This window comes from Callospermophilus lateralis, unplaced genomic scaffold (genome assembly GCF_048772815.1).
Source record: "Callospermophilus lateralis isolate mCalLat2 unplaced genomic scaffold, mCalLat2.hap1 Scaffold_197, whole genome shotgun sequence".
Lineage (NCBI taxonomy): Eukaryota > Metazoa > Chordata > Mammalia > Rodentia > Sciuridae > Callospermophilus > Callospermophilus lateralis.
The window spans coordinates 574,553-718,731 of NW_027512977.1; positions in this window are offsets into that span (position 1 = coordinate 574,553).

A 144,179-nucleotide genomic window follows, 5' to 3' on the forward strand; every position below is an offset into this window, starting at 1 on the left:
CCTCGGTCAAAGGAAGGAAGGAATGTTTTTTGCTTTGATCCTTTTTTTAGAACTCTGAGGGGAAACCTGTACAGCATAATGATCCACACTGACCTGGGGTGTCTATGGAAAAGCAGAAATAGTGGTGTGGCATGTTATGTGGAGAAGGAGAGACTATAAAATTTGTCCATTGACACCTCCAAGCTAGTCCTGGTCTCCCCACAGATGGTTGTTTGCATTCATAGGCATGGGTATTAACACCTCTCTCTAGGTGGAAAGCAGAAGGTAGAAGAGAGTAAAAATGCTGCCCAGATTTCCCATACTGGACCTCAGAAATCTTATGCAGCAAGATTTATCCCCAGCTAGGGGTATAGGGCATCTTTGCAAAATCCAACAAGGACAAATACATGGTTAAGAAACACTTCTACCTATGTACCATCAGGACATTTAAATTTGTTCTAATGCTCCTTAGCTAAAGATAAGTCTGGGGAAAGGCAATAAATTGTGACGATGTTATGGCTTAGATATTAGGTGTCTCCCAAAAGCTCATGTGTGAGACCATGCAAAGAAGTTTAGAGGACAAGTGATTGGGTTATTTACCCAATCAGTGAATTAATCCCCTGATGGGATTAACTGAGTAGTAAACAGAAGGTGGGTAGGTTGTGGTTGCGGGAGGTGGGTCACTGGCTGCTTACCCCCCCCCTCTCTCTCTCTCTCTCTTTCTCTCTCTCCTTTCTGCTCACCATGTGAGCTGCTTCCCTCCACCACACTTTTCTGCCATGATGTCCTGCCTCACCCCGAGCCCTGAAAAATAGAACTGGCTGTCTATGAACTGACATCTCTGAAACCATGAGCCCCCAAATAAACTTTTCCTTCTCTAAAATTGTTCTTGTCTGGTCTTTTGGTTACAGCAGTGAAAAAACTGTCTAAAAATGATGATAATAATGAATAACTAACTTATTAAGCTTTCACTCTGGGCCAAATATGTTTTTTTAACTCATCTCTTTGTTTTGCAGTACTAGGAATCAATTTCAGGACCTTCTATGCATGCTAGCTCAGTACTCAACCACTGAGCCACATCCCCAGTCCAGCCAGATAATTTTTAATGAATATACATGTATACACTTATTCAATATTTACAGTAGTCTTATAACAGGAATATGATTGTTATCTCCATTTTAAGGATGGGGAAATTAAGTAACAGAGATATGTAATTGTCCATAGCATTAGTAAGAGGCAGGATTGAAAATTGAACCTGGAAATCTGGCTCCTGAGATAATACACAAAAACATTATATAATATAGATTTTCAAACTTCTATCTGAAACTTTTGAGTCTGCTTGTAACAAAAAGTTTTCTAAGTTTACAAAGTAATGTAATACATACATATACTGTATAATACATAACACAACCAATGGGGCTAGGGCAGCACCACTTGCCACAATATACATGCCACAAAATCTATAAATTCAGTATTTGCATTAAGTTTAATAAATAAAAACAATAAATAGCCTAATGTGAATTCACTTCAAATGAATTTGTTTCAAATCAGATTTTGCTATCAAATTAATTTTAAGTTTCTTCATAGTGCTTTGAAACAACTGAGATTTACTGGGAGTGGGGGACAAGTACATAATATTTTTTTCATAATTGCATATAATATCTAAATTTTGCTTTTTTGCTTTCCACCAAGTCATAAGTTGAATAGCAATATAAGTTTTTTTCCTACCACTACATGTAGTCCACAAACCTTGGGGACTGTCATAATTTTCTTTATCTCTTGATGTTTAACAAATCATCCCCAAATTTAGTGACTAAAATCAACACACCTTGTGAATTTTTGGTCTAGAATTTGAGTAGGACTTGATTTAGAGATTTGACTGCTCTGTGCAATATTGGTCATAGACAGTTTCATTCATCTGGCAAATAGAGTAGTGCCAACATTTCTCTCCTCACATATCTGCTGCTTCAGTAGAGATGGCTATCTGGCCAGTTCTAAGGGTTCTGCTGTGGGAATGCCCCTGAGCACATTAACTAGCATAGGGGTCTTAGAGTCCTGGGGATTCTCACATGGTAGATAGAGTGTAAACTACAGTGCTTCTGAGACAGCCCAAATGGCCCACATCCTATTGCTCAATGACATAACGGAAGTCAATTCAGATTCAAGAGGGACAGAGATTTCACTTCTCAATGGGAAGAGCAGCCAAGAATCTCTGACCATTCTAATCCAATAAATTCATTCGAAAACAAGAAGAAAAATAATTTTTTAGTGATTACTCTTCCAACAACAGTGTTTCAATTTTACTTTATTTTTTGCTAGTGGGGTTTAACATTTTATTAAGTGTTCATATGTAATGTTTGTGCACATATAAGTATTATCTTTTTATGTTCTTTGCCCTGTATTTTACTGGGTGTTTATTTTTCCCTCAATGATCCATTTAGGTTTTATATATTTTCTATATCTTTATGGATACTTCTTTGCTTATATGATGCATATAGACAAGGCTTTAAGTATGAAATAAATAAATGCTAAAGTGAACTTACCATTTCCAGAGAGATATCAAATTATAGAATAGATTTGATCTCATTTAATCTCTGATTCTTTGAAAAATTATCTCCAAATTGGTGATATAAACACAAATTAAAGGTCTTTGAGATATACATAATATAATACCACACAAACACACATACACATGGAATTACAAGATTTTGTATGATTAAATGATTAAAGAAAGACTTTATTTATTTCTTTTAAATATCTCCATTTCTCCCCTAGCGAGTAATTTTTCTTTTGTCCTTAAGGTCTCAGATCCTCATGTGACCTTCCAAGGAGTTCTTGGTGCCAAATAGGCAGGTCTAAATCCTAGCTGTCTTCCCACACTGAGTAGATTTATTCCTGGCCACCTTGTGAAAGCCTCTATCTCCTGAAGATTGTATGCTGAGCCTTTTCCACATGTTCTATTTACCCATTTATGCACACTAATTTAAAGACCACAAAGAAACACAGGAGATGACAAGAGGGTGCTATCATTTGGAGTCTACTTTGACAAATGGCTTATGAAAAACAGTTTTAGGTTACTTAACCCCAATAGAACGACCTCCCACCAGCCCCCATAGTAGAAACAAGATGATTTCTCACTCCACTGGAAACAAACAAGAAAGCAAGGCTTAGACAAAGTTAAGGAAATCATACCATCACAAGAGGTTTTCACCTCTGAATAGGAATTTATGCTCAGAATCCTTTCCACTTTCCTATAATGTGTCCCTAGAATTCTCCCCACAAAACACCCTGGCTCTAAGTGTTCTGTATTTTAAAATGTCATTGAGATCATTATGTAGGACACTTGGAAGATTCTTGTTAGTGCCACGTTAAGATCTATTTCTACTCACAGGAATGTGGCAAAAATGCAGCAGCAGACACATAAAAAAATGACAGAGATTTTTAGTGGTAAGTTTTCATGATTCTGTACAAATCATAAATATCACTTAAAAAAAATCACAGAGCCCAGAATAACAAGACTTGTAATCTCTAGTGAAAATGCTGCCTGCAATCATGGAATACATTTTTTTATTGACACACAGTTACTACATAATATGTAAAACACTGACACCTAATGTTAACTTTTTGAATTATAATTTCAGAGGATTTTTCAAAATCCTATAATAATATTTAGGAAACTATCACAGAATTAAGATTAATAAAATTATTTGATTGTACTGAGTATTAATGAAGAGGATATTCTTAAAGATTAAAGATAGACTGGTTGGCTTAGAAAGAGCTAAATATCTGAAAACATTAAGAACAACTTTTTAGATGACTTTGTATTTGTACAGTAGCTTAATTCATGTATGAACAGGTAAGAAAAACCAGAAATAGATTATTTATGACTAACATTTTTCCAAAATGATTAAAATAATGGAATGACAATATATAATAAAATGAATAAACAATAGATATAAAAATCAAATAAATACAACATGGGAATAAAAAAGTTTAAAGTTAAAAATGCTCTTTTATATTTAAAGATTACAATAAAATATGTATACAACTGAAACAAATATTACTGGTACGAGTGTTATTAATAACAACTGAACAAATAAAGTTTATTTTAGGGGTCAGTAAACGTTTTCTGTAAAAAAGCAGATAGTAAGTAATTTAGGCATTGTCACAATTGTACAACTCTGGCACCAGAGCAAGAAAGACCACAGACAGTACACAAATGAATGTCTGAGTTGAAAAAAAAATGTATAAATATATATATATATATATATATATATATATATATATATATATATATACACACACACACACACACACACACACACACACACAATTTGAAGTTCATATTATTTTCTTGGGTGATGAAATATTCTTAAATTTTGTTTTTACTATTTGGAAATGTAAAAATATTCTTAGTGTGAGGGCTGAACTAAGACAGGTGGTGGTCTGACTTTGGAGATAGCTTCACTGGCCCTGTTGCAATACATTGTAGTTAAATGGTCAGCCTAGGACCAAAGGAGGAAATCTTTTTCTCCCTTTGGGGTAAGGGTAGATGAGATAAAAGGAGCATTCAAAGATCAAGTAGATATTTTGGTTGATGGTGTTTCAATCTGATGGTGCTCTCTAGGCTTTTTTACTAAATGGATTAGCTACAAGAACTAATTAGCTAACTTTTAAAATTACACTTATCAAGTTACATAATGTTTAACTGGAAAGGACCTTAGAAAATATTTCTGAACTTTTAAATAGCATATGTTGAATATTTCATGGGATACTCAGCAGTATGAAGCTCATTTAAACATGAAACCATTCTACAGCACATGCACTGTGCCCTTTGTTTAGAGAGCTCTTTCCTTAGTGGTTTCCATCTTCCAGGTCTCATTTAAATATCGTGCCCTCAGTAGTGCCTTCTCTGACGACCCTATCAGTAAGTTTCCCTTTGCTAACCTCTGTTTTTATATTCTGTTCTTTGTCTTCACAACATTTTCTAAGACTTGCAATCCTCTAATGTCAGCAGTGTATTAATTTATGATTGTCTCCACCTACCCCAGACTTTGAGTAACCTGCAAGTAACCTGGAATGATGGTGCCATTTGTGCATCAGTCTATTCTCTGTGCCTTGCTCAGACTGTATTTCTGGAAAGATAAGTATGCAAATCAGATGAAACCAGATCTGCTTTGATTGAGAGCAGTGATGAGAGGCCAGGCTCTTTACTTGCTCTTATTCCTGCCCTTCCTTTGGACTTTAAGGGAATTAAAGTACATTATATTAAGATGAGAAAATTAAAGTCCAATAAATCAATGTTCATTATTCAGTTGCATAAACTATCCTTGTAAGGCAGGCTTGCTTTTTCCTTTAATGAAGGCAGAATTTGAAAAAAAAAAACTTAGTATGATTAAGACTGCATTTACTAATACAAAGGAAGATGCTTGAGAAGTTATGACAGGGAAGTAGCAAGATGATTATAAAGACAGGAAAGGAAACCTGGGGATATCAGATATGAACAAAAGTCCTCATTAAAAAATGCCAGACTGTAAAAATGCTTCTTGTTTTTTAATTTTAATTTTAATTTTTAGGTGTGATTGGAGTAGGAGTCATTTCAGCTTATTTTACATGTAAAGAAATGAACATGCAGCATTAGCATTTTAAGAGTTTTACATGTACATTGTGAAAGGAACCTGAATTTGTGAGTAATAAAAATAAACCAAATTTTCAGTGTGCTCAAGAGAGCGTAATCTTTGGGGTAGTAAATATTACATATTGGTTAAGAATGTGAGCTCAGGAGTTGACTGACAGGTTCGAATTAGTTATACCACTTTACAGCTCTTTGATCTCAAATCCATTACTAACTTCTGATTCATATATAATGTGAAGATAATATTATCTTACATATTATTGTACTTTGTAAAGTGAAGATAATATGTTTCTTCTTGAGTTGTTAAATACAATTAAATACATAGTTCTTCGGAAAAAAACTGGTACACATAAAGCATACAATTAATTCTAGCTTCTACTGAACTATAATTTGCAGCACAAGACAATGATAACTATTAGAGAAATATTTGAGGTGTTTAACTTATGAAAACCCAATTGAAATGAATTGTAAGGAGTAGAAGTAGTCTTTAGTTGTACAAGAGTTTACCTTCATTCATTGAATTATTATTATTTGAAATCTTCATGTCTCAGAGTTTGGACTTCAGTTCTAACATGGTTTATTTATTTATTCATTTGATATTTTAAGTATTGTGTGAAGGTTGGGGGTAGAAAAATAATAAGCCATGTTTCAATAGTTAGTTAAGTGAATAAAAATTACAGCAGAATGCAATATAAACATTAAAAGAGATATTGCCAAGTGTGTGAATACATTGTAGAAAGTATTCAAATTGGCCCAGAAAGTCTAGTAAATTTTCCATGCAATGTGAAGTTGCTATTGATTTTTGTAAGGTAAATGAAATTAATTAGAAGGATAGATGTTGAAGAGCATTTCAAAAAGAAAGAACAATGTGGAGACAGTGGAATAGAATAATAGGATAGGCATACGTACAGTGTGATAAAGGGGTGAGGGAAAGTTAACAATCTTGGGAAGGAAGAGCCATATATAGAAGGGATTTGAATTTCATTCCAAGAAAAGAAGCATTTTTCTTAAGTTTCAGAGTTATTGAAGGAATGTGTAAGTTAAAATGTATTTACAGATCTATATTTTAGAAGTATTTTAGTTAAATGATTCTTCAAAATATACTATCCCAAAATGTAGTGGCTTCAAATAGCAACAATTTTATTACTTCTGGGATTCTGCAAACTGTTTCTTCTACTTTTCATGAAGCTTCTACACTGGCAAGAAGACTCAACATGATCTCATCCATATGTTTATCAGGTGTGTTCTTACTTTTGGCTTAGAGCCATGTTCTGACTGTTACTACAGCCTTTGTTAACTCAAACTACTTCACATGGTTGATTAGGCTTCCTTAAAATATGGTTGCCTAATTAAAAATGGAATCCAAGTGGCAAAGGAGAGCTGTATGTCTCAGGGCTCAGTCTTCAAAGTTATAGAATGCCATTTCTACTGCCTTTTATTAGATTGGGTAAAGGGTTAGCTTAGATTTAATATGAAACTGGATCACACTAAGGCATCCACATCAGGATACACCATCTTGAGAATACATATTGGAGTTGATCCTCTAGCTTCTAATACTCAGATGTTTTCAAAATGTAAATAACTTCTTATAATAACCCCCAAATTTCATTCTATTTTGGCATCAGGACAAAATATGCTTGATTGCAATCGTCAAGCTATGGTATGGTTGGTGTGGTGGAGTCTTCTCTCAATCTACAACATGTATGTTGAAGAGACACACACCTGATATAACATGGTGAAAGTGGGGGATAGGAAAACCACAATGGACATGCGAATTCATAAAAGGGAGATAAATAATGCAAGACACATAACAATCAATGGTCCATAAAAATTTTGAAATCCAACTGGCACATGCCACTAATTCTTTGATGAATACTCAGTTTTACTCTCTTATTGTTATCATTACACCTTCAGATTCTTGATTACTCACTTTCCAAATCTCTTTCTTTTTACATGAGAGATAGAGTAAGTTTGAAGCTGAGTAACTTTCTTAACCTATTTCCTTCATGGAAAACTGTGTTACAAATTACCTGCAATCTTAATAACTTAAAATGATAAGAATTTATTACCCTATAGTTTCTATAGCTCGGAAGTTCAGTAACAGCTTAGCTGGATTTCTTAAATCTGATTTGTCTATGAGGCTGCAATCAAAGTGTTCTCTGGGGTTACAGTGATCTTTAAACTCAGAGTTGGGGCTTCTTCCAGCTTCACAAGGGTTCTTTTCCTCTGCTATTGAGTCTGAGACCATGTTTAATGGAAAGATTTGATCTCTACTCTCAGGTTTTATTTTTCTTGGATAATCTTCTCCAGTGTAAATGTTCTTAATCAACAGATCATTTTATTTTCTAACCCTAAAATTCCTGGTTGAAAATCTTTCCTTTATGTTGTGATTGAAAATTGATCAGTAGTTCTTTATTTCATCTCCTCTATCTGATCCTAATTACATGAGAAACAAATAGCACAAAACCAAAAAAGATGCTGTATCTGGAAATCTTAGCGAATTACACAGTTCATTAGATGTTTTGTTCTCACTTTCACATAACCTTTGTCACTAACTAATATGGGTCAACTTTTGTCAATCTTCTAATATCAATGTTCTTGTTATATTTCCAATTTCCATTAAAACTCTTTTTAAAAACTCATGGACCCCACCTACTCTCTGGACCTAAAGCCAATAACAATTATTTTAGGCTTTAGTAGATTATTACCCTATTTTTGATACCAATTTTTTATTTCAATTATCTATAATGGTGTATTTAACTAAAAGAACTTAGTGGCTTAAAGCAGAAAAATGTTTATTATTTCTCAGAAATTTGTAAATTGAGTGGGTGATTCTATTGCTTACTCCAATATGAGTAGACGTCTGACACAGTTTAAGTATACAAAAATGTTCCAACATGTGTGGTAACTGTTGCTGACTGCTATGGTTTGCAATGTGTTTTCCAAAAGTTTGTGTGTTGGAAACTTTGTCCCCAATGCAGCAGTGTTGAGAGATGGAACATTTAAGAGGTAGGAATACCAGTAGGACCTTGGGAGATCCTGCGTGAATGGGTAAGTTCATTCAAGCATAACTGGATTAATGAGTTAACATAGGAGCATGTTTGTTATAAAAGTAAGGTTCCTTTAACATTCTTGCTCTGTCTTACAATGTGCCACTCTATGCTATGTTATAACAAAAAATGAAGACACTCACAAGGTGCTAGGAATATGCTGGAGTCCTCTTATTAATAAATTCCTTGGAAAACTGGGAATGGAACCACCATTTGACACAGTTATTCCTCTCCTTGGTCTATACCCAAAAGACTTAAAAACAGCATACTACAGGGACACAGCCATATCAATGTTTATAGCAACACAATTCACAATAGCTAAACTGTGGAACCAACATAGATGCCCTTCAGTAGATGAATGGATAAAAAATGTGGCACATATACATAATGGAATATTACTCAACAATAAAAGAGAATAAAATCATGGCATTTGCAGGTAAGTGGAGTAGGAGAAAAATGCTAAGTAAAGATAGACAATCTCAAAAAAACAAATGTCAAATGTTTTCTCGGATATAAGGAGGCTGATTCATACATAGTGGGATAGGGAGGGGGAGCATGGGAGGAATAGATGGACTCTAGGTAGGGCAGAGGAGTTGGAGGAGAAGGAAAGGAGCATGAGGTTAGAAATGATGATGGAATGAGATGGACATAATTATCCAAATATGAATGCTGTGAAGATTATTTGTATACAACCAGAGATATGAAAAATTGTGTTCAATATGTGTAATATGAATTGAAATGCATTCCATTGTCATATATAACAAATTAGAATAAAAAATTAAAAACATAAAAATAAATTTCTACTACTTCCAGTACTTCCCAGTCTCCAGAAATGTGACTCAAATGCACTCTTATTTTTCACAAATTAAGTCTCAGACATTTGGCACAGCAGCAGAAAACCAGACTAAGACTCAGCTCCCACTTTGATTCTCCTCCATGTAAAAATGTGCAAGAGTCTGCTTTGCACAGAGCATGGTAACTGGCTTCAAGGAAAAAAACATTGAAAGTAATAAAAATTAAAGCTGTACATTTCTTAAAAAGAAGTTTGGTGGTTATAGATACTGTCACATCTGCTACATTTCATTAATCAAAGCAAGTTACAGGACCAGGATCTATTATTTGTGGAAATGAGCTGCATAAGGCCCTCAACAGTAGCAGGCATGGTTTATTGGGGGACACCTTTGTAGATTGGCTCCAAGAAAATATATTGGCAGTGGAGTAAGTTATGGGCTTGAAGGAGTAAGAGAGACAGTAGGAATTTATTAGCCTAAGTCAGGCAAGACGTGTTAATAGCTCAAACTGAGTCATTTGTAAGTGTATGGAGAGAAAGCAGACTCAGAAGACATTATGAACGCCACCAGTATATTTGGGTTTAGAGGAAGTGAAATGCTCCTGGAATAATTTTATATACTTTCTTGGGGTATTTATATCTACAGTGACTTCATTTAATAAATATGATGTGAAATGACATAATGTGAATGCATAAGCCAAACCAGGCTTCTCTCTCAACCTTCTGAATGCTCTCTCATGTTTAATAATTCATGGTACGCTTCTCTTTGTCCCACCAGTATCTGTGAAACTAAGGTGGTGGAAAGCACACTGAGCTGTTTAATAAATCAAGAAGTTGACATTAATACAATGTACATAAATTGTTCATATTTCACCAATTATGCATGCTTTCATTATGTGTGTGTGTAGTCTATGCAATTTAACACATGTATGATATCATGTAACTATCACACGAATTAAGACACAGAACTATTTCTTCACTCCCAGGGTCCCTAAAGTATCCCTTCACCACTAATTTTCTTTCAATTCCTTGCCATTGACTCTTGGCAAACATAAAATTGTTTACCATATCTGAAAATGTGTTATTTCAAGGATGGTATACTAATCAAGCCACAAGATGTGTAATCTTTAGAGACAGGCACTTTTTCCCTTGATAATAATTCCCTTGAGGATCATCCAAGTGTTTACAAGTGTAAAAAGTTCTTCATGATATAGATATACTATAGTATATTTAACTATTCATCCACTGAAGAACACACACCTGAGTTGCTTTCAGTTTTTAAATATTATAAATAAAAGCACTATGAGTATTTGTACATGATTTTATGTTAACATAGGTTTTCATTTCTTTGGCACAGTTTCCCAACTATTAAATTGTTATGTTCTAATATAAGCATATTTTTGGTTTGAGAATTCCAAAACTCTTTTGCATAGTACATGACAGTGTATATTTTAACCAGAAATATCTGAGTGATTTAGTTTCTTTGCATTCTCACCAGCACTTTGTGTTAGCACTAGTTTTTTTTTTTTTGGTTTTAATTTTATCTATTCTTATTAGTATGTATTGATACCTCATTTTGCTTTTAATTTGTTATCCTCATGGCTAATAATGTCAAAGATGTTTCATGTACTCATTTATGCTCTATATTTTTTTTAGGTTAAATGTTTGGTTTTGCCCATTTATTATTTGGAATATTTGTTTTCTTAATGTTGAGTTTTGAAGATTATTTACATATTCTTGGTAAAAGTTCCTTCTCAAATATGTGGTTTGAAAAATATCTTCTCTCTAGTTTCATCTCTTAAACACGACTTCCTTAGAGCAGATGTTTTTAATTTTGATAAGATTAAGATCAAATTTATTAATTTTTCTTCAGAGAGATTTTTTTGTATCAAGTCTAAATATATTTTGCCTAGCCTTAAGTCCCAAAGATTTTTTTTTAAAGAGAGAAAGAGAGAGAGAGAGAGAGAGAGAGAGAGAGAGAGAGAGAGAGAGAAAGGGAGAGAGAGAATTTCTTTTTTTATTTTTTAAATTAATTTTTATTGTAGGTTGTTCAAAACATTACAGAGTTCTTGATATATCATATTTCACACTTTGATTCAAGTGGGATATGAACTCCCATTTTTACCCCATATACAGATTGCAGAATCACATCAGTTGCACAACCATTGATTTACATATTGCCATTCTGGTGTCTGTTGTATTCTGCTGCCTTTCCTATCCTCTACTATCCTCCATCCCTCTACCCCTCCCCTCTTCTCTCTCTACCCCCTCTACTGTAATTAATTTCTCCCCCTTATATTTTTCCTCCTTTCCCCTCACTTCCTCTTGTATGTAATTTTGTATACCCCTGATGGTCTCCTTCCATTTACATGCAATTTTTCTTCTCTCTTCCTTTCCCTCCCACCTCTCATCCCTGTTTAATGTTATACTTCTTCTCATGCTCTTCGTCCCTACTCTGTTCTTAGTTACTCTCCTTATATCAAAGAAGACATTTGGCATTTGTTTTTAAGGGATTGGCTAGCTTCACTTAGCATAATCTGCTCTAATGCCATCCATTTCCCTCCAAATTCTATGATTTTGTCATTTTTTAATGCAGAGTAATACTCCATTGTGTATAAATGCCACATTTTTTTAATCCATTCGTCTATTGAAGGGCATCTAGGTTGGTTCCACAGTCTTGCTCTTGTGAATTGTGCTACTATGAACATGGATGTAGCAGTGTCCCTATAGTGTGCTCTTTTTAGGTCTTTAGGGAATAGACCGAGTAGGGGAATAGCTGGATCAAATGGTGGTTCCATTCCGAGCTTTCCAAGAAAAGCTCCATACTGCTTTCCAAATTGGCCGCACCAATTTGCAGTCCCACCAGCAATGTACAAGAGTACCCTATTCCCCACATCCTCACCAGCACTTGTTGTTGTTTGACTTCCTAGTGGCTGCCACTCTTACTGGAGTGAGATGGTATCTTAGGGTGGTTTTGATTTGCATTTCTCTGACTGCTAGTGATGGTGAGCATTTTTTCATATACTTGTTGATTGATTGTATGTCCTCCTCTGAGAAATTTCTGTTCAGGTCCTTGGCCCATTTGTTGATTGGGTTATTTGTTATCTTATTGTCTAATTTTTTTAGTTCTTTTTATATTCTGGATATTAGGGCTTTGTCTGAAGTGTGAGGAGTAAATATTTGTTCCCAGGACGTAGGCTCCCTATTTACCTCTCTTATTGTTTCTTTTGCTGAGAAAAAACTTTTAAGTTTGAGTAAGTCCCATTTGTTTATTCTAGTTATTAACACTTTTGCTATGGGTGTTCTATTGTGGAATTTGGAGCCCGACCCCACAGTATGTAGATCATAGGCAACTTTTTCTTCTATCAGACGCCATGTCTCTGATTTGATATCAAGTTCCTTGATCCACTTTGAGTTAACTTTTGTGTATGGCGAGAGAAAGGGATTCAGTTTCATTTTGTTGCATATGGATTTCCAGTTTTCCCAACACCATTTGTTGAAGATGCTATCCTTCTTCCATTGCATGCTTTTAGCCACTTTATTGAATATTAGATAGTTGTAGTTTTGTGGATTGGTTTCTGTGTCCTCTATTCTGTACCATTGGTCCACCCGCCTGTTTTGGTACCAGTACCATGCTGTTTTTTTTTTTTTTTCTTTTCTATTCCTCTGTAGTATAGTTTGAAGTCTGGTATAGCTATACCGCCTGATTCACACTTTCTGCTTAGCATTGTTTTTGCTATTCTGGGTCTTTTATTTTTCCATATGAATTTCATGATTGCTTTCTCTATTTCTACAAGAAATGTCGTTGGGATTTTGATTGGCATTGCATTAAACCTATAGAAAACTTTTGGTAATATCGCCATTTTGATGATGTTAGTTCTACCTATCCATGAACAGGGTATATTTTTCCATCTTCTAAGATCTTCTTCTATTTCTCTCTTTAGGGTTCTGTAGTTTTCATTGTATAAGTCTTTCACCTCTTTTGTTAGGTTGATTCTCAAGTATTTTATTTTTTTTTTGAGGATATTGTGAATGGGGTGGTTGTCCTCATTTCCATTTCAGAGGATTCGTCACTGATATACAGGAATGCCTTTGATTTATGCATGTTGATTTTATATCCTGCCACTTTGCTGAATTCATTTACTAGCTCTAATAGTTTCTTTGTAGACCCTTTTGGGTCTGCTAGGTATAGAATAATGTCATCTGCAAATAGTGATAATTTGAGTTCTTCTTTTCCTATTTTTATCCCTTTAATTTCTTTCGTCTGTCTAATTGCTCTGGCCAGTGATTCGAGAACTATGTTGAACAGAAGTGGTGAGAGAGGGCATCCCTGTCTTGTTCCAGATTTTAGAGGGAATGCCTTCAGTTTTTCTCCATTCAGAATGATGCTAGCCTGGGGCTTAGCATAGATTGCTTTTACAATATTGAGGTATGCTCCTGTTATCCCTAGTTTTTCTAGAGTTTTGAACATAAAGGGATGGTGTACTTTGTCGAATGCTTTTTCCATATCTATCGAGATGATCACATGGTTCTTACTTTTAAGCCTATTGATGTGGTGAATAACATTTATTGATTTCCGTATATTGAACCAACCTTGCATCCCAGGGATAAATCCTACCTGATCATGGTGCACAATTTTTTTGATATGTTTTTGTATCCGATTCGCCACAAGTTTATTGAGGATTTTTGCATCTAGATTCATTAGAGATATTGGCCTGTAGTTTTCTTTCTTTGAAGTGTCTTTGCCTGGTTTAGGAACCAGGGTGATGTTGGCCTTATAGAATGAATTTGGAAGCTCTCCCTCTTTTTCTATTTCCTGAAATAACTTGAAATTATTGGTATTAGTTCCTCTTTAAAGGTTTTGTAATACTCTGCTGTATACCCATCCAGTCCTGGGCTTTTCTTAGTTTGTAGTCTTTTGATGGTTTCTTCTATTTCCTCAATTGATATTGGTCTGTTTAGGTTGTCAATATCCTCCTGACTCAATCTGGGCAAATCATATGACTTAAGAAATTTATTGATGTCTTCACAATCTTCTATTTTTTTTTGGTATATAAGGATTCAAAATAATTTCTGATAATCTTCTGTATTTCTGAAGTGTCTGTTGTGATATTGCCTTTTTCATCCCGTATGCTAGTAATTTGAGTTCTCTCTCTTCTTCTCTTCATTAGCGTGGCTAAGGGTCTGTCGATTTTATTTATTTTTTCAAAGAACCAACTTTTAGTTTTGTCAATTTTTTCAATTGTTTCTTTTGTTTCGATTTTACTAATTTCAGCTCTGATTTTAATTATTTCTTGTCTTCTACTTTTTTTGCTGTTGTTTTGCTCTTCTTTTTCTAGTATTTTGAGTTGAAGTATTAGATCATTTATTTGTTGGTATTTTCTTATTTTAAGGAATGAACTCCAAGCAATAAGTTTTCCTCTTAGAACTGCTTTCAATGTGTCCCATAGATTCCGATATGTTGTGTCTGGGTTTTCATTTATCTCTAAGAATTTTTTAATTTCCTCCTTGATGTCTTTCATAACCCATTTATCATTCAGTAACCTATTGTTCATTCTCCAAGTGATTCATGATTTTTCCTTACTTCTTTTATTGTTGAGTTTCAATTTCATTCCATTATGATCAGATAAGATGCATGGTATTATCTCTACTCCTTTATATTGTCTAAGAGTTGCCCTGTGACATAATATATGATCTATTTTTGAGAAGGATCCATGTGCTGCTGAGAAAAATGTGTAACTGCTTGATCTTGGGTGGTATATTCTATATATGTCAATTAAGTCTAGGTTATTAATTATGTTATTGAGTTCTATAGTTTCCTTATTCAACTTTTGTTTGGAAGATCTGTCCAGTGGTGAGAGAGGTGTGTTGAAGTCTCCCATGATTATTGTATGGTGGTCTATTAGACACTTGCACTTGAGAAGAGTTTGTTTGATGAACAAAGCTGCACTATTGTTTGGGGCATATATATTTATGATTGTTATGTCTTGTTGGTGTATGGTTCCCTTGAGCAGTATGTAGTGTCCCTCTTTATCGCTTTTTATTAACTTTGGCTTTAAATCTATTTTATTTGATATGAGTATGGACACTCCTGCTTGTTTCTGAAGTCTATATGAGTGATATGATTTTTCCCAACCTTTCACCTTCAGTCTATGTATGTCTTTTTCTATCAAATGCGTGTCCTGAAGGCAGCATATTGTTGGGTCTTGTTTTGTGATCCATTCAACTAGCCTGTGTCTCTTAATTCGTGAGTTTAAGCCATTAATATTTAGGGTTATTATTGAGATATGGGTTGTTCTTCCAGCCATATTTGTTTATTTATGTTACTAAACATGGTTTGTTTTCCTCTTAGATTTTCCCCCCCCCTTTACTGTACTACCTCTCGCTGTTGGTTTTCATCGATATTTTCCATTTCCTCTTCCTGTAATATTTTGCCGAGGATGTTTGCCAAGGATGGTTTTCTAGCTGCAAATTCTTTTAACTTTTGTTTTTCATGGAAGGTATTAATTTCATCTTCCAACCTGAAGCTTAATTTCGCTGGATACACAATTCTTGGTTGGTACCCATTTTCTTTCAGTGTTTGAAATATGTTATTCCAGGATCTTCTAGCTTTCAGAGTCTGTGTTGAAAAATCAGCTGTTATCCTGATTGGTTTACCACTAAATGTAATCTGCTTCCTTTCTCTTGTAGCTTTTAAAATTCTCTCCTTATTCTGTATGTTGGGCATCTTCATTATAATGTGTCTAGGTGTGGATCTCTTTATGATTTTGCACATTCAGCGTCCTGTAGGCTTCTAGGATTTGGGATTCTGTCTCATTCTTCAAGTCTGGGAAGTTTTCTCGTATTATTTCATTTAATAAATTGCTCATTCCTTTGGTTTGGACCTCTATACCTTCCTGTATCCCAATGACTCTTAAGTTTGTTCTCTTTATGTTATCCCATATTTCTTGAATGTTCTGCTCATGGTTTCTTAACAGCTTTGCTGAGCTGTCTATGTTCTTCTCCAGTTGAAATACTTTGTCTTCATTGTCTTATGTTCTATCTTCTAAGTGTTCTACTCTGCTGGTAGTATTCTCAATTGAGTTTTTAAGTTGGTTTATTGCTCCCTGCATTTCTAGGATTTCTGTTTGTTTGTTTTTTATAACCTCTATCTCCCTGTATAATTGATCTTCTGCTTCTTGGATTGTTTATGTAATTCATTGTCAAAGTGGTCGAAGTGGTCTTTCATTGTCTGATTTTGCTGTCTAATGTCTTCCTTGAGACTCCAGATCATCTGAAGCATGTATATCCTGAATTCTTTATCTGACATTCCATCAGCTGCAGATATTACCTCTTCTAAAGTTGAGTTGACCTGCATTGCTTGTGGTCCTTTCTTTCCTTGTCTTTTCATACTGTTTCGGTTTTTTTCTGCTTGGTGAAACTGTTGTGTTATCGATTTTCCCCCTATATATTTATATTGCTCTTGTATAGTTGCAAAGTCTCCCTCGCAGGCTTTGGCGGTGTTTCTGCCCCTCCTCCAATTGTGGCAATGTGCCTACCACACCGGCAGTCCGCTGGGCCTGTAATTTCAGTGGGCCTGTTCTTTCTGTGGTCACAGGTCCGCCTACCTTGCAGGCGTGAGCAGCGGCTCTGCCTTTCCGCTGGCCGCTAGGCCTGTTCTGTCTGTCGGTTGCAGTTCTGTCTACCTAACAGGCGCTGGTGGCGGTTCTGCCCCTCCCTGAACCGGGGCAATGTGTCTGGCAGGCCACTGGGCCTGTTTTGTCAGTGGTCGTGGTTCCACCTACTTTGCAGGCGCATGGGGCAGCTGTGCCCCTCCGCAGGTTGCTGGGCCTGACCTGCCGGTGTGTCGCAGGTCTGCCTACCTTGCAGGCTCGGGGGGTGGCTCTGCCACTCTGTGGATTGCTGTGCCTGTTCTGCTGGTGGGTCACGGGTCTGCCTACCTTGCAGGCGCCCGGCGTTCTGCCCCTCCCCCAACTGAGGCGATGTCTCTTGTGGGCCACTGGGCCTGTTGTGTCGGTGCTCACGGTTCAACCTACCTTGCACGCGTGTGGAGCAGCTGTGTCACTCCAAGAGTTGCTGGGCCTGACCTGCCGGTGGGTGGCAGGTGCGCCTACCTTGCAGGTGCGGGGATGGCTCTGCTGCTCCACGGGTCGTTGGGCCTGATCTGCTTGTGAGTTGCAGGTCTGCCTACCTTGCAGGTACCTGGCAGCTCTGCCCTTCCCCCAACCAAGGCAGGGTGATGTGTCTGGCCGGCCGCTGGGCCTGTTCTGCCGGTGGTCACGGTTCTGCCTACCTAGCAGATGCGTTGGGCAGCTGTGCTCCTCCGCAGGTTGTTGGGCCTGACCGGCCGGTGGGTCGCAGTTCTGCCTACCTTGCAGGCTCGGGGGGAGTCTCTGCCGCTATGTGGATTGATGTGCCAGTTCTGCTGGTGAGTCGCGGGTCCGCCAAACTTGCAGGCGCCCGGCGGCTCTGTCCCTCCCCCAACCAGGGCGCGGAGATGTGTCTGGCTGGCCGCTGGGCCTGTTCTGTTGGTGGTCACGGTTCTGCCTACCTAGCAGTCGCAAGGGGCAGCTGTGCCCCTCTGCAGGTTGCTGGGCCTGACCTGCCGGTGGGTTGCAGGTCTGCCTACCTTGCAGGCTCCGGGTGTGGCTCTGCCGCTCTACGGTTTGCTGTGCTTGTTCTGCTTGTGGGACGCGGGTCCGCCTACCTTGCAGACGCCTGGCGGCTCTGCCCCTCCCCCAACCGGGGCGATGTGTCTGGCGGGCCACTGGGCCTGTTTTTTCAGTGGTCACGGTTCCACCTACCTTGCCGGCGCGTGGGGCAGCTGTGCCCCTCCGCAGGTTGCTGGGCCTGACCTGCCGGTGGGTCGCAGGTCTGCCTATCTTGCAGGCTCGGGGGGTGGCTCTGACGCTTTGCAGATTGCTATGCCTGTTCTGCTGGTGGGTTGCAGGTCCACCTACCTTGTAGGCGCCTGGCGGCTCTGCCCCTCCCCCAACCGGGGTGATGTGTCTGGCGGGCCACTGGGCCTGTTTTGTCAGTGGTCACGGTTCCGCCTACCTTGCATGCGCGTGGAGCAGTTGTGTGCCTCTGAGAGTTGCTGGGCCTGACCTCCTGGTGGGTGGCAGGTGTACCTACCTTGCAGGCGCGGGGTTGGCTCTGCAAGTCCGTGGGTTGCTGAGCCTGACCTGCTGGTGAGTCGCAGGTCTGCCTACCTTGCAGGCGCCCTGCGGCTCTCCCCCTCCCCCAACCAGGGCGGGGCGATGTGTCTGTCCGGCCGATGTGCCTGTTCTGTTGGTGGTCATGGTTCTGCCTACCTAGCAGGCGCGTGTGGTAACTGTGCCCCTCCGCAGGTTGTTGGGCCTGTCCTGCTGGTGGGTCGCAGGTCTGCCTACCTTGCAGGCTCAGGCTGTGGCTCAGATGCTCTGTGGATTGCTGTGTCTGTTCTGCTGGTGGGTAGCAGGTCCGCCTACCTTGCAGGCGCCCGGTGGCTCTGCCCCTCTTCCAACCGGGACGATGTGTCTGGCAGGCCACTGGGCCTGTTTTGTCGGTGGTCATGGTTCCGCCTACCTTGCATGCGCGTGGAGCAGCTGTGTCCCTCCGAGAGTTGCTGGGCCTGACCTGCCGGTGGGTGGCAGCTGCGCCTACCTTGCAGGCGCGGGACTGGTTCTGCCACTCCGTGGGTCGCTGGGCCTGATCTGCTGGTGAATCGCAGGTCTGCCTACCTTGCAGGCGCCCCGCGGCTCTTCCCCTCCCCCAACCGGGGAGGGGCGATGTGTCTGGCCGGCCGCTGGGCCTGTTCTGTTTGTGGTTACGATTCTGCCTACCTAGCAGGCGTGTGGGGCAGCTGTGCCCCTCCGAAGGTTGTTGGGCCTGACCTGCCGGTGGGTCGCAGGTCTGCCTACCTTGCAGGCTTGGGGGGGTGGCTCTTCTGCTCTGCGGATTGCTGTGCCTGTTCTGCTGGCGGGTCGCAGGTCCGCCTACCTTGCAGGTGCCCGGCGGCTCTGCCCCTCCCCCAACTGGGGCAATGTGTCTGGCGGGCCACTGGGCCTGTTTCGTCGGTGGTCACGGTTCCACCTACCTTGCACGCGCGTTGAGCAGCTGTGTCCCTCCGAGAGTTGCTGGGCCTCACCTGCCGGTGGGTGGCAGGTGCACCTACCTTGCAGGCGCGGGGGTGGCTCTGCCACTCTGTGTGTCACTGGGCCTGATCTGAGAGAATTTCTTTAATATTTATTTTTTAGTATTTGTCGGACGCAACATCTATGCATGTGGTGCTGAGGATGGAACTGGGCCGCAAGCATGCCAGGCGAGCGCGCTACCGCTTGAGGCACATCTCCAGCCCAAGTTTCAAAGATTTATCCCTATGTATTTCCATAATAATTTATCATTTTACACTTTATATTTATTTCTGTGGTTTTTATTTTGCTCACCTTTGTGTAAGGTGTGAGGTTTACATAAAAATTCGTTCTTTTGTGAATGGGTGTCCTGTTGTCCCTATGCCATTTCTTAAAATGGCTGCACTTTGCTATTTAATTGCTTTTCCACTTTTGACAAAAATCTGTAGGATACTTTAGTGGTGTGAATCTGCAGCTTGATTGTTGATATATTCTATTAATTTATTTTTCTATTCCTACGCCATATGTACCATTGGTCTTTATTACCATGCCTATACAGGAAACCTTAATGTTCAAAGAGTGAGTTTTACATTGTTTCTGTTTATGCAATCTAGAATACTTTTTGCTTTTGTGAATACCTTGCCATTTCATGTAATTTTAGAATAATCTCATTCATGTCTACAAAAACTAAACTTCAGTTTTGAGAAGAATTGTCCTATTCAGATCAGTTTAGGGAGAACTGTCAGGTTTATTTTATTATGTTGAGTCTTCCAATACATGAACACAAAATGTCTGTCCATTTATTTATATCTTCTTTGATTTCTTTCATTACCATTTGATAGTTTTCTGTATAAAGTTCCTGTGCATGTTTCATACAATATTTAACTCAATATTTTATTTTCTATGAATAACTTGTAAAAGGTACGATGTTTTAAATTTTGGTTTCCACCAAATTTTTATTGCTTTGGTGTCTACAAATTTACATTGTTAGATGAGAACTGCAATTGATTTTTGAGTGCTCATTTTTTATAATTTAAAGCAATCTAGTTTACATTAATAAATGATATCTATTTTTTCTTTCCTGATATTAGTATTTTAAGCTTCATCTTTTTTTTCTTGGTTTACCTAGATAAAGACTAGTCAATTTTATTATTACCCAAAGAATCAATAATTAGTTTGATAGATTCACACTGTAGTTTTTGTATTCTTTGTTTCCATTCTAGTCTTTAGTATTTATTTTCTCTTATTTTTTTGATATAATCTTACTCTTTTCTAGTAATTTAAGACAGAACATTATGTTATAAATTAAACTTCTTTTTTCTTTCTGAAAAATAGGCTGTTTCAGCTATAAATTTCCCTCTATTTTCTGTATCTCTTAACATTGATGTATTATATTTTGTTTTTGTTCATTTCAAGTATCAGCTAATTTGCTTTTTTATTTTACTTTTCGACTCACTGGTTATTGAGGTAAATTTTTACAATTTTCTTCTCATTGGTTTTTAATAAAATCCCATGTTATTGGAAATGTATTTTGCATGATTAAACTCTTTGGTTTATTGAAGCTTGTATCATGGAATCACTTGGTTTATCCTCAAGAAGTCTTATTGGCACTTAGGAGGGAATTTTATTGGACACCCTGTGGGGTGGAGTATTCCCTAGGTAACTATGAAGACCATTTTGTCTATAGTGTCATAGCATTATATTTATGTGTTGATCTACCATGTGTTGAAACTCTGATACTAAAATCTCCAAAAAAATGTTATTGAAATTCATATTTATCCCATCAATTCTATTTATGCTCCATGTATTATGTGGCTTTGCTGTTATGTGTACCGGTGCCTACAAGTCTTATGTCTTCTGAATTAGCCCATTAATCATTACCAAATAAATTTCTTGATTCTAGTAGCAACTTTGTCTTAATATATATTTTGTTTGACATTAGAATATTCATTATAGACTTATTTTGGTTACTGCTTTCAAAGTATATTTTTCTTCATTAGTTTAGAGTCAACCTAATTGTGTCTTTGAATACAAAACATGTTGTATCTAGACAACATAGAAGGGATCATCTTTTTAGATCTTTCCTGCCAGTATTTGCCTATTTATAGGAGTGTTTAGTCTGTTTGTATCTAATGTAAACTGATAATAAGGTAGGACTTACAATCTGCCATTTTTACTCATTTCTTTGTCTCATGTCTTCTTATTTTTTTCTATGTATCTTATGTTCTTTCTTTACATATTAATGTGTTCTTTAATATTATACATTTACATCTATAACAACATATTATATAAAATGTATATGCATTTAATATGTGGTAATTATATAAGTTATTAATTATTATTAATTCCCTTGTTCTTTCTTTTACTTCTTTTTAAATAGTTTCTTTGTGATTATACTAAGAGAATACAGATAATATCTTAGAGGTAGCAATTTGGCTTAGAAACAGAGTGCTTGCCTAGCTTATGGAAGACCCTGGGTTCAAGCCCAGTACCACCACCACCAACAACAATGATAGCATCTTAACAATCTAGGTTGGATAAACATAGTGTAATTTTAATAGTACATGAAAGAATTGTTTCATTATAGTGCCATTCTCTCCTCCCTTCTTTTCCTATTATTTTCATTAAAATCATACCTTCACACATTATAAATCTATCAACATAATTTTGTAACTACTACTTTATAAAATTGTCTTTTAACTATGATATGAATTAATTCATTTAGGAGGTGCCAATAAAAATAAAGTCACATTCATATATTTTGTTATGTACCACCTTTTTTGTTCCAAATGACTTGTCTTCTATTCATGAAATCATTCTTTAGAATGCATATTGTCGGCAAATCCACAGTGTAATTTGAATTGGATACCACTGTCCTACATTTTTTTTTTCATTCTAATGCAGTACTTGAGACAGTCTTAAGAATTATTTTTCTTTTAAGAAACAAAGTAGATGAAGTAGAATTATATGTTCAAAATCCTCAAGAGAAGCAATTTGTCTCCTTTATAATTGTTCAGCCAGTAAAAATATTATGTTACACAACATGGGCATTCAATACATGGTGACTTTTTTGATAAATAACTGTTATATACAGGATTCTATAATAGAAAAATTTTAAGTAACATTAACTGAGAGAGAGGGGGCAAGAGAGGGCATTGGAGTGGGGGTATATGATTAAAGCACAATATGTTCATGTATGGAAATGTCACAGTGAAACACATTAATATTTATAACTTCGATGCATTAATAATTATAATAAAAATGAATTAATTTTTTTGTTCTGACAAGTTTTTCAAAAAGAAAGTATCTCTATACCTTTCCACTCCTATTAATCCATTATTCCCCTTTCTTTTTTTCTTTTTTTTATTGTTTTTTTCTCTTTCATTATTCCCTTTTTAAAAAAAGTAGAAAATGATTTTAAAATGCTTTGTAAGGTTTAAGTAACATAAGTAACTAAATGTAAGTTGAATGAATAGAGGACAATACAAATAATTTTTCTTTATCATATAATCTCAGTGTACCTAAATGTTTTTTAAATTTATTTTAATTAGTTACACATGACAGTACAATGATCCTGACATATCATACATTTGAATCAGATAGGGTATAATTTCTCAATTTTTCTGAGTGTACAGGTTGCAGAATCACAGTAAAAATGTCTTTGAGTGTTGTTATCGGTCTGGAATTAATGACCTGATTATTCTATTTCTTTTGAAAGACTTTGTTATGGTTTGGATGTGAGGTTTCCTCCAAAGGGCTCCTATGGTAATACAGGAATGTTCAGAGCTAAAGTGATCACAGATCTTGAGAGCTGCAACCTAATCAGTCCATCCCAGTTTAAACTGGGTGGTTACTGTAGGCAGGTGAGGCATAGCTGGAGGAGGTGTGTCACTTGTGGTATAGTCTAGAAGAATTATTCTTTCTGCAATCACCGCCCCATCTGTCTCCTTCCTGGCTGTCATGAACTGAGCATGATGTTGAACATTATCAAATAATATCTCTTCTTTGTCTTAAATATTAAAGTGAATAGAAATTTATTATTTCACAACATGACCCTCAATTCTTCACAAATAGCATAAGAATGGCGACACAAAGGCTATTTCTAACTATAGTTTTATGTCTGAGGAAAATCAAATGAGTAAATCAACTTAAATAGCAATTTTGGATGTTTTATTATTTAGTATTTGGAAACATAAAAGATGGTATAATTATCTGGCTCTATTGGATTCCACCAAACATCCATTTAAAATATTGATATGCACTTAAGAATTAAATCAATAAAATTGGATTTTCTTTTTTTTCCTTTGTTCCATTGCTTGTTGGTCTTTGAAAAGCAGATGGTATACTGGTATCCGTTGGAAGTTGAAAACACAAAGTCAAAAATTCATTTATATATCTGAGTATTAATACATCTAAAGTATGTAACATCATAACTTAGTGTCACAGTATACTATATACTATCAGATGCTTACTCTGTTGTCACATGACTGAATAGGAGCTGTGGCTCACTGCCTGTGCCCATCATGGCTAGAGAGCACCTTACCACATATATCTAGCCTGGAAGAACAGCAAAATTCAAAATTTGCACATATGGTTTCCACTGAGTGCTTATCATTTTCACACCATGGTGAAGTAAAACTAACATAAATCAAACCATTATAAATCGTGGATTATCTATATTTTTTTCTCATCCACAGCTTCAGTTTCTTTATTTCAGTTAACCATGGTCAAACCCAGTTCAAAAATATTAAATGAAAAATTCCAGAAATAAAGAATTTATAGTTTTTTAAACTTTTATTAAGTATGTTGGTATAATTGTTCTTTTTTATTATTAGGTATTATTGTTAAACTCTTACTGTGCCTATTTATAAATCAATCTTTTTAATAGTTACATAAGCATAGATTAAAAAACAGCATACATTAGTATTGCCGATTGTTTAAGGAATTCACTGGGTTTCTTGAATAAACGGAGACTTACAATATTAAGCTAGCTATTAGAGTTTTGGCAATGTGACTTGACAAAATTGAAAAAAAGTATAGTTGCTTTTCTATTTCTGAACTTCTTGAAGCTCAGTTGTGCAGTAATCAATTTAATTGAAAATAAAAGGACAACTCTCATGGTGAATAAGAAACCCAAAATACTTGAATCTGATGCCTTATTCTTATTTTAACATATGAAGACCTGGCTTAAGATTTAGACAGGCTATATCAATTATTAATTGGCATATCTTAAGGTTTTATGCATATCATACTGACCAGTACTTAAATTGAATATGTGTATGTGTCCCCCAACAATGCTCTTTGTACACTCTATGTTCCACATAGCTACTTGTCTCTTCAATTACCTTTTGCTTCAACATGGAATGTGTTGTGCTTGAGGACTTGAGGCAAAGAATTGGCCCATGCATGGAAGAGCAGGTTTCCATTTATACAACACCAGTCTTCCTCAACTCACTCAAGCCTGGATTGCAGTATGTTGTCTTGCTTCTCCAGAAATCTTCCTTTTTCATTTGCAATAATAAAAATTCAATTTTTTGGTCCACATGTTTAAAATGTTTTGAAGCTGCCATTCACTAACAGCCTTAGTTTAGTTACACACAAACTGCTTGACACCAGAACTTCTTAAGCTGCCGCTTTCTCCCTAATTATGAGCCATACATTATTGTCTATATCATCTGTCGAATAAACAGCTTTTGTGCCTGCCAAAAGAATATCTGGAGGTGTTCTTATTTACATTGTAGGTTGAAAACACAAATAAAAACACAAACATGCCTTACTACATGTTATAATTAATAAAACCATGGTGATCAAAACATTAGTTGATTTCCCTACTTAACAAAATCCCTTGAGTTGATATTTGAAAAAAAAAGTCTTACACTTCTATTGAAGAAAGAATAAAACATTCAATATCAGTTTTACAAAAATTTCAGATTTACTGTACGTGAAAGAATAGAGCTGTATTGACATTTTTAAATTGCAGGATTTTGTTATGTTAAATTGAGATATAGAGGGTATATCTGCTACCATAAGAGCCTATCCAAAGCACATATGGTAGTCATATTCAACAGAACAGAATAAATATTAGCCTAAGCATTAATTATCCTCCTGACAAACATTGTTAGTTTGAAATCCATTGTTTTGTCTTCATTCTTTTCAGTGAATGAATTTCTATTTTCAAGAAGCCTATTTTAATTCATATCTTAGGTGACATATTACATACTGATAGTCATACACTGAGAGTGGACACACATTAATTTTTCATGTTAAGCATAATTAATATTGTTATTATTTTTTAAATATTAGGAAGAAATATACTTTTGTAGTTTAAGACAGTTTATTTTATTATTAAATATTCATCAATTGTCAGCTTTTAAATACAATAATTCTTGTTATTTATTTACTACTTTCAATGTGTTCCATTTAAATTTTTTATAGAAATAATTTGTGTAAATAATTAACCACTATGTATGACTGCTAATAATAATAATTATGCCAGGTATTTTTAAATAATTTCAAATAGTAACTCAGTCTGTAAGATGGGCTTATGAGATAGCACTATTATTTTCTAGCTTTGTAAAAAGAAGGATAAATGCACTGTGCATTTAAGGTACAAAAGCATAACTCATAGGTGGTGAAAACCGTATGTGAAAATTGTATTTGGTTCCAAAAGTCTGTGAAATTAGCTCCTGGAGGGCATTTCTTTGCACAGTTCATCTCTTATGGCACAGACAAGGGACCTTTGACCCATCCACATCTATCTTAATTCCTGCTAATAGGGAGGAGGCAACTTCTTTAAAGTTTATTCTCTACTTCTACTTATATTTAGTGATATTTTTTAAAAATCAATTTGATAGCTATTTGTTTTCATATATGCTATATTGCTGTTTTTCTGACCATGGCTATAAAGACTTAGGTATTCTACATCTCCCTTTCCCACAGTATACATGAGTGCACACACCCATACATGGATTTTCTCATTCTCCAAATATAGTGAGATTATGATAATATTACATCAAAATCTATTATTTGCATGTATGTGACTACATAAATATTACAATTGTGTACATATGAAAGCATTTGTACATATGTTAAAATTCATTGAAAACAGTATTTTTAATATCAAATATGACATATTTTGTATGCTACATGATTAATTCTGATGTTTCTTTTACTTTACAATCATATTTTTATAATAAATAATTGTCCTCTTTTACATTTGCTCAATATTACTTTCTCAATATTTATTTACATCCTTAAATTAATTCTGGCTGAACCTAAAATTCTTGTCAGAATTAAATTTATCAGGCCTGGAGCTCTGCTCAGTTTGTATGTGTGAGTGGGTAGAGGCTGGATAAGAGAGTGTAGAGATATAGGCAGAGAGTCTTCTTTTTCTTCTTCTTCTTTTTTTTAAATCCTTTTGGGAGCATATAATTTCAGTGTTTTCCCCTTTTTGTCCACATGGTTCAATGGTTAAGGGATTTTATTTTATTTTACCAGTATTGGGGATTTAGCCCAGGGACACTCTACAAGTGAGTTATATTCCCAGCAGTTCTTATTTTTTTATTTTGAAACACAGTCTTGCTAAATTGCCCAAGCTGACCTTTAACATTAGGTCCTCCTGCCACAGCTTCCATAATCACTAGGATTACAAGCATGCACCACAACACTTGGTTATCTGTTCCCTTCCCACAGAAATTATATTCCAGCTTTTTCTATCATGCTAAACAATTTCCCTCTGCTTCTAGTTTTGAGCTCATACTATCATGTTGCTTATCATTTGGGAAGAGGGACTTTTGTATGTTAATGCTATTTGTTTCTGTTAGCTTTGTCATTGCTGTGACCAAAATACCTGCAACAACATATTTAAGGAGGAAAAGTTTATTCTGGGGCTCAGGGTTTCGTGGGTGTCATTCCATAAATGGCCCACTCCATTCCTCAGGGTCAAGGGTAGGCAGAACATCATGGCTGAGGGGTGTAGTGGAGGGAAGTGGTTCAAGACATCATACAGGGAAGCAGAGAGAGTGCTCTTCTCAAAAATGACAAGACACACACATACATACCCAACGAAATGCCCCCAATGACCTACATCCTCTAACCACAACCCCATCAGCCTATGGTTACCATCCAGTTAATCCTTAACAGCAGATTAATTCACTAATTAGTTTAAGGCACTTAACCCAATCATTTCACCTTTAAAGCTTCTTCCATTGTCTCAGACATGAGCTTTTTAGCAACACCTAATATTCAAACCATGACACTAGTTTTCTCTACTCACTCCCTTTTCTTGGGAAAGTTATTTTACTAATATTACCTGGAAATACAGATTATTATAGAGAAAAATTTTCCCCACATAAAATAATTGCAAGTTACACAATTTTGCCAGGAAAAGGATTTTAAAACATTTATTTTTCTTGTTGCCTTATTTCAATTAAAATATTTTTTGGGGGTCATGAGTACTGTATACATTGATATTAATGAGTTTGAAACTTTTGATGAATGTGTAATCACACAAGTACTGCATGTTAAACGAGACAGAGTGCCTGAATAGATCACAGTGAACCTGTCAGCTTTGGTTGGACTCAAAACCATTCAAAGAAAACGTTCCTTTATTTTTAAATTGCTTTCCTTCAATCCCCTAAGTATTGTTGAGACAAAGAAACATGGAAAAATATAACACATATAGCTACAAAAAATATATGTAACAAGTTTGTTATGAAATAAGTTAATATGGCCACCAGCATAACCAAGGAACAGTTATAAAATAGCAATATTATTTAGCATTCAGCGAAAAATGTGACATTTGGAGTCAGTTACCAGTTTCAAGCAGTCTGGTTCTGTTGTTGCCACCTAAAAAAAGACTGTCTGTGATTCTCTCTATCTGTTCTTTTTTTCCCTCTTAATTGCCATTTTTTTCCCAGACCAGCTGTAGCATCTATGTCCTGACTTAGATCCAACTGCTTACTTTAACCCATAGAAAATGTCTCCCATACACTGTGACTATCACTGCGATGTCTCCATTCTTGACAAGTTTGCTGTTTTAACACAATAGAACGAAGGAGAGCTGCGTGAAGTGAAGCTCCCATGTACCAAGAAAGAGAAAAGTTAAGACCTCTCTTGAGTAAATATTGGCACAAAATGCAGTTCTTTTCAACTAAAATAATATCGTCTAAGTATATGAAATTAAAATTTCCATGAGGCCAAGCAATCGAATATTAGCTTGTTTTCCTTTTCTGAGAAGAAGGGAATCAATATGTTTTTATCAGATTGATGACCATGAAGCCTTCCCATATTTAGTCTCAGGTAAGGCACTGAAAGACAAGGAAACTGAAATGTGATAGTAAATTTGAATAATCAGTGTGTTTCGATGGCCTTGAATCTAAACATTTTTAAATTATCTCCAAACTGGATAGCAATGAAACTGAATTTGTACATTTGGAAAACTGGTAGTTTTTTATGTTAGGTATTCTATGTAGCATATATTCCTCCCATATTCTGGGGGGAGGGGCGATCAAGTCTGAACCAGATTCAATTGTAAAGGATTTTTTATGAGCTACTTTTTGAGGCAAAGGCCACACTGGGTGCCTCAAAGTAAATATGTACAGCAAATATGACCTGTTTGAGCCATACATTTCTTGTTAATGACCCCCCTGGTGTGGGGTTGATTATGTGTGCAGCACAGTGGAAAGTTTTGAGAGCAGTTCAAGAAAACCAGTCCATTTACCATATCATTGAGCAGAGTACATTACAGATAGGACAAGCACATGTACATGTACATGTGCTTGTGAAGGCTAACAATTCCCAATGATATTTAATTTGAATAATTGTATGGATCTAGAAGCTAAAAAAAATTCAGGACATTTACATCATTAAATATAGGAGACAAAGTTATAAAAAACATTCACTAAAATAAAGTGTTCATATATATATGCCATAGACTATTATTCAGGCATAAGGAGAATGAAATACTGTCATTTAAAGGAAAATTAATGTAGCAGGGAGTTATTATGTTAAACAAAATAAGTTAGACAATAAAAAAATAAGTATTTCATGTTTTGTTTATGTGAATACTGAAAAAAAAAATGTCCTGAAAGTAGCAGAGAAAGAGGGACTATTACAGATCTACAGAAGGGAAAAGGAAATGAGGACTAGACCAAGCAGAGGCAGGAGAGAGCAAGGAAGGATCGACATGATCAAAGCACAACACATCCGTGAATGGAAGTCACAGTGAAATCCACTAATTTATACAATTTATATGCATTAATAATTAGTAACAAAACATTTTCAAAGAATTATTCACTAGATTATAAAACTCATAGATTATAAATCTATGAGGGTGGAGACTATGTTCTATTCACAGTTGGATTAACAATTAGATATTTTATAGCAAAAGATGATTGCAGACTTTGAGGAATAAAATATTTTTGAGTTAAAGAAAATGTTACCAACAATATTTTATTCAAAAGAAAGTGAAGGGAAAAGACTCAGAATTCCCTGAGCAGTGTGTCAGGAAGCAGCAAAAGTGCCCCTTGAGTCTCCCAGCTTTCCTTTTGGTAAGGGTACAGTAGTAGATGTTGTTAAGTGCCTCCTGAGAGGTTCTTAAATGTTATTAAGCATGTGTGCTTTGTCGATTGGTTCTTGGTATTTCAATTGTCCCAGTTGTGGGCATATGTGGGATTCTGCCATCGCTTTCATCGTGATGGAAATTTATGATCTTTCTGAGAAACAGGAATTGTTTTATAACATGTTGGGGCATATTAAATTTCTTTTCTCATGCTTGCCCTCTTGTCAACATTTACTGTCCCCTATCCTTTTCTATCTCAAAAATGTGACTAACATTTATTATGAGCTTTCTCACTATTGCTCATCTTGTGAGAAGTGGAGGCAAAACATAATTCCATCTAATTCAGAGCCTACTTTGTCTTTCAAGATATATGTCAGTATCTGAATCCAGCATTTACTAAGATTCTAGTGCTTTTAATGGTGGGCAGGAAAAAGAATGTGATTGGTTGATAAGGCTGGTAGTCAAATTTTATTCACTAAGTTTTTTGGTTTTGAAAAGTAACATCAATTTCTTATGAAATGTTAATATTTCCTAAGGACTATAATATGTTACAGAAATACTAATATTGTAGATTTCAAAATACATTTGAAATCTGAAGCCTCCAACTAGAGTTTTACCTTGATCTAAGCTTCACTTTTGCCTAACCTCTTATTTTCATGCAATTAATATGAAATATTCTTGGAAGATGGGGATACTTATTTGCCTGTATTAAATTCAGAGTCACTTTCTATTAGTCTTCAATATAAGTAGAACAATGTGTCTGAAATTCATTACTAATGAAATACTCTACTCAAGGGCTTCATGAAATTAACACCATTTATATTATGTCCTTCTGGAAATTGAACGGAACATATGAATGACCTAAAGCATTAGGAATATTATTTAATTTTTTGGTAGATATCAAAAATTTCGAAAGGAATCCTAATGATTATTATAGATAAATATCAGACATTAAATCCTAAATGCACATTGGATTAAATGACTTCTTACAAGTGAAATAAGTTATTTATTTTGGCACTATTACTTTTAAAGCTAGCATCTAAAAGTTTATATACATTTGCTTTCTGAAGCAACAGAAATGTATGTTTTCACTTTTCAATGAGTTTCACTACTTCCTCTGTATCTAAGTTGAAGCTAAAAATAAACTACATCCTTTAAATATATCAATATGTAAATATCTTTTCTAAAACAATATTATGTATTTTTATCTAGCACCTTTGATGTTAGTTTAATGGCCCTTCAGTTCCCATTATCTCAGTCTGCCCACACAGCCTGCAGCCTCACTTTATGCTTTTGATATTAGCCATTATGAGATTTTGCTTAATTTTTCTGATAACTCTGTTTTTTCACTTAAAGGACTACACAGTGACAATTGAATGTGGATAGTATGATTCTTAATGGCTTTGCTACTCTTACTCATTGTTTTGTTTTACATTATTTTTTTGAGAAATATACTAAGCTTAAGGAACAACTCATCTTTACAGCTTCATCAATTTAAAAGCTACATTTGATTTAATTAATAGGGCGAGTTTATGGGAAAAGCTTATATCGATGGGCATTGGTTTAAGATATCTTGGCCTTTTGAGAGAGATGCACTATAATAATTGGTCTAAGATCATGTTAGCGAGGGCAGGTCACTTTATATTCTCTCACAACTAATAGAGAAGTCAGGTGAGGTTGCTTCCTGACACAGCTACTATTTCATTATTTTGTCTGATATTACTGACCCCAAGAAGCTATTTCCAGGATTACTTGGGCACAGCAGAAGTCACTGGCAAGCTCAGTGCCAATACAAAAACCAGATGGTGTATTCATATCAGAACATCTATTTGCCATTAATTTTTCACTCTTGAATACCCAATAAATTGCATCTATCAAATCCATCATAATGTAATCTGCAAACAATATAGCCAATTCTGGGATGCTGACCAGCATTAATTATTATCCTGGGTATAAGTTAAGCTGTATTCTTGCCAGGTTTTAACAGAGTAAAACTTTAGCCAAATAATTTTAACAGTGATTCTCAACTTCTAATGCACATTACCCTCATTGGAAAATCTTAAACAAAATAAAATTTTGATGACTAGGTCCCACTCCAAAATTTGACCATTCTATAATATTTTAGAGTATCAAATTTTCTAGCTATAATCTTAATAAATTTGAAAGAGCCTTAGTTTCTCCCTCCCTCCATTTCTTTCCTTCTTCCTTCCTATCCCTTGCAAATACATAGTGGCAAACTGAATCCAAAGATGAAAAATAATAAAAGTAAATATTTTAATTAATTCATAAAATTTTAATAAGGATATGCACTTCCATTTCCTTATGTGATTTTGAAACTATAACTAGCACACACTTTTCCCAAGGCATTTTTTCTCATCTTCTTCTTTATTGAAGTCCATATAGTGGAATTTAAAAACAAGTGGAGTTAAATCCAGTTCTAAACGAGGTATTTTTAGAGCATATCTAACCTTAAACCTTTTGCCTTTTCCGTTATAAACAGACTTCCAACTGAAAATGTACATATATTGTTCAAATTGTTACTCCAAACTAAAAAATAAAGTTTGATTAGTTGATTATTACATATTATACACATACCTATTATTATTCCATTGAATTTCTGGGTCTTAATATTTAAGTTTCAATTAGGAGAAATTATTCATCTGCAACCTCTTCTGTTTTCAACACAGTAGAAAAAAAATATACCTTTGCTATTTAAAATGTATTGTTACTATGCTAGATAGTTGAGGAGAGGATGGTCTTTGACCCCAGGGATCTTAAAACTGCATAAGAGAAGATTTCACTCTTGTTGCTCTATAAACTGAAATAGATGTCTTTGATTAAACAGGTAATTTTTTAAGTCACATAAGCAAGAGATCAAATCTAGAAATATTCAGTTCCAAAAAGAGAAAAGATAACAAAGGAACGCTGACACGTAGGCTTCAAGAAGAAGATCTCTGTAACTTAAGCCTGTGTGTCTTTGAACCCCTGACCTGTGAACTTATGATGTCATCTTGACCATGTGATGCCTGGTTACACCTTTTTTTCCCTCTAGTACCAGATTATGAGAATTTGCATTTGACACACATCTCAACCTGCCCATGGTGGTTGCAAGTTCTTTGAATTCTTACTGAGTTTGAATATAAATCATTAAGGGTGATTGAGGAATACAGAACAAGGATCATATTTTCAAAATTTATACAAAGAAAATTAACATTGAAAATGAGACATATAGGAATGAATAAACGAAATGAATATAATTATTGTTCTTCTTGTTCTTCACGTGTCAACTATGTTCATTACATCAGTTACTATCAACCTTTTTTTTTATGGACTGGGGAACACTTTTAAGATTCTTAATCCTATTTTCCTTCTCTCCAAACAACATTCTCTCTTCACAGTGATAGGGACCCACGATATTCGGAGCACTTCAGTCAAGGGTCAGCCCCAAAGAATGCATCACTCCTCACTTCTATAGTCTTTAATAGAAAAATCTCATACTCTCACATCTATTTGAATATATACCTATCTTTTGATGCAAATTGATGTTTGCAGGGACTCACAGATTTATTCCTCGACTGCATTTGCTTTCAACACATTATTTTATCATTTCTATTGTATCCTTTTGAACAGGTGTTTGCTTTCAGCTTCCTTTTAAATTAGTTTGCTGTACATTTTTTTCTCCTCACATCACTGACTAAAATCTAGAAGATGCTAATCTATTACTGTTTGAAGTCTAGAGGTTTCTTTCATCTCAGAATTCAAAAAAATATAAATTATCTGTAATTATCTACCTACTTCCAAATTCTATACTTTATACTTTGGTTCTATTTCCCTTATACCTTTCACCTATTCAATTCAATTAGCACTTATTAGTTATCTACTAATTAATGACATTTCACAATAAGGTGAAAACATAGGAAAATTAAACCTCAAGAATTTCACAGTCAAGTACCCAAATGTCAGTATGCCACAAACACCCACCAATTTAATTTGAAATACATTTGGGTTTTGCTGGCTACTTGAACACATCAACACTGATGTTTCCTTTCAGTGAGCTAAATGTGAACAGCTGTAATAAAAGCATTTATCCTGAGGTGAACTAAAGTGTGACCTCTTATCACAGATTTCCTCACTAACGTTGCCCACAACCTTCTCACCACCTGACCCTACCTGTATTTGAGAAATATTTTACCATTCTTTCTAGTAGATAAGAACTTTAATTTAATTACAGTAAGTCCAAAAATTATAGCTTTTGGGGAAAAAAGTTTCATAATAAATCCAGGTTTATAGAAAATCATAAAATTGGAAAAGTTGGTACTTAGACCCAACTTAGAACTGACGTTTTATGATCAAGTTATTGAGCAGTCTATTTAGAATAAGAGACAAAGCAAACGACTTCACTCACGAATTGCCATCTTTTCTTTTTAAAGCTTGGTAGAGTATTTTTAGATTATTTTAAGCCACTATAAAACTTAGTATAAAATACTGTACATGTATATTTAGCCAAAATAATAAAAAAATGTTTTCTAAAAGTAAAACTGTGGCCAGTAGAAATTTTCTTTGTTTTTTATTATATTAAATGTGAATATCACAACCAAGGCTTACTACATTTGTTCCTACTTATGTTATTTAAATTTTATTTTGACTATAGTTTGTTATTTTTGGAGTGTGAATTCTTTCACACTCTAATGATATTAATATTTTGTGGGAAACAAGCAAGTATGCAAAATTTAAGGAATATTTAACAGGATGTGAAATAAAATATTGTAAGATAAATCATTTTTTAGAACAAGTAAGAGAAAATATTGACTTGCTGATCTATGAGTTTATTTTTTATTTTATATATGTGGAGCACAGCCTTATTGAAAATGAAATCTTTCATTTGTTCTTCTACAGTTAATGCAATTGCCCTTTCACCTTTATCCCAATCATTAGAGCAAACATTAATTGTGCTAATTTTGAGAAACTTGACATTGTTCTCTGTGTTTATATGTATTATCTCATTTCCTTTTCATAACTACATAGAAAGGTAGGTCATACAATTAATATCCTTTCCAAAGATTAGAGCATGGAAGTGTATAGATTTATAGTTCTTCCTTTATCCTTATTTCATAAAAATACTTAGCCATCTTAAAATAGATAAATTTTACTCAAACATTTCTTGAACAAAACAAAAACTTATATAAGATTTGAAATGCAGGAAAAGTGGCTAATGAGATGTGAATACAACTTTTACATCCCTCCTTGCTATTCAAGGTTTCCTCATATTCACAAGTTGAAGAGCTCAGGGTATTAGCTCACTGTGAAAATGATCAGACGAGACTCTGTCTGGCATAAAAATTTAAACTAATTAAATACATAAAAATATCTCCAGTAGACCAAAATACCCGTGTACTCATTTGAAATGAGAAGTTTAATTTTCCAAGATAAAATTATATTTGTGGTGACTGATGTAACAATGAAAATTGACTATCTTTCCACCCTCATAGTTCAGTCACCCTTTGAGACTCCTACTAGGCGCTTCACTGCACTTGTATTAAAGAGATGCATTGTTCATAATACCCTCCAAAATGAGCCTGCTTCCCAAATCTATTGGCTTATTCCTTAGAATGTCTCTATGCCATCATCTCAATTAGGTTACCTCCTTAATGCAATTTTTATTTTATTTTTTTTTGTCTTCTGTCTTGCTTATTCCATCAACTGAAGACCTATTTTCTATTTTTCTTTATCTATTGTAATGTTTCTTGCTTTCTACCCCTTATGTTGACACTATAATACAAATCCCACATATTCTGCTTATAATGCTTTAGTAGTCTCTGAATGGGAGATCCAGTATGTATATATGGCATTTCCATTGACATGTGCAAGCTCTTTGTATTTGACCAAAGATTAATTTACTTAAAATATAGCTGAAATATCATTTATCTTCAAAGGCTCCCATTGCCTAATCAATAAATGAACAAATAATATTTTAAAGTCTTAGTTGCATCAATACCATTCAATATTTCACCAGTCTCCTTCAGATGTCACTCATGGGTCCATAAGGTAACTCCCTACATTGGTCATTTACCAGTGGAATTAATTCTCTTGGAACAAATTTTCTCCTCTTCTCTTGCCTACTGAAAATATTACCCATTCTACATGACCATTGTAAATATCACTTCCTTTATGAAAGCTTTCAGAGCTTCAGTAGATGGCTATTATTTATACATCTTTGAGTACTCAGAAAAAAGCATTTACCTTTATCATTATACTGTTGTTGTTGTTTTTTTTTCCCCAAATTTCTGTCATCATGTGTGATTTCAACATTTTAGTGGATCAGATATTATATATTATTATATCATATATATATTATATATATATATATATATATATGATTAATTTTTGTTTCCAATATTATTTATTTAAAACTTATGTATTTAATAACAGTTTGTCCCATTTAAAATTAAATCAGTTGAAATGGATCACATGGAGTCCTGATTTTTAATTATCTTTAATCTTGATCTTATTAGTTTTTGATACTTTGCCCCAAAATGTTTAAATTTTATTTTCCAGCATATTTGCCTAAAAATCAAAAGTTTCAACTTGTGTCTACAAAGTCTACAAAGTCTAAGGCAATGGCTCATATTCATGTATCTTATTTTTTTCCAGTATGATCTGAGTGTAAAGAGATTGCCTATGCTTGGTGGATGCTATAAATAAATGCAGTTTAAATGAAAAATCAGTCATTCACTTAATTTTGGACAGTTTAATAGAAGTATCAATGGCAATTCATCTCAGTTTCCCCTAAAAACACCTAAAATTTTTCAATGTTCTAAGAGTTTTTAAATTAAATTTAGCAGAGTTACCATTTTACACAGATGTTCTTTGGAACATTTTTGTCAATGGTTTTAGTATAGTGGATGTTCTCTGTTATTTTCCATGTAACTATTTGGGAAGAGAATTCTGCTAAATAGACTCACAATTAAGAATCTCTGCATTAGGTATTAAAGTGCTTAAAAGTGGCACTTAGATACAGGAGAGTTTCACTCTTTACCCCAGTAATGAGAATGAATATTTGATATCTCCCATTCCAGTTTGTTTCAGAGTATGCATTCATGGTTTGGGAAATCTTTGAAGTTTTTCTCAAAGTTATGAAATTTCACTGTTTACAAACATTAGCATGTCAGTTAATTTAAAAGGATGTCAAACTAATAAGAGTACCTTATATTACATGTACAGGTAGAAAAACTCTTCTCAAAATCTTATTTCTATTCTCTTAAAATAATGAGAGTTTTTTTTTACTAGAATAACCCTAATTATGTGTTGAAAACCCCATAGGATAACTTTAATATGATACCCTTTATTTGATTAAATATGCCTTCACTATGTATGTGCTGACATAAATAAATTTGGTGTTATAATCTTGTATTTTTTTCACATTTTAGAAAAGTATTTGAGGCAATAAGCCCAAACTCCAATATTATTATTTCACTTAGTTTCCTTTTAGTCTACTTTTGACTTAAACACAGAATTCATAGCAATTAGGTATTAGAAATTAGAACAAAAATTATAAAATAGTGAGGGCCAATATAAGTCAGAAAATGCCATAAACTCAAGAATTTACATTGCACTCTAGACTAGTGAAAAGCCTAAAATCTAGAAACTGCCTCCAGTCTGCCTCTGATATAACCAGCTAGATGAACTAAGACATACCATTTCCATTATAGTGAAATGGGTATAAAAAATCAGTGCTTCAGGTTTTTATGAGGCTTTTTTTTTTGAGATATTAGATGCCAAAATATTTTTTAAAAAGAAACATATATAATTTAAAAATTCAGATGGAATTTGAATAGTTGAGTTATTGAATAGAGGAGAAAAAAATAATGTAGTTGAGACACCATTAACAAATAGTATATTTAAAATGTCACATACCTTTAATGCCAGCTACTCAGGAGGCAGAGACAAGAATTTCACAAGTTGAAAGCCAACCTTAGCAAACTAGTGAGGCCCTAAGTGACTAAAGAAGGCCCTATCTGATAATAAAAATAAAAGATTTGGGGACGTAGGTCAGTGGTAAAGCCCCCATGGGTTAAACCCTCACTACTCAAACAGAAAAATAAAAGAATGCCCCCACTAAATAAATATCTTCTCATTCGATTAAAAAAAAGCAAAATGATACTTGAAATAGATCTCTCTTATGCCTAATGTTCTTGGAGATTAGTAGCGAGGACCAATTACAAAATGCAGATGATGGTGTATAGGACTATGATACAGGACATGGATGAGGCTACTATAAGTACTGGAATACGTAATAGGATGATAGGGACAATGTGACCAGAAATATTGAGAAACTCCTTTCAGTTTTATAAGCACTTTCTAAAATTCCTTAAGTTTTATTTTTCTTATGAACTCAAAACCATATAAAACCAGAAAATGTATTCTTGAAAGATATTAAAGTCATCTTAGCAAATAAACAGCTTATGAAAAAACATACATTGAGTACATTGAGTGGCAAATCCCAACCAACATTCTCTGTGTTTATACTATGGATTACAAATTGATTCCTTGTGTTTTAAAAATATTTCTAGGGGGTTGGGGATATAGCTCAGTTGGTAGAGTTTGCGTCTCACATGCACAAGGCCCTTCATTCAATCCCCAGCACCAAAAAAAAAAAAATTAAAATATTTCTAAAGCAAGAAGTGACTATGTTTGTCACAGCCTGAAGTATTTCTTATGCTTCTGTCCTTCCTATCCCGAAATCCAAACATGATTCTATCACTTATGATACTTATGATTACTGTCTGACATCAGTTGCTACTCCACGAATACTTTCAGTTTCTGACCGCAACTAATCAAATGTCAATCTTTTAAATATAAAGACTTTCTGAATCATCAGAGGATAAATTGACACATATTTCTGCTATTAATCACTTTTTCTGTTCTTAATTGTTGCTGTACTAATCCTTTTAAAATAAGGAATCCAAGAGATGCAATTGATTGATCTTTTCAAATATGAGCCTGCTGGACAAATTTCCTTGTCTGTAGATGCTGTCTATTGCTCCAAGGGGAGGCATGTTATTATCTTCACTCTTCAGCAGGCAGACAAATACCTTTTAAAATGTATGCTGTCTGCAACATTGTCCTCAATCACTCACAAGTCATTCCCATAGCTATCTCCCACTAGCTACTACTTTAGACTGCAGCATCCAGGATGCAAACTAAGCAATCTGCAGGGTGGTGGTTTTTTGCTTTGTTTTGTTTGTGTTTTTCTTCCCCACCCCCAGTGGTTTTCTTATTTCTAGCATATTTGAAGATGGTTGCAAATTGAATAATGATTTGAAGCCTAGCTTACATATAAGATGCATAAGATCTCTGGACACTGACATAGTTTTAAAAGGAAGAGATTTCATAGAAGAAACTAGCACATTCGGAAGTAGGATATTGACATATATGTAAAAGCCAAAGTGTGCTGAAAAGAGTAAAGGACACATGCCACAGGGCAAAATGATAGGAGAAATCAAGGAAATCCAGATTCCAGACATTTTTCTCAAGAAATATGTTTATATAATTTTATAAGGTAATACCCCTTAATTGTGATTGACTTACAGAGAGCAATTTTCAAGTATGTACTCTAAATATTCTCTTAAGTAAAATAGATATCTTCCTCTTGCTTTCTTTAGGCACACTTCTTGGTTTACATGACCAGCTATCATGTGAAGGTGGTATATATACAATTTGATTCTAGAAATTCCCATTGGTTTGATCTGGGAGAAGTGGTAACAAAATATTACCATCAGAAGTAGAATATTTTTTTCCTGGTACCGAGGATTGAATTCAGAGGCATCTGACCACTGAGCCACATATTAGTCCTATTTTGTATTTTATTTAGAGACCAGGTCTCACTGAGTTGCATAGTGCCTCACTTTTGCTGAGGCTGGCTTTGAACTTGCAATCCTCCTGCCTCAGCTTCCAGAACAGCTTGGATTACAGGCATGTGCCACCACGCCCAGCTTTTGTTTGATTCTTATGGTTGTGCTGTAATGATATGTGGAGTTGCAATATCCAAAAGAGTGACATATAGCATTACAAAATACAAATGATAATAATAATAATAATAATAATAATAATAATAATAATAATATATTATAAAAAAATATAACAATAATATGAAATAATAATATAAGGCTCAGAAATACCGTGTGTGTGTGTGTGTGTGTGTGTGTGTGTGTGTGTGTGTTACTGCAGATGGAACTCAGGGCTGGACATGCTAGGCAAGTGCTCTACCACTGAGGTACCTCCCCAACCCTATAAATTATCTTTAAAGAAACAATTGCTGAGTTGTGTCTGCTGTGTTGTGCTTTACATCTGCATTTTAAACTGATGCTTCAAATGAATCCTCCAGTCACCTTCTTTTCCAAATATTGTAAAGACTGCTTTTCAGTGCATTCCGAGATATTGTGCTGATATTTCAGTTTTAAATTTAGTTTTGAAAGCATGTGTCGACTAATTTACAGAATGTCTAAAGAGGCATTTAATTCCAAGTACTGCACTGGGATATTCAGAGTGAAAATATAATTGTATTTTCTATATTGTCTTTTGCTTTGACATCTAAGGAAAACCCATGTCTCTGATACAATTCACATTCTGCAAGAAAGGAGAGTATGCCCTCACGGTAATTTATCACTTTCTATATGATGGAAAGCCTCATTTTCTAAAAGAAATATCAGAAAAGTGAAGGAAAGCACTTTGTACATTATTTCATCATTTTATCAAGAACAAAAAGAATGGTTTAATACTTCCTGTAATTCCACTCTCTCCTTCTGCATACAAAGTAAGTTGCACAAGTTCAAGATTAACAGATCCTAATTGAAATGCTAAAAGACAAATATACAGTGTAATTATCCAGTTTGAAGTTTAACATTTTTGAAGATATTTCTATGTGAAAAAACCTGTTCTGAGACTTAACACATGTCATATTATGGAAAGAAATGAGCACTGATTTTTCTAGATATTTTCAGTGTCTAATGAAATATGGTATTTTATATTGACTTTGTAACCAAGCACCATATTTTTCAACAGATGCCATTTCTCTTCTGATTACTGTATCCTATTATGAATTACCACTTTTGGAAAGAAGGGGAAACATCTTTTCATAAAAACATATATCTATGCACCTGAAATACACTGTTTTCTGAACACAATAAAAATTATACACATACAATAATCTATCTTTGCCAATTTGAAAAATCATCAAACCTTTAGAGCAGAAATACTGAAGCCTTGGGAGATATTATAAAACCATTAGAGCAGTATATTTACACTTCCAAAGGTGATATTCTTGTACCCCCAATAAAACCTTTTTCATATATGCAAACAGTCATGACAGCAATGTAAAATGAATTATCTATAAAAATGTTATGTTTTTCTTATAGTATTACTAAAATGATATTTTCGGCTACCATGCAGTTAGAAAGTGCTATCACATTGCACATACCAAGGCTTCTAATTAGACCTGTCAATCAATGATTGATTACCACCATAAGACGAAAGAGCAATTGCATCCCAGCAATTATATTATCTTAAGGGTACAAAATGTACTGTTTTGCTCTCAGCTGTCAACAAGATTTCACTGAATGAAGGTCTGTTCTATCACCACAGGCTGTTCAAAGGCCCTTCTGAGAACCTAAACAGCATTACACTCTGGAAATATTGCTGATCAAAAGAAAAAAAATATAGCCAAAGTGAAATTGACTAAATTTTAATTGATAAATGAGAAATCACGTGGCTCTGTAGCTACATATTCTATAATTTTAGGAAAATATGGTGCATGAAATCATGTATTCTCAGTGTTTTCACACATCATGTGCTTTCTTTCTCATCTCCTTTCTCCTTCTCCTGATCCTCTCCCTCTCCCTTAGCTCATCTTTCCACTTGTTACTTTCTCACACATTCAAATCTTCATCTCCATGAGTAGATGCCAGTATTCCCTATACAGAACTTCCCCTATTGAATTAATTATTAAACATTAAAAATGTTCAGTGGATACTTATATTTCTAAATGCATTATAGCAGCATAATGATTCTTTTACACCTTTTCCTAAGAATCAAATATTTCTAGGTCGTTATTTAATAATGACTCAACAGTAAGTGCCAAATAGTATTTTACATTTCAAAATATATTATATTATAACTATAAACTGCTTAGTAGAATTATTTTAGATATATATTTCAAATTCTGAAGACAGAATACATTGCTGCATTCTGTATCTGCTACCACATATTTCACACTTACAAAGACTTCTCCAGTCTAGAATTGGAATAATATAGAAGGTTCTGAATGGTTAAAAGGACATAGAGAAGGAAGCCCACAACCTTATGTCGTCCACCTGATGTGCAATTACACCCCTGCTCCAGTTTGCAGTATGGCCATATGAGGAACTTTGAAAGACCAGAAAAGTAAAACTCCCAGCTTGACTTATAAATAGTTAGCTTGGTAGATGGAAGCCAACCAAAGATTAAAAGTAACTATATTACAGTGGCATCCCTAGGCGTCTATGAAAGACAGTGGAGAGAGAAAATCATGATGGGAAGAAATCTGAGTGATACTTAGTAATCTAGTTTTGAGCATAAAATGGTGATCTGGGGAAAGAATATATACAGATCCCTGGGTAGTGGTCAGTGTTCACATCTTCTTGGGACAAGTCAGCTGCATTGGACTTTTCCCATGCTGAAAAGGCCAATGTTTCACCTACTTTAATATAAAAACCTACGGGCTGGGGATGTGGCTCAAGTGGTAGCGCCCTCGGCTGGCATGCTTGCGGCCCCGGGTTTGATCATCAGCACCACATACAAACAAAGATGTTGTGTCCGCTGAGAACTAAAAAAAAAAAAAAAAAAAAAAATTAAAAAATTCTGTCTCTCTCTCTCTCTCATTCTCTCTCACTCTTTCAAAAAAAATGTAAACGTTCTATGAATATGGGTAGCCCTTCCTTCCACAAAATGCTCAGCAAATGCCATTTTTCAAATGCTTATGGAATGATTAAAGAAAGAATGTCATACAAGATAACATCTGGCTTGGGCATTGACAGCACTGGTGGGGTTAGAGGGGACCTATTACTATGGGATCTATTGGTTTTATCATAGGCTACACTCTCCAGAAGCAGAGGTACAGTTATTTTCTTTATTTCTTTTCTTTTCTTTCTTTCTTTCTTTTTTTTTTAAGAAACAACCTAAAAGCATTACTGAAAAGCTGCTTTAGACAAAGTATTGTGAAAGTATGGCAGGTTTGCATCAAAGAACACTGGGAGAACTTAAGCCTTCTTGTGTAGAGAGACCAGCAGTTAAAATGTGGGTTACCAAATTTCTAAGGATTATTGAACCAGATTAGAAGAAGAACATAGAAGCCAGGCCTGGTGGCACACACTTGCAATCCCAGTTGCTCAGGAGGCTGAGGCATGAGTATTGCGAGTTTAAGGCCATCTTGGGCTGCTTAGAGAGGAGACCCTATCTCAAATTTTAAAATCAAAATAAAAAGGGCAGGAGATATAGTTCAGTGGTGGAGTGCTCTGGGTTCAATCTGTAGAACAAGAAGGAGGACAAGCAGTGGAAACTTGTAGTATGTATAGAATCCAGGTGATAAACTCAGGCAATTACAATAAAGCCTGGGCCATCACCTTTAGGAATAGTGCCATATTGTAAAATAGAGTTCATCTCTATTACTGATGAGTTGGACATTCAAAAGCAACAATAGCTAATTTTGCTTATTATTCAGCTTGTGCTTTTGAGCTTATATATATCTTCCATCTCTACCTCCATGACCACTCCATCCATGAGCCCATTCTGTGGGAAAGACTGGCTATTATCAACTGGTCACATAATTTTGTATCCCTGGCTGTTTTTGCCTCCTGGAATTCTCTTGTTACATTTTAACTGTTAATGAGCATTGGCAAAAACTCAGATCAGAAAAGGGCATAAATGCCAAGGATTCATCCCCTCAGGAATGAAGGTTTGGGCACCAAGACTAGCAAGGAAAAGTTAAGAGTGAAAGATAGAATGGATATGAAGGAGGAAAAGGAGGACTACTACTTGCAGCTCTACAATAAGAAACAGTGATGGGGATTATAGTTGACTCCACTAGACCCTCTTTCTAAATTGACCCCTACTAAGAAAGAAGGAGCTGCTCTCTGAACATGTGGGTTAAGTAAATCGGTGCAGTGTAAATTGTGGATTAAAGTGAATAAGAAAATGCATGACCCAGATTTTCTGTTGCAGGGAGTATAATTGACCAATGATCCCAGCTGCTAACAACCATCTTTTACTGCAGTCTTAATTTTCATAGAACAATTTTAATCTGAAAAAAAGATGACTCAACACTGTGCTGTCATTGCATCACTGCTTATCCAACCCTCCTTCCTTCCCTCTCTTCTCCCTGATTATGTCTGCATCAGGGTCTTCTAGATCTTCTCCTGTTCTAAGGCTGCATCCTGTTTTTAACTCAGAAGTTTTTCAGGTAAATCTGCTAAAGTCTTATTCTATCTAGAGATCTGCTCTGGGAGTGCCCAACAAATACACTGGAAATGAGTTGTTGTCTTTTAAAAACAGCAAGCCCTGACTTTTAAATATTATTTCTAAATTCTGCCTGAAAATTAAGTAAGCCCTTTTTTGAATCCTTTTTCTCTATACTGATGATGCACAGCTACAAGAAAACAACTGACACTTCAAACTGTTGTCTGGAAATTTCTTAAACCAGATCTGTGGATTCATTAGGTACATTGTTTTCCTTATTACTTCAGGTGCCAATTGTGTTTCACTTTCTACACTACTTAACAAGAAAGCTAGTTTTTTTCCTCCTGCAAATAAGAGATTCCCAACTTTCTTGTAAGCACTCCCCAAAGTCTCCTAAAGTCCCATTTGAGCATCCACCTAAGATCCAGTTGCAAATCTAATGACTTGCTTTAGATTTTTGCCATATGGTTTTGATCTTTGATTTTTTTGTCCCAATTTATTTTCTTTTTAATGACTTGATTTCATCTAAACATACAAAATTCTCTTCCTATTACTCTTGCTGCATAAGAACTATCTCAAACTGAGCACATACCTAACATACCTGAGACCATTGTACATGCATTTATATCTCAGTTTTAGACAGTCAAGGGCTTGTTCTAGGTCACAAGGCTTGCTGTTTTTAAAAGACAACAGCTCATTCCCAGTGCATTTGTTTGGGAACTCCCAGAGCAGGTCTTTTGATACAATAAGACTGTAACAGATTTACCTAAAAATGTTCCTGAATCAATCCTGTTTCAAGGAGAGAGTACTTAGACCTTATAACTCAAGAGAAAAAGTAACAACAAATCTGAGCCATTAACTAAAACTTCCATAGATGATATTCATTACTTGGTAACCAGTTTTAAAATGTTTAACTAAAGAAAATATATAAAATTAAGATTCTAACAACCTGGGAATTTTCTTTTTCAAAAATCTTTAGAACTGTATTAATTTAAAAGGAACCATTTATCTAGCTCTGCATGTGTTGGGAAAGAAAGATAAATAAATATACAATGTGCCAAGAATCCGAATTTCCAGAACAGATAGTTCAAAATTTGCAAGTCTAAGAGTTATCTGAAAGTATTCATATGGATTCATTTTGAATTGTACTGGAATAACTTGGCTTTTAGAAAATTAATTATTTGCTTTTTCTACATCTTTACTACCACAAAGTAATATTTCCCATATCAGCTGAAGATGTGAAGATGATGTCTCAGAAAACTGATAATATATCTTCCAAATGTTTTTGTGTACCAAACTCTTGCCACCTTCCATTTTTTCATTTAATCCCAGAACAGCCTTATTTTGTGTAAGAGAAACCCACCAAACTTTGAAACAGTCAAGGGTTTGTTCTAGGTCACAAGGTGAAGTCACAAATCTGAGACCTATTTCACTCTAATAGAGCATATTTTATGACTTAGTACTGCCTTCTTATGGACTTTAAGATTTTGTGTAAATTTTGCTTCCACCCACCCTCCCATCCTGTTAAATTTTACTTGTATTTACATGCGCCTCACCAATTGACCTTCAAGAGTTCTGCACAAGTTCAAGTTTCAGCCTTTGGTCTCTGTCATTTTCTGCTTATTAGGCCATGTAAAAATTGTTTGTAGTATCAAAAAATAATTATTTAATATTAGTAAAGACTATTTGCATGCATACCATAAAATAATGTAAATTAACCCTAGGAGTGTTTGTTTATATAAGCTGAAATATACCATAATATACTCCTATTTAACAGTGAGCAATCTTGTGATATTTTTAGAGAAAACAAAACAAAACAAAACATGGTAAGCAAAATACATCACAAGAAGAACTTAGAAGAGGAAAAGTTCATTTTTTGGATCCACAGTTTCATAGGTTCAGTTCATGGTCAGCTGGCTCCAAGGCAGAAACATCATGGTGGAAGGGCATATTGAAGGAAAGCTGTTCTCAGCTCATGGAAGCTGGGAAAGGAGAGAGGGAGGGAGGCAGGAGCCAGGGACAAATTCAAGGCCATGACCTCAGTGACCTACTTCCTGCAGCCATGCCATACCTGCCTATTGTTACCACTCTGTAATCCAATCAAATTATCCATTCATCAAATGGACTCATAATCATTGCACCTCTCAACATTCCAGAATTGCCTAATATATGAGCTCTTTGGAAGACACCTCAAATACAAACCATAACACCTTTTGATCCAGAAATCTTATTTTTAGAAATTTACTGAAGATACACTTTTAACAATACAAAACTACTATATATATATATATATATATATATATAATATTGCAGCACTATTTATAATTGTAAAATAATGGAAAAAACTAAATACTCATATCTTGAAGGATGTTAAATAAATTATGAAACCCTTCCCCTCACCCACCAAAACTCTTTAGATCTGTGAAAGTATTCACTAATCATCTTTACATACAAAATTTACCCCTCTATTACTTACTGATGCTCTTCCAATTGTCTTAAAATTTGGATGTATTTCACTAAAGATTAGTCCTTATCTGCTAATCGATCCACAAGCATTTCCTAAGAACTATTAGCTCACATCCAAATTTCTCAAACTTTTTTTACTTTTGTCTTTCTTGGATTTTAATTCTTTTTTCTTTTTCTATTTTTTAAATTTATTTTTTATACTAATTTCTTATATATGATAGCAGAATGCATTACAATTCATATTACACATATAGAGCACAATTTTTCATGTCTCTGGCTGTATACAAAGTGTATTCACACAATTAATGTCTTCATACATGTATTTAGCATATTGATATCCATCTCATTCCACCATCTTTTCTATCCTGATGCCCTCTCCCTCACCCTCCCACCTCTTTACCCTATCTAGAGTTCATCTAATCCTTTCATATTCTCCCTCCCAACACCACTACGAATCAGCCTCCTTATATCAGATAAAATATAGAAAATATTTGTCATTTTTTTTAGGATTGGCTAACTTCACTTACCATTATATTCTCAAACTCCATCCATTTACCTGCAAATGATATGATTTTATTCTCTTTTATTGCTGACTAATATTTCATTGTGTATATATACCACATTTTCTTTATCCATTCATCTACTGTAGGGCATCTAGATTTGTTCCACATTTTAGCTGTTGTGAATTGTGCTGCTATAAACATTGATGTGCCTGTGTCCTTGTAGTATGCTATTTTTAAGTCCTTTGGGTATAGACCAATGTTGAGGCATATACTTGCCACAGAGTTGTAGATATGTGAGGAAACAGTCTTATGACTCTTGTCTTGTGATATTTCTGTGTACATTCCTGTACAGTTATGAGAATCTGCTTCTGCAAAGGTAGCAGGAAATTAGAATAAATTCCTAGCAACAGGGACATGCATATTTCTTATTGGGTACTGCCTCGTCTCTCCTCTACTTCCTGCTTTCCTCAGCTATAAAAGTCACTCCCCACATAATAAATTTGAGTTGCTGCACCATCAAGGCTGACTCAACTCCCGACTTGGTGTGATTTTTGGCCAGGTGAGGTGCCAGGGGCTGGGTCATGAGACTCATCATCTCATTCAGCCCTGGAGACACTAGCTGGTCTAGTGCTCTCCCCTAATCTCTGTCGGAGGGTGGCTCCAACAGACCAAGGAGTGGGATAGCTAGGTCAAATGTTGGTTCCATTCCCAGTTTTCCAAGGATTCTGAATACTGCTTTCCGAATTGCAGTTCCACCAACAATGTGTGAGTGTGCCTTTTCCCCCCATATCCTTGCCAACACTTATTGTTGTTTGTATTCTTAATAGCTGCCATTCTGACTGAAGTGAGATGAAACCTTAGTTTTGATTTACATTTCTCTAATTGCTAGAGATGATTGTATTTCATTTTCAGAGAAGTGTCTGCTAAGTTCCTTGGCCCATTTATTGACTGGGTTATATTTTTTTGGTGTTTAGCTTTTTGAGTTCTTTATATACCCTAGAGATTAGTGCTCTATCTGATGTGTGAGTGGTAAAAAATTGCTCTCAAGATGTAGGCTCTCTATTCACCTCACTGATTATTTCTTTTGCTGAGAAGCAGCTTAACTTTTTCTCCCCAGTACCAATCCTCTGTTCCAGAAGCTGTCTTCCCCATATCCTTTATAATGGCTACATCTTTATTTCTTCTTTATTCCTGGTAGGGTGAAATATTTCTGTCTCCTCCATCAGTCCAAATTCTACTTTTGCCATAAAAATACTTAAAATTCTAACTTTTCCCAAAGACTGTACTGATCCATAATCTCACTGTTCTCTTTCTTTTTTTTTTTTAATTTGTAGATTTTCTGGGTCAAGTGTGATTTTTATTTTTATGTCCTGCTAGATAAATGAAAATGAGGTCCACATTGTTTGTTTTGTGCTACTTAAAATCTATTTCTGAGTTAGCAGATTTCCTTAGGCACTGTTTGCCTATCAGTGCATTTGACACATAGTTCTCCCATTCACAGTATAGGCTGTGCTAATCTCCCTTGTGGGCCATGACATTGCATTTGGGTCCTTAGTGTACTACTCTTGTGATAAATTTCAACCGAATGCTCACTTTTCAAACATAGTACAAAGATTAGGCACTTTTGGTATTCGTTTCTTTTTTGGCCCTAGCTATATGTTTATTGATCGGTTTTAATATTTATTTTGTTGTATTTCCCTGGGTTTTGTGTGCCACACAATGATTTTAATGTGTGCTCAATCTGGCCATTTTGATGGTGAAATTATCTGCTATATAAGTTATTTTGTTTACCACATTACTGGCAGGGATCACATTTTCATTTTCTTGGCTTACACTTTAGTTAAAAAGTATCTTAAGTGTAAAAAGAAGTTTAATTAATGTTCAGTGAATGATTTAATTCAATGCCTTGGTGAACAAACTAATAGTTCAATTCTGACATAATCATATGAATCTAATTTTAAAATGAAAGGAAACTACAATATTTTCCCATGGATGTATAAAGTAAGAAAATATTCACAAATACAGGTGGATTTAAAATTGGTATTCACTTCAGAAAAAGCATAGTTTTAAATTCAGTCTAGTTTCTCTAGCCATTTCATCTCAGACTGTTGTTTATTCTTTTATTAAAAAAGATTTATTAAGCAACTGTTTGTGGTATTTTTTCATAGTGCTGAACTATATAAATGCATAGGTAAATCTATATGTTTAAATATTTAGAAGTTTTTTTTTTTTTTATTCCATCAAGTAATTTGTATGTGTTCAGATAATGATACATAATTCACCTGTGGTTCCAAGAAGGACAATATGGCTGGAATGGAAGTGACAGTGAAAGTAGCAAATGAAGTAAGAGTAGAGGCAATGAAGGTAAGTTGGTGTGGAAAATCATAAGCCATTGTAAAGCTTCTGAATTTTAATCTGAGTCATATGAGGGAACCCTGGAAGATTTGTTTAGGGAGAGAGGTATTATTTCCTTAAATTTTAGAAGTATCAGTGTTATAAAAATATTAGCCTTCCATGTATATATTAGCCTAGCAGGGCAGAAGCACGGGCTCAGCTTACACATAATTTTCACTATACAAGCAAGAAATGGTGACAACTTGGTCCAGGGGTGATAGTGATAATGTTGGAGAGAAGTGATCAAATTCTGGGCAATAATTCCAAAAGCAAAATATAGAAAAAAGAGATGGGTTTGGGGAAAAGATCAGTACCTGGTTTTGAAATCTTCCAGGATCTGTGCTAGTTTGGATAATTACAAGCATACGTGTATAAAAGAGAGTACTCTAAAATTTACAACCACAAGAGGACTTCTCCTTCCATTTTAGGAGACATTTTAGTCTTCAGGCCACTATTATTATTGGAGTGGGGTTTATTTATAACTAGTGGGACAAGAACTTCCAATGATGTTCTTCCCTACCTGCTTTATGTAGCAGTCATCCCCTCCAATTTTTGTCACTACAACATATAGTAATCATTCTCCAACTTTTTGATCTCAGGACAATTTTTACTAGAAATTTTTAATTTTTACTTTTTTTACTTAGAAATTATTAAGAAGTCTGACTCCAATCAGATGTCAGAAACCACACAATAATATAAATAGGAGATATTCAATACAAAGGCTTTTTGACAAATTTGGGTGGAGAACTGTTCCAAGTTTGGGTCTTACAATTTTTGAAAAAGTTCTGGTAGCTGCTTACTGGGTGGTAAAGACCTCTACTGAGTTACCTGAGACGAAGCTGGTCCACAGGGAGTAGAAAGAACCTCCAGACTGCAGGGGAGTTGGCGCAAGTGGCCAGGCTCTGGGGAGAGGCAGAGCACCACTGTAGACACCACTGAGAGAAGGGGAACATCTCTGTAGGAAGTTAGTACACCATGCTGGACTTTGGACAATTGTGGGCCCTCTGCTCACTTGATGGCAGCTCAGTGTGTTCTCTAATATATGCACAAGTACATAAATCTGAAGAGAATATGTGGGGAGCAGTGACTTTACCCAGCATATACGTGCTTCAGTATCAGGGATCCAGCTACAATCATCTGAGTTCAGACCTACAGAAGCCACATTCTCCAGGAGCCGACAATGAAGCCATACATGAGGCAGGTAGAAAAATTCCCTTCATCACTACACTGTCCTTACAGACAAACATAGTTTGTTCCAGTCTGACAAAAGGGAAACATTAACAGGGCACAGTTAAATTATCACAGAGCAGGGAAATAGACTCAATTTAATGCTGAAAAACCAATGAATTGATAACTGGCACATGGTTTCAAAGGAGTTTTTATTTATGTGAATTAAATCTGTTATAAAACTTCAGAGATTTATATACTAATTTACTAATTTATTTAGATTGGCAATAATAAATTTATTGTATGTTAGCATGTATCCATAACTTTATGAACAATAACTATAATTGAAAATTGAAGAGTGGTATTATTTTATATTTTGCCTATTTCTTTGATGTGAGATTTAAGAGAAGAAAGTTGGATTTTCAGATTATCTGTTTCTTCATTCAATCTGTTGCAATATGTTGTTTTGCTTGCAGTATGTTGAAAAACAAATCAAATTCACACTCAAAGATATGTAGTTGGAAAATGGAGGGATATTTTCATAGCCTTTGCATAAGACTATGAATATTCTTCTTTTATATAACACCAAAACTTGACAAGTGGTCATCTCTGAAAGATTTGTGGCATTGTGAAATCTAAAACCTTTAACAACAAACTTCTTATACTCTATTACACTAAAATTTGTTCATTACTCATGCATCCTCAATGGGTATTTTACACATTCATGATTTTATAATGATGTACTGATCATTTGGAAAATATCAGTTCATTGATTTATGCAGCTATCATGAAGTTTGACACATTTCATTATAAAATACAAAATGATCTGATTCATTTATTATTTATTATAATAAATAATATTTATTAATTATAATAAATAATATTTATTAATTATAATAAATAATATTTATTATAATAAATAAAACAGTATTTATTCAAAGTCTAAATATTGTGAATTGACACTCTTATAGTTGCAGATATAATTTTCCAAAATTTTAGCTTTCCCTTGAAAGCTAAAATTTTATTCTATAATAATCATATTGCATCAGTTGCTTAATTTTTATCTGACAAATATCCAAGTCAAAATATCAATAGTTCCTTAGTTTGTTATTCTTTCAAGTAAAAACTGTGTTCTATGAAAAATGCTGTTAGGTCAACTCATAACCTAATCACACAGGGGTTTTCCTTGAGGCAGTCATACAAGTTGAATTTAGAGATGTACTTTACACATACTTTCCATTCATCAGACAGAATATTAATAATGATCAAAGTTTGTATTTTCATAAAATTAATGCCAATTCATTGAAGATATTCATAAATAAAAGTGAGGACATATTACTGCAACAATATAATTGAAAACTATGATGATGATTAGCATATACCTTTATTCCGACATAGACACCTATGACTTCATTCATCATTATTTTTGAACTTCCATTTCTCCCTTTGAGGACTCCCTTTGTTCTTCTGATATACTTTCACTGACATACCTTGCTCATTCTTGAACCATGATCATTTCATATGGTTGTCCTTGCCCCATTCCTAAGTTTTCTGAAATCAGTATTTTATTTAATTTCTTTCCACTTTTCTACATTCCTCACCCAACCCAGTGCCTGACTCAGTGAATTCCAAACAGTATAGTCTAGTAAGTATTGTAAATAAATGAACACTTTTTTAATGAACACTTTTTAAAGGATACAATATTTATTATCATCTTTGAGATAATTTTTCACAGTAAGTCCTCTTGTACTCAATTGGTAATATAACTTCAGATTGTAATATATATGTGAATTTTAATGTATATTACTAATACATAAGAATAATCATTCACCTTACAGTAATGTATATGTGTGTGATTTTAATTATTGATATGCTACTCTGTATCCCTTATAATAATGGAGCTCCTGTTGTGCTCCTATTTTTCATTTTAAAAGGTTAATGTCTAGAAAAGTGTCTTGGGTGTATGAGTCACTTGAAAACATGGTTTCTGGTGAATAAATAAATGGATAAACAAATGATTTGGGAAAAAATGCATTCACATACAAAGAACAAGCCTTGCATGCTGGTATTTACTGAATATTATTCATAGCATACAGAATATGAAACATTATTGCAGAAACTTAATTTGTCTTTATGATACACCAATTAAGTGCAAAGCATAGGTATTATTAACTATTTCTTTCACTTCTCATTTTCCCATATTTATGCTAATGTTTAGTCATCCTTTCACTCATGTTAAAACATTAACCTGTGGTCAGTCTTCAACTGTGTGATGTTAATTCAACACTTGGATAATTGATCATATTGTTAAACTTACAATAACAACAACAAAATTAATGTTTATTGGCTATGTACTAAAATATGTGCCAAATGCTCAGCATTAATTGTTTCATTTATTTAATCAACAATCATGGGAAGAAGGTTATGTTAAGTATTTCCATTTCACAGAGAAAAATAGCAACACAGAAAAATGAACTAATGGGGTAAAGGAATATATATTAGTGTTAGAGTGTTTGCCTATCATGTGAAAGGCTCTGGTTGCAATCACTAGTATAGCGAAAAAAAAAGTAATTTATATAAAGTCACATAATTAGCAATTGGTTTTATGTCCAAGTGGACTAATTCCATCTCACTCATAAATGCTATAACATAAGGTTACACCCTGCAAAGTAATAATAGTAAAATATCATTCAAACATGACAGTTCAACAGACATTGTACATCAGATGCTGCCTAAAATTTTAACAGTTTATAATTTATGATGCTTACCACACAAACAAAGAGGACAATGGGTAACTAGATTTTTTTTTGTTCGTCTTAATAGTTTGCATTACATGATGGTATGAAATTAAAGAACAATAATGATTCTGATTCTACTGTCATATCTCCATTATTTTTCTTGTAGTCTGATAACATAAATAGTTCTCTCCTTAATTATCACTATTTTCTAGGCTCCCCATAGAATATCAAAAACACTCAGTCACTTCTCAACAATGTTTGCCAGGTGTAATAGTATACTTGGAGACTAGTTTATGGGGACAACTTGAAGGATATTTTTGGATGGGATTAATATTTAAATTGGTGAACTTTGTGGAAAGCAGACTGTCCTCTACAATGTAAATGAGCTTCACTGAATCAGTTGAAGGCCTACATAGAACAAAAAGACCAATCATCCCAAACAAGAGAAAAAAATCCTCAGAAGATTGATATTGGATTGGCACTGAACTGTAAGTTCTCCTTGTCTTGAGCCTGCTGGCCCATGCTGCACTACTGTCAGGTTGGCCCATTACATGACTTTTTCTAGACATTCTCCAGAAAATTTTGTCTACAATAGCATTTTTTTTCCATGGGTTGGGTCTTTTCAAATATCCTGCCCGATATGCCTAAATCCCCACAGTGTTTCTAGGCAAGCAGGATACATATTCCTTATATTTTTGCTAATTCATTTATGCTATAATTTGAATCTGGAATGCTCCACAAAGGCCTATGTGTGAGGGTTTTGTTTTTAGCTTGGTTCTATCAGAACTAAATAGAACTTTTAAGAGGTGGAAGATGTGGTTATCGCAGATTCAAGACTCCCACGTTTTCTTATTCCTCTCTCTCTCTCTCTCTCTCTCTCTCTCTCTCTCTCTCACTTCCCAGTTGCCTCAAGTTGAGCAAGTTGCTTCATTATGTGCTCTTGCCATGTGCTGTCCCATGCTAGAGGGACAGTAACCAACTGTGATTAACCAACCAACTGTGGACTGAAACCATGAACCAAAATAAAACTTTACTCTTCTTAAGTTATTAATTTCAGGTATTTTGTCAGTATTAGAAAGTAGATTACTATACTTCTGCATTAATATTTTCTGGAAAAATAATCTTCCTACACATTTCTGTTTCTTTTATCCAACCAGATATTAATAAGTACACAATACTAAAATCCCCACTAAGTTTACATATGGACCTAGGGGAATAAAATTTTAACCAAATTTTCTTTGTGCAAGATGAGTCCATTCATGAGTACTAAGGATATATTTTATTATTTGAGACATGCTTTGATAAGTGTGGTCTGATCACAAAGTTCATATTTATGGGGCCAATGGAACCAAAGATTTGATATCTGAACTATCAAAATAAATCAAATATAAAATCATTTTAACCATAATTCCATAAAATGTGAAATCCAGGATAAAAAGTAAGTATAATAGAACCAAATAAAAAAAACAAAACAAATTCTACTTAAATTTTTGGAACAGAGACCAAGAGCAGTCAATTCAAATTTAGTGTTTAAGTAAGAGCACAGTTGTGTTTTTTTAATTTCTTTTCTATTAGTAAATATTGTATAAAGAGGTGAAATTGCAAGACCTATTTAGGAACCAAGGAGAAAATATATTTAGTACACTAGAAAATTAAAAAAAAAAATTTCTCAAGATGTTAAGACAACTTCATTACTACTTTCACGTTATCTGTCCTGTAACAATAAGCACCCAGTCAATGACTCACCCAGGCCAAATGTACAAAGTGGGCAACAAAACTAGAAGAGATTGAAAATCTTCACTTGCATCTTCTGGTATTAAATACAAAGGCATTTATACTAAAGAGTTACAAAATAAAAGGCAATGGAAAACTTAGTACAATTGAGGGCAGCAATAGTTTTCCAAATGGAGTCAACTTGAGGGATCCGTTTTTAACAGGCGTCATGATTATGTCATTTTGGCTATATCTGCTGGCTGTAAGGATGCTGTTTTAGTCAGTTTTTTAGCTGTTTGACTAAAGAATCTGACCAAAACAACTGTAGAGGAGGAAAAGTTTATTTGAGGGCTTATGGTTTCAGAGAAATCAGTGCAGAGAAGGCTGGTTTCATTCCTCAGGGCTCCAGGCAAGGCAGAACATTACAGTGTGTAGCAGAGGGAAGCAGCTCACATCATGGTGGTCAAGAAGCGGAAAGAGAGACTCCAGATCCAGATACAAAATATATACCCCATAGCCCTGCCCCCAATTAACCACTTCCTCCAGCCACACCCCACTTGCCTCCAACGGAGATTAATTTACTGATTAGGTTCAGACTTTCACAGCCCAATCATTTCTCCCCTGAACCTTCTTGCATTGTCTCACATGTGAGCTTCTGGGGGACATCTCATATCCAAACCATAACAAATGCCTTCTGGGTGATTTCAGAGGTAAAAATGAGGCAGGTCTGTTTGTGAATCTGTTAAGGTCTGTAAACAAGTCAGGATGGCATCTGGTATTTTGCCAGAGAAATGTTAAAGTCTGTAAACAAGTCTGCATGGTGCCTGGCAAAATGCCGGAGGGAGTGCTTTGTCAAGTAACAAAAGCAAGCCATTAAGTGTGGAGATTCCTTATTGGTTGACTGCTGTATCTATTTTATGCTAATTAGATAAGCTGTGTAAAATGTATAAATACCACTCCTGTCCTACAATAAAGGGCTTCCACTCCTGCTGTATCAACATATACAAGTTGTTCGTCACTCCCCGGTTATTTTGCCCAGCCAGCCAGGCTGCGGCATGAATCAAGCTGAACTTCCGCCACATTCATATTGGATGTGTCAGTATCTAATGAACTTTGTGGAGAGAACATTTTCCTGCTACTGAATCCCCAGCTCATTTTTAAATTGTGAAGTATCTTTGTTGTAATTACTAGGTAAAGACTATTAACTATGGTATTACTTTTGCTTTTAAAGTTGTTCATGATGCTGTGGGCTAAAACATGCTGACCTAAGACTTCTCCTTCAAATTAAAGCAGATAACATTCTTAACAAGAACCAAGCCATAGTTTGCTAGTTTTGAACTTCTAGGTGATACTGCTAATTTTTAATAGAAAAATGGAACACACATTAATAGGATTTTAAGACTAGCATTTTTTGTGACCTGAACTAGAAGTTTCATTTACAATGTAACAGAAATTCTTTATAATCCCAATATTTTAAACAATTCATTCTCTTCTTATCTGACTTAAGGATACTTTCAGTATAGTTGTTATTTGTTGAAAAAGGCTAAAAAGGATTATGTTGCCATCTTTTGTTAAGAGCCATGGCCAGGTCAAGATGGTGCCTGGCATTTTGCCAGAAGGAGTGGTTCTTGCTGCCTCAGATGCCCGCTGTTTTTGAGCTCTCACAGAGTTCCTAGAGAGTTCCCATTGGTTGGTTGAGTTCCAGTTGGGCTCTTGCAGAGTTCCTAGAGAGTTCCCAGGTGGAGTTCCTGGGTTGAGTTCCAGTTGAGTGCTCCGAAGTTCCAGTGGAGCTCTGGGGAGTTCCTGGAGAGTTTGGGTGGGCAGCCTGAGGCGTGAGTTCTAAAAATAAAGTTCGTTCCTGTTTGAATCGTCAAGTGGCTCATGATTTGTGCCCAGCCAGACTGAGGCAATCTTTCATAATAAAAATGAATTTTATGTTTAAATTCTCATCTTATTAAGAATTTTCTCTGAATTTTGCAACAATGCTGATCATTGGAATAAATAAGAAACAAGAAAAGTGATGAATTTTTGCAAATGAGAGATAGTAGCAAAATTCTCCCTCAGGTCTTCAGAACAAACCCTCTTTTCTCATCCCATTGTTCCTCTTTTTAAATTCCTCTTGATATTTTTTCATGGTCCCTTTAAAATAATGCTCTGGTAAGCACTACTGGTTGCCTACCAATAGCCATCCTTTCCAATTTTCCGTAATTAATGTAAGGACAGATTTACTCAGACATCAGGTGTCCACCATGTAATTACCTAAAAGGTAAGTCTTTATTTCTGGATATCATGACATATTTACTTTTTTCCACATTGATTGCTCTAGGAAAGATTTTTTTGTGTGCAAATGCATACAAGTTCTGTTTTGAGAATGTCATGCATGGGCTTCTGGAAGTGGTTTCATCCATCTTAGTGGAATACTCACCTTGTTTCCCTTTTGAGATTTAGATGTTTGGTGAAGGAACAATGCTGAGAGTTATTCTCTAACGTTGACCCCAAACAGGGTCACATCTATGGATACTGGCTGACTAACAATGAGCACTGCTACATCAAAGGATTAAAACAATTAAGTATTTGAGATTCTATAAGGCCACTGATGTAATGAGTTCTGGAAACTTCTACCTGACCATCTATTTATACGAGGTCATAGTTCCTTATTCTTTCAGCAATTTTTAGTTGAATCTGATAATACTTGCTGCTGAAAAAGTTTTAAATGATACAGCCTGTACTGAAGAACCATGTGCATTTGGTATCTTTTTTCAATTTCGGTCTAATATCTTGATAATTTGAGAGGAAATGTTGAGTCCCTGCCTGAGAGAGATCAAACGTTCTCCAAGATACTCATTGGTGTGGCTGCTAAAGGGCACATTCTGAAAGGATGTGGACATTTTAGGTATTAATTTGAAATTGGATTCTCATTGAACTTTGGCAGCTGTGGAGTTATTTTAAAATGTTAGCCAATGAATACTGTTGAAACCATTTCAATGCCCTTTTAGAGAATCTAGAATTCTCTCTCTCGCCATATATGTATACATACACACACACACACACACACACACACACACACACACACAAAGTGTGTATATATGTATATATATGTATATATTTTTAAGATGTAAAGAGGTACAATTTATTATACCTCACTATTAACACCATGGATTAATACTGTGATCTGTTCCAATATTATGTGAATGGTGAGTTGTATAAGCTGTAAGTCTCACTATACTTTCAGAAAACAACTTGTAAACTATAAAATTTTCTTGTTAGAACAGATGGATTTTTGATTGATGGAACAGTGCAAGACCTCTGCTGAATCATTTTAACAAGAAAGTGTTTTAAGTTCTACCAGTTGCCTGGTGAAATTAACATCAGGCACCAGTTAAGATGTAATCCACAACCATTAATCCATTTAGTGACCCAGGAGAAAGAGAAACTATCTGTAAAAGAGTCTTCCTACTAGAGAAAATAATGAATTAAGGTCTTAGATAACTGTATGAAAATAAAGCTTTCTCATTGATTTTGATTTTTAGCCAATGACAATTAAAATATAATACAGTTCTGTCTTGAAATTAGTCTCCAACTACTTTAAACAAATCATAGAAATACCAGAACAATCAAACTCTTAGATTTTAGTTTTCCAAATGTTTCAAGGTAAAATATACCCACTCAGTATCAGAACTTTACCCATTGCAGTGACTGGAGAGGTGATGATCACAAGACACATATTCATAGTTCATTAGGTTTAATGGTGTGCAAACAGCATACTTACAGCATCATTTCAATTAGTCATACACCCCTCCCTTCAGCAGCCAAAACCCTTCATTCAAATAATGCTAGAAAGAACTTCCAAATTTGAAATGCAGTTACAGATCCATTTATCTTCTCAGAAAAAAATTGAAAGCTCTTGCAATTTATCCATTCCATTTCAACATGGCTCCTTTCAAAGACTTTTAGAGAAAGAAAATCTTTAAGAGTAAACCTTCTATGACTACTGCTTCCACAATGTTACCTTATGACAAAATTTTGCTAAAAATAAAATAATTACAAGCTCTTGAGCAGTCAACCCTACTCGATGGGCTAATTAGAAAGTTGCCAGCAAGTTTGTAGTTCTCTTTTCCATAAATTTGAGAGAAGTAAGACCAATGTGTACGTTTGGATTTCTGCAATGCTGCTCATGTGGCCAGTTCACTAGCAGATCTGCTGAATTCAAAACACCACACTACTTCAGAGATTTTGTGCTTATACCATTGTTAACTTCTTTTGATATATGGCTTAATGATAGTGTTTTGAAGAGCAAGAGTCCTGGTCTTTTTGCAGTAAGTTAATCACAAATATGTCTTCCTGATTTTGTGCGTGACTTTAGTCTCCCAGTTGTACTTTGATATGCCTTTTGGATGGCTACATGGACACACAATGGGTCAAATGAAATAGTAAATATTCTATTGTGCTGATACTTTAATTAATCAATACAGAATGAGTACAGAGTGGGTTCTGCTACACTAGCAAACAGCCCCCAAATTTCCATGATTTAACAAAACAAAGGTTTATTTCTCCCTTGCATATCATTTGTTATAGCTTTGAGCAAATGTTGGAAAAAGTAGATCCACAGTAATCCAGATTGCTTTGCTTTTAAGAACTCTACCATCTCAGAATGAAGCTTTGTCTGCTGATGCCTCAGAGGAAAAGAAAGCTTGAGAGTTGTGATCTGGCTTTTCCTGCTTTGGCTGGGAGTGACATATATCATTTCTGCCTACAGTCATCACAGGAGAACTCATCACCAGGTACCAATAAATAAGAGGGTGCAGGTGAAAGTGCAGATAGAAATGTTGACAAGTGTTACCGTCTCAGCTATCATGGATGCCTGGAAAGATACCTGTTACATAGTGCCGAAGTCCGGCTGCAGCAAAATAACCGGGGGGTGACGAATGACTTGTGTACGTTGATACAGCAGGAGTGGAAGCCGTTTATTTTAGGACAGGAGTGGTATTTATATATTTTACACAGCTTATCTAATTAGCATAAAATAGATACAGCAGCCAACCAATAAGGAATCTCCACACTTAATGGCTCACTTTTGTTACTTCAAAAACCACTCCCTCTGTCATTTTGCCAGGCACCATGCAGACTTGTTTACAGACTCTAACATTTCTCTGGAAAAATACCAGATGCCATCCTGACTTGTTTACAGACCTTAACAACATAGTACCAATAATAGCAAAAATTTCTGCTACCACACCAGAAAGGAGTTATGAATGGACAGCAAGAGACACTAACTCAGATGTAAACAGTGATCCTTTGGCAATAAAATGTAACTACTCAATTTATTGATTTTATAATTGTCCACATAAGGAAACAAATTGAGTTTTAGATTGAGGGAGTCAAGAAATGTTAACTAACTAGGGCTCAAATACAAGTTAATACTCTATATTTATTTCTATAGATTCCTTTTTTTTTCTTTTCATTGAGGATAACTTTTTTTGAGTATTTTTTCAGTGTAAAAAATGAACTACCCATTAGTCAATGATTCCCACCTTTATATGAGCATAAGCTAGATACTTTTGGGGAAGGGATCTTGTCAAAGAATTCAAGATTTAGACATGGAATCAAACTAATTAAATTCAAATGAATCCATACTAAGACTTATGGAATCAGAAAAGCAAGCACATCACAGGTTTAGCAAAAGTTTTTGCTCATTAATATAGTAAAAATAGATTTAAAGATTTTTTAATCACTGTTGAAAGAATGCATATATTTTCTTGAACTGGAAATTTCAAGACATACAAAATACCAAATTAAATATGCTCAGTTATGAAAATATGTCCTCATATGAAATTTCTCATCTCCAAACATAATTTTGCATTAACTTACTGAAAAAGTACATTTTAAAAATATTTTTGTTTTTTATTTATATGTGGTGCTGAGGATCAAACCCAGGGTCTCCCCTATGCTTGGTGAGCCCTCTGCCACTGAGCCACAACCCCAGCTTCTACTTACTGAAAAAGTATATTTTGGGCAACTACATAGAATTATAATTTCTATACAAATTTAAACAAAACACCTTGTCCTTTTCTCATCAGAAGATTATAATCTATAATGTATTAACCAATAAAAGGGATATGTATGTATATTAACAATATAAATATGTCTACAATATAAAATATATTGAATATATACTGTTGAAATATCAGGTTCCTAGGTTTGTTGCTTCTATAGAATACAGTTTCTGATTAAGTGGAATGAGGTAAAATATAGCTACTTATTCATGTAAACTTCAGGATTTTTCAAATGTATTTGAAACAAGAAAAATTATGAACTAACAGTGAAACATACATGTATATTAAGATTTTTTGTAATATTAAAAAATAAGCCAGAACTATAAAATGAACACATCTTAAATAATATGACTTCATTCATTTAAAAATCTCTTACTAGATGTGGAAATTTTAGCTTTCCTGTACAAATTAATTTAAATTTTTACCATTATATATGTAATTGTATTCTGTGACCTTTTTAAACTTTTTAAATTTATATAAATACTTATTTATATAAATAAATTTTAATGCAGGATGTATTAAAATTCTTATTACACATATAGAGAACAATTTTTTATATCTCTGGTATTTTAGTATGTACCTGTTAATTCATTATATTCTCCTTGAAAAGCTAAAATTGGTCAGTGAGAGTGGGTCTCATCAAGAGTGTCTAGAACTTATCATTGAGTTTTATGCTTTGGATAATAGCAAATTTAAATAACTAACTTTTCATAAAATTATAAAAAGTCCTCATTTGAAAAATATGCATTTGCTTGTAAACCAAAATTAATCCTTAGGCTAATTTTTTAGTGTTATTCTGTTCTAAAAGCCTGCTTTCTTTCCATAACAAGCATAAAGGAAATCTCTCTTATTAAATGAACAGGGGATTATTTACAGCAGCAAAAATTATAGGGTGAAAATTTCAATAATGTCAAAGTTCAAATATTCTACCAGTGTTAATTACCCATCCACAAGTGATTACTAGAACTCAAAAAGGGAAATCAAAACTGTAAGTTTTATTCTGTGACATCTAGATACTGTAAATTGTTCAGTAGAATAGTATAAAAGTGCCTCCAAGTGGCACTTGTCAAAATTTCATATAAATTATTTAAATAAAAGTCCAAATTTAAGTAATGATGCTGAACTCTAAATGAAAACTCTCATTCTTTCCTTCTGCTAACTTATATTCTACTCTTCATATAAAACTCATAATAAAGCTCCATTAGTTCTCAGAATTTTAGATAGTTTTAAATATTGCCCTGATATAATACTTAGATGTCTGAAAAGTAAATATGTCATATCTATTAAAATTGTACAATAAAATGTATTTCAGTTAGTTATATTACACCTTTATTTTTAGTATTCTAGTACATCATTTTCCATATTTACCAGCTCTTAGTTGAAAATAACAAAGCACTTTTCTCTAACCCACAGAATTCCAGAGTTCTGGTATAATCTAATTCCTCCACTCCAATTTTAAAATGAATACTACATGTTTAAAAAATTTTCTCAGAGTCACACTGGTTAGTGACTAAACTAAGGGTATCTGAATCCACAGAGATGCATTTCTTTCAAATACTTGTACTATAATACCCCAAATAGAGTTCTTTTCCATGCCTTAAACAAATGCACTTTTGATAAACATCCTTCTTATAAAGCTGAACCAAAGTCTAGACACCAAATAAAATTTCAAAATTACTTAATGCAAAAAGTATGCAGGAACTCACAAACTGATAAGTTCTCAATAAACCATGCTTCAGTGAAGGAAAGTGTAAAGTTTGGGATTTATTCCAGATTTATGTCACAGAAATGTTTAACTCAGAAGAACAAAAGGGTTTTAGGACTATAATAAATGGGGCAACTGAATTTATAACATGGAGACTAAATGTGCATTTTCTGCTAAAATAATCTTGTAGTGAAAGTTCTTTTCAAACATGTTTCATTTGTAAATATTACTATTTCTATTATTTGATCACAATTTTCATGATATTTATTCTAAACTTCATGTTTTATTATTTATTTTCTCTTCTTTCGCTTCATGCACGTGATTCCAGTAAGACTTTTTTTTTTTTATATTTTCCCAAAGGTGTCTACCAGTGCTATTCTTTTCCACTTCTTATTCCTGTTTCACTTCATAATTGCTTTTTATAGCTCGTTTTCTTTCTCATCTGCTGCTTCATCTACAAGTTTCTTGGAACAAGTTAGACAAAATTAATAAAAAATTTACATTATCTGAAGGACTGTTATCTATATATCTAGAGTATTAAATTTAAAAAGTGCATGTGGAGATTCAAATAAATATGTAATATATTCAAATATATACATATATATTTGAACTAATAAATTTTTCTACCTTTGAATGTAATGCTGGGATATCTCTGGAAATATTTTGCTACAAAATGAGTATAGACTATTCCTGCTTAATATTTACTTGTAGCTATTTCCAAACTGCTTTTTAAAGATTGAGCTCATGCAAGTATTTTTTATTAATTTCTTTGGTTATATCCCATGTTAGTAACCAACTCTTTTAGCTTTGTGCCAAGATTCTACCCATTTAAGATAGTCTCAAGAAGTGACCTCTTTTAGTGGAATTCTCACTACCTGCCAATCTGAACTCATGTCAGAAATTCATTGGTACAGTATTTACTCCATGTCTCAGATTATTAATGAGTTTTCAAAAAAGATTGGGCTGACATTCATTGCTATGGACTCAGAGAACATGGCACTTGCTGCAGTCTCTGGCTGGGCACAAATCACGAGCCACTCATAGCTTTGTAGATTCAAACAGCAATTCTTTATTTCCAACCTCACACTGGCCTTCTACAAACACGTTCTGGGGAAATCCACATTCTCTGCCCAAATCCACCACTCCACTGGGCTTCTGTCTCCCAAAATATACTGTCTGACCCTAAGAACTCAAGAGGAACTCAGGTAGCAGAATACACCCTATTCTAAATGGGGAACACCCTAATCTCCTATTATGCTAAACTGGGAACACCCTAAACACTGATCCGCCCTGGTCCTTGAGGAAGGTCACCTTTCAGGAATCCTTCCACTAGACAGCATGAGAGTATCCTGGCAAGGAAATTGTCATACCTACTTGGCTGATGGCTCCCAGCATCTCCCCCCTTCTGATTAATTAAAAAACAAGTAATGTGGCTTAAGGACCGTGCCTGGTAGGTTGTCCAATTCAACATATGGTTCTTACCCGTCATCGGAAAAATAACCTATAGGCGTCAGCCTCCTGTCTTAGGTTGATACCACGGCAACTGGATTATACCCGTCACTGACAACTGGTCCAGCATACAGCCATACTTGTGGATAGGTCTATGCACCAGTGGGGGGGTGAGGTTCTTTGCCTCACCTCTGTTAGCCCCCAAATTTGGCCTTGGTGTCAGTGGGGGAGTGAGGTTAATGTGGCTTAAGGACCGTGCCTGGTAGGTTGTCCAATTCAACATATGGTTCTTACCTGTCATCGGAAAACTGACCTTTAGGCATCAGTCTCCTGTCTTTGGTTGATACCACTGCAACTGGATCATACCCGTCACTGACTACCAGTCCAGCATAGAGCCATACTTGTGGATAGGTCTGTGCACCAGTTGGGGAGGTGAGGTTCTTTGCCTCACCTCTGTATCCCCATATGGGCCACCAGATGCCGCAGTCTCTGGCTGGGCACAAATCACGAGCCACTCACAGCTTTGTGGATTCAAACAGCAATTCTTTATTCCCGACCTCACACCGGCCTTCTACAAACACGTTCTGGGGAAATCTACGTTCTCTGCCCAAATCCACGACTCCACTGGGCTTCTGTCTCCCAAAATATACTGTCTGACCCTAAGAACTCAAGAGGAACTCAGGCAGCAGGATACGACCTATTCTAAATGGGGAACACCCTAATCTCCTATTATGCTAAACCGGAAACACCCTAAACACTGATCCGCCCTGGTCCTTTAGCAAGGTCACCTTTCAGGAGTCCTTCCACTAGACAGCATGGGAGTATGCTGGCAAAGAAATTGTCATACCTACTTGGCTGATGGCTCCCAGCAGGCACTATTTACCATCACTCTGATTTAAGCCCATGGTCCAGCTTTTAAACATTATGACAATGCTCATTGCAGAGTCTATTTAACTTCTCTGAATACAAATTGTGACTGAACATCAATGAGACACATTTAAAGTTGGCTAAAATTAATACAATAAGATCATCTGCATACATAGATTTAATACTACTTGATTCTCCCATGATTAACTATTCATATGTTTATCTTTCCCATAGTGAGTTCTTTAGACATTTTCCTTGATATCAGCATTCATTTTCGTAGTTATAAAAGACACATACCAACCTTCAAAAATACTTCAGTGCCTTTTAGGCTAATAAAGAGCACTTAATCTTTTGTATTGCCCATCAAATAAATCCAGATGGTGTGAATTTATCAGAACTAAGTGCATATGATTTTATAATCAAATTTATTTTTTCTATTTTGATGACTTTCAGAATTAGAAAAAGCAATAAACTGAAAATGAGTAAATCATATATTTTCTTAAATTTATAATAACAGTACAACAATAGGTTGAGCCATTTTGGAAGCCCCCAAAAAGAAAACTCTCCCAAACCTACAAATAAAATTAGGTTACAAGATATTTTATAAAGTCTAATAATATTTATTTGAATTAATATAGTAACTACTTTTCAATTACTTGACAATATTGTATACAATTGATAAGGAAAGCTATAAAATTACTTAACATTCTGTATTTATCCATTGAGCATGGTTAAAAAAATGTTGAAAGAAAAATAGAAAAAGAATGTAAGCATTTGAAATGTTTGTTAGAAACTATTGAATGCTTATTAATTAATGATTGGTTCATGAATATCCTAGCATATATGTGTACATTCTATCTCTCTAATTAGATTTGAAAGATACTCAAAGGCATAAATATATATGCTCTTAAAAACAATAAAGTGTTATCCACAAAATAAATATTAATTGTAAGTTAATGGTGTAAATTATCTACATTCCCATAGTGAAGGCCTTCTGGTAATCTGCTTCAGAATTAACAGATTTTGTTAATTACTGATTAAGAACCTCTGAGATGGGACTGGTAAACTCTCCAGATAAATTATGCAATCAACAGTTTGAGAACCAGTGTCTTATAAACAACAGAATCAACTAATGAATAAATGAGTGAATGAATAAAGGAGTGAATGAAGGAAAAGTATTTCGATGGTGCCCAAGGCACCTGGTGAAAAAACAGCAAGGGTATCTATTGAGTTAAGGGAAGATTATTTCAAAGGGAGTTTTAAGTTGGTAATCAGCATTAATAAAATTTGATGGCCAGACAATTGCTCAATTTATCTATGTTCTCTGTGACTATGAATATGATATGTTTTACAGCTTTTTAATGACATAATCAAAGTGTCAGACTTTAAGCAATAAGCCACAATTTAAAATGACAGTAACAACAACTAAAAGTGATCAAAGAAAATTTGTGCTTATCTCTGAAGGTTTAGATCTATCTACATTATTAAAATTGATGTCAACTATTGATCTAAAAATCGAAGTCAAAATATATTCCACACACACACAAAAAAATGTATTCCGTATGAATCTTTTGGCTAACTGCCTTTATATTTCAAAATTAACATTCCAAAATGGAGATCACCATTATTCTCTGTCACATAGAACAGATGTAATGACAAAATGCCACAGATTGAAGAACACTTTTCATTATGCTTTATGTTTAAGAGGATTTGTGGAACAAAATAGTTTAGTGAAGAGTGTGTGTTTTAAGAAGGACAATTTTATGTTTCTATTTTCATTATAGAACTTGTTAGTGGGGATTTTACTAAAGCCAAGTTATTTTAACTTGTCTTCTCTAAAATGGAATCCTAAAACCTACCTGGAGAGGAAACTTCTCCCATAAAGGATGATTAAATGTGATAATAACATAATTTATAAAGCATAGTGAAGCCTTTGAGAATAGTTGCTATTTTAAAATTATATTTACTGAAATAAAATTTTGTGATTTGTTATTTTGTTCCAGCAGAAATATGACACTGAGGAAGATGCAGAATGTCAGGGAAATCTGTGTTCATCCTGTGAATTACAACCTCTGGAGTGACTACTTGAACAGACAGAAAGGAGCTTTGATTAGAGAACCACAGGGAAAAGCCACTTTTTGCATGGATGCAGATAGCCCATTTAATGTTTTAATTATTAGATGACTCAAAATCTGCTGTTGAGCTACTTAGAGCTAACTAAGAAAATTAAAACTAAATACACATAACTATGGTATTATTCCTAAACATTATTGACATATAGATTGAATCAAAATAACTGATATTTTGAGACTGAAAATTATTTTTGCTCATGATGCTCCAATAATGATTCACAGTAGTCAAATTAATGAGACAATATACAAACTATCTGATCCTTTAATCAATGTGTTGAATAGCTACATTATATAACCACAAGATTAGAGACATTTCAAATAGTGAAGATACTAAAAACAATACCATAACCATATTCTCAAGGTTTATACAACTTTTTTTTGTATTTTTATTGGTGCATTATAGATGTACATTATGGTGAAATTTATTGTTACATGTTGGTGTATATGCACATAATATTACAATATAATTGGCCAAAAGGATTCCCCAGTATTTCCATTTTCCTTCCCCTCCTTCCTCACCCTGGTCCCTTTCCTTGGATCTATTGGTCAAGGATTATATAATTTTATGCAAGTTTACTTTGATTCTTACAAAATAATTAGAAGACAAAAAATATACATTGTACATATAGGAACAGCACAAAAACTTACAGATTAGTGGAGTGCAATTGAGAAAGGTTCATGAGATGAAATGTTTAATTATCTGTAGAACTTATAGGAAAATGAGGACTAGGTAAACATTTTTAAATTAGTTTTATTTTCTGATTTTGTACTTACATTTGCATTTCTATGAACCTTAAAAATACACAATTAGTAGTGCCATTTCACTGAAAGAGTGTCTTGAATCAATAAAGACAGTGGAAAGAACCTGACATAACTTTTCTATGTATATATATGAATACATCACAGTGAATCCCACCATCATGTGCATTCATATGAATGGGGTCCTAATTAGAATAAGATATATTCCATGATTGTAATTATATCAAAATGGAATCTACTATCCTGTATAACTAAAAAGAACCAGCAAAAAGAATTGTAAAGTGTGAGTCAACAGATTTATTAAAGAAGATATAATTATTTAACATAAGCCAAAAAGGCAAGGAAAAAATTAAGTCAAGAGAGTTAAAAAAAACCACATTATCATAGAAGAAAAGTTTATAATTCCCTTAAATGACAAGGCATGATATTTTTAAAACTTTTTTTAAAGAGAGAGAGAGAGAACTTTTTAATGTTTATTTTATTTTATGTGGTGCTGAGGATTGAACCCAGCATTCCATGCATGCCAGGCAAGTGCCCTACTGCTTGAGCCACATCCCAAGCCCCAAAGTCATGATATTTTAAGAACAAGCTCCAAGTACAGAAAAGTAAACTCTAAGTATATATAAAAGTAAGGACAAATAAAACTTTAAGAAAAGGAATTTAAAATATTAATAAAATTATCTGGATGTGGTGGCATACTCCTGTAATTCCTGCTTCTTGGAAGGTGAAGGCAAAAGAATTACAAATTCAATGGTCACCCTGGGTAACTTCATGAGACTCTGTCTCAAAATTTAAAAAAAAATAGGGCTGGGGTATAACTCAAGAGGAGAGTACCCCTGGGTTCAAATTAGTTTTAGTACTGGAAACAAAATATACAAAAGATTTAAAAGACAAATTCAAAGACTTTTTGTTATGAAGAGATTAAATATATAGTAATAAAATATTTAATAATATAGTATAAAAAGAGTACCTCACTATTGTTAGTGAAACTATTTAATGTGTTCAGAGTAATTATGTAAAAAAGATCAAGCTATTCTAACAAAAACTGTATAACTTTTCTCTTGTTTATTAATTTTAAGAGATTGATATTACAGGTATCTTTAAAAAGGAGTTTATTCATATTTGGTCAAAATATGTTCATGATATAATCAAATATTTAGTCATCGAAAATACTCCTGTTAGCCAAATAGTGGCACATACCTGTAATCTACCAGCTCAGAAGCTGAGGCAGGATGATCACAAGTTCAAAGCTTGCCTCAGCACCAGTAAAGTGCTAAGCAACTCAGTGAGACCCTGTGTCTAAATGAATACAAAATAGGGCTGAGGATGTGGCTTAGTGGTTGAGTTCCCTTGGGTTCAATCACTGGTGTCCCCTTCCCTAAATACCCCAGTTGACCAAATCATAGATTTAGAACCATGTCCCAATACCCTTAGTATTGTTTTTAAGCTGTCATAATTTTATCTCCACTAAACTCTCAAAAAAGAGACTGTGGGTATGACTCAGTGGTAGAGCACTTGCCTAGCATGTATGGGGTTCTGAGTTATATTCTCCAACACAGCAATATAATAAATAAATGTCCATGGTATACACAGAATAACTAATATTTAATATCACATGGAATTACAAGTAGGTAAATATATTTAAAGTTACCTAATGTGATGATAGGATTTAAAAAAAGAAAGAGATTTTAGTATATATTTATTTAGTCATTTAGCAGTCTGTATAATAATATATATTGAGGTCATAATTAGAATAAGATATATTCCATACTTGTATGAATATATTTGATGTATAATCATATATATATATATATATATATATATATATATATATATATATATATATATATAGAATACTTCACTATTGTTAATGAAACTATTCAGTGTATTCAGAGTAATTATGTAATAAGATAAAAGTATTTGATATAATCATATAAACATGGAATATAATCATACAAGCATGGACTATATCTTATTACATGCCTTTGTTATATAAATTAAAATTGTTAATTACATGATTTTGTTATATAAATAAAAATTGCTCCAAAGTTCTGTGCAAGAAAGATGTAAAATCTTGCAGAGAAGAAGCCGTTTTCAAGTGGTGCAAGACATGAGAATATCACAGTTCAATTGTTCATCTCATTTTCATGACTAGAGCAAACATTAATTCATAAATTATTTTACAGCAAGCAATATAATCCATTTCTATAAATGAAACAGAGATGAGTTTATGAACAGGCCAGTTAATTTATCATTTTATAAATTAGTGATTGTGGAATTGTTTTCCCTCCTCATGATATCTGTTTCTATATATTTTTCTGCCTCATTTCCCAAGTGATCTTATGGTACCTCTTTGTAAATTGATCATTTACCAAGCATAGTAATATCAGATTAAAGCATATAAATAGCTGTAAAAATTTTAGTTTGAATCCAAACAACAACAACAAAAAAAAAACTCTTTTTTTGGGAAATACATTATTGCAAAGAATTGTGTTGGATAATGTGAGAAACTTAAAAATTAACAAGGAAATATCTGTAATTTCAAGAATACAGAAAACAACAGATATATAAGCAGTTAAGTATAATTTTAGAGTTAATTATAAAATGTTTTAGCTTTGTGTAATTCAGAACTAGCAATGGCATCTTAGAAATAAACTGTTTTCAATCAATTGGTGAAAATGCTTTAATTATGGCATGTGTGGCATTTGAGATGACACTTAATAGATGTGTAGGTTTTATTTTGTTGACAGACAATTTATTTAGGAAATAAGAATGAAGAAAGGAATTTTGGAACATATTTTTTAAAGACATGGAGGCAGTAGGTGGAATTTGTCTTCTCTGGTATAAAAGAGCATTCTGCATATATTTTAGAACTAGGAGCATATTGTTCTCCATGTAGGATTATAAAACTCTGTTATTCTACTTCTCATTTCAAAACATAGCTGCAAGTCCTGTACTGTGTTCATAATTTCATATATAAACTTTACTTTTCCTACTCATTCAAGAACGTATTATCAAATTTTGTGAATTCACTCAAGTTCCTGTCCTTAAAATGGTTTTTATTTTAGTTCAAGTTCAGAATTTGCTTTGATTAAAGTTGAGTAAAGAGAAGCATGCAAACCTAGAAAAAATTTTCCTTTTAGTTGAGTTTCACATTAAGTCCACTGTTCTCTTCCCAAGAGAATCTTGTTTTTCATTCTTTCAGCAAACAGCTTTTAGATTTATATAAGCTATCTCTACTAAATCTTTTGTTTAATCAAAAAAAGACAATGAAACTCTCATTCACAAATTAGAGAAGCTTTACATTCTAGAATTTGGTATTTGCCATATTTTAAAACGTTCCTTTATAGGGTTATAATGAAATTATCTAAGAAACAAATAAACAATAACAACCACAAAACCCCCACAGCAAGCCATTTGTTAATTGCTAATGATTTAACACAAAATTTCAAGTATTCTTTATAAAATCCATAATCAATTATTCTTAAGTATGCAGATGTTTTAGCTATATAGGATTCAGGGCAATAATCTCTCATGCTTGGAATAGATGAAATAAATGAATGAACTTGAGGTCACCCTAGAAGTATAGGAATCACATCAAAATTAACCCTTGTTTGGACTTTCTATTTGCCTCTGAAGAAATTATGAGGAAGTTCAAAACGAACTATATTGTTACCATATGACTCACTTATTTTCATACAAATACTGTTTTCCAAAACCAAAAAAAAAAAAAATAAACATATATTCTTATAAATACTTACAACAACTCTTTTAGACAAAATACTAATTAAAAAATATTTGATGTTATTTTCAAAACTGTGGTATCACCCCCTCTGTTTCTTATTTGGAAGAATTTTGCTGGCATCATACACTTTATATGCGACTGTGTTACAAACCAAATATATTTGCCTCAACAATATCTAGAGAGAGACTAAACCATTTTTGTTTAATTTTATAAAACATTAGAATTCACTTCTTATATTCCCTCTTCTATGATGAGACAATAGAAATGAAGATAATTTTAAGAATGTATTTTTATTCTGAAATAACCATAGATTTGCAGATCTTTTTCAAATAAGTGATTTCAACAGTTACATTTAATTTCCTGAAATTTAAAAGCAACTCAAAATAAAAAATTAAGTGAATTTTGACATTTTAAAACTATCTCATAAATATCACATATAGTTTCTACATTTTTTTTTCTTAGTAGAAGAAATAATAACTAAGATAATAGGATCCCAGGAGCCTGTCCTTTCTAGACTAAACAGAAGAGACAAAAGTAGCTGTCTAGGTGACAAACCATCATCTCTCATTTTCTCTATTGATCATGAAAGTACAATGGAAAGAAAAAAATAAAAAAAATAACAACAATAAAAACTCAAAAAGAATACCCCACTTCAAGAAAACATAACTGCTGAGATTTTTCTAGTTCCAGTGAAAAAGTAAAGCTCAACTTTTTCAGAGGCCTTCTGCTCTTTGCTCTGCTCCCCACTAAAAACAATGGAACATTTTAGAATATGATAACTCTTTGATTAAAAACAGTTGTTTTAAATAAAATTTACTAATCTACAGTCATAAAGGCAATATTATCTGTAGGGATAATCAAGAAACAATGCTTTCGGCTAGGGTTGTGGCTCAGCGGTAGAGCGCTCTCCTTGCACATGTGAGACCCTGAGTTTGGTCCTCAGCATCACATAAAAAGTAAATGAATACAGTAAAGGTATTGTGTCCAACTACAACTAAAAAATAAATATTCTTAAAAAAAGAAACAATGATTTAAGATATGAAGTTGAATTTCACTGAAACAATAAATATTAAAGAAGAAAATTTAACAATTCTTGTATATTTGCAAATTTCTTGGATAAAACAATAAATAATTGTTATTATAATATAGGAAGAATGAAATTAAAACCTGCATAAATTACATATCTTACTTATTGTTACATTGCAAATAAGTGGAAGAACCATATGTATTCCCAGATCTGTGTTGAGGGTCAGGTCATATTTCTTCTTTATCTAGAAATTTCATTAAACTTTATGATGTCACAAAAATTTTAATCCCTTCAAACTACAATTTATTCCCTTATTAAATGGTGCCGTTTTAGTAAGAACTTGAAATTTGTGCTGTGATTCTATGACATCATAGATTCTGACTGATGATACACATCCATAAGATAATTGGTCAGGAATACAGGCTGTAGCACCATCTCTGAAGCTTATCATCAACAGTATTCACTGAAAACTGTTCTGTTGGCTTCTTGAAAGAATTAATGTACCTTAATTTCTTGTCTCATATTGGACAGTAAGTGAAGCATTAGGAAGATGGAGATCAATGACATCCCTACATCCCAACATGCACAGCAATTATAGAATAATTAATTAAAATATAAAATGAGGAAATTCAAAAATTGAACAGCTCGCCAGTATACATTTCCATCACCAATCATTGTAGTACATTAATGTACAGGATATACTTGTGATTGACGATAGCAGCCTTGACAACTTAATGAAGAAAAGATAGAACACACTAATCCTATAGAGAGCAAACCTCCTGGTCCCCTATTTATCAACAAATTCATTAGGAATCTTCCATCATTAAATTATACATCAATAATGGTGTGAAATGAGAAGAAACAACTGCCAAATACGTTCCCTGGTGCAACAAAGGTTTTAAAAAACTAAACTCTCATACTCGTAATAGAAATCCTACTCATGTATGGCCTAATTGTATGGTGATATTGATAGAAATGGTTCCATAGTAATTAATCAAGCAAAAATCGCTTGAAACAGAAAAAAAAAGATTTGATTGAGCAAAACCTACAACATAAGTACCAAAACAGGCTGCACAAATATTATAAAATTCTTTTTTAACTTATAGGAATATATAAAATGAAGCAATGGTACTGTAACTATAGTTTTGCAACATAGAAAACACAATAGCCTCACAAACAGTAAACAATCAAAACTAACATAAAAGAGTGTTATATATTAAAATTATATTTTCTTTAGTCATACTTTTGGAACAAGAGGGATTTGGGATTAAATTTTAATGACTATAAAGTAATTTTCAAGAATATTCTATAAATAATTCTAGCAAGAAACATGGGGAGACTTTCCCTTCATCTTCTCTGTACTGTTATCTTTACATAAAATCCTTTTTTTTGTAATATCATTTTACTTTGTCTTATAAATATTCAATATTATGTACAAAATAGCATTCATGACAATTGTCCATGTGCATAAGTATGTGGTAAATATATGTAAATGAATGATGGTGGTATAGATGAGAAGGTCTCTAGCTCATGGTGATTCAACTGATTACTTTTTAACTGTATGATGATGGGAGAGTAATAAGTTTCCAGAAAAAGTTACACTTTACATTTTGAGTTTTAATTTTTCCCAGGTTAGTGATATGAAATATGATATTTTCTGGGTGAGGATGGGTAGATGCAGAGAGAAGTAGCTCCTAGTGCACCCAGCCATCACTGGGAAAAGCAACTGATGTACAGTATGACTCTTTGTATTTCTTGGTAGGTTAAGAGTACTAAATGAATTTTTGACTTAAGGTATTTTCAATTTATTATGGAATTCTAAGAGCATAGTCCTATCTTAAGCTAAAGAGCATCTTCTATTAACTATAGAAAATGCAAGATTTTTCTTTCTTTTTTGAAAGATGAAGTTATTAAACCTTAATAATAAAATGAACTCTTTTCTCAAGGTAATTGTTCTGATGAATTTTGCAGTAATTTTATGAATACAAAAATGTTCAAAAAGATTTTGAACTTCTTTATACAGTTATAGTTCAGAACCCTAGGAGAAAAGTCTGTTTTCTTCATTCAAATTTTAAGAACTTAATCACCATCCTCATACATTTCATTCTCAAAACTTGGACCTGATTAACTGCAGAACTTTAGACAGACTGTGTTTAATTTCAATAAAGATGCAATAGAGAGAGCAGCAGAGCATAGTCAAAATATCTTTCTCTTTCCCTTCCTGGCTGGGCAATGTTGGGCAACTTAAGCTCTCAGGAACACTATTCTCTATCTTCAAAATGGGAATGAAATAACTAGTGATCTCGATGAGTTTTGAAGTTTGTAGAACCCATGTAAAAGCAACATTATAAGATCAGTAGATTATATATGTAATCTACAATATATAATATACATATATGTATATATTTGTTATATATAATATTCATATTTGTTTTAAGGAAAACAGTTTCGCTGATATTAATCCTTCTTCAATTCACAAAATTTTTTCTTGGTAACACTGCTCATAAAGCACAAATTCATAGCCAGGTACAGTGGCTCATGCCTGTAACCCCAGAAGCTCAGGAGGCTGAGGTAGTATGATCGTGAGGTCAAAGCCAGCCTCAGCAAAAGTGAGGTGGAAAGCAACTCAGTGAGACCCTGTCTCTACATCAAATATAAAATAGGTCTGGTAGGCTAGGTGTACTAGTGGTCAGTGGTCAAGTGCACCTGAGATCAATTCCCAGTGTCCACTCCTACCAATAATTAAAGCAGCAGAAATTCCAGACTCTTTCTGCTAGTATGTTCATTCTCTTCGGCAAAGAAAAAATAAATTAATAAATTCAGGAAAACTAACTAGGCAAAGAATACAAGTTCATCCTAATCCTCTGTGCTGGAAGCTTTGAGAAGAATCTTCATGATAAGCATTGTCATGACCTATCATCGACTATGGTTATTCATTATGTTCCACACCCAAAGAAATGCAATGTCTCCAGGATGGTAGTGCACATCCATAACCTAGCAGCTCGGTAAACTAAAGCAGAAGATTCCCAAATTCAAAGTCAGCCTCAGCAACTTAGCGAGGCCCTAAGCAATTTAGCAAGCCCTGTCTGAAAATAAAATATAAAAAGGGATATGGATGTGGCTCAGTAGTTAAGCACCCCTGGGTTCAATATCCGTTACCAAAAAAAAAAAAAAAGAAGAAAGATAAAAGAAATTTAATGTCAGAAATTAATCTGGCTACACATATAATTTAAAATTTCTTAGTATCCACATTAAAAAGGTAGAATGAAAAATTAAAATTAATTTCAAAACTATATTTAATACAATATATTCAAAATATTATTTTGCAATTGTTTTAGTTAGCTTTTTCATTGCTGCAACTAAAACATCTGACCAGAACAATTTTAGGGGAGGAACACTTTATTAGAAGGCTCATGGTTTCAGAGGCCTTAGTCCAAAGAAGATTGGCTCCATTTCTTGGGGCTCAAGGTGAGGAAGAACATCAAGGCAAAAGAGTGTATTTGAGGAAAGTGGCTCACAAAATGATCAGAAAGCAAGGAGAGATTCCACTCACCAGAAATTAATATATATCCCATAGTCACGTCCCCAATGCCCTGCCTCCTCCAGCCACACCCCACCTGCCTTCTGTCACCACTCAATTAGTCCCAATCATTTCTTCTCTAAAACTTCTTGCATTGTCTCACACAGTGATCTTTTGGGGAACACCTCACATCCAAACCATAACACCAATCAACATAAAATAAGGATGGGAGTTGTTACATTCTTATTTTTCATAACTAAATTTTCTAAATTTGGAATATATTAAATAATTACAACACATCTTAATTTTGTCCAGACTCATTATAAATGTTCATTACCCATATGTGGCTAGTGGATACTGTATTTAACAGTTCAGAGATAGACCTTTAACAGGATTCCTTGTCAAAAACATTAGAAAAACACACGTAGACACATAAACACACATATTCATGTATATAAAAACAAAATCATCATTAATCAAAATGAATGAACACTGAAATATTCCAATTAACTGACTCTTTTCAATTTACCTATTTTTTTCCTGACATATATGGATCACCATCCTTTTCTTGAGTAAATGTCATTTAGTAAAAATTATGTTTAAAATTAAATTATTGACTATTTTCTTATACTCTCTTATTAAAAATCCTTTCCAAAAGGCTAGGAGGGCAGAAAAAATGCCTGAAAATTGTTCCCCTAGTTGACCTAGACCCACTCTGCTCTCAAAATCCCTAAATTATTTTGCTTCTTAATAAAGAGCTTTCAATATAATGACTGCTATTATTTTGGATCTGATTACTTAATCCCTATTTCAAATATCTTTCAAAGTAGATGTTGCATTTTATTCATTCAAAATATTTTTATAGTTCTTATGTCTACCCATATTATTGATTTTTTCATTCTTTTGCTTCTTAGAAAATGTCATTTTCCAACTACTTATATTTTTTTCATTAACAGTGATCATGATTAAATTTGTAAATGCACATGAGAACAGAGCTCACACTCAAAAGTAATCACACTAATATCTAGAAAGTATAGCTCCTGATGAAAATTGGTAATGCTTTTAAAAGCATTCATTTATTCTCTCAGGTAAGCAGGCAAAATGTCTCTATTTTGTATTTCTAAATTGTAATATTAAAAAATTTATGCATTCAGAAAGAAAAAAAATTGTAACAAATATTCATGTTTTGCTATCCAGTTCTGACAAACATCAACATTTTGATATGGTTGTTTCAAGTCTTTATTTTAAATAATATAACATTTAGAAAAGGTTAAAACTTTTTATTTCATTCTATTTATTCTATTACTCTTTTCTGCTTTATCTTTAGTCAAGTTCATGTTGTCAAACTTTTAGTATTTTGTAATCATAAATAAAAATATTTGTTCTACATTTTAATTACTATAATGGTATTTTTATAACTTGATTCATTATAGATTGTTTTATTGAGTGTTATTCCAGTTATGCCACTAGATCTAACTTATTTATTTTAATTACTATCTAATAACTTATTTTTCCATTCTTATATTGATAAACATATTTTTTTTTGGTAATTTTCTCTAATATTGCAAGGAGCATCACATCCAGAGTATGCCCATGTCCATATGGGAATTTCACCAGGGCATACATACTACTGAAAAACCTTCTGTGTAATAAGGATTGTAATGCATTCCACTGTTGTCATGTATATAAAAAATAAATAAATAAAAAGAAAAAAATAAAATGTAATTATCATTAATTTTACTTGATATTATCAAATAGAATCTCTCAATAATTATGTAAATATACATGTCTTGAGCCATGTACATATTTTTCCATATCCACAAATGAACGTGTTGAACAATGACAACATTAATTAATTTGGAGAAAGTTAACACATTAATGCATTACTGATTTTGATATATACCAATTGTGAACATGGTATATGTTGGCACATACAGTTCTTCTTAAGCCTCTTGTACTCCTACACATTTTATTGGGTGTGAAAAGAAGACAAGGCTCTGGTTGCTCATTACTGGACCTAAACACACCACCTTTAATTTTTGCACCTGTAGCTGGTAATTTTGAGGTAGGAATACCTATCAATCAGCCAAAACAAAACAAGAAGCTTAATTGCTATTTTCCATGAAAGTAGTGGATTCCCCACATTCAACATTCCTTTCCCATTATCCATTCCACATCATGTACAAGCATCTATCTGTGTATCACTTTGTGTTCTTGTAAAGTGGGAAGGGGAAGAAGGGACATGGGAATCCTGGGAGATATGCTGATACTCATGCTATTTCCCAGCTGTGAGTAATAAAGTATCATTATCTCTGTCCCCAGATATCATGCATCTTAGGTAAAAATGCATTAAATAGTTAATAGGCAAAAGTGTCGGGGGATCCAACATGGCGGCGGGTGGAGAGGCAGCGCTTTCAATACACCCCCGGTGATGGGATCATAAAGACGCATACATAACGTTTGGATTCTACCAACAGAGAATCTCCTTGCAAAATTCCACTGAAGAGAGACCGGCCAGGAGCTACTAGGATTTTTTGAATTGTCAGTGTGACCCAGACAAGCAAAACCCTGCCACGAGATGCGCGGAGATCCAGATCCACCAGCCACAGTACGCGTGCTGGTCCATCCACCCGCTCAAAGCCAAACTGACTGGGTCCCGCTAGCCTCAGAGACACAGCTTGGCAGGAAGAAGTCTTTATCCAAGCCTTCATGAAGTAGCGAGCCAAGAGCTGAGGCCAACTGGGACGGACCAGTCCCACCCCTCCCTTTGGACACCCCGGCAAGGAGCCTGGGGCCCACCATAGCACAGAGGTGACGTCATTGAACTTCGGCCAACGGAATTCCTTCCCAGCGGAATCCACTTTAGCAGGTGTGTGTCTCCCTTCCTAGTCTGATACAAGCAGCAAGTAAACTTCATTGACCTCTCAGGGGTTGTGTCTGTAGGGAAGCAGAGGGATCCCCAACCCAAAGCCCCCCATATCACCAGCGGTGACTCCCAAGGTCTTAGCAGCCAGTTTACCACAGCACTGGGGCTTAAAAGGGACACACGGTGGGGCTGCAAGTGTAACTAGATCTCTGGGGAATCACTTCTGGGGAACAGGACCTGGCTGGCTGGCTGACAGGAGGAAGGAGGGTAAGGGCTGGAGAAGTGAAACGGCTCTGGACTGACAAGTCTGAGAGACTCCCAGGAGATGCCTTACAGAAACTGCTATCGGCAGGTAGACAGCAGAAGCTCCGCTTGGAGGGCAAAGCTCCGCCTACTGGAAGAGAAGAAAGTGGATCTCTAAGACTTTAATTTGTTGTTGTTGTTGCTGTTGTTGTTATATTTTTCTTCTTACTCTCTCTCTGTTTCTTTCTCCCCTTTTCCTTCTCTCTTTCTTTCCCATTTCAAGTTTTATTGTTCTTTTCATTCTCCTCTAATCTATCTATCTCTCTATTATTCTTTCTTTTAAAGAGCACCTTCATTCCCCTACCCCCCAACTTTCATCCCAAGCGTTACATCTTCCATTTCGTGTAATTGTCTAAATGCAAACTGGTGAATGTCTCGAGGCTGTCTATAAGACTCCTAAATACCTAGCTACCTCCAACACCCTGATCCAATTTCCGGGTAGTATCCAACTTCAATGGAGCAATCTTCTAGAGTAGCCAAGACATACTAACCATTGTACCACCATAGCACCTAACCTAAACATATAGTCTTTAGAACAACAAAAAATCACTATAAGCATACAGAACCTAGAAGCCTTTTATGAATTGAATGAATCAGCTTTAAAGTACAACAAAGCCCAACATTTCTAGGCATAATCTCCCACCACAAAGGAGAGACAACAGAGATATACAAAGCCAAAACAAATGCATAGGAGAAAGCAGTTACAAAGCAGTCAAACAGAGCTGGAAAGCAACGTGAACAACATGAAAAAACAAGGGAAAAAAGGACTACAAACAATGCAGGACAACTTAAATATACAGGAGGACCTAGAAGAATCAGAAACATGGACAGGGAAAGAAATCAAGTCATACCTAACTCAGATGGAACGGAATATTAGAGAAGACATGAGACAGCAAGTCCAAGCATTGAAAGAATATTTTGAAAAGGAAATAAACACACAAATTCAATCTGCAAAGAATGAGCTTTACCAGGAGATAGAGATTTACAAAAAAAAAAAAACAGTAATCCTAGAAATGCAAAAAAGCATAAACCAGATTAAAAGCGCTAACGAGAATATTACAAATAGACTAGATCAAGTAGAAGTCAGAACATCAGATAATGAAGACAAAGTTTATCAACTTGAATATAATCAACACAGAAAAGATGCTTAAATCTCATGAGCAATCTATCCAAGAGGTATGGGATCTCATCAAAAAAACAAATTTCAGAGTCATTGAGATAGAAGAAGGCACAGAGATTCAAACCAAAGGAATGGATAACTTATTAAATGAAATAATCCTAGAAAACTTCCCAGAGATGAAAGATGGAATGGATTGCCAAATCCTGGAAACCTACAGGACCCCAAACATCCAAAACCATAACTGACCAATTCCAAGAAACATACTTATGAAGATAGCTAACATACAGGACAAGGAGAGAATATTAAAAGATAAGAGAGAAAGAAGGCAGATTACATTCAGGGATAAACCAATTAGGTTAATGACTGATTTTTCATCACAGACTTTGAAAGCGAGAAGATCCTGGAACAACATATTTCAAACTCTGAAAAATAATGGATTCCAACCAAGAATACTGTATGTATCCAGCAAAACTAAGCTTCAGATTTGACAATGAAATTAAAATATTTCACGATAAACAAAAGCTAAAGAATTCACAGCCAGAAAACCAGCACTGCAAAGCATTTTGAGCAAAATACTGCAAGAAGAGGAATTGAAAAATAGCGCCCAAAACTAAAAGTGGGAGGTATCTCAGTATAGGTGAAGAAAAATAACCAAAGAGGGAAAACTAGCCAAACTAAAATAAGTAAAAAAATAAACATGACTGGAAGTACAAACCCTATTTCAATTGTAACCTTAAATGTTAATGGCTTAAATTCACCAATCAAGAGACATAGGCTACTAACCTGGATTAAAAAAACAAATCCAACAATATGCTGCCTTCAAGAGACTAAAATGATAGGAAAAGACATACACAGGCTGAAGGTGAAAGGTTGGGAAAAATCATACCACTCACATGGCCCTCGGAAGCAAACAGGAGTGGCCATACTCATATCGAATAAAATCAACCTAAGGTAATCAAAAGGGATAAAGAAGGACACTATATACTGTTAAAAGGAACCATCCACCATCAAGACATAACAATTATCAATTTGTATGCACCAAACAATGGTGCTTCAATGTTCATAAAACAAACTCTCCTCAAGTTCAGGAGTCAACTAGACCACAACAGAATAATTATGGGGGACTTCAACACACCGCTCTCGCCATTGGACAGATCCTCTAGACAAAAGCTGAATAAAGAAACTATAGAACTCAATAGCACAATCAATAACCTAGACTTACCTGACATATATAGAATATATCAACCATCATCAAGTGGATACACATTCTTCTCAGCAGCACATGGATCCTACTCAAAGATAGACCCTATATTATGCCATAGGGCAACTCTCAGTAAATATAAAAGTGTGGAGATAGTACATGAACCATAAATGACCATAATGGAATGAAACTGGAAATCAATGATAAAAGAAGGAAGGAAAAATCCTGCATCACCTGGAAAATGAACAAGATGTTACTGAATGATCAATGGGTTACAGAAAATATAAAGGGGGAAATCAAAAAATTCTTAGAGATAAACAACAATACAGACACAACATACTGGAATCTATGGGACACAATGAAAGCAGTTTTAAGAGGGAAATTCATTTCCTGGGGTTAATTCCTCAAAAAAAGAAGAAACCAACAAATAAATGAACTCACATTACATCTTAAAACCCTAGAAAAGGAAGAGCAAAACAACAGCAAATGTAGTAGATGACAAAAAATAATTAAAATCAGAGCAGAAATCAACGAAATTGAAACAACAACAAGAAAAAAAAACATTGAAAAAATTTATAAAACTAAAAGTTGGTACTTTGAAAAAATAAATGAGATCGACAGACCCTTAACCATGCTAACGAAGAGAAGAAGAGAGAGAGCTCAAATTACTAACATACGGGATGAAAAAGGCAATATCACAACAGACACTACAGAAATAGAGAAGATAATTAGAAAGTATTTTGAAACCCTATATTCCAATAAAATAGAAGATAGTGAAGATATCGATAAATTTCTTAAGTCCTATCATCTGCCCAGATTGAGTCAGGAAGACACACACAATTTAAACAGACCAATAACAAAGGAAGAAATAGAAGAGGCCATCAAAAGACTACCAAGCAAGAAAAGCCCTGGACCGGATGGGTATACAGCAGAGTTTTACAAAACCTTCAAAAAATTCATACCAATACTTTTCAAGCTATTTCAAGAAATAGAAAAAGAAGGAGGTCTTCCAAATTCATTCTATGTGGCCAACATCACCCTGATACTGAAACCAGACAAAGACACTTCAAAGAAAGAAAACTACAGACCAATATCTCTAATGAACTTAGATGCAAAAATTCTCAATAAAATCCTGGAGAATTGAATACAAAAGCATATCAAAAAACTTGTGCACCATGATCAAGTAGGATTCATCCCTGGGAATCAAGGCTGATTCAATATACGGAAATCAATAAATGTTATTCACCACATCAATAGACTTAAAGATAATAACCATATGATCATCTTGATAGATGCAGAAAAAGCATTTGAGAAAGTACAGCATCCCTTTATGTTCAAAACACTAAAAAAACTAGGGATAACAGGAACTTACCTCAACATTGTAAAAGCTATATATGCTAAGTCTCAGGCTAGCATCATTCTAAATGGAGAAAAACTGAAGGCATTCCCTCTAAAATCTGGAACTAGACAGGGATGCCCTCTCTTACCACTTCTATTCAATTTAGTTCTTGAAATACTAGCCAGAGCAATTAGACAGACAAAAGAAATTAAAGGCATAAAAATAGGAAAAGAAGAACTTAAATTATCGCTATTTGCGGATGACATGATAATATATCTAACAGGCCCAAAAGGGTCTACAAAGAAACTGCTAGAGTTAATAAATGAATTCAGCAAAGTGGCAGGATAATAAAATCAACATGCATAAATCAAAGGCATTCCTGAATATCAGCAACAAAACTTCTGAAATAGAAATGAGGAAATCCACTCCATTCACAATATCCTCAAAAAAAATAACATATTTGGGAGTCAACCTAACAAAAGAGGTGAAAGATTTATACAATGAGAACTACAGAACCCTAAGGAGAGAGGTAGAAGAAGATCTTAGAAGATAGAAAAATGTACCCTGTTCATGGATAGGCAGAACTAACATCATCAAAATGGCCATATTACCCAAAGTTCTCTACAGGTTTAATGCAATGCCAATCAAAATCCCAACGGCATTTCTTTTAGAAATAGATAAAGCAATCATAAAATACATATGGAATAACAAAAGACATAGAATAGCAAAAGCAATTCTAAGCAGGAAGTGTGAATCTGGAAGTATAGTGATACCAGAGTTCAAACTTTACTACAAAGCAATAGTAACAAAAACAGCTTGGTACTGGTACCAAAACAGGCAGGTGGATCAATGGTACAGAATAGAGGACACAGAAATCAATCCACAAAATTACAACTTTCTTATATTTGATAAAGGGGCTAAAAACATGCAATGGATGAAGGATAGCATCTTCAACAAATGATGCTGGGAAAATTGGAAATCTATATGCAACAAAATGAAACTGAATCCCTTTCTCTCGCCAAACACAAAAGTTAACTCAAAGTGCATCAAAGAGCTTGATATCAAATCAGAGACCCTGCACCTGATAGAAGAAAATGTTGGCTCCGATCTACATATTGTGGGACCGGGCTCCAAATTCCTTAATAGGACGCCCATAGCCCAAGAGTTAATAACAGGAATAAACAAATGGGACTTAAACTAAAAAGTTTTTTCTCAGCAGGGGAAACAATAAGCGAAGTAAATAGGGAGCTTACATCCTGGGAACAAATCTTTACTCCTTACACTTCAGATAGAGCCCTAATTTCCAGAATATACAAAGAACTCAAAAAATTAAACAATAAGATAACAAATAACCCAATCAACAAATGGGCCAAGGACCTGACCAGACATTTCTCAGAGGAGGACATAGAATTAATCAATAAGTACATGAAAAAATGCTCATCATCTCTAGCAGTCAGAGAAATGCAAATCAAAACCACCCTAAGATACCATCTCACTCCAGTAAGATTGGCAGCCATTATGAAGTCAAACAACAGTAAGTGCTGGCGAGGATGTGGGGAAAAGGGTTCACTTGTACATTGCTGGTGGGACTACAAATTGGTGCTGCCAATATGGAAAGCAGTATGGAGATTCCTGGGAAAGCTGGGAATGGAACCACCATTTGACCCAGCTATCGCCCTCCTCGGACTATTCCCTGAGGACCTTAAAAGAGCATACTATACAGATACTGCCACATCAATGATCATAGCAGCACAATTCACAATAGCTAGACTGTGGAACCAACCTAGATGCCCTTCAATAGAAGAATGGATAAAAAAAAAATGTGGCATCTATACACAATGGAGTATTATGCAGCACTAAAAATGACAAAATCATGGAATTTACAGGGAAATGGATGGCATTAGAGCAGATTATGCTAAGTGAAGCTAGCCAATCCTTAAAAAACAAATTCCAAATGTCTTTTTTGATTTAAGGAGAGCAACTAAGAACTGAGCAGTCGGGAAGAGCATGAGGAAAAGATTAACATTAAACTGAGATGAGTGGTGGAAGTGAAAGGGAGAGAGAAGGGAAATTGCATGGAAACAGAAGGAGACCCTCATCATTATACGAAATCACATATAAGAGGTTGTGAGGGGAAAGGGGGGGGGAAGGGAGAGAACTGAACAACAACAGATGAGGTAGAGAAAGAAGATGGGAGTGGAGGGGGGATAGTAGGGGACAGGAAAGGGAGCAGAATACAACAGTCTCTAATATGGCATTATGTAAACATTGTGAATGTGTAACTGATGTGATTCTGCAATTTGTATTTGGGATAAAAATGGAAGTTCATAATTCACTTGAATCAAATGTATGAAAGATGAAAAAAAATAAAATAAAATAAATTTTAAAAAAAGAAAAATAACAATAAACTGAAAAAAAACAAAAGTGTCAACCTTTAATGGGGTGAAATAAAATCAGAGATATAGTATACATTTTATTTATTGAGGATTTATAAGTTTCTTTATTTTTCAAGGACTTTTATATCTTTAGGAGAACTATTGTTGAGTGTATTATGATTATTATTGCAAATTTAAATGGAAAATTTTTAACAAAAATGTTGCATTTCACAGGAATGCTAATGATATATTGCATCATTAGATTATTTTGTCATTTGGAAAATATCATAGATTATAATTTTATAAACTAAAATGGGTGTTATGTCACTAGGGATATAATTTTATGGAATATCCATCAGATGTGTACTCCATCATTTATCAAAATATCATTTTGCAGTGTATCATTCTGTATATATTTAGGTATGTAGTATGAATAGCTCTATAGTCTTGTGTTATTTACAGATAGGGATACATTCTAGATTAGGTTTCATTAGGTAATTTTTTCATTACAGGAACATCATAATTTACTCAAACTAGGATGACTACAACATCACTAGGCAATATAAGCTGAAGAGGACTGCATTGTGCACATAACCCATTACTGACCAAAATAGAACTGTGTGACACAAGATAGTTTTAAGCATCCCTTTTTGAAGGTTTTTTTTTAATGTGGTGCTGGGGCTTGATTCCAGGGCCTTAGAATGCAGGGCAAGTACTCTACCAACTGAGCTACATCCACAGCCCTGAAGCTTTTATTTAAAAGGCATGTTTCTAATTTATTTCCATGAGATTTGATAATGCTGTTGGATTTTGGTCGAATTTTTTTGTGTGAGTGAGGTTAATACAGTCCTCAAACTAGATTTCTAAACTTTGTATGTGAAATTTACCAAGTATTGATCATGTAAGCTGAAACTATAGTATAATTTCTCTTTTACTAACTGTTAACATAAGAGTTACATGACTAAAATATCTAATAGTAAATTAGAAATGTTTACTCTATCATTCCTAGGATAATAGATTTTTGAAAGTCATATTTTTATATTTCATGAATTACATTTTTGTTATTTTAGTAGAACTTATTTCAATCTATGTTCAATTAGAACCCATTGGTAATTTTGTCCAAGCCTGATCGACCTCTCCTGTAATCCAGTGCTGCATATGCAGGCATTCATCGGCACATATTTCTTTACTCCTGAATCTAGAAAGATGAAGAAAATGTCTACATTGTTGTGCAAAGATTGATCATTTTTTTTTGTCATCCTGGGAGTCATGTCTTCTACTAGCATCCCAAAACAATGACTTAGTAACTTGTAAGTATTCTATACTGGTTAGGTATGGTATATATAAATAAACCGAATTCTTCATAACATTTACAATTTTTAAATTCCTTCTTCACCACCATTTTCTAGATTATTTTAAAACATTTCACTAAAATTACCAAATTGTTTAGTTTTTTGTATGATTAAGCCAGTTTTGCTTCATAAAATTTATATCTTTACTTTTATATGCATTTGATATCAGAATTGTTATATCTTCTAGTGATCATTCTTTTTAGCATTAACTAATGATTATTCTATCCATCATATTAATTTATTTCTTAAATTTGTATTTGTCAGCATTGTTCTTCTAACTCTACTTTTTCTATTTTCTTGAAATATTTGTTTTCAGCCTCTCTATGTCCCTCTAGGTATGTATTTAAAGTAATTGCAAGCTCTTAGTTTTTAATACAGTTAGATAATTTCTGGCATTAAATAACTTAAATAAGTAACAATGTATTTATATTTGTTGGAAAAAAATATAACTATTTGAATTTGTTTGCAACATCTTATTTTCTATTCCTTATGTTTTATATATTTCCTATTTTTTCAGTGTTCCATTATAATATCCAAATATCTTCTTTACTTCTTCCTACTCTCCCCCAAATGCTTTTGAAATTATACTTTATATTTCTTGTGTTTAATATTTAAAATTTTACTCCTTTAGGACTTTATGGTATCTTTTCTTTTTTTTTAGTTTTTGGTGAATTTTTATTTTATTAATTTATTTATATGATGTACTGAGAATCAAACCCAGTGCTTCACACATGCTAGCCAAATGCTCTACCACTGAGCTACAATGCCAGTCCAGGAATTTATGATGTCTTTAGAAAGTCAGTACCTCGTGTCTCACAATGTAGAGCCCTTGAACTGCTTTAAGCTGGTTGTCATCTTACATGATATCTTTGAGTAGTACTGGTTTCCATTTTATGCTTAATAAACAGTGACTTATTATTTATAGTTTTAGATATTATGTAATGACATTAATTCATGTTTTTAGCTTTCTTTTTCTTCCACTCTGCTTCTTGAACCACATTCCTCCTTTCTTGAATCATTTCCTTTGATAAAAATCACCTTTCAGTAATTCTATCAGAGCTGATTTGTGAACCCTAGATTGTTTTGGTCTTTGTCAGCAATATCTAAATATTGCTCTGACTTTTAAATGGTATTTCAGCTATGTCAGTATAGGTAGCTATCTGTCATTTTCTCTCATTATGTTATTATTATTGCATTGTGTTTTCACATTTTTTATGGCTGATGAGAATTTTGATGTCATTGCTACTGAATGAAAAAACAGATTTTCGGAGATTAATCTCCCCTGTAATTTTCCTCTGAGTGTATGTTTTTGTATATTTTCACTAGTGTGCTTAGAGGAGAAATTGTTTCTGTTCTCCTGCTGGGGATTCTGTGGGTTTCTTAAATCTTTTCAATTACACTATTATCTCTTTGCATTTTGCCTCTTTTATACTCAGACATTTTCCCTAGAAAAAGAAGATGGAGAAACTAAGAATGAATTATATTAAATTAGCTATAGAACCATCTCATATATTTCAACATTTCTCTCCACCATTCTTATTTTCTACCACTTTTTTATTCAGTTCCAAATTCTGGAAATTTAAGTTAATCTACTTTTTTTCTTCCTTTTTCAAAAAACAAAGCTTCTTCCTTATTCACAAAAATGCGGAACTCTGTGGACAAATTTCATTGAATTTTATTGACTTGAAATACTCTTACTAAGTAAAAGTTTAAATTTCCTTTTATACAGTCCAGGATGCATTCCTTCTGGAAGCTATAGTGGAGAATATAATTTCCTGCTTTTTTTTTTGAAGGTTGCATGTACTCTGATTCACAGCTCCTTCAAAGCTGATCACTCCATCCTCTGGTTCTATTATCATATCTGCTTTTGCTGGCATTGATCCAATTGTCTCCTTCTTATAAGAACTCTTGTAAACACATCTAAAACAGATAGAATAACCTGCCTGCACTGGACAGTGTCCCCCCCTAAAAATTATTAAGTCAAAGCCACAATACCCAATGTGATTATACTTTAAAACGGAGTGTTTAGGAGGTAATCAAGGTGAATGATGTCATAGGGTTCTGTTAGTAAGTTTTCTGGCACCATAATGATTACTTGAGACAATCAACTTACATAGTGAAGAGGATTCTGGAGGCTTACAGTTTTAGAGGTTGTAGTCCATGATCACTTGGTTCTATTGTTGTGGGCCTATGGTAAAGAAGCTTATTATTGCAGAAGCATGATATGGAAAGAGGAAAAACAAAAAATTAGGATGCATCAGGGGTTACAAAGCTCCCTTCAAGGACATACCCTGAATGACCTCTAGATGTCCCACCAGGCTACACCTCTTAAACCTTCCATTATTTCTCAATAGTGTCACTCTATGGACCAAACTTTTAACACACGGGTCATTCAGGGACGCTTAAGATCCAAATCATAGCAGGATTTGTGTCCCAATCTGATAGGAATGTCACATTAGAAGAAAAAGAAGATCCTAATTTTCATATGACTCATTTAGGAAAGGCCACAGGAGTACACAAAGAGAAGGTAGCCATCTGCAAGTCAGAAAGAGAAATCTCATCAGAATCCAACCATACTACACCCTGATCTCAGCTTTCCAGTCTCCGGATGGTGAGAAAATAAATTTCTGTGGGTTAAGCCACCTAGGCAATGGTATTTTGCCTGAGTAAACTAAGATACAACTCACTCAGAATCCTTAACCACATCTGCAAAATTAATCTTAGCATTTGAGGTGATGCGCTCATAGGTTCTGGACTTGGACATCTTTGAGAAGCTGTTACTCAGCCTACCACATTATATATGGAAATATACTTAAATTTCAGTGTCATTTTAAACCTACTTCTTCCAAATATGGCAACATTTATGCAAGTTTCACGTGTCTGATTTTTGTTTTTGCATATCTTGTGGTTTTTTTTTTTATTTCCTTTTGGTACAAAGTCTTTCCTTTTTCTGTATGAGTTCACACATTACAGCTTATAATTTTCTGGAGATATCGTGAATTCAACTTATGGATATAACCATTTGCCTTCTAGTTATCTAGTAGAATTTGTTTCCATTCTCCTAAACCTACAGGTTTATTATTAGAACATTGTATATTTAAACTAGCATTTCTATGTTCATACTTCGGTCAAAAATCCATGTATTTAACAAAACAAAATTTATTTGATGTTTTCTCTACGCTGGGAATTATCTGTATGTATGTGTGACTCCTGAAATTAAGTTCTATAGTTTTTATCTTCATCTTTTCCCTTTTCTCTCCATTAATATTTTTTGAGAGAAAGAGAGAGAGAATTTTAATATTTATTTTTTAGTTTTTCGGCAGATACAACATATTTGTATGTGGTGCTGAGGATCGAACCCTGTTTGCACGCATGCCAGGTTAGCACGCTACCGCTTGAGCCACACCCCCAGCCCCTCCATTAATATTGTTTAAGTATTGTTATTAGCATTATACAGACCGATCCTAAATAGAAGCATCAGAAATATTCTAAGTTCTTCTCAGTTGTTACTTTTGATCATTAAAACTACTATATATTTGAAACTGAAGTACAGCTTCCTTTTTCCAACTCCTTCCCAAGGTATTAAATGAAGTTCAACCATGTCTTAGTTCACTCTCAATGGACTAACAATCCTTTGTGGGATACAATGATAATTTACTATATGGACACTACTTACTTTCCATATTTTTAATTTTTTGGTATCACGGATTGAACCCAGGGACATGCAAACACTGAGCCAGATCCCCAACACTTTTTTGATTTTTTATATTGGAGACAGGGTCTCTTTAAGTTGCTTAGGGCTCCACTAAGTTGCTTCGGTCCTTGCAAAATTGCTGAGGCTGACTTTGAATTTGAGATCCTCATATATCAGCCTTGGAAGTCACTGGGATTATAGGCATGCACCACTAAAATAAGAACATATCACTGATTAAAATACCACACAACACATCGATAATAATGTGTTTAAAAATAATATTTTTAAAAAGTCATAAAAATTATACATTTTGACATTGAGATTTACTTTTGGGGCATTTCAGTTATAAAAAATATTATAAATATAAATAATTTTTATTTATATTTATAATATTCAGAAAACACACCAAGTCCCAGCTTTGCCCAAATTGGAGAGTCTTTAGTAGTCCACTGACAACTGTTCCCTACAAGATCCAAACTGTCGCTAGGAGGAATAGACCACACTCTGAACGTTTTGAGGTATTTAAAGGCAAAAAAAAAAAAAAAAAAAAAAAACGCATCCAGGTTGACATAGCTCCAAGAAAGAAGGGGTACAGAAGCTGAATTGAGCATTTTAGAGAGACAATGAAATTCCCGTAATTATATTTTTATTCTGGGTACATTTGGTATTTCCCATGGGACTTTTATTAATTATAAGCAGAAGGGAAGTGGGTCAAAATAACACTGGTTGAGTACAAGTTAAAGAATGGTTACTGATGTCTAGACAATCAATCTCTGGTAGGGTACATTGACCAAGAAAAATGAGAACCAAAGAGAGAATAATTTTACATTGAATAAGAATTGCCATTTTGTGTTGGCAATCATGCTATGCTATGCAATTATTGATAGGTGCAGAGGCAGGGTTCCCATGGGAGAAGAATTTCTTATGTGACATGGGTCTCAGGACAAAATGGAGTCTGTTTGGTCATTGTCCATAAAGCCTGGCCCATAGTATAATCATTTTAGTAATAAAATTACAGAATATTTTAAAATAAAATAAAACATTGACAATACTTATATGAAGGATTTAGAATGTAAACGTATCTTTCTATTTTGGCACTAAATAATGTTGGGTTTATAATTACATAGGGAAAGTATTTTGACAAAATGAAAAGCTAAGAAAACAAAAAAATACATACACAACATGATCTATAAAACATTAGCATGGCATAAATGTGTCATAATTTGGATGTGAGGTGTCCCCCAAAAGCTCACATATGAGATAATGCAAAAAAGTTTGGAGGTAAAATGATTGGATTATAGCTTTAACTTAATCAGTGAATTGATCTCTGATGGCATTAACTGAGTGGTAACTAGAGGCAGGAGTGGTGTGGCTGGAGGAAGTGGTTCATTGGAGGCGTGCCTATGGGGTACATACTTTGTATCCAGAGAATGGAGTCTCTCTGCTTCTGATCATCATGTGAGCACTTCACTCTACCACACTTTTCTGAGGTGATGTTCAGCCTCACCTTGAGCATAAGGAATGGAGCCTGCTGTCTGTGGATTGAAACCTCTGAAAACATGAGCCCCCAAACACATTTTCCTCCTAAAATTGTTCTGGTCAGATCTTTTAGTCACAGTGGCAAAAAAGATGACTAAAACAAAATGATAGAAGAAAAATTATTAGAGTGGTTAGTGAATTCCTTTGTTTTTGTATTTTAGAGTGTTTCTTTAAAAATCTACTTTTATTATAGAAGACGATAACTTAGTTTAATATTTTAAGTCGCTAAAAGCCTGCAGTAACTTCATATATAATTGTTTTACAAAGTTGCTCTGATGTCCCAAGTACTGAAAACCAGTGCTTTGAACAGATGTATGCCCCAGTACATTCGCAGGGATGTTCTGTAGCAAAATTGAAGTTTTTCAGTATAATATGTGATGAAAACTTAGAGTCATTTTCTTCCATTATTCAATACAAATCTTGTGAAAAGAAACCATATCTTTGAGTATATTTCTGTCTTCTTTATTTAGTATTTTTAATAAACTGCCTCCCCACCCCTGGCACTCCCATCATGGTTTATTACCTATGATTAACTCATTTAACTATCAAAACAAGTTTAACTTCACCTGGCTGTGAAATTTCTATGACAATCACAAGTAGGGGTTATAAACTCAAATACCAAAAGACATATCAAACAAAAGTTTTGTTTGATGGGTTGGTTTTTTTGCTCTTCTTCCTCCCAAACCATTTGTGGTAGTGCTTACTAGACACACAGCCTGACAAAACTGCATGTCCCATTAATTCAGAGCATAAAGTTATCCTTCAAATTGAAGGCCAAATGAAAGAAGGACTAAAAAATTAAAAAGAGAAAGAGATGGAATGAGGGAATAAAGGAGGGAATAAAAGAAGGGAGATGTGACCCTGTGCTGCTTTATAAAATATTATCCTTTATGCTCTTCCTCCACTATGTTAAGCATATCTGTATTACTCTTATCCCATTTTATTGCATTTGTTTTTCTTACATTTCCTCATAGTAGGTTGTAATCTTGTCATATTTTCTCTGCTTGACAGTTGGCATATAATATGCATACATTGTCCTCTACATGCACATTTAATATTATCATGTCTTCCTTTTAAATTGTGAAGTCTTTCAGAAAACACAGCTTATGTATTCTCCTTTTCTACCTCATTCACAAATTAGCATGATACAGAATTCTACATGTGTATTTATAAAATAAATGCAATTGACTCACAGGCTGACTGATTATTCTCTTTGGAAGTGTATTTTAAGATGTTCACATCAGTTACTCTCACTATTTAAGATGATTACCATCATAATCACTTTCATTGTATAATGCCTTGTATTTTCCAGATCTCTTTTTATATACATTATTTAATCTAATCTCATAACATCCCTGGATCTATCATAATCAGCATAAATAGTATCCATTTAGTCAAATAAACTGAAAAAATAACTTTTACACATAAAATTTAAATAAGCTAACATTATGCAAAATAAAAAGGCAAAGGATGCATTTACATGTTACTTCACCTATGGTGAGCATTAATTCATATCATTTTAAATGACTTTGATCAAGATATATCTGTTTATAAAAGTGCTTTGATCTGTTTTACAAAGCAAATTGCCCCAAGGGTATTAATAGACTTAGCAAAAGAGGATAGAATTATCCTTTCTTTTCGGATTTTGAATTAGATAACTTTGATAACCAAAATGTCTCAGGGCTGGAAATATTTTCATTGTTAATTTAATTTATAGATGTGTTCAAAAGTTGTTTTTTCCTCTTTTTTTTCAATATTTCCTCTTCCCAGCCCATTTGTGTGATATTGCAATTTTTTGCAAATTTCCAGGTCTAAAATGTTTCCATGCTCAATCATATTAAAGTATAAAATTGTCTCTCAATTTAAAGATCACTAAGATGGACTGTTTCTCTGAGAATAATTAATATCTGGAGACTCAATTTTGTTCTTTTTGTTCTAATGTTCCACAAAGATCCTCATTTATCAATGTGTGTTTCCCATGTGTCACATTGCTATATGGAAAGTGGGTCACAGGAAAAACAGTGTTGGCTTTTAAGGTCTAGTATTCAAAGATGCTGTTCTAGTGAAATTGCATGTTCCCAAAGCAATCACATCTAAAAGGTCATTGTAAGGACAACCACAATCTCCTAATAATGATGACAGAATTTGTGGACATGTTTTAAACTGGAATAAAGATATTTTACCTAAAAAATAAACTATGACAAACATGAAATAATATAGGTTTTGTGAGTATATATGTGTCTATATGTATACACACACACACACACTCACAGTAACATCTCACTTTCTTAAAGATAGTACTGTAATTAATATAAATATGATGCCTGTTGGTCCTCACTAAACTACACAGTGAAATCTATTAAAGGACTTTGCAAAAATGCATAGTAGTTTTTATAACCAGAGATATCCCTGAAATAGCAATTATAAGTTACAGGCGAAAGAAATATTAAAAGACATCAAGGAACACAGATATGCAAGGGATGAAGAAAGTGAATTAGTTGAAAGACTAATTCATATATGTGTTCTCAAAATGTCAATAAAAGCAATGTATACCATTTAAAATACATTTTGTTTGATATATCCTAAAATTTTGTACATTGTTGATTAGTTTCAACTTTTAAGAAGGTTTTCCACAGGTCTATTTTTGTTCATTTTGAGTATTCCTAACCTTCATTTACTATAAAAGCCTTTATTGCTGAAGATAAAAAATATTATTATGGACACAAATAATGTTGCATATACTATCACTGTGCAGGCAACAGTCTTGTAGTTTATGTTTGTTCAAGTAAAAGAAAAAATTACATTGTTTGATTAATTTTAAGTATCCTATACTTTTACCTTTTAATTTATTTATACAACATATAACTGACTGCCAATTTTTTGTTTTGCTTCAGAAATACAGAGAGAAGGAGTGGGTCATACCTTATAAAGATTGTATTCAAGAAGAAAAATACAAATATAGAAATGATTCCTCATAATTTATTTTTAGTACTAAAATAAAATGTGTAGAAAATTATGCATATTCTCCATACATAGATATATACATGTATTTCTGAAGTGAAGTGACAATAACAGGTAGAATGTTTATTAGGCAAATGTTGGTGCAGAACTGTGATGAGCTTTGGTTTTAACTTTTGTAAATAGTTAAATAAGAACCATATTAAAAACAATAAAATAATTTAAAAACCAGAAATACTTCCATTAAAATATCACAATCCATTGTCTGTGTTTAATAAAATTGAGAGATATTACTCAGAACATTGAGTTTAAAACTAGATATGCTTCTAATTTTTGTTAATACGAGATGAAAATGTTAATAATTTTTATGAAATAAAAATGATAATCTTTAATTAAAATAATTTCTCGATGATATGATGACTAAATATTTCATTAGAACAGATTCACTGAATCTAGAAGAAATCACGCAAAGTGTCTTCTTAGTTTTCTTCAATACAAACTAAAATATTTGTCATTCCATGAAAACTATTCCAATTTCATTTCAAGTAATCAATAGCATAACCTGTATTCCTACCTCTGTTAGAAAATATTAGCAAATTGAGAAGATTTTAGAGCTAAGCATTAAAGTAACTTAAATATTTTTTATGTTTTGATATTCATAATTTTTAACTACTGCAGTCTTTGCTTTGTTCTTAACAAAAAACTCCCTCAAGAGTAAACCATACATGGAAAACAGAAATTGTGAGCTCTTTAAATGAAAGTGATTATTGACCTTCCTATTTATGCTATGTAAAATATTTTATATCTCAACAAAGATCAAAGTACCCCAACTCTAATCAATTAATTATGTAAAATATACTTAATTTTTAAAACACTAATGTGAATTTATGGGATCTTGAACAGTGTCATCAAAGAAACTTTTCTCCAAGATAAATTGCTTAAATTGCCTAGTGTTAAGATCCCTATTTACCTCCAGAGGATAGATAACAAAAATATTTAGGATTTGAAATACTTTCCCTTTTATAAAGTTGGAGGACTACTATGAAGAGAAATATAGAAAAGGAAAACTTGCTAGACAACGAGGAAAGAAAATATATCCTTTTAGCTGAAAAAAATATCAAAGGAAGTTGAGAGGCCAGACACTATGTCCTGGAACATTACTGTGCAGCCCCTGGGTTCACATTCCCCATCTTAAAGACCATTTAAATGAAGATCATTCCTTTTTTTTTTTTTTTTTGATTGAGGAGGGAAAGAGCTTAATGGAATTATTGCATACTCAAAGATGTATAAAACAATTACATAAACCTGTGTTCAGAAATTTCAGTTTCTATCAAATAGTTTTGTTCAGGAATTCAAATGGTAATTGAATTAGTTTTAAATACATATTTTAGTACAATTTCCAGTACAAGAACATGGGGAGGATGCTAGAAATATCAAGGAAGAGAAGGTAGAGAGAAGAATTTTCTTGAAAATTTATGTCAGAAAATATAAGGCTGAAATAAGAAACACCAAAGAACATGTGCTATTAATAAAGATGGCATAAGAAATGAAGGAGATGCTTCAGTTAGTATGTATGATAGTATGAATGAGGGCAATGTTTTAAACAGACAAACAGAGGCAAGATCTCAAAAAGACTGAGCATAGCCCGGGGTATAAGATGCAGAGCCAATGGGGTCCTTGGGAGATTCGGAATGTATTTGATAAAAATAAAGTTCTGTCTAGTGAGTTCTGGTTACTATAGCTGCCATAATTTCTTATTTTTCAACTACAAGTTAGCAGGATGTCTCCATGGACCCTGTCAGAGAGACATAATACATTTTAAAATTTTTATTGGTTCTTTTTAATTATACATGAAAGTGAAGTTCATTTTGATATAATTATTCAGACATGAAATATATCTTATCTAATTTGGACCCCAGTCTTGTGGATGTACACAATGGTGAGATTCATTGTGAGGTATTCATACATGTACCTAGGAAAGTTTTGTCAGATTCTTTCCACTGTCTTTCCTATTCCCATCCCCCATCCCTTCCTTTCATTCCCCTTTGTCTAATCCTCTAAATTTCCTTTTCCTCTCACCATTATGTGGAGACATAATATTTAAAGGAGACTTTCTACAAAATAAATATTAAAATATGGTAAATTTAGTGTTATGAATAGTCTCTTGATGAGTTACTTCTTCCCCTCTGAGTTTTAGTTTGTAAGCAATGATCTCTGGCCATATGTAATATGTGGACCAAGATGAGGACAGAGAAAGTTCCCATGGCTTGATCCATCTCAGAGATACTGGGTCTTTTCTGAGGTTTTGATTGAACAGATTAATCAATTTCCTAGTTTATTTGAAGTATTATGTTCTCGGAAAATAATGTTTGCCTAGGACAATATCAATGGAGGGTCACTTGTATTTGTAAGTAATGGTAGGGATGTAAACCATCAATTTTGTGAACTCAATTATAAGAGCTAATACTGTTAAAATGTTTTAAAAATAAAGAATATTCATGATTTAGGTAGAATTGATTCAAATTTTGAAAATATTAAAAAAATCATACCTAGTCTATGTGAAGACAGCACACTGTGGCTGCTGAAAATACCACAAACCTTCTCAGGATAAAAATAGGGAAAAAGTAGGATTCAGCTGAGACAGAGCAGAAAAACTGAACAAGCAATTGGGAAGTTTAATTTACATTTAAATTTCTCTTAAATCTGTAATTAATTACTTTGGGGTTTATGATGCTTTATGTTCACTTACTATGGAAATATGATTACTTTGGGGTTCTTGGTTTTTTCCTAAGATTTTCTTCCTGCAAACGATGGGCTTCTGTGTGTTGTAGACATCTAGACTGCATAAGCTCTGATGATTTCTATGTGCTAGCTGTCTGGACACAACTGATGATGAGAATTATAATTGAAAATATAATTTTAATCTTGAAGTGAGTTATATGAATGTTCTTTTATGATCTATTTTAGATCTTTCTAGAAATAAAAAGTCAACTGAACACTAGTGTCCCAAAAAAACAAAATAATAAAAAAAAGAACAATGCTAACCATGGTGAGAAGACCTATTAACCTTCTCAATTCTTCCCCAGTTGAGCCAATATCGTGCATGATTAACTACAAAGCTGTTTGTTAGACTTAAAGAGAAAGAGACAGAAAATTACAAAATATTGGGGTAAGGAACAGGAGAAGGATGCTCATTTATTCTTTCTGTACATATAGAGGAGAGGAAACTTTTATTCCATTGCCCAGGTGGAAAAAAATAAAGAAGCATTTCTAGCTGCTACGTGCCTTTTTTCATTTTTTCCCCAACCCCAGGACACATACCCTACCAGACTATATGATTTTGGCAGAAGAAACTTAGTTTCTTTGTAGCCTGTCTCTTTCTGCACCTGCCTTCCTATGAAAAGGTTGTATATATTTTATCTATTCTTTTGAGGTAGGATGTGGTTGCCCAAGTGAGATGGTAATGAGGTAGATAAATCTATTTTATCTACGTCATGTGTTAGCCAGCTTTCTATCACTGTGACCAAAAATACTTGACAAGAACAACTGAGGGGAGGAAAAGTTTGTTCTGACTTGCAGTTTCAGAATTCAGTCCATGATTTTGGGACTCTATTGTTCTGGACCTAAGGTGAGGAAGAAAGCCTAGCAGAAGTGCAGGGCAGAGGAGGCTGCTTAGTTCATAGTAGCCAGAAAACAGGGAAGGCAGTGGGGCAAAGGGAAGATGAACCCTTTAGGGCAAGACCCTAGTGACCAGTGACCCACATCCTCCAACCACCCCCAACCTGCCTACAGTTACCTCCAAATCAATCCATTTAAACTAGTATAGATCGATTAGCTTATACTTCACATAATTTAATCATCATACTTCTTATTCATACTTCAACATAAGAGTTTTGGGGGGACTACTCATATCCAAACCATAATAGCACCTTTTCCTTTTCCTTACAAAATCAAGCTCTTCAATAAACTTCATTAACAGTAAATATAAATATAATTCTAATCTCCAACTGTACAGTCTATGTCAACATTTCAACCAGTCCAGAACTCAGGTGCAAGAGTGGCGGCATTATTTCTCTTCAGGATGAAATATGGAAGTGTTGTTACCATATTTCAACAAATTGGGCTTACTAGTTTCCGAATATCTTAAAAAATATCCCTTTATTTCTATATCAGACATGCTTATTTTGTTTAATTTTGTCAAAATGAATTTTTAATGACAGTAGTCACTGTAAAACATGATGTCTCTTTGCCCAGAAATATTAAAGCTATATATGAATGGTGATGAAGAATAAATAAAAAATATATGGGTTTGTCATATATGAAAGTCTATGAATAGAAAGAACAAAATATTGGCAGTAGAAATAACTGAATTTTTGTTTAAATTATGCAAAATCAATAGTTTCATTTTCAAAAGGTAACATTTCCCTAAACTTATCTCACCTCAAAATATTTAGCACTAGGGACATTTTTGGCAAATGAAGGTCTTTAATTTAAATTTAATAACTTCTGTTTTATAAACTCCACCTGATTTCTGTCAAAACAACAAGGATCACATCTGTTAGACACTGTAAGAGATATTTTTAATGCAAAGAAACTAAAATAAATCACACAACATCTGCAATCATTAACTGGGAGGTTTCCCTATTGAATACACGTATAATAATTTTATACTAGTAACAATCTAGTTAATAATTATTTCCTGTTCTCTTTGTTTTTTTTTTTTTTTTTTTTTTTTTTTTTTACTTTTGCCCGTTGATTAAGAAATTCAGTACTTTTTAACTTTTTATGCTATATGGCTTATCGATTGTGCAGGATAATTTTGACCTCAGAAAGATGAAAATTCTGTGAAACAAAACTTAAAAAAATATAATACATTATCATCCCTTGTACAAAAACATGGAGACTGAGAGGTCCCGTAAATTGGGAGCTTCTCAAGAGCATCATCAGGGTCAAAGTATTTCCATCTTTCTGCTTAGCCTTTTTCAGGCATTTATTCATCTTCCTAGGCTTACTTCCCCTAATCTGAAGTTAACTATCATCTTTCCAGATGTTATATTAAAATAGAAAAAAAATCCAGATCCTGAAGAAAAACTACCTTTCTTCCCACACATCATTTTTCAAAATTAAGAATATTTTCTGGAGGTCCCCAGTAGACCCCTTCTTATTACTAATTATCCAGAGCTGTATGTCCAGTATTTAAAAAATTAAGGGAAAATGAGTTCTTGGTGACCTTCATTTATTTAACAACCTGTGTAGCATGATCACCTACCAGTTAGGATAGAACATGGTAAATCATAATAGACAACGGTTATCAATTAGTATGCATGTCCAATGCATGCCTATCTCTGTGGTACAAGAATTACTTTTATTGGCTTAGACTAATGTTATTAAATTATATTCTTAGAACCCGCAGAGTCAGCATCATTTGAGAAGTGGTTCAAACTATAAATTCTCAGGCTATGACTCAGATTAACTAAAAAATATAAAACAAAAACTGAGGAAGGACACCATCTATGTGTATCTTAGTAAGCTCCCTAGGCAATCACAATGTTTATTAAAGTTTGGAAATCATCAACTTAGACGAACTTCTTGCCTTTCCTGAAGCATGGATGGATATATATATACACACACAATTATTCTGTTTGCAATATATATATATATATATATATATATATATATATATATATATATATATATATATATAGAGAGAGAGAGAGAGAGAGAGAGAGAGAGAGAGAGAACTTCCTAAAGAAATGAAATGAATAGATATTAGATTAGGCAGGAATATTACAGTACTTCTACCATATTCACCCTCTCATTTTTATTCTTATAAAATTAAGAAATCTGAAAAAAAAGTTAGTTATCAAATGATACACAAATTAAAATGCAAAATGCTTGTTATTTATTTTGATTTAAAAACTTGTAATGAAAATAATTATGAAGAGTCATGGTTCTTTTTCTTATGATGAATATGGTAAACTGAAATATGCTAGAGACATCCCAAACAGAAGTGAGGTATAAATTCTGTAACTCTAGCAATAATTAATGAACACCTACTGTATGGCTGTCCCTTTGTAAATACTGATCATTGTGCATTTCTTCTTAAACAAGCTTCAAATACATTTCCATGTACATGGTGTTGGCAAGGCAGTCTTTTAGGAGGAAGTTTCTTAAGGCTAATATACTTAGATTTGGGAGGCTGAGTCTTCCTGTTTGAGAAGATTTTGGGCTCTAATATTGATTCATTATAAGGTAAAATAATGTTAATGCCCCTGTATAAAATGTTTTAATTTTGTGAGCATGTACAAATAACAAGACCCTTCTGTGGTCTCTGTCACCTTATTTGAACTCACAGGAGAGAGTCACATGTGATAATGCTTCTAGGGTAAAAAACATTTTCAGAAGCCCAGATTTGCACTTCATTGACACTTTCCCTACAGAGATAGGAGAATAACAGTTATTTTTTTTAAAAGAGATGTAAGTCAAAGAAAAAAGACAAACTTTAAAGCTTTCAGAACATCAAACAGAATAATCAGATATTTTATAATATATATATATATCTTGATATGTCAGCCAATATGTTTTCAACAGAAGAAAAAAGTTGTAAAAATTTTCAAACAACAATGATTTTCATGCATGCAAACATAAAGGTTGAATTTGGGTTTATGTTAATTCTACTGAAATATTTAAGCAAAGTTTTATCATATTGCTTTTTTCCCCAACCCCTTTGACAAATAGATTTTACACAAAATGTGAGACATTTGTAAGCCGATGAAACATTATCAGTTCATGAGGTATGAATATGCAGTGAAATTTGCAATGAAAGGATATTAATAACTTGTAATTTTGCAATTATTTATTATGTTTTTTACACCCAGCAGGTAACAGTGCTTTGAACATATTGAGTTTGTCATTTATCATAGAAGTTACAGACTAAAGTAAAAATTTCTGACATTGAATATAAAAGTCATACTTGTTTACACATTTTCCCTTATTAGCCTTATTTGTATGCTCAGTTTGAGAGCCATGTGATTGTGATACAATTAAGTTTTTCTGTTGAATTAATATTTAAGTGTTAAGAGTTCTTCTGAAGAGCTACCAGGCAAGTTTGAATATACAATTATTCTGTTTGCAAAAATATATATAACAGAGTTGTGAACTACACTGGTCTCTACAACCAAACATCAAAATTGTGCTAAGAGGAAACCCTGTTTCTATTTGTAATATCCTCTAAACACATAGAGGACAATTAAGAGATAATTATAACTCCACTTAATCTGAGATGAAGTATTATATTTCGTATAATGTTGAATAAGAAACGTATATCTGAGTTTAAAATTGTAAACTGTCATTGATTATCATACATATCTTGATTTTAGAAATGTTAAAAAGTATAAGTGGAATCTAGACTGATAAACTGTGTTTTATAGATTTCTTTTCTTGTTGGCATTATTTCCAGAACTGAAAGGTACTTGTATAAATGAAGAGTACCCACCAATTCTAAAAAGTATGCTATGTCTTTGAAAAAATTTTCATCATAACAAATATTAAATTATAGAATTCAAAATTTTGACGTAGTTTAATATGTTTTTTAGATAATTTTTTAAAAACTAATACTATTAAAATGTTTTGTTAAAAAGTTATAATAAGGTTCAGAGCAGGAAGTACCACAGTAGTTGATCAACAATTGGGAAACTGGGACTATAGCATCAATCTAAATATAAAAGATCTTGATTAATATTTATGTGTGAGTTGTTATCATCCATGGGAAAAATAAACCCCCAAATTACCTATAACAGCTTTAGCTTAGCTTCTATTTTCTCTATAGTGTTTCATCTGAACCTCTCCTACTCACACTTATGACCACCAGGCTCAGTGCAGAAAAGGCTAATGTCCTCTGGATGACTTACACATATTTCTATGGGTTCACAGATATTCTTTCTATTCCTGCTATGTTCTTCTATGTTTAGTCTGTAACTTCTACATTGCAAACTGTATGTAAAATTCCTCCTCCTTTTTTATAGATTTCAACGGGCTCTTCCCCCATGAAGACCTTCCTAACCTACTGTTTTAATCAATCAAGTTCTCCAGAAAGACAAAACTAATATATATACACACACACACAGACACACACACACACACCACACATATATAAACACGTATGTATGTGTATATACATATACACACAACACATATATGTCTGTGTATATATACACACATATATACTTCAAATAAACTGCATTATATAGGTTTCTGTTCTTGTTGGCATTATTTTCAACAAGAACAGTATATATATATATATATATATATATATATATATATATATATATATTTCAAAATATATATACTTCAAAATATATATACTTCAAAATATATATACACACATACATACTTTAAACAAGTATAATATGTTTTATGCAATTCATATATGTATTTAATCTACATAATATATAGTAATATATATTGTCTCTTGTTATGTAATAAACATACATTCATTGCTTCTATTAAGATTTTTTATCCTTCATATAACATAATGCATATATCCACATGTATATAAATAGAGTAAGAGAAAGAGAGAGGAGAAGAGATTTACTAGGGGGCAATTTACTCACTTGATTTGAAAGCTGAAAAGTCCCATGATAGGCTATGTGCAATGTGGAGAACCAAGGAAGCTGATAGAGTAAGAAGGAAAATCCCTTCTTCAATGCAAATCAAAGGCCTCAGATTCAAGGAAGTAGATGCATCTCTCAGTCTGAGATAGAAAAATCAGAGAACCTGGTGAAAGGAGTTTGTCAACATGGGTCCTAGGGTTTAAAATCAAAACAGACTGGAGTTTTGACAGAAGAAAAAAGGCAACCTGTTTCCAAAAGAAAATGAGGAAAAGCAAGTATTCGCCCTTCCTCCATTTTTTTTTGTTTCATTTGGGCCTAAACTGATAGGATCCTGTCCAACCACATTTCTGATGCATCTTCCCCACTCAGCCCAGGGACACATGCCAATGTCCTCTGGAACTCTACTCAGATATGTACCTGGAGCTGCCCAGTCATTGTAATTGGATGCCAAACCACCTAAATTTTCCTTTCTGTCAATGAGGCTCATGCCTAGTGAAGCACTGAGAATAATTATCAAAGTAATCAAGTTTAAAAAATGCTTTACTGAATTTCCTTTACTTCAATCATGTTAATACTCATAAGCAATCATTGTATGTCACTATCAAAAAGCTTTCACTTGTTCGCAACTATTTAAGCACCTGTTTTATTTCTCTCTTTCTCTCCTCCATCCTCTGGGTGTGTGTGTGTGTGTGTGTGTGTGTGTGTGTGTGTGTGTGTGTGTGTGTGAGAGAAAGAGAGAGAGAGAGAGAGAGAGAGAGAGAGAGAGAGAGAGAGAATATCAGAGGATTCCTTCAGGGACAAGATAATATCATTTATCTCTGTTTCTTCTATAATAATCATTATTCTACCTTCAGAATAAAAGTTTATTGAATTGATAGTTATTATCAAATCAAATGAAATCTGTAGAAACTTTTATATATTTTATTCTTTTAAAAACAAGCCACACTCAAGTTCCTTTATTGAAAACTTCACTTTCCACTGTCATTATTCTGAAATGATAAAAGAAGCATCCTTTTCTTCTTGTAAACAAACACTTTTGGTCAATTTCATATGAAAAAAAATGAGAGTTTTGTCAGGTTTCAATTTTTGAAAGAGATATTTTTTGTTCTTAAATTTTCTGCCTTTCATTTAGATAGTACATGTGGTATTTTAAGGTAATATTTTCAATACAATTTTTAAAATGTGATAAAAAGCTCTCTGAAATGACCTAACACATATTCTTTCTTTAGGATCTAAATAAGAACAGCTTCCCAAGAGTTCTCTAATTGCACTTGAACCAACTCAGATTTCACTTCTTCCTCCCCTTTTTACTAGCAATACAAAAAAAAAAAAAAAAAAACACTGGAATCTTGTAGGACCCTCCATCAATGCAAATGCCACCCACTCACACTTGCTGTAGCAACCACATGATTAGCTTGATTTCATTACAGTCACCTCATTTTTTACTTACTTAATTGTTTTCTTCACTATTTTTTCCTCTTGTCTACTTTGTCCTCTGATTCACTTATTTGGAAGTTATGTATTTTTGTCTTCTACTGGTACTAGTATTTCTTTGATAACACTCCTGAAGATATATTTTTGCTAGTATTTAAAAACCAACTACTAACTATTTTTCAACATATACTCTCTTATACTCTTTCTCTTCCATAAAGAAAATAAAATGTCGGAAAATACTTTGACTTTCTTGCATCCCTACTAACAAATGAAACTATGAAAAGAAATTATCTTCTTTCTCTCTCTCAGTGACATTCAGCAAATTTATCTTTGATCATAGCAGTTTCTGTCTTCTGTCTTAGGATTCCCTAAGTAGGACTGATTATGCATTATCAGCCACTTTATCCTCACCCACAACTCACCACTGAATTTTTCCTCCACGTCTTATTGATATCACCTTTCAGATTCTTTTGTTGATTGCTAAAAGTTCAGGAAGAATATTGAGTTCTTTTATTTTTTTGTTAGTACTAAGAACCATATGTCCTCATGCATGCCAGACAAGTGCTCTACCACTGAGCCAAATCTGCAGTCCTTGGTTTCTTATTAAATGTAAAGACAATATAAGTTGGTTTACATATTCCCCATTATTTCAAGGACAAATGAAAATTATCTTAACTACGTAGAAGATTATTGGGGTAGCATCCATTTCACTTGAATTAGTATTGTAATATTTGGGGTCACCTCTAAAAATATATTCTTTTCCTTTGTAAATAATGCCAGCATTCTTTGTGATAGAATACATGATTTATTTTTTAATCTTAAAATTCATGAATTTGGGCAGAATATGCCTAGGTATGTTTTCCAACAATCCTGTCTGGCATGTAGTGAACAATTTTAATTTACAGACTCAAGTTTTCTTCAAACTAGGGAAATTTTCTTCTCTATTTGTTTAATTACTGTCTCTCCTCCACCTGTTCCCTTTTTTTCTTTCTGAAACCTCTATCATTCATATATCATACTTTTATCTGTTCCCCATGTCTCTTTTCTTCCACTTCATAATCTTCATCTCTTAACATTCTGGTTTTGTGATTTGAGATAGTCTTCATTTGATCACCCAGTCAACTAATTCAAATGTCAAATAATAATCTTTCCCTTTTACTTATTCTTAGATTTTTGCTTAAAAAGACCATTATTTTACTTTTAGTAACTCATTTTGTTTCTTATGTTGACTTCCTAGTGGTGATAAGTTGATAGATAATGTATACACATAAATAAAAGAATGGATACAAATACATTAATTTAAAGATATTATATATGTGCACATTATGTGTATCTCCACAGCATATGTGTATGTGTGTGTGTGTGTGTGTGTGTATACTTTAAAATATTTATTTAATGTTTGCTTTGTATTTTATTTTTTGTTTCCATTAAATTTAAGAAAGTATTTAGTAACTGTTATTGAGATTATTGACATATTTTTTTGCTACATATTATGCTGTTTTAATTATTACTGTTGTAATCCTACTTATGGATACATATGCATGTTCCAGAAGTCTGTCTGTCTTCATGTATGTGTACACAAATACAATTTATATACATGTGTAAACACATATGTTAATACCTAAGGACTGGGTGAGATTATGGACTATCAATTTTCTTGGTTTTATTGTCTGTGAATAATTTATATAATAAATTCTTATTGCTCTTACATTAGAAAAGTTATATTTAAAAGTTAGTTTAGCTGTGACTCAGGGATAGAGTGTTTGCCTAGCATGAAGAAGGCCCTGAGTTTAATCCTCAACACTGAGAAAAACACAAAATTAAGGTGAAGATGATTAATAAAAGGACTTAATTTAAAAGCTTAAGGAAAACAACTTTGTTGTGCAAATTTATCTTATTCTGTTTACTTGTTTCTCATCTCACTTTAACCATCAATTTTTTTCTCTTCTTTTATCATTTCTCTCTACCATTTTATGTATTTCATAGTATCTGTAGAATGGATCTATTTTCCAGGGGAGAAATTGTTTATTCATTTATATAGCTCTCACAAAATTAAAACATTTCTTTAAAAACACATGACCAAATACTGATTAATTAAGAGATAAAAGCAATTCATTTGAATTCTGATGCTAATATTCTGTTCATTTTCAATGCAAAACCTTGACTCTCAACATAGGTGAAATTCAAAGCTTAGACATCTAAAAGAATGGACTAGACAAATGTATATTCATATAGTCATTCATATTTTGCTTTCCTCATTCATGCTTTAATCCGTCTCATATATAAACAAAATAGTTTCCAGATCCTCAGCTTGGAGCTAAACAACCTTTCCTGATATTTTAAAATGATAAATGCCCCAAACCGTTCTTTTTCTTCTCTATACCTCACTAGTTTTGTCACTAATGATACCTATGTCCATTCCTCTCCTTCAGTCCATATTCTAGCAGGTTATCTCCCAAGTCTGTTGACAAAAGGACATTCTCCCATCTATTGCCATGCAAGTATAATGGCCTTGTTACCAAAGAACAAGATGTCTCAACCTGCTCCATACCATGCTCCACATTGATTAGGTTAGAAAAGAAAATCAAACTCACTGTTCATTCATTTTCCCTTTCAAGGATCCTATAAGAAGGCTGATGCTTATAGGTAATATTAACTCTTATGAACTCAGCAGAAAAGTTCTGAAGAAAATCCTTTAGCCTCAGAGTTAGAATTTAATACAGAGTGAAAAGTAGCCTAAATTCTAATGTTAATTTTGAGTAGCAGTTATGGCCCTATGTGCAGACAGACTGAACAAATAACACAAGGACTGTCATGGCTTCAAGCACTCTAACACTGATTGCAACTGATGAGAAGCAAATGCTGCCATCAGATTATGGGTGAGCAAATCATACAGATAACTGTCTCTTAATATTAAAAAATGTTTCACCATTTGCAAAAAAAATTGCTTTGTACCCCAGTTTATACATTTTCTGATTAGGAAACAATCAATGGACAAAATGTTACCATAAGTCTACTGGAACATCAGTAACCCCATTGCATTAGTACTTTCCCTAATTTCTTAAAACTGAAGACAGGAAAGGTTTTCATGTTACTATGAGGAAACATATAGAAACAATTTCTAATAAAGCTATTCTCTATGGGTACTCACAGTTGCATTAGCTATTCTAGAATCAATAGTCCAAAGAGAAATTATGTGTCAAATCCCCCAGAGATTTCTCATTTGTACTGGGTGTATTAAAAGATAATGAAAAAAAGTCTCATGAACAGATATACAAAATAATTCTATGAGAAAGACTAATTTTTTTTTAGAGAGAGTGAGAGAGGAGAGTGAGAAACAGAGAGAGAGAGAAAGAGAGAGAGAGAGAGAGAGAGAGAGAGAGAGAGAGAGAGAGAGAATTGTTTAATATTTATCTTTTAGTTCTCAGTGGACACAACATCTTTGTTTGTATGTGGTGCTGAGAATTGAACCCGGGCCGCACGCATGCCAGGCGAGCACGCCACCACTTGAGCCACATCGCCAGCCCGAGAAAGACTAAATTTTAATATAAAATAACCACTATGTAGTTAACTTGAGTCAAATTCTTAAAAATCTACTATAATTCTACTCTCTGTGATACTGGCACTGACTTGTAATTATGTCTCACTAAGGAATAAGTGAAATTCTTACCCAGACTAAAGGAATTTTCTATAATGGCTCAGTTTCGATTATTTCTTTGATTAGCTCACTATCCCATATTCCTATAGATGGGTTCTCTGTTGTAATGGGAGGCATATTACACTGGTGAATTACACTGATTGAAAATAATTTCCAGACTCCGGGTGCAACAGTTGCTCAGAATTCAGATTCTAAATTCTGTCATCATTCCAGTTATCATTAAGTTTCTTGCTTCAGGATGGCTCTCTTCATTGTCTCCTGTGTTTCTCAACTGTGTCTCTAAGGGCCAGTACTTAATTACTTTTAGGTTCTTCTTATTCCTACAGAAGAAGGAAAGTGCTACAGCCCCTTGTTTTGTGATTCAGACTGGAAAGTTTTCCAAACTGATGTTTTGAAATTTTTGATATGAATGCAACTCTATGAAGTTATCTCATTTTTTACTTTAAAATTTACTTTTTTTTTGCATTTTATATCTATAATTGCACATCTAGGTTAAAATTCCTTGGTTTGCAACTAGCAGGAACTCACTCAGTTTGGCTTTAATAAAAATAGGAAATGCACAGTAAAACTAAATCTAACTCATGGACCACAGGGGTAAGCAGTGAGGTCTTCCTTAAGTAAGAAAAGAACTATAAAGTCCTTGGGAATTAATGTAGCTCCTCTGTTTTCCCTGCAGGTGTACTCATTTATTTAATTCTCTTCATGTTCTCCCTCCTCCCTCACTCTTTTGGGCCACAGAATCTTTCAAATTTGATACATTTTGAGTATCTTAAAATTCACTCTCTGCCAGAAGCCTTCCCTTGCTTCACTTTTATATGGGAAACATGTATGCCCAACTGCTTTGTAGCTTCCAAGTTTCAGTTCAGAAAAGAACCTGAATTAAGTAGTATCACTGCATCTCAATTCAAAATTCCTGCTCTATCCAGGTGTCCAAAACAATCGTAGATAGCTAAGTCCAGGAAAATGAAATCACCCACAACAATCACAGCTGCTGGGACTCCTACAGGGACCTTGGCAGACAATCCGAAAAGTCCTTATTATACTATCTAAAAACAAACAGAAAAAAAGCATGAACTTTTTTGTAATGTATTTGAAATATATGCACTTCTAAAATGTGAAGGAAAGAAAAGGAAATCATTTCTTCTATTGCTGTAGTCAAAGAGTGTATTGATGCAAGTCAGTTTGTAGGCATTGAATTTGTACAAGGATAGGTTGATACTCTCTTCAGAAAAAAAAATAAAAGTAAGCAGTCTGTTGAAATACAGGGCAGCTGTGTGAGACTGGGAATCTTGTGCTTCCCATTGAGAAATAAAGTCAGAAGTATCTCAGGGAAGGTGGACAATCATTTTTTCTTTTTAAAGAGACTTGGATTCTAGATAGGATGTGGCAAGACATACACATTTGATATATCAAGAGAAGCATATTAGTCAGAGTCAACTGTTAGGTATTGTGATAGGAATTATTAGGGCTATCCGAAAACAATTATTGATGTAGATTGTAATAGTTGCCATTTTATGTTGTTGAACAGTAGATCTTATCTGAGTATTTAAGTACAGTACTGACAATGTAGGAAAGGAAAATAGAGGAACAAAATAAGAATGGGCATAAGAATTGTTTGGAAAATGATGAAAGACAAATAAATCACTGTAAGAGAAAATGTTGATAGGGCAAGACTTAAGTCAGATATAATATACTGATTGCACAAGCAGATGTTTTATTTGATTGCTCAGCAATCAGAAAGAAATCGTTTTTCTTATCAGATTAATGTGACAACTGGCTGTTGACTTTGAAATGTCCTAACCTCATAAATAAAGGGTTCCCGGTATTAGTTCAATTACTTACAATATAAGTCTGGGAATAGATAAATGTTTCCATAATTTTCAGAATGGTAAATTGATACATTACAGATACTAGAATAGATTTTTGTTTTTATTATAATACACAAAAAATTACAGACAATCAATTTTTTAGATAGATTTGGTAAGCACTTAAAAATGTGATTTCTACAGAATAAGTCAACTAACTCTCATATGCTAAATGAGAAGATAAGGAAACTAACGTAAGGTAATGCATCCTGATCCCAGCAAAAACTTGATAGTGTCATTATATCATTTAGGTAAGTGTATCAATCTTAGTTATAAACCACAAAGTCTGATTCTGGCTGCATATTTACGAAAAGAAAAGAAAATTAAAATCTGCCCTAAAAAAAAAAGAGCTGCAAAGTTGGTCATGCATTTTAATTATTAGGAGAATGGAAAATCAGGCTTGATGTTCAGGTGGCAGTCAACTTTCCTAAAGCCAAAGGGTCATGTCACCAGTGGTTGCAGAACCTGGGGTGCATCACAGAGCTGTCCCAGCATTTTAGTTAGCAAATGCAATATCATCCAATGAGTGAAAATGTGAGCTTTGAAATAAGAGAGTCCAAGATTTCAAGAATCCAGCCTCCTTCACAGTTATGTAAACTTGGTCAAAGTTTGCTTCCCTTTTCTGTCTCACATGAATAAAATAAACCAAATAAGAACGTTGTTGTGTAAATGAATCAAATTGCTTAACATAGTACCTATTCACAATACATGGAGTAGTAAAATAGTTGTTGATTACTCAAGTTTGACCAGCAAAATGGTGTGGCAGAGGAACAGTGATCTCAGCACTAGCACATATTTTTGATTCATAGAAAAGGAAGAGTCATTCCATTATTTATTGCACAGCTTAGCAACATATGTAGCACTGTATTCAGTTCTGCTTGTTATGTTTTAGGAAAAATTTTGAAATCAGGCTATTTAATGTTTAATATTTGGGTGTATGACATATACAAATAGACTAAAACTTTATCTATATAGTTCCAAATGTAGACACAGAAGACACTGGTTTAGAATTATAGGAAGATGATTTTACATTAATATAAGAAACTACTCCCTAATGATTATGGAAATAGGGTGTCCTTTCATCTCCAGAAAGGAATAAATTATCTTTCTTTGAAGTAATGATAACTACAGACATCTTCAAGGAAACATTAAATGAGTATTTTAGTAATATTAGGAAAGTTCCTATGTTTTTAAGGGATTTTAAAAGCCCTTATAATCCTTTCCCATGATGCATGAGTTGGTGTCAGAATGTTTGCCCTCAGTGAGAAATATATTGTACAAGTCAACTTTGAAAAAATGCTACACATAGCAAATAAAACCAACAGTGAATTTTTCAATTGCCCTATGAAAACAGAAAATAATGTCTAAAATTGAATGAAAATAATTGAGATTTAAGTTAAGAGCAATTTATAAAAGATAATATTCAAACAAGATTTGCTGGTCTCAAATAGTAGTATAATGATAAACATTAGTGAGAAAAAAAATGAACTTATAAAAACTATTTTTTTTTCTGGCTGTGGTTCAAGTGTCCTTCAAGAGTCCACTGTGATTAGAAACTTGGTCCTCAGAGTAGTGATACCGGGAAGTGTCATTGAAACCTGTAAAGAGCAAAACCAAGTGGAAGGTTCTTAAGTCACTGGGAGCTTGAGGTCCTTCTCCTACAACTCACTAGTAGTTCCCTCAGAGGATTATTACAACAGCTGCATTTAACCTCAGACAGCTCTTTTGGGTTCCTGGCTTAAGAAACAAAATTGCTCCTGCCCACGTCTCCACCATTGCTAGCCATACCATACATAAGTTGTTGTGGCCAAGGGACCCTCACTAAGTCTTAGCTCTACCACTTGGAGTTTAGACTTTCAAATCTGTGAACTAAATAAAATATTTTCTTCAAAATTAGCTTATGTCAGACATTTTGTTATAGCAAGGAAAAGATGACTAATACAGTGACCTTCTAAAATAAGACAGATTCTCTCAGGTGAAAAATAATTCTAATTCAAATAAGAGCTAAGAAGAGTGTTTCCTAATTGCTATATGCATTCTATTCATTTTTAAACAAATTTTTTCATGTGCAGAAATCACACATAAAATTGTTTGAAGCATAGACGGAGGCTTGTTTTCTTCTAAATTTCACTTTGAAGGAATGTATTTAAATCTAAGAATATTTGGCTAAAATATAGAAATGAATGCACAAGTTTTATTTACCAATTAATTCACCCAAAGGAATTTATAACTATAAAAACAATACAAAAATTATGAAATCCAATGAACAACAAAATAATGCACTAAAAAAGAAAAAGAAAAATTGAAATTTGGGGTCTCAAATTCTCTACTGAAAAACATTTGACCTGGAAAAATTTACATTTTTCTCCAACATTTTGTCTTTGAAACTAAATAAAATATCTTCTAATCACATTATATTTCTATAATGCTGTTGGAATACTGTGAATCACTATGCAAGAATGAAAGTATTATAATTATGTTATTATAATTGCAGAAACGAAGCCTCGAGGTACATATGGGTTTAGTGGAGGAATATTCATAAACTGTTTCTATTTTAAGAAAGTAAATACTCAAAATTTCAGACATACCCAAAAAGTTTACATTAAAAAACATCAGGCTGCTCTCCTCAGAGGGACATCCTTGTTGGTATGCCTCCTGTTACGACAATAAATCTCTTGTGTGGGAGAAAAAAAATAACAAACTTTACAAAGTTAAATTCATAACCAAGTATGAAGTTAATGGATGTTATTTTGTTAAGATGACAAAAAATATGAAAAAAATTAGTATAAGATGGCCTTCAGATGTTGTTACATGACTCTCATTTATCTTACCTGTTCTGATCAATACCCATGTATGGAAAAAAATAAATAGAAAGAGAAGAATAGTCCTGTGATGAATTCTTAATACACATTACTTCCAGCTACTGAACAAGCTTAGAGAATAATGTCATTGTTCTTATTGTGGAAAAGAGGAAACATTCACATTAACTGTGACTTGCCAATAACAACACAGTTGGTAAGAAAAGAAAATGAGTTTATTTCAGGCCTAATCTACTTTGGAATCCAGGATTTTATTCCTTCATTTTTTTTCTCCAAAAATACTAAGGTATCTCTACATCAATCAAATGACACCTATTTTCATAACTGCAAAAAACTGATGGGAGCAAGATAATTTGCTTTTCTGCTTTCTTATACTTCTTTTCTTCCTGTTCCTGAAGATATCCTAGAGCATATCTCATTCTGGGAAAAATTTTCTGTTTTTCATTCTTCTTGTAATTGTACATAAGAATTTTTATAATGTAAAACTAATTCTTATTCTAGAATATCTTCAGGCCCAAATGTTGAGACACTAAAAGTTTTAGGACCAGAAATGAGGCATTAACTACACAACTAAAAATTTTTGTGAGTATACCTTTGATGGTATAGGTAAAATACATTTGAAGAGTAAAAAGAAAAATATCACTACAGTTCACAACCAGGGGAATAAGGACAAACATAAAGAGACTATAGAAACATTGCCTGAGAGAAAGGACAATCTTGGGAGGTAGGTGAATAGAAGTGAAGAAACCAAAATATAGAGAGGCATATGGTGGGTGAGTGCTAATAAAAAATTTGTTTTGACACCATCAATGGTACTACTGATTGCCAAATCTCTAAACATAATTGTTTTGATACATATTGTATTATAATCTCCAATCACATATAGAGTTATTTTCTGATCTGAAAATTGGTCATTATTCCTGTCAAATAAAAATTCAAAATTTTTAATTTTTATTTATATTTATTTATTTGTGATGCTGGGGATTAAACTCAAGGCCTTGTGTATGCAAGGTAAGCACTCTATCAACTGAGTTATGTAAGATAGCCTGTACAACCAATGGTGCTGGGAAAACTGGAAATCCATATGCAACAAAATGAAATTAAACCCAATCTCTCACCATGAACAAAACTCAACTCAAAGTGGATTAAGGACGTAGAAATTGAACCAGAAATGCCGCAGTCTGGCTGGGCACAATTCATGAGCCACTTATCAAGCAGAAACAAACTTTATTTTATGAACACACACGCCGCACCACACGAGTTCTTCAGGAATTCCCTCAAAGCCCAACTGCCACCACCACCGGCTTCCCACAAGCCTCTCAACCCCCCCACTCCTCTTGCTCTTGAAGCCGATTGGCTGGGTCTCATGGGTGGAGCCAAAGGAGTCCCACAACGAACAGCTCCGTGGTCTGAAAGGGTGGGGAAACAGCCCAATGAGCATCACCGCAGAGGAGTCAATCAGCTGGCAGCTGGAAGTTTGCTGAGGCCATGGTGAGCCAATCAGCTGGAAGTTTGCTGGGGCCCCTTTGGCTGTGGCTCTCGACGTCTTTCCCTCTCTGTTTAAACAACAAGCATGTGGCTTAGGGACCGTGACTGCCTTAGGTTGTCCAATACTGCATATGGTTCTTATCCGTCATCTGATGAGCTGACCTCAAGGCGTCAGCCTCCTGTTTTAGGTTAGTACAATCGCAATTGGATCTTACCCATCATTGACTACTGGTCCAGCATACAGCCACACCTGTGGATAGGCCTTTGTACCAGCAGGAGCAGAGACTCTGCATCTAATAGAAGAAAAAGTAGGCTCTAATATTCATCATATTGGATTAGGCCCCAGCTTCCTTAATAAGACTCCTATAACACAAGAATTATAACTGAGAATCAATAAATGAGATGGATTCAAACTAAAAGGTTTCTTTCAGCTAAAGAAACAATCTATGAGATGAATAGAGAGCCCACATCTTGAAAGAATTTTTTTTTTTTACCCTCACATATCAGATAAAGCACTAATATCTAGGGTATATAAAGAACTTAAAAAGCTAAACACAAAAAAACCAAATAACCCAATCAACAAATGGGCCAAGGACCCGAAGAGATACTTCTCAGAAGAGGACGTACAATCAATCAACAAATTATGAAAAAATGTTCATCATCTCTAGCAATTAGAGAAATGCAAATCAAAACTACTCTAAGATATCATCTCACTCCAGTCAGAATGGCAGCTATTATGAAGACAAACAACAATAAGTGTTGGCTAGGATGTTGGGGAATAGGCACACTTATACATTGCTGGTGGAACTGAAAATTGATGCAGCCTATATGGAAAGCAGTATGAAGATTTCTTGGAAAACTTGGAATGGACCTATTTGACCCAGCTACCCCTGTCCTTGGTCTATACCCAAAGGACTTAAAAACAGCATACTACAGGGACACAGCCACATCAATGTTAATAGCAGCACAATTCACAATAGCTAAACTATTGTGGATCCAATCTAGATGCCCTTCAGTAGATAAATGGATAAAAAAAAATGTGGCCTATGTACACAATGGAATATTACTTAGCATTAAAAGAGAATAAAATCATGGTATTTGGAGGTAAATAGATGGCATTGAAGAAGATAGTGCTAAGTGAAATTAATCACTCCCCCCAAAATAAATGCCCAATCTTTTATCTGATATAAGGAAGCTGACTTGTAGTGGGGTAGGGAGGGGGAGCATGGGAAGAATAGATGAACTCTAGATAGGGCAGAGGGGTGGGAGGGGAAAGCAGGGAGCAGGGGCTTAGCAAGGATGGTGGAATGGGATGAACATATTATCAAAAGTACATGTATGAAGATATGAACTGGTGTGAACATACTTTATACACAACCAGAGATGTGAAAAAATTGTACTCCATATATGTAATAAGATTGTAATGTATTCCGCTGTCATTTATTTTAAATAAATCAATAAAAATTTTTAAAAACTCAATTATTTTACACATGAGCTCTCTATCCATACCTAAATTTAATGTCCATAATTTGATTATAGAATCAATATAATTTTTAAATGATTGGTAAGAGCTTCTGTTTTAAAAGTAAAAATAGTTACTTATACGACATTCATAAGCTGGGAAACTTACATTGTTTGAAAATGGAGTTCTCTTTTCTATAATAAGCAAATATTGCTCAAACCAAGGTAAGTCAGTTTTCTTTCAGTCATCACATAAATTAGGAAGTCAACAAGAAACATCTTTCTTTTCTATATTTGGTGTCATCAAGATGCTCCAATTGACTGAATACATTATGTTAGCACCAAATCTTGTTGGCAAGAACTTTATTTGACAGCCTCCGCATTCCTCACCCTACCATCTGTTTTCCTTGGTCCTTAGTCATGAGAAAAAGAACTGATTTTTTGCAACACCCATATCAAGCTAACCTAATGCCAGATTTCAATTGACTTCAGAGAATACTCAGCCTTTGGATTCCTACCCAGGGTGTGCAAAGAAAGATGTGAAAATTATTCAGAGAGAACTATATAAATGAAGCAGAGTCACCATTGGGAGCAGATGCAGATGCGCTCCTACACTCCATATATAAGCGAGTAAGCTAAGGCCAAAAATTCTCACGATTTGAAAAACATTGCAAAATAAGTTACTTTTCGGAGCAGATTGAAAGTACAAACTGACTCTCAAGGTTGTACTCTAGTAGCTATGTTTTCACATATCATCCCCTTCCTTTGACAGCAGATGCAAAATGCAAATCAAATTTGCCCTTGTAAATATATCAATAATTAAAATTGTTACTGGCTTATTTATCCATGACTTAAATACAACCAATGCACTGGCTATCATTTCCACCTAATAGCTAACTCCCTTCTCTTAACTTTTTCCAATATCTTCATTCTCTAAACATGTCATTAATTTGCATATGTTCAACGTTCATTAGCACAGACCATACAACATGAATAATAATTTCTCATACAGGATGTGTAATTATCTCAGGTTCTTTCAGTCACCAGCAAGTTAATTAAGACCTTCTATATCCTCTTGCTGTGCTTTAATTAAGATGTAATTTTGCCTCTTGGGCAGCTTCCACCCCCTTGATTTTGGAATATATGTTTGGAATATATATATATATATATATATATATACATATATATATATATATATATATATATATATATATCAAATGAAAGGAAAACTCTTCAAAGATTGCACTTTCTGTAGATTAAATATGATTTTAATAGTTTGTTTACAAACTAAGACACAATCTCTATGTTACTGCTGATCTCATGTATGTCTATATCTGAAAATACCTGGTCTCTGAATGTACACATGTATGCACTCTTTCTTACTCGTCATGTTTTTTTGTTCATATAGGGGTACTTTAGGATAGTGAACAATTTTACTATTCTTTATTTCTCTCCTTGAGCTAGTCCAATACTTGGCACATATAAAAAACTCTAGAAGCATATTTTCTTGAATATGAAGGAGAGACATTAACTCATTAAGCATCTAAAAAGCTGTCCTATCACTTGCAGTTTTTATTATTAAATTAGTTGTGTGATTCTGTCATATTCTGTGTGCATTACATTATCCTACATGCTCATAGAATTCTCTTTGTTTTTTTTCCTCTTGAGTAGAAGCATTTGATCAAAAGATCTACAATTACACAAAAATATTTATCATCCTGACAAAAGAACATTACTATTCCATTCAGACAGCAACCTTTGCAGCTGAGAGTTTCAATAGAATTTTGAAAAAACATCTCACTTCAGTTCCAGTCAAGGCATCTGTGGATTTATTGGAAATACTTTCAAAATGGCTCCATTCATATATTGGATAGTGATAACTGTTGTACAAAGCATTTATGATTTTCTGCAGACTCAACTACTTCAGATAACTTAGCAATCATCCAGTGTTACTTCATATGAATGATTGCAGCTTTGTTTCAGGCATTCAAGGCAAGCCTCATTTGTTCTCTCCATGATTTATTAAGCTAGAGCTCTTTTGTGGTTAAGTGACAGAATTTAGATATGACTGTAATATCTTTTGTAATGGTTTTTAAAAAGCTTGATGGAAGAATATGAAGTTTGTATATCACCTAAATTAAGTGTCTACTTAGTCAAGCACATGTGACCTGTTTCCGAACAATTTCAGAATGACTCATAGCTGATGCTTGCACCAGAGATAGAATTATTTCACATTAGTATAATGAAAAAAATATGCAAACAGAGTTTCCATATTTTGTATATTATTTTAACTAGGACTTGGTTGGAAATACAATATCCCAGTCATAATGACCATGACCTGGAAATCAGAAAGGTTAAAACTGTAAAAAAATAACTAAGATAAGCATGTATCCACAGAGGAATAACATTCAGGAATTCACTGGGCGATTGTTTGCAGAGGGGTCTGAAAACCAGTAGTGTTGCTCTTCCATTAAGAACAGTAACAAGAACCATGAGGATATATAACAGAAGAATAAAATAATTTTTACAGTAGAACTTAATTATTAGCTTATGCAGTTAATGAATAACCCAACTGTATACCGACACACAAGATCATTAGAAATGTAGTCTAAATCAAGAATGGTCCTCAGTGTAGTCAATGAAAAGCCTTGTTACTGGACCTGCTGTGTAAAAAGTCTCAGAAGCAATGGATGACTTGATGATGAAATAATTAATAGCCCTGAGATTGTTTTAACCTACTCCAAAGTTTCAGATTTTGTGGATATGCTAAATTTACAGGAGGAACTGGCTTTATGAGAGGGGATAGAGGTCCAAAACAAGACCACCTGCTGTATCCTTGCCTCTTTGAATTTACAGACTCTTCTCTCCCTAATCCCAGAAACATTATAAAAGTGCTATGACATTTAAACAGGGGAGATAGTAATGATAAGAATTTCATGGCTCTAAGGCATTGTTTTTGTGAATGTATGCAAAAGGACAACCTATAGTTTGCTGATATGTTTTGATTTTGTTAAAAAAAAGTGCAAAAAAAGGTCATAAATTTTCTATTTTGTCTATCAAAGCAGAAAGTTGAATAGAAAAAAGATTTATCCTGAAGTGAAATAATGATGGAGGAACTGACATCACCACTGTCTTTATCAGGTTATTCAACCTATTGCCTGGAGAAAGAATGAAAAAAGAGAGGGGTAGGGAGAGGGAGGAAGACAGAGAGAAAGGAGGGGAGAAAATGAAAGAGAAAGGAAGAGGAAGAGGAAGGAAGGAAGGTTTTATTTTACTTGACCACCATGTCATTGTGTATCACACATTTACTGAGAGATTTTCTTCTAAAATGTTATTTTCTTTGGAATAGAGAAGCAACAAGAAAGAGGAAGCAGAGAACAATTATTTGAAAAGGAAAATTAATAACCATGTCAGTAAAATTGTCCCTCTTTTTCTTCTTTGCTTTCCCCTACCCCCCAAAAAAATCACACCTAAAAAACAAATCTACAGCTGCACATTGTTTCTTCCTATTGAGGTGGGAAAGAATCAGTGTGTGGCTTATACACATAATTTGGAAATAGAATTTATGAATGAGATCACTGTCTCCATACAAAGGTTAATGAAAGTAAGAGCCTGTTGTGAGGAGCATATTACTTAATGCACAATAGGTATAGGGAAGCTAAATAATAAATTAAAACTAGTCATTTCAAAAATACTTTGATTTGGATAATCAGTTTTTATATGTGTGTGGAAACTCTGAATGTTTCACAACTCGAAACATACAACTTACAAATAAAACTGTACTGACCATGCAATTTACCTTCTATAAGAAAATCCATGTAGAATGAGCAGAAGCAAAACTAAAAATGGGGTACTTCTGAAGTTTCAAGGGAATCCTGACATTTTTGAGTTTATAAACTTTTTATAAGCTGATTAATCTGCTTGCCCTTCTTGCCAGCTGCCATGAATTTTCTCTCCTCTCTGCAATCACAAAGATGCAAATATGGCAGCTTCATTTGGATGCAGAAAGATGATTCTAGGTCATTAAATAATTTATGTTGTTTGGGCAGATTCGCACCCTTCTGAACTCTGTGGGAAGGAGTTCAATTCCTTGCTTAGATTTTTGACTTCAGTGCATGACCCTTGAGCCAGAATCTTAAATTGCTTGAACCTATTTCATCATCAGTAAAAGCAGAAGCAACAAAACCTATTTTACTATTCTTCTAGATGTTCCACAAATAACAAAAGAAAACACATTACATAGCTTGGATAGATTAAAATTTCATAAGTGTACAAGTTATTGGGATTTATCATGGCATTTCAAATCACTTATTCTCTAACTCCGAGGTCATTCAAGTCTATTTCTAAGATATCATTATGAGAATATTCTGGGATAAAAAATAGTCACCTAGAAAATGATAGTAATTAGACATTACAAAAGAATTTTACTCATTGAATTAACATTTCTGAGCACCTACTATTAGGTACCCACAACATGTTAATCACTATGTATAATTGTGAATAAAATAAATGCAATTATTACCCTTATGGAAGTTGCATTTAATGGTGAAGATATACATATGCATGCTTTTTTTTTAAATATTCCTTTCCTAGTTAATATTAGGAAGCAAATGCTTTGTAAGATCATCAATGAGAATAACTCAACTCCATTAGGCCAACACCTTTTTCTTCCTTGAATATAAGGGTTTTAGAAACTGAGATTTATGATTCACCTGTCATCCACCATAAGAGAGACTACATTTTCAATTAGGCCTATGAATGATTCACAATAGATGAGGAAATTTGGAGTCATTCAATTTTTTTTTTTTTTTTTGCAGGGCAGGGGTAAGATCTTGGACTCTCCATATGTATTGAAGTACAAGAATGGAAGATCAAAATGTGTGTGTGTGTGTGTGTGTGTGTGTGTGTGTGTGTGTATGTGTGTTCAATAATTTATTCTTTTTTTCTCAGAATCTAGATACAAATGAACAAAATTTCTCAGCTATTTTGCTTTTATAGTCTACCAAAAGATGGATTGAATGAGGAAAAATAAGACATTGAGGCTGATTTACAACTCATCAAAATCAACCCAATAGCAGAGGTTCATCAAAATCAACTGAGTAATGGTCCTGTCCACTTAGTGAAATTCAACATAATGCTGACAGTGTACATTTTGAACTTAATAATTATCACTGAGAATTGGGTGGCTAAAAGAATTGATGCTATATTTGCCTTAATTAAACCTCTATTCAACAGAAGTTAAAAGACAGGATGCTGTATCCATAAGCAGTTCTGAACAACAAAGAGTAAGCAGGATAATTGTTTTCTAGCAGTGATTTTCCAATTTTTCTTTCTTCGTAAGTACATAGATGGTTGGAAGGGTCATGATTCCAGTTCATGTTTTGCTTCAAGATTCTTAATCTCTCAATGAAGGACATTTGAAGAAGCCCCTTTACATATTAAAAACACAAACAAATTCAGATATATTTTATACTATGTGAAAAATGTGTCGAACAATTTTGAGACAAAAGGTGATGTAAGTGGCAAAATGCACAATTATTAAGCAGGTACCATGAGGCAGACTTTATAAGTATAGTCCAGCTGCATCACTTTATAGGTGATGAAGAAACCATGGGCATGCCTTGGTTACTTGTCAATAGAATTAGGACAGTCACAGCACCTGCCTCAAAATTTGTTATGAATATTGACATTTAAAACCTTCTCAGGACAATGCCTGCATCAAATTTAGTGTATATAAATGATTCTAAAATAAGTAATACACTAAGCAAAATAATTCTCTTAGGTGACTCATAATTACATTCTAAAGCCAAATGAAAACAAATCAAAACAAAAAAAAAAGCTTTAAAAATATTTTTATCAACAATAGTGTCATTAGATAAATAAATGACCTTTCCCAAAGTGACCACTTAGAAGAAAACATTAATTTGAATGTATAAGTAAATAGAGACATGTTTCTTAAAAGCTATTTCATTTCTCTCTAATCCTATCTTATAGGATGGCCTAGATCTGTCTACTAATCATATCAAAGATTTTATTTCCCTTGTTCAAATTCCTCTGGAACAGAAAGGGAGCTTTGAAATTAGAAAAGTGATATCTAGTACAATAGACACAATAAGAAATTCTTTTTCAAACTAATAAAATGTCATTAACTTTATTTCTGACATCCAAAATGAAAATAATAAAGTATAGCTATTAGGAGCAGAGATAGAATTTGTCACAAATAATTATAAATTAGACAGATTCGAATTACTATGTTATCATTTGTGTGGTTAGCATTCTGCACAAAGCTTTCTTTTTAAAACTATGGTGTATATTTCAATTTACATGAACTAAAAATACTAGACTATTGGGTCATTCACAAAGAATCAAAATTTTGGAGACTCATCTCTAAAATTTTATTTATGGGTAAGTAGCTAGTTTAAAAATATTTTGCATTTTAATTTCTTAGAGACTATATCTTCCCAAGGCCAGAGAAGCAACGGAGAAGATGAAAATTTATTAAAATTTTGGGGAGAGGAGCAAATTTTTATTCATTTTGTATATTATATAACCCTATGTAAGTATTCAATCACCTTTGTTTTCCTTTACTTTTATCACATATTATTTTAAAACAAATTTAATATAATAATTTTCTTTTACATGTTAGCCTGTGGTGTTATCATTTTCAGAGCCATACATAACTGATGAAATTTAAAATGTAGAAGTAACATCTACACTTTTTCACAAACAATGTCAACACATGAAGACTACACCAAAGGAAGAAATTAGGATGATGGGAACTGTAAGTGGATTTCAGTGATTGTTAACTTGCTAGATGAACCACCCTTACCCTATATATAAAAACTTCCTGACTGTAAGTCACTCTCTCCCCTCACTCACTTTGGTCCAGTGTGTTCTGGCTTCATTGCTATTTCTGAGTTCAGCAAAACACATACTGTATTAGTTCAAGAGTGTCCACAAGATGTGCACAGAGAGTAAAGGGTAGGGATAGAGAGAAAGAAAAAAATATTTGAAGGAATAAGTTTACATGATTGTGAAAATACAAATTTAAAATCTGCAGGCTAGGCCTACAAACTGAAATCCATGGAAACATTACAATGCTGTGTCAGAAGGAGATGAGACAGCATCATTCTTTCTTGCTTAGTGGAATATCAGCCTTTATACCACTCAGACTCTTTGGATGAAGCCTGCCTGCATTATGTTGGGTAATTTCTTTCATTCAACGTCAACAAACTTGAATGTTATTCTTATCCAGAAAAATACCTTCACAGAAATATCCAGAATAATGTTTGACCAAATTGTCTGGGCATGAGAACCAACTAAATTGACACATAAAACTGTCACATCATCATATCCCACTCAAGGCCTTGCATACTTCCATCTGATGGCAATACTCCTTTTCTAGCTATAGGTGCAACATCTTACCCTGAATCCTTCTCCTTCAGGTCTCTGTCCCCATTGTCTGTGTTCCATAATACTTCCTACTCAAAAAATTATAGTCATTGTCCTTGATCCTTGGTGGGTTTATTTTTATTTGATTTTGCTTAGAATGAAACAAGAGACATTGTCTGTTTTGTTTATTACTGCTGACTGCTCACAGCTTGAAAAGTACTGCCGTATTATAGATGCCCCTTAAACATTCCTTGAAAATAATAGTGATGAATTAATACATATATTTTTGCAGTCTATTCATTATCAGAGGACACCTCTCTACAACAAATTAACGTCTTTGTTTTATACAAATATTGAGTACATCAGACAAACCCTCATCTGTTTAATACATGAGTAAAGGGTATGCTCCAAATGAAACCCTGTTAGAAGATCTATGGGGCTCTGACAATTTACTGCTTTATCTCCGTTGCATTGCATACATTGCAATCATAGTGATAAGTTGCAAGGGTTGCAACTCCAACTGGCTAAAGGAAAAGGAGAACTTTATTAGCTTAGACAAATGGAAAACAAGACTCAGAGTCAGAACTGCTTTAAAAATTACTTAATACTAGAATGAAAGACCAAAAGTGTTTTATGTTTATTATTTTCCATTGCTTCAAAAATTTTTGGAGTTTCGTTATTCAGAAAGAAGACTTCTTTACACATGGAGAATTTTATTATCTGGACAGTTTTCCATGTTACTTACTAAAGTTCTTAAGGGTTTTTGTTACTAGTTAAAATGTGCATCAAATTTTGCATATTCTTTACTTAATAGTGCTATTTTGGAGTGAATTAAAAAATGACTTAACAATGTACAGATGAATTGGTCTCACAAAGCCAGGTGTTTTGTTACATGCTTGTAGTTCCACCAATTCAGGAAGCCAAGGCAAAAGAGTCACAAATTCATAGCTAGCCTGGGCAACATAGAGGCTATCTCAAAATAGAAAATAAAAAGGAACAGAGATGTATCTCAGCGGTATATTAACCTTGAGTTCAGTTCACAAGAGCTATATGCAAAAAGAGCTCTACACCTATGTGCAAAAAGATCAACATCTGGTAGCAAAGAAAACTAAACACAACAAAGCATACTTAATCCCTCCAGAAACACTTCAGGTTTTACTCTGATTGAAATAATTTGGATGTCTAAGTCTGTAGCCAAACCTTGTGTTTGTGTAAGAGACAAAGCTCAAATATGCAAGGCCTATATCACATTCTCAGGACTAGAACTATCTAAACAATCTGCTCTACCAAAGAATTATTATCTCAGAATAATCATGTTAATTTTTTAAATAAACATTTTATTTTAAATTAATTCTTGTTTTACACAAAAATCATAAATATAGTACAGAGAGTTTCCAGTTACCCTCTACCCAGTTTCTACGACTAACATACTAACATTGGTGTGGTTAGCTTATTCTAAATAATGATCTAATATTGATATGTTATTATTAACTGGGGTCCATGCTTTATTTAGATTTCCTAAGATTTCTCTAATTTTCTTTTTCTCTTCCAGATCCAAAACACCACAGTACATTTAGTCATTGTGTCTTCTATGATACTCTTGGCTGAGACAGTTTCTTAGGGTCTTGTTTTAAAAGACATTAGTGTGTGTTTCTTTCTTTCTTTCTTTTCTTTTTTTTTCTTTCTTTCTTTATTTTTCTTTTTTTTTTTTTGGTTGTACTGAAGATTACATTCAGGAATGCTCTGCCACTGAGCCACATCCCCAACCCATTTTATTTATTGATTGATTGATTGATTGATTGATTGATTGATTGATTGTTTTGAGATAAGTTCTCACTAAATTGCTGAGGGTCTCACAAATTTGACAAGAATGTTCTCGAACTTGCAATTCTCCTGCCTCATTAGGAGATTATAAGTGTGCTACACCTCCCCCTATCCTGGCAGATTTGAAAAGAAATGTAAGATATTTTGTAGGCAACCCTCAAGTAAGATTTTTCTGTTGTATTTTTTTTCATGATTAGATGGCAGTTACGTGTTTTGAGGAGGAACATCAGAGATAAATTGTTATTTCAGAACATTATATCACATAACAACACTGTTGATGTCAATCTTGAGCACCCGACTGAGGTTGAACTTCACTGTAAAACTGTTTTATTTCTGCCGTTATATACCATGATCTTCAGAGGTTACTTTGGAAATCCCATACTTAAGAAGTAGCGAGTTATGTTCCATCTTCTTAAGGGTAGAAGGAGTGTTTATATAAATTATTTGATTTGCTTCCACATGAGATTTTTCCCTACTGTACACAATTTAATTATCCATTCATTTGTTTATATCAGTACAGTCTCACATATATTTATTTCACACATTGATTTATAATCTCATTAATTATTTTGATACTCAAATAAATAATTACATTATTTATTTTGTTTTTTTAAAGACAGAGAGAGAGGAGAGAGAGAGAGAATTTTTTAATATTTATTTTTTAGTTATTGGCGGACACAACATCTTTGTTTGTACATGGTACTGAGAATCGAACCCGGGCTGCACGCATGCCAGGCGAGCGCACTACCACTTGAGCCACATCCCAAGCCCCACATTATTTATTTTGTTACTCAAATTCTTCCAGCTTTGAGATCTCTGTGTTGGCTCTTGTGTTCTTTTAACATATCCCTGAAGTTGTGGGACCAATTTATTTATTTGTTTGTTTATTTATTTATAGCAAGTTCTGGCACAACACTCTAGTAGTGGATTTTAAGGACAATTATGAGAAGAATGGTGAATACCTATGTGCAGTAACAAATGAGGCCAGCCACAGGTATTAAATCCTTTTTAAGTAAACCAAGAGAATTTCTGTGAACAGAACTCAGACTTTTTCCTATGATGTACTTTATTTGTTTCATTATTTCTACCAGAATATGAATTAGATTTTAAGCTTATATATGCCATTGACTGTTACACACAAAGCTTAATAAATGCCTTTACCAAATGAAAAATTGAGGGTGACCTTTCAGCTCCAATGCTAAAATACATACTGACTGTGTTTCTTTCAGTATTTAACATAGAATGTTAATGAATACTATTTGTCTAATGCCAGTACACAAACCCTTCCTTAATCACATTTCAATTTTCATGTAACTCCAAGCTTTCATATTTTAGAAAACACTGTGTTCTATGTCAGATCCAAAAATCACAGATTATCACAGTTTGATAGTAATCTGCCCATTATATTACATTAATCCTCATAAAATAGTTTCAGTTCTGGATCCTAGTGTATAAATGCGTGTAAAAGCTTATTGTATCAGAGCAAAGATAAGGCAGAGAATGAGAAACGTACTGTGCTAAGACTGATTCTGTGAAAACTATGATGAACTTGGTCTTTAACATTCCTCTAAAACCCTGTCTCCTCCTGTGTACATTCATCCAGTCATGCTCTGAATCCTGAAAATGATTCAGGCTTTAAAAGACTGTTTATCCTACCACCAATCCCTTCAAGATAAAGTCACTTTCTCTCAATATCCTATATTTATAGTCTTTTAGTAAAAAACTATTCTTTCTTAGAAAACATCTACCTTCTAAGGCAAAATGCTTTCTTCCTTAGTGACATTCAACTGTACTTTTTCCGTGCTGAAAATGTTATTGTTGCTTGTTATGATTTCCTGCTGGTTTCAGAAGGTTCTTAACACTATTTATTACTTTGGAACCAGGAGAGAGGGGAAAATGTACATGTCCAGATTCCTGGCCAGTAGGCTTGTTTTTACAGAAATTTCTATGCTCTTTGAAAGGTTGTTAAGCCCTGTTTATATCATCTCACAATTGCTGGCTTTCTGGGGTCATGCTTCTTGGTATCAACCGCCTAGAGGCTGTACCCACTCAGAAGCTCATCACAAAAGGTATGCCCTGTGCTTTCTCCTCTTTTGTGTTTTTCTGTTTGGGAAATCTTTACATAAACCTGGTTGATGGCTCACACCTCTTCAGTCTTTCTGTTTAGTATCTGTTGAAAGCATCCCCTGGGGACTGACCTTAAATGTTCTCTCCATCTAGAGCCAACAGGAAAGATCCTCCTCTTCCTTGTGGCCAGGTCCTTCAAAGAAGTTTGCCAGAGCACGGCAGTTAGAAGACAGCCATCAAAAAATGGTTATTTGTGTATGGTGTTTGTAGCTGAGATTTTGAACAACAGAGTATGATACTATGTGATTAGAAAAATAGTATTTCCTTTTCCACCTTCAAATTGATCCTATCACAAATTTGGTAGTGGTTGGTGGAATATGACACTTCTCTTGAATAAAAATCAGAACAATCCAATTATTCCTCTCATCAAAGAGTACACATAAGACACTTAAAACTGCAAATACAATTTCAACTAAGTTTTTCAAATTTCCAAGCTCCACATGACAACCATATCTTCAAGATTTACTCAGGGGCACTGGTACTTAGCAGGGTGAGGTGTGTGCTGGACATGATGGTCAAAGTCATTATCCCTTTTAAAAACATTCTTTCAAAATATAGAAGCAACATCAATTATGCATAAGATTAGAAAGTTAGAGAATTTGTAGACAATTGAGTTTGTGTAAGTTTGAAGCAAATGAAGAAATTTAAAACATAAATCAAATAATTTCGACATCTTTTTCTCACCCAGCTTAAAAGCTTCCAGAGACTCTTTACTGTCAAAAGAATTATGACCAATTTGTCTAAGAGATGAGAATACAAGCATAATGATTGAATTCCTCCCTAGAATCACTTTCACCATGACATTGCTTTTATCTCTTTCTGTATAGAAATGCTTGCAGTTCTCATAACTGACCCCACTATTTCAATGCTGTCATTTTTATACCATGTTATATTCTCTCTTTGGAATTTATTTATATTAATCTAACATAGTAATTAAAATTCTCCATTTATTATTATTGGGTATATAGAGGCTCAACTCTATCATTGCATTTTCTTTCTTCTTTTACATTTTTTTCTTTGCTTTATCCAACAAGTCTAGCAAAATCTATAGCTTTTACTAAACACAAAGCAAATACTTTTTGAATGGATGATTTCACATAGACCATAACTGCAAAAACATCAACTAAGCCCAATCTTATGAATATAGGAAAGTATGTCATCATAAAAAAATTATGAAGGCAATGTAACAAAGGTTAATAATATATACATAAATATATGTAATCATGTATCTATATATATTTATATCAATAAGTAGATATAACTAGTGACAATAATACCTGCAGTACATTTAATAATGTCTTCTCAAAATACATACAACTGAAATATTAGAATGTGATATTATTTGGAAATAGAGACTTTGAGGATATAACTAGTTCAGTTACAATGAACTCACAGGATCAGAGTGGATCTTAAATCCAATGCATTGTGTCCTTTGAAGGGAACAGGAGATATGGAGTCATAGAAGAAAGAGGCCAAGTAAATATGGGGCAGAGTCTGGTGTGACAACTCTGTAAACGAAGGAACACTGAGGACTTGATGAGTGCTGCTGTCCAGCTGCGGCAAAATAGCGGGGCGGGGTGGAGTTTGGGGGGGGACGAACAAATTGTGTAGATTGATACAGCAGGAGTAGGAGCCGTTTATTGTAATACAGCAGAGGTATTTATACATTCCACACAGCTTATCTTAATTAGTATAAACTAGATACAGCAGTCAACCATTAATAAATCTCCACACTTAATGGCTCGCTTGCTCCACCTCACAAACCACTCCCCCTGGCATTTTGCCAGGCGCCATCCAGACTTCTTTACAGACTCTAACATTTCTCTGGCAAAATGCCAGGCGCCATCCTTGTTTGCAGACTCCAACAGATGAGAAATGGCAAAAGCTAAGAAAAGAAAAGGATCATTCCTCCAGAGCCTTCAGAGAGTGTGTGGCCATGCTGATGCCTTTATTTTGACCTCTAGACTCCAAAACCATGGAAGAATTTTTCAAGGACTCTTTTCCACTTGAAGCTCTGAACAAAAATAATAATAAGCCACTCAAGTAAACTAAGTCAATATATCAAAGGAAAAAATTACTTGATGTAGTGCTAGCCCATCCATATCCTTCCTTTTTGATCTCTATTATATTTTTTATTTTTTAAGCAAAATTAAGCAAATATCTGCCGTTGCTCTTAGCTTTTTCATATGACATGCTAACATTTAGAAGTTATTATTTATTATTTGGTTTTGGAGAATTAAAATAGTCATCAAATATTTACATTATTTTCACCCCATATTTTAATTCATTCTTCTATTACATGAAATCGTCTAGGATCATATCTATTTGTGTATAATTTTACAGATATTCATGTAACTTTCATATTGAAAAGTTGTTGAAGAATTACACATCAAAATTACAATCAAACTAAAACTCCAGATATATTCATGATTCTGGAAAATCAATTTACTCAAATAAATAATTTGACTTCAGTACATTTTGAAATTAGGTGTAGGTAGAAAAAATTAGATGATTGAACCCACTCTATAGAGTTTTTTTATAGAGGAATCAAAGTACAATAAGCTTAGTCTAAATTTTTAAATAATTAAAAGAGCTAATCTCAATTGAGTTTAGAAGATTAGTATTCAATATCAATTTAAATGACTTGGAAAAAAAATGTCCCTAATCATGTGTGATGAAGATGACTTTTTTTTTTCATTTTTATATTCTATTTTTAAGAAAAAATTCAGGGTTGTTATTTCTTTTTAAAAAAACATTATGTATTTATTCTAATTAGATATGACAACAGAATGCATTTTGATTCATTATATACAATTGTAGCACAAATTTTATTTCTCTGGTTATACATGATGTAGTGTCATACCATATGTGCAGTCACACATGTACTAGGGTAATGATGTCCATTTCATTCCACCATCTTTTGTGCCCCCATGACCCTTTTTCCCTCCCCTTTACTTAATCAAATTTCCTCCATTTTTCTCAAACCACCCCCTCCCACCACCACTGATAATGCATCAGCACACACTTATCAGAGAGAACATTTATCTTTGGTTTTCGGGGATTGGCTTCTTTGCTTACCATGATATTCTCCAACTCCATCCATTTCCCTGAAAATGCCATAATTTTATTCACTTATAATGCTGAGTCATATTCCATTGTGTATATATACCACAGTTCCTTTATCCATACATCTATTGAAGGTCATCTATGTTGATTCCACAGTTTAGTTATTGTGAATCAAGCTGCTATAAACATTGATGTGGCCGCTACTAAAGTATGCTGATTTTAGGTCTAGGAGTGGGATAGCTAACTCAAGTAGTGGTTCTATTTGAGGTTTTCTAAGAAATCTCCTACTGCTTTCCAGATGGGCTCCACCAATTTGCAGTACCACCAGCAATGTATGAGTGTGCCTTTTCACCACATCCTTGCCAATAATGGTTATTTGTATTCTTGAGGACTATCATTCTGATTGGCATGAGATGAAATCTTACAGTAGTTCTGATTTACATTTCTCTAAGTATTAGAAATGTTGAACATTTTTTTCATGTATTTGTTAATTGATTTTATATATTATTCTGAGAATTGTCTGTTCAGTTCCTTAGCCCATTTGTTGATTGGGTTGTTTGTTTTGTTGGTGTTAAGTTTTTTGAGTTCTTTATATATCCTGGAGATTAGTGCTCTATCTGACGTGCATGTGGCAAAATTTTGCTCCCCAAATGTAGGCTTCTCTTCATCTCATTGGTTGTTTATTTTTTTGACAAGAAGCTTTTTAGTTTGAATCCATCCCATTTATAAATTCTGTTTCTTGCACTTCTTTAGGAGGCTTGCTAAGGAAGTCAGAGCCTCATCCAACATGATGAAGATTGGGGCCTACTTTTTAGTCTATTAGGTGCAGGGTCTCTGGTCTAATTCTTAGGTCCTGAATCCACTTTGATTTGAGTTTTGTGATTGGTGAGAGATAGGGGTTTAGTTTCATTTTGCAGCATATAAATTCCCACTTTTCCCAGCACCATTTGTTAAATAGGCTATCTTTTATCCAATGTATGCTTTGAGTGCCTTTGTGTAGTATGAGATAACTGTATTTATGTGGGTTTGTCTCTGCATCTTTTATTCTGTACCATTGGTCTACAAGTCTATTTTGGTGCCAATGCCATGCCATTGTTGTTACCATAGCTTTGTATAGTTTAAGGTCTACTATTGTGATGACTCCTGATTCACTCTTCTCACTAAGGATTGCTTTGGCTACTCTTTGGTCTCTTTCCAAATGAGTTTCATAATTGCTTTTTCTATTTCTATAAGGAATGATCTTGGAATTTTAATTGGAATTGTATTGAATCTGTATAGCGCTTTGGATAGTCTGGCCTTTTTGACAATATTAATTTTGCCTATCCAAGAGCATGGGAGATCTTTCCATCTTCTAAGATCATCTTCAATTTCTTTCTTTAGTATTCTGTTGTTTTTATTCTAGAGATTTTTCACCTCTTTTGTTAAATTGAGTCCCAATTTTAATTTTATTTATTTTCTTATTTACTTATTTATTTATTTTTGAGGCTAATGTTAAGGGAGTAGTTTTCCTAATTTCTCTTTCAGAGGATTCAAAACTGATGTATAGAAATGGATTTTATTTATGGGTATTGATTTTATACCCTGCCTCTTTTCTGAATTCTTTTGGATCTTCTAGGTATAGAATCATGTCATCAGCAAATAATGATAATTTAAGTTCTTTTTTTTCTACTTGTATGTTTTTAATTTCTTTAATCTAATTGCTCTGACTAGAGTTTCAAGGACTATGTTGAATAGAAGTGGTGAAAGAGAGTATCCCTGTCTCATTCCAGTTATTAGAGGAAATGCTTTTAGTTTTTCTCCATTTAGAATGACATTGGCCTTGGGTTTAGCATAGATAATATTTACAATGTTGAGTTATGATCCTATTATCCCCAGTTTTTCTAGTGTTTTGAACATGAAAGGGTGCTGTATTTTGGCAAGTGCTTTCTCTGCATCGATTCATATAATCATATGATTCTTATCTTTTAGTCTATAGATGTGTTGAATAAATTTATTGATTTCTGTATATTGAACCAAACTTGCATCCCTGAAATGAACCCCCACTTGATTATGGTGCACTATTTTTAAAAATATATTTCTGTATGTGATTTGCCAGAATTTTGTTGAGAATTTTTATGTTAATGTTCATCAGGGATATTGGTCTGAAATTTTTTTTCCTTGATGTGTCTCTGACTGGTTTTGGTATCAGGATGATACTAGCTTCATAGAATGAATTTGGAAGGGCTCTCTCTTTTACTATTTCATGGTGTAATTTGAGGAGTATTGGTGTTAATTCTCTCATGAGGGTTGTCAGATCAGTGTGGGCAGTCCTGGGCCTTACCTGGGCCTGGGCTCACATGTGGATGAACTAATTCATCTGCTGGATGAATTAGTTTCTGTTTTAAGTCATATCACCCAGCTCATGTAATTTCTATGGCTTATCCAGCAAAACAAATATAATTCATAAAATGCATTTTAATGATTATTATACTTAGCATAGCATTTCATGATAAGTCTGACTTTTCTAACAGCTTTTGTTCTTGTTGTGCACACATGGCATTGTTGAATGATTTATTTGGTTGTGCAAACAATTTGAGCCCACAATAATCTTTTGAATTCTGACATGCAAATTATTTATAAGTCAAACATTCCAGATCTTCTTCAGAGATCCACAGTCCCTGAATATACCTAGAGTGGATGTTCCCTATTTTTCTTCCCACATATCCTTAATTCATCACTTCCTGGTGCCTTCATCTTGAAAAAGTTTCCTTTAAAAAGTGTACATTCTCTAATTCATTTCTATAATAACGTAATTTTCACACTCAACTTTCTTCTGAAACCATATTTTTCCTTTCCTTATGTTTTATGGTTAAAACTAATATATTACCTTCTTACAGTAATACTACACTGTTCCTTACTTGAAAGACAGAATTATCTGCAATGAAAGCAGCAGAGAATCTAGAAAATCTGTTAAGGATTTGCTGAAATTGTAATTTTGAAAAGGACTGCCCTCTTCTCTTTATCATCTGCCATGTTACGTAAATACAAGTTAGGAGACTAGAGTATCAGAAAACTTGTTGCTTTTTTAGCTTAAAGTTATCAAAAATATTGAGTGCATGAGGACACTTTGAAGAAGGCTCACTGATAGCTGGAGCAGTACTCAGTCCTGCTGAGTACTGATGGATAAGGTGTAAAGACCAATCCTCCTGCTTAGCAAAATAAAACATAGGACAAAATGTAAACATCATCACAAGAACACATAAGACCCTGTGAGATTGTGAGAAACTTGAGGTGTAAAACTTAAGAATGTGATGGGACTCAAAATATGTTACCCCAAAATATGCATCTTGGCATTTGAGAAAACAGCAGAATCAGAAAGGTCTTTCTCAACTTCCCTTCTTCTCTCTCCTCTGAAGCAGGTCACAAATGCTTCATTCTAGGGGTGCCACCCTTAAACCAGGAGGAAAGCAGTATCTTTATCTCTGAAGACAAAAGGATACAATAAAAAATCTGAATGATTGGCCTCTAGTTTATTGTCATTAGCTAACACCCTCTTGGTTCTCCAATCCCATTTTTCTAAAATGGAAGCATAAAAATAAACCACTTTGCCAGTTTCTTTTGGCTTTCATCTCTTTATCAGGAGTCTCATGTCATATAAAACTTATATTAAATAAATTTGTATGCTTCTCTCTCCTTAATCTATTTTTTGATGAACAAAGATCACAGAGATAAATCAAACATTTGGGGCTGCTTTGGAAGCATTTGATACATTTTCAGAAATTGCTGAAGTCTTGTCGTTTTTATTGTCTCAAACTTTGGAGATACCTTCTCAACAATCTGCTTGCAACCTTCAGCTAGACCATGGAAAGGAAAATGCTGTTTTGGAAGAGGTCATTTCTATGTTCTTGGAAATCACAAAACTTTCACCTCATGTTACAGAAGTCATGTCTGACCCAATGGAATAAGAATTGATTATGTTTCTCTGAAAGTAGGAAAAAGGCTTGAAAATAAAATAGAAGTTAATAATTATATTAAAATTTCTTCTAATTAATTGAAGTTATAAAATTGACTTTAAATTAACTCAATGCCCCGATTTTGAGAAAGGTACAAACTGTAACATTTACTTCTATAAAACCACAAATACCCATATACACTAAATAAATGAAACACAACTCTAGACACAACTGTTTTGTTATTTAATAATCCATAGATCTAAACATAGTACAACCACACTGCTTGTACTAAAAAAAAACTTGTTCAGTAAAAATAAAAATTTTCATGTTTATGATTATTTTATAAACCATCAAAAAATGGCATCAGACTCATCAAAAGCAAAGGCCATGTAGACGAACTGGCCCATTCAGGGAGCCACTAGCGGATCCCCACTGGAGGCTTAAAGATGACTTATTGACACTGTTGCAAAAAAGAACATGCATTCATCAGGAATCTAATTTGTTAGAGGTTAATAACATTTAGCATTTGACTGCAGAGGTCTGTTAGCATAGAATTTAGAAAATGTATGGAAAATTCAGACACTGATGAAAGGGAAGCTAAAAAATGCCAAATTCAGGTATTTCTCCTTCAATGAGAAATTTCTGTGAAGAAAAGATTATAACAAGGTTCTGAGTATAGTTATCAGGATAAGGATGAAACTCTACAACCATCACATTTTCTCAAAATGAGAAACGAGACATGGCATGCCATTAACATTTTCACATTTTGAAATAGGGGTTTTATTTATTTTCTGACATTCTGTTGAGAAAAGGTTTGGTCTCCAATTTCTCCCCCACATTACAAACAAGAAGGTGCTCTTTAAAAAGCAAAATGGGAGTTGAAGTTAATAGGATTCCAGATTTATGCCTTTAACAATTTAACAATTAGCAAGAGACATCAAACATACTGGAGAGATCTGTACAAATAATTTATATCATTTTCAATGGCTTCCAAAAAAATCAAGAAACATTTTCAAAAATGCAGAATCAATTGACTTCAATATAATACTGAAAGTCCACAGAGGCAGATAATGTATTCAATAACCTCTCAAAACTTTCAAATGTAATTATATACTGATATTGGAAAAACAACACTAATACTGTACTCTGATATTAAAGCATATTAATAGTTACAAGTTAACACAGAAAGAAAAACAGTCTGCCATAGCAACTGACTGCAATTACTATTCAGCACTGTGACCTGGCATTACTAAAATTTTGCTAAGATAACTCTATTGAGTATCTGCCTTAAAAATGCTTCAATCAATAATAAAAAAAGTTTATTTGACTTGTAATCAGATTCTAATTCTACTTTCACTTTTTGTACAGGCTAAATAATTACAAATAACCACTGATTAATGCTGTAGTTAATGAGAAATTAAGGCATTCTTCAATTTTCTCCCCAAACCCAAAGCAACATTTAGTTAAAATATATTTCATTGTTGACAGGAAAAGTAAAATGGTAAGCAAATGTTTTCTAAAAAGTTAAATTATCATTTTAATCTCACTCTCTAGTATAGAGAATTTGAACACAGGGCTTGACACAAATTTTAAATATAGTTCTGAAAAAACTCAGAACTATATTTAAGTTCATTAATAGTTTTTCTCTAATTTATTTCATGCTTTAAGAGTAAATTTCAGAATTATTTTATTCTAACAAGAAAATGAATTTGAATCATTCAAGAGAGTTATATTTTACATAAATAATCTACAATAATCAAGACAAAATATTTATAGAAACTGATGCAATCTTTAAAATAATATATTTAATTTAATTTCCATTACATTTTCTTTCTTCCATAATTTATTTAATTCCATTATTTGCCTTAAGTGTTACAGTTACTTTGGCTGGGGAAAAGTGAAGGGGAAAAATGTGGGGGATTCTGAATCTCAAGTTTACCTTCATAAATACCAACTTTAATTATCACAAGAAAATGTGTAAGCTGGCTCAATTAACTAGAGAAAGATCATAATTTTAAGATAGTCTTTTCATTTTAACCTTTATAAACTTTGGTTGAGTTAACTGCTTCCATGCAGATTCATTATCAAATTTGTGTCACAGGTTGAGACTAATGGTTTATGAACAACATTCTTTAACACCAAATTCTCTTTTCACTATTAATTACACATTAATATCTATCTTTATAGAAGTTCAATTCAGGGCACAGTATAAGAACATGGTTAAAAACAACCTTCAGGTCTACATTGATAATGTATTATATATAGTGTGTTTATTCTGTTATTTTGTTTTTTTATTACTGGAGATTTGAACCTTGAGCCTGACGTAAGCTGGGCAAGTACTCTCTACCACTGAGCTGCTTGCCCAGTCTAACATTTAAATTTGCCCTGTAAAGGACAAGCAAGGACAAAGATAGTCTTATACAGTTAATCTTACACATTTATATTTATTTAGCAATTTCAATGGATTATCCTGTCCACTTCTCTCTGATGCTAAGCACATTTTGACTCAGGAAAGATTCACACTTGGCATCCACTCATATTCTTATGTCACCTTCATTCTTGGAGGCTTCATTCTATGAAACACCTATGGCCTTCATTCTGCTTCCTGGTACTCAGAATTCTGAGTAACAACCACCGAGCAGTAATTTTTTCTAATAAGTGTTGTTTTTTCTGACTGCTGTAAAAATTCCTTACCTTGCTATAATTCTTATGGAAGACAAAAATTATTTCTCAGAGATGTTAAATATCTTGTTCAGAGGTCACAGGTCTTGTGAAATATGGATCAATACTTTTCAAAGATCATCATACCTCATATTCTGAAAACTTTTTGCTTTCACACAATCTTTGGTTTTGATTAGAGGGAAGAAATGGGTTAAACACATGCTTTATAAATATTAGTATGCATATTCTTAATGGGTACCATATCTATGGTAAAATATATATAAGTAGAAACTCTGGAATTCTGCAGTGTCCAATCTGGGATACAACTTATGGTGACCCTCATGTTGATGAAAGTAAGGGAACATATTGTCTATATTTCACGTTTGACAGTAATTAATTACTGAAGTTGATAAAATATGGAGAAGGAGACATCAAGGATGATTCCAAAACTAGAAGGTGGTTTTAGTCTTAACCATCTTTAGAATAGGGATACGACACGTCTGCAGTGGTAACTGCAGAAGGGAAAGTGATAAGTTCATTTTCAGATGCATTGGATTTGAGGTACTCAGAGATATCCAGAGAGTAAAATGGATGTCAAGTAGTTCAAAATATGGTGCTGGGACATAAAATATATATCTCTATATATCTCTCTCCAACTCTCTCTCTCTCTTTCTCTTTCTCTTTCTCTCTCTCTGCCTCTCTCTTTCTCTCTCTCTCTCTCTCTCTCTCTCTCTCTCTCTCTCTATATATATATATATATATATATATATATATATATATATATATGCAATCTTTAAAATAATATATTTACTTTCCACTATATTTTCTTTTTTTCATAATTTATGTGTGTGTGTGTGTGTGTGTGTGTGTGTGTAGAGGGAGAGAAAGAGAGAGAGAGAGATGGAGAAGGAGAGACAAAGGAGAGACAGTGAGGAAAGAAGAAAGACACTTATCACTGAAGTTTGTTAATATATATTACTAGTCAATGTTAGAGAAGTAAGAATTGAAATTGTGCCTGAAAACAAGTTATGGTGGAAAAAGGAAACAAAAAACAGAATAGCGAAAGGTGAGTATTGAGGAAAACATAATTTCATGCTGTGAAAAGTGAAAGGAGTCCCTAGAAAAATACTAATCAACAACAAACTTAAACCCATTACAATTATACAGACATCAGTGAATGGAAGTCTTTAAAGCAGAAGATTCCAACACTTCTACAGAATTATACTGAGGAAATAGAGGATAAGTTCTGACAAACAGTTGTTGACTGTCATGAAAAGGAGCTCACTGATGTAAATGAAAGGAAATAGACACCTACTCAAGGAAATCTATACTATCAGCTTGGCTTTCTCATTCAGCTAAGGGACTTTTCCCTCACACTAGACTCAGGATAGTCACCCATTTTAGTCAGTGCCTCAAATATTTGCAAGCTGGTTATGTCACCATTTTCTGTGCTTTTTTTTTTTGTAATCTAGAATTCACTGAGTTACAATCACAGCCTATTTTCATTTTCATTTTATTATATTTTGAGACAGGGTCTCTCTAAGTTGTTTAGGGCCTAGCTAAGTTGCTGATGTTAGCCTCAAACTCATGATCCTCCTGCCTCAACTTTCCAAGTCACTACAATTCAATCTCCAGGACTAAAACAAATGAATAAACAACAACATCAACAACAAAATAGAACTCACCACACCTACCATATCTATGCACAAATAATTCCAACATTGAAGGGGACTGGGTTTAAAAAATAGCAATTAGACGGAAGGAAGGGAAGAAAGAAAACAGAGAGAAAAAGACTGGAAGAGAGGAGAAAGAAGGGAGGATTTCTTTTATTCTGTTTCCCTTTTCCATGCTCAAAGGGAAGGTGAAAAACAAGAATCAAAATTACCTTGGGCTGGGATTGTGGCTCAGCGGAAGCACTCACCTAGCACAGGCAGAACCCGGGTTCTATTCTCAGCACCACATAAAAATAAAAAAGGCATTATGTTGTGTCCATCAACAAAAAAGATTCTCTCTCTCTCTCTCTCTCTCTCTCTCTCTCTCTCTCTCTCTCTCTCTCTTTTAAAAAAATAAAAGAACTTTTATTGATGCATCGCTCTATAAAATAAATTTATTGATCATTTTACTGTATACTTACCACATGAAAATGTAAGCTTCAAGATAGTAGAGATTTTTGCCATTTTGTATGTTTTGTATTTCCAGTACCCTAGATTGTACCAAGTCAGGGTGGTACAAACTTCTGGTGACTTTAAACTTCCAAGGGCCAAACACCTAGATTATTTGAAGGATTTTTAATGTTTATTTCACCATATGCGATTATGTTTACTCACTCTGTTTAGAGTCAAAATTCCTGCATAAGCAGGTTCACCATCATATTTGATGTATTTTTATGTACAGAATTTGTGCATGTGCTTACAAATATGTCTATCACATAGTATATAATAGGATTCCACATGAATATACTCCTCTGCAAGCATATGTGTCGAGTATAAAGAAAAAACTACCCACAAACGAAAGGCTAATAAGTTAGAACATCAGAAAAGAATAGAATTAGGTGTGAATTTAAAACATATTTTAAAGTGTAGCCACAAAGCCTTTGACTGTTAAGTATTTTTATGGCATTGCTAAGATTTGGGGCCTTAGATGGATTCTAAGCCTAAAGGTACCTGTTCTAAAATTGTCTTCAAAATTAGCAGATATTCAGATACAGATTGCATATTTATCTTTTATCAGGAAGCAAATCTGGAGATTTTACTTATTTCAAAGAAGTAAAATTAAGAACCACTGATGAATGCCCTTATACAAGTAAGAATGCCCTTATTTTTCACTCCCAGTCTTTTTCATCTACTTAAAAAGCACAGAGAGGCTACTTACATGCTTCATACTCTAGTAAGACTTTTACAATATAATAACAAAAAGATACAAACCACTCATGTTCCATAGGTTATAGTCTTCAAACATCTAGCTTTTCTAAAATATCTAGTTTGGACCAGACTTATACATATTTTCATCACCTCTGATTTTAATTTCACTGACATTCAACTCAAATAATATCCCAATGAATTCAAATTTATTAACAGAAAGATAAAAGCAATTCTATTTCATGTTTTTGAAAATGTACTTAAAGAAAATTGAATCATACATTTTTATTATGTGGTGTAATATCATACATTATTGATTGTCAGCTTTCCTTTTACTTGTTAAAATATGCAGCATTTGGTTCTGATATTTTAAGTGTTTTGCACATTTACAAAAATAAAATAGTCATCACTTTGTAGTTGTTGTGCTACGCAACCTCATCCTAATGCAAAAGTATAGTAAGTTTCTTCTTGCAAATTAATAAAAAAATATATTAAAATGCCAAAATCATTTGAAACTTCTCTTATTCCCTTCTAGGATTCACAGTGCTTCTTTACATTTTCATGAGTTTTATTTTTATTAAATATTTAAAAATATTCAAATCAAATCATTTGATGCTGAAATAATTTGTTCCCTTCATGTAATTACTTTGTTAAACTTCTTGTTCCTCCATTTATAGAATATTAGTCTTTTGACACAGGACAATATGACTCTTGTGAATGGTTTTCAAATTTCGTCATTGTTTTCCTGATATATGAACAGTCAGGTCAAAGATCTGTCTACAGTCCTTATGAGATAATGGCTATTTTGTTTTAGACTCATTTTTTCTTCTTTATCCCATGGTGTGATGGAGAAATGAGTAAGTCATGTTTCCATCAGTATTGCTTATAATCTCTCTACCAGGTTTGCATCACAGTACCTGAGGTGATAGTAAAAATTGAGGCTTTCTTACATTGGGAAAAAAAAAAAAAACCTTTTACAATAGGCTCATATAACCCTATTTTAAAATATTATAAACTAATTTACAAGGTAATTAATAACTTAAGGCCAGTCTTATGTAGTGAAAACAAACATTATGTAAAGAATTTTACATTGTGATTATTATCAAATTTGTATTGTTTTTCTCATACTTAACGATTTAATCAGAACTTCAACTAAATTATTTTATTAAATATCTACACCTTATTTCACATACTGATAGTAAATCTGCCTTTTAAACTTGAAGTTTGTGATTTTCTGCTCATATTTCCCTCACTCTTGAACAAAACATGCACTTAGCATATTTTAACACCATTTATTAGCTTCCTAAATAATATTAATGTATATTAATGTTAGAAACCTTAAATCCCACTATACTTTTATAATTGCTTTTTTTCACCAGAACTCATTTAGGTTAATTCCCAGATTTATATTCTGCCTTTTTTCTTGTTTCATGTCTGGGATTCCATTTGGGACCTATTATTTTTTTTCTTCCTAAAGAAGAGTTTTTATTATTTTCTTACAGGTTCTTTTGCTGGCAGTGAATCTTTAATTCCTCATATGCAAATGCTTTGATGTTACCTTTGTTATTAAAATATACTTATTTAAAATGGAGTAATTCAACTTGAAAATTGTACCCTTTAGCATCTTGAAGATGTTCCACTGTCCTCTGGCCCTTAATGCTCAGAAGCCACTCAGTCACTTATGTGAGATTAATCTCTGGCTATTTTTTAAAATTTTTATGCTTTGTTTACTTCATTACTTCTGGAAAATTCTCATCCATTATCTCATACAAATATCTCCTGTGCTCCATTTTAGCTATACTCTTTTATTATTTTGGTTTAGAGGATATTACATCTTCTCATTGTCTTCTCTCCTACCTATTCTTTATGTCTATATTTTATTTGTCCCTGTTTCTCTCTAACTCAACTGTGTCAAACTTGTTCTTAGTTCAAATATGTAGTATCATTTTTTTATGCTTTCTAATTCTTTGCTCTAAGTTCTTAGGTTACTTTTTTCTTTCCCTTAACCTTGCATACTGTATCACAATGTGTATCTATAACTCCCACAGCCATTAGCCCTCTGGAACAACTTCTACAGAATGTTTTTTGACTGATTCTAGCTCATGCATTTTCATTCTGGCATCTACTTCCTATCTTTGTGTATTTAAATAAACGTTTTCAAAAATATTTGAGTCCTAAGAAGATATTATATTCTTTCAGAGATGAACTTCTCTTTCTTCTGCTGAGAAGAAATGTGCTAGGAGGTCCACACTAAAACTTGAGAATTGTGAGAGCTAATTACCTAGATGGCCAGGTTCTCCAGCCTCCTGCCCAGAGCAAGGGATATTATACTAGGGATTCCAAGTTTGTAATCGCTGAATAGTAACTCTCATCTTTCCATCTTAGAGAAACTGTTGAATGGAACTTTCACCACAGATGCACATGGAGGATTGGTAGAAGTTTCCAGAACACAGAGGGCAAAAAGGGGCTATCTCTCAGGAACGTCCATTTTCCTAGTGGCCTACATCTCTGACTACTGCTGTCTGCTGCCTGTTGTAGTTGTGGTTCAAAATTATCCTAAGAAACTTTCATTCCCTCCCTCATTTTTATATGAGGCTCTCATTGATTTATTAAGTTGTTTTTCAATCCAATTTCTTAGATGCCTTTGTGAAGAGATGATATGAATTACTTGTTCACCATTTACTGGAAATGTATGCTACATAAAGGTTAGCTTTTCACAGAAATTTTTCTGTAAACATATTATGTTTTGATTATTTTAATGTTACTAATTTTTGATGTAAAACTTCCCAAAGGATATTTATTTTAAGGAAAGAGACAAAAGAGAAAAATAGTTTTGACATGAAGATATTAAATATAATATTTTTAAATCCTTTGAAAATGAAATGTATAAAGTGTAAACTTTGGAGAAATAGGTTTGATAGCAATGGTAGTATATGATTAAACTAAAGATTAATGAATAAAGGATAAATAACACACAATTATTGCCAAAAATTGTGTTGGGATTTTAGAAGGCCAGGCATTAGAGGAGCTTTTGGAAACTGAGATCTAGGCCAAAGATGGCTTTCTCCACAGCACTGGGAATCTCAGCCAGGATTTCACATTATTTTGCTTTTAAAGCCTTCTCCGATATAGTTTATATAAGTTTGTGAGCTCCTCAGAATTTCCAATTCCAGATATGTATTCACAGATTTTTTTCCTTTTCTCCTCTCATTGTGTCTTCTTTGGGGTGATAGTAATGTCCAGGCATTGTGGTGGATGACAGTGGAAGATTTTTATGTGCCACGTGTTCCCATATGTATTAGACTCATTTTCCGTTTTGCCATTTGAAATATTGAATCTCGGACACTAGCACATAACCTTCTAGGCTCTGACTACTTATCCTA